General features: G+C 38.7%; 5 protein-coding genes across 10 annotated transcripts in view; 2 read left to right on the top strand and 3 right to left on the bottom strand.

Annotated features, from left to right (window-relative positions):
* The window catches only part of LOC129770774 (uncharacterized), a 24,953-nt gene extending 5,416 nt beyond the window's left edge, over window positions 1-19,537 (bottom strand). The window contains exons 1-3 of one of the 2 annotated variants that reach the window (XM_055773832.1): window positions 19,263-19,537; window positions 5,441-5,650; window positions 5,125-5,375 (exon numbers count right to left, since the gene is read on the bottom strand). In XM_055773832.1, coding sequence (XP_055629807.1) covers window positions 5,125-5,375; window positions 5,441-5,650; window positions 19,263-19,319 — 518 coding nt within the window. In that variant the 5' untranslated portion in view covers window positions 19,320-19,537. Of the gene's footprint in view, window positions 1-5,124; window positions 5,376-5,440; window positions 5,651-17,968; window positions 18,038-19,262 lie in introns of those variants that run through there. The other variant, XM_055773833.1, reaches the window with a different exon arrangement.
* An 18,363-nt stretch (window positions 19,538-37,900) lies between these two features.
* Window positions 37,901-94,245, bottom strand: LOC129770769 (uncharacterized). 4 transcript variants are annotated; one of them, XR_008742191.1, is made up of 9 exons: window positions 93,920-94,245; window positions 58,090-58,209; window positions 57,883-57,972; window positions 57,642-57,805; window positions 57,407-57,580; window positions 49,601-50,910; window positions 38,840-38,953; window positions 38,343-38,780; window positions 37,901-38,286 (listed from the first exon to the last, which is right to left on the bottom strand). XR_008742191.1 is itself a non-coding variant. In XM_055773824.1 (7 exons), exons 2-7 carry the CDS (start codon window positions 58,162-58,164, stop codon window positions 49,527-49,529), a joined length of 1,833 nt encoding a protein of 610 aa, XP_055629799.1. In that variant the 5' UTR covers window positions 58,165-58,209; window positions 93,920-94,245; the 3' UTR covers window positions 49,042-49,526. The 4 variants fall into 4 exon arrangements, 3 of the variants coding, with proteins under 3 accessions (XP_055629799.1, XP_055629798.1, XP_055629797.1); XM_055773824.1 differs by lacking the exons at window positions 37,901-38,286; window positions 38,343-38,780; window positions 38,840-38,953 and adding an exon at window positions 49,042-49,546; XM_055773823.1 differs by lacking the exons at window positions 37,901-38,286; window positions 38,343-38,780; window positions 38,840-38,953; window positions 93,920-94,245 and adding an exon at window positions 93,688-93,908 and having other exon boundaries at window positions 49,044-50,910.
* LOC129770772 (polymerase delta-interacting protein 3-like) lies at window positions 88,826-90,067 on the top strand. The gene has a single exon (XM_055773830.1). It carries the CDS (start codon window positions 88,950-88,952, stop codon window positions 90,015-90,017), a length of 1,068 nt encoding a protein of 355 aa, XP_055629805.1. The 5' UTR covers window positions 88,826-88,949; the 3' UTR covers window positions 90,018-90,067.
* Window positions 94,246-114,886: 20,641 nt separating the features above from the next.
* LOC129770773 (sugar transporter SWEET1) lies at window positions 114,887-120,554 on the bottom strand. The gene is made up of 6 exons (XM_055773831.1): window positions 120,439-120,554; window positions 120,287-120,378; window positions 120,138-120,215; window positions 118,992-119,218; window positions 118,751-118,926; window positions 114,887-118,692 (listed from the first exon to the last, which is right to left on the bottom strand). Exons 2-6 carry the CDS (start codon window positions 120,370-120,372, stop codon window positions 118,558-118,560), a joined length of 702 nt encoding a protein of 233 aa, XP_055629806.1. The 5' UTR covers window positions 120,373-120,378; window positions 120,439-120,554; the 3' UTR covers window positions 114,887-118,557.
* A 14,887-nt stretch (window positions 120,555-135,441) lies between these two features.
* Window positions 135,442-141,726, top strand: LOC129770770 (solute carrier family 2, facilitated glucose transporter member 1-like). 2 transcript variants are annotated; one of them, XM_055773825.1, is made up of 7 exons: window positions 135,442-135,812; window positions 139,840-139,944; window positions 140,009-140,169; window positions 140,230-140,869; window positions 140,928-141,140; window positions 141,210-141,312; window positions 141,365-141,726. In XM_055773825.1, the coding sequence occupies exons 1-7, from the start codon at window positions 135,726-135,728 to the stop codon at window positions 141,634-141,636; spliced, it is 1,581 nt and encodes a 526-aa protein (XP_055629800.1). In that variant the 5' UTR covers window positions 135,442-135,725; the 3' UTR covers window positions 141,637-141,726. The 2 variants fall into 2 exon arrangements, with proteins under 2 accessions (XP_055629800.1, XP_055629802.1); XM_055773827.1 differs by lacking the exon at window positions 135,442-135,812 and adding an exon at window positions 135,932-136,110.
* Window positions 141,727-144,179: the final 2,453 nt, after the last annotated feature.

The following is a 144,179-nucleotide window of genomic DNA, read 5'->3' as shown; positions in this document are numbered from 1 at the left end:
CTCAAAACAAATGAGGTGCGTAGGTAGGTAAGTATTGCGTAATAGAGACTTTAAACTTTTGCAGTTCATACGTCGCTAGCCTTGAGAAAGGCCCTTGGCGAAAAATCTACTTTTCCATTACTCCCCCACTCTCGAGCCTTGAGAAAGGCAATCGATCCCTTGCCGAGGCTCGTCCAGCAAACGATGTTCACCAATCGTTGTCTCACCAAGAATGGCGGTGCGTCAGCTAGTCAGTTCTTGTTTTAAGGGACTTTAACCCAAAGGTCACTCGTCCCTTAATGGAGGTGCGTCATTAGGGCAGCAGCTTATATACCCTTACTCTTGTGCAAGTGCATCGAGATAAAATGGAAAGAAGCGAGGCTTACGAAGCTATAGTGCATTCTCTCTGATTTTGCACGGACTTTTCAAACGATCTTCGTAAAGCATTCATTTCCATGCAAAAAAAAAATGTGTTTGTTGCTGCACCTTATAACACGTTCATCACCCCGTCACCCATATATGGGTGAGACTTTCCTCGTTCAGATTGAATAGGATTGTTAAAATGAATTTGATAGAGTAGGTACCTAAGCGTATTTATAAAATATGTAGAATGTTTCATGAGGTGGTAGAGGATATTTTAATACATCTGATGACACCACGGTACACAGTGGGACGACTTTATACAAAAACAGGCCCAGCAAAAAACTTCTTCATAACTGTTAGCAGATTCATCGTCATTTTTTCCTGCTTCAACAATTGTTTTCCTCAATAGAAACATTACTTCATCTGGAAGTTTTTACAATTATTCTTCTCCTTTTCAAATTGAGTGTTTACTATTGGAAACGTGGTGAACTTGTTTCGGAACTCGCACAAAACCTACGGGAGATATTGTCATCATTGCTGTTGCCAGAACCTCCATGCTTTGGGTTGTCAATGATGAGACCTATTCTAGTTTTGAAGCTTTCCTAGATGTGAAAATTCCATAATCTATATTGGTATTATTGGTATTGCTGGGCTGAAATACCGTTTTGTTCTTACCTGATTTTTTTGGTGGCATGGCATATGTTTCGAAACCAGATTTTCGCCAGCGCTTGAATCCCAGCCGATATGAAATATTAATCATGCATTCAAAGCAACGTATCCAACGATGTTAAACTCCGATATTGTAACTTTACCAGCATTGCAATGTTGCGCAGAAGTTGTATTTACTAAGGAATTGACGCAGTTTCCATCAATCATTGTGATGAATAATGAGAATGAAACAATTCCTTTACTGGCTTTCATCATTATCTTCAAGGGCTTTGACTCTTCAATTTCGTTTTATTTTCTATAACTTTTTAATGATAAATTTTGTGATGTTTAGCCCAAATTTATATTTTATCATTTACAGAGTACTGTGACACGATTTTGACGTAGGACTACGTCTAACCGGAAGATATAGGGTGAAATGAAAATCTAGGCACTGAACAGGTAAGAAAAAATGCAAGATTTGGAACGCTTATAACTCGAGCATTTCTCAATAGATCGCAAAGGTTTTTGCATCAATTGATAGGAAATATATCTACGCATCTATCATAACGAATAACATTTCATTTTTCTTGAGATAAATAATTGAATAATTGTGAAATATCAAGCATTGTCAAAATACACTATGTGCCCATTTTTGATTGGTCCATTTTGTGCTCCTCAAATCGTACCGACCAAAACGGGCAACCAGAGCAGCAGCGAAATAGAATGAAGCACGATTGGAAAGGGAAAAGAAAAAATATGAACGAAACATTGGTCGCAGTCTCACACATGCGTTATTCTCGAGCCAGCCAGTCAGCTTAAAAATCCCCGCTCCGCTGCCGATCATTCTCATCGAAACCGTACACCACATCGTTTCGCATCACATCACATCAACAAACCAACACAAGCAGCCATGGTTGGATATGGCAAAGGAGGAAAAGTGAAGGGAAAGGCAAAATCTCGCTCGAACCGAGTTAGTCTGGAGTTCCCCGCAAGGAAAGCTAGGCCGAGCGCATTAGTACCAGTGCATCAGTCCACCTAGCCGGCGTTATATAGTTTCGGCCGCCGAAGTGATCGAGTTAGCTGGCAAAGCTGCTCGCGACGATAAGAAAACCCGCATTCAGAACAGACCACATTCGGTTCGGTGGACATCAAGACAACAACAGGCAGTTGCAGCGAGTGGCAAACGCAATCGCAAAACGACAGCAGGTAGCGGAAGAAAAAAGTTTGTTCTTTATACAATCTGCGTTGGTGGCAAAACCAGAACAAGGCGGCATCGAGGGCGTTCGAAATGATTTGTTTTAAACCACGAGTACTAAGTTTTCTAAATTGGAACCATTCCATAAAACACGGCGCTTATCAGGGCCATTAAACCTTTCAAAAAAGAGTTTACGAAATACAGTTCAATGCATTCTAAAATAATATCCAAAATTATAATAAAACACAAATTGATTTTTTCATAATTTGTTTGCCAGGATCTGATGAGTATGTGAATTTGGCAGTTGTTCTGAGCTTATTGATAGTTGGGGACTTTTCCGATTATTCAATTTTCACCAATTCTTAAATTGTTTCCAGATTGAAAGTACAGTAATTTACATTTAGCTCGACATTTAGCTAATTGGATGGACCTGTAATGCGACATATTTAGTTGGACATTTTTTGTATACATAGATTTCGGGGTCCAAATTATGACCCCACATTGAAAGTTGACACTGTACCACTGTTATCGCAAATGTTCAATTACACGTTAAAATTACCTCCAATCCGACATTGAGTGGTGGTAATGCGACGTGCCATTAAATGTAATTTTCTGTACAATATGTCACAAGCTGGACGGAAAGAAATTTTCCAACTGTGAAAGCTGTGGCGAGTGGCAAACGCAATAGCTAAACAGGAAGGTTTAACCGAACAAGATGGGGATATCGAGTAATAACAAAAACACAACACCAAAGGTTCTTTTCAGAACCATCAACATGTTCATAAAGAGTAAACAGTAAACTAATCCATTTTTCAGGTAGATAGGTAGGTATTCACGTAGGAGAGGAAAATAAAACAATATATTTAAAATATATATTTAACAAAAGCTGTCCCCTTTGTATAGTCCTACGTCACTCCGGTTATGTCCCCGACATTACCCACCCGTCTTTTTTTTTATCAATAAATTATTATGATTTTAATTCAATTGAATTCTAGATAAAATTTCAATATTAAAAAAAATATGGCTATCGCTTTTCGCACTACAACGAAAGCTTATGTTTTTACCTAAATTTTGCATGTAGTCACAACCGTGGCAAACTGCGGCAACAAAACTTCTAAGCTGGTTTTGTACAAAAAATCCCTTTTTTTATTAATTTTTATTTTGTCAGGTCTAATATGATCGAATTTTACAATATCTAATGAAAGAGATTTGTTCTGAATAGTATTTTAAAAAACTTTTCCCTTGGCGTCAAAGAAATCCAAGCTATCATTGAAGCTGCAGAGCGTTTCAAAGTAATATACCGTTCTGAATCATATTTCGGACAACATCATATTTCGGACACTTTGTTCTAATATCTTGAAATGCTTCATGCACTGCTGATATAACTATAAATTTAATATCACAATTTTTTCATTAGAGTGATCCCTTGGTTTCACTCTCACTTCGTTTGAGAATAACATTTGAATTATCACATAGTAGGAAAAAAATTCAACAACATCACTCACTATCGTTTGTGTTTGACGTTTGTTTTGCGTGAGCACGTAGAATTTACCCGTTCATAAATATTAAAATTTCTCCCGTGTTTCATCAGTTCTCATCATCGTTAACAGTTTACTGTGATTTCTTGGTAAGTGTTTCGCAGCTGACTATAGAATATAATCAAGTGTAATGTAATTTTCGTCCATAAAATTACAACATAAAGTGTCCGAAATTTGAATTCAATCTGTCTGAAATTTGATTTAGTGTCCGAAGTTTGACTCTTATTCGCTTCATTTGAAACGCATTTCATTCGATGATTTTATTATGTTTTCAATCAAATAGCTACCAAAGTAGAAAGCTCGAGAGCATATTGAACTAATTTATTAAAAATATCTACCAAATAATACCTGTACATAAAGTTTAGATCTGTTTCCTGCATCATATGCCTTAAGCGTCCGAAATATGATTCGGAACGGTACTTTCTTTCGAAATATGCCGAGCATTTAAAAGTCATTAGAAGTTTGATGATATTGTCCTCAAATGTGGGATTTGAGCACTTGAATATTATAACAAGAAAAAAAATGTTGCGGTGTTGTTATGTGTAGAGTAAGTTTAATGATCGAGACAAAAGCTTTTCTACAGATGGCCACAACACAAATTTCAACAAACGGCGGCAAGACTTTCAACTTGGAATTAGAACTTGTTGCTTGATAGAAGCTCATAATACAGAAATCCTTACACAAATAGAGCGAAATATTCTTCAAAGAATATCGGATTTGAGAGTTCATTGCGCGTACCCCAAGAAAATGTCAATCAACATTGTTGTAAACGAGCCATTTGTTTTTTTCTCTATATAGTGACTTTCAACACATTTCGACTGGGTCGTTACTTTCACATCCATTTTTGGAAGAATTTTGGGAGTGAGAATTGAACTCGAGCCATCTTTTATCACCCGTCACGATTTGCTTCACGTCGGAATAGTAACAGCATTCAATTATTTTTCCGAGTCTTGGTACAACTAATCAGAAGGCAGATTTAGATCTCACAGAAACATTTCGCGTTTTAATAATTCCACAATCATCATTATAAGATTTGTATGACATAATTGCCCTTGTATTTATCGTGTAGAGCATTCTCTCATACTATTAATCTATAAACCAGTCTTCACCATGCCACCAACAAAAAATAAATGAGCACCAGGAACAAGTAAGTTATTCTCCCTGAACCACCTAATACACTTTAACGATGGAATGACTTGAACGGAAACCAGTTTCACATGTAGTGTGAGGAAGCAATTAAAAATAAGCGTTGGAGTTTTGTGGCAACGATTTAATGATAAAATTCAACAGCACAAAAAAGACAAAATGACGTATTACAATCGAATTTGTTAATAATAACTAAACACAAATGAAGCAAAGAACACGAAATAATAATAGTAATAGTGATCTTTAAATATTTACAGGACTCCGATCACTCCACAAGCAACGCGACCGCCTGCATTTCCAGTCTTCAGTGAATCCGGATGGTTGGTTTTTCCCAAGTCGTCAACACCCGAATGAACGACGATTGCCCGTCCGAGTACACTACGAGCGCCAAACAGTGAAACAACGGTATCCGAGAATGACGTCTTGGCAATTCCAGCTTCATTTGCGACAATATTTCCCAAGTCCCCAACATGGCGAACCTGATCTTCGGGAGCTCCGTGAGACACCTGAAATAACAGACATTGCCTTGGTGTTGATTCGAACGATTGCGTAACAACTTTTTAATGCTCACCTTATCTGGATTGTAGTGACCTCCTGTGCTGGCGCAACCGTCGCTCAAATCGCCCTTCTCGTGGATGTGGAATCCATGTTTGCCCGGGGTAAGTCCAATGACGCTCACTTCTATGAACACGGGCTCGGTACAGGATGGTTGGGAGAGTGTTATGTTACCCAACACGCCAGAAGTACCTTGCAGGAATGCTATCGCCTTTTTTGATTGCTCCTAAATGGGGTAATTTTAAAGAAATCATTCCATGAAATATCGAAATGTCTGACTGAGATGATTCAATATGATGCCAAACCACACCGAGAAAATACTCTAATCATCGCTGCTTTTCAAGATTCAAAAACTAAGACTCCGCCCTTTACGAAATATATTCGCAGTTATCAATGCAACACGTAAGGCTTGTCATTTTCGAAACCAAAAAAATGCAATTGATTTTTTATTCGTTCCTTTCACTTCAAACAGAGTCATATTCGACAGATATTTTAGTTCAACTGGGTTAAGTTAAATCGGAATGTTCTGCGACATCGATCGAAATATCTCGTTCTTTTCTACTGTTTCCACCTTTCAATTTTAAAACAGGTACAATTGGCTCTATTCGTTTTCATCGCCAAATTGCTCCATTTCGCATGAGAAAGGATGCTCTCTGCTGTTTGTTTCGGAAGAAAAGTCTAAGAAAAAATCAGGTGTTATTCCAAAATGACTCGTCAAGGTGATTGACCGCTATGGCTGACGGAATGCATGTGGAAATTCATCACATACAATAAACTCACCCTGTCATGTTTCAAATCGAAAGACAAAACAGTCACGCTTACCACTACACCATCGTAGCTCAAATCCAAGTGTACTTATATTCAGTAGTACTTTGTTTTAACTGTCATATGCAATGTATTACAAACTGTTAACGCTTAAACAGAAAACCATTCTATCGCATCAAAAATGAGTTATATTATTCCAACTAAATACTATTTATGGAAAGTTTTATTGAAAAGGAAAGTGCAGCGAAAAATTACCGTGAGCAATTACCATCAAACAATGATTTCGATGATTAACGGACTAGGATTGGACGAAGAATATATAGAACCACAAAAAACGTAGGAATTATTCAGATAGATTATAATCACAAACAATCAGAATTGGCACCAATTTTAAACATAGATCGATCAACAGTTGCAACACGTTCGCAAGCAATGAGAATATGATGAATTCGAGTTTCGCATGAATTAAAATACAAATACAGTGGAACCACGATTATCTGCGAGCGCGGTGCGGAATATGCGCGACAGCGAGTTCCATAGTAAATCATAGGCCTTCCCGGAATGTGTCAGTGAGTGGTAATTTCATGTATTTTTGTTTTGGTCGTGGCTTTCACATTATCTGATCACTGGTGTACACGACCTTGTAGATGGATAGTCTAATGATTTCTGTATTGATAAAACATAGTTTCCATGCTGAATTTTGACGTAGGACTACGTCTAACCGGAAGATATAGGGGGTGAAATGGAAATCTAGGCACTGAACAAGTAGGAAAAAAATGCAAGATTTGGAACGCTTATAACTCGAGCATTTCTCAATAGATCGTAAAGGTTTTTGCATCAATTGATAGGAAATATATCTACGCATCTATCATAACGAATAACATCTCATTTTTCTTGAGATAAATAATTGAATAATTGTGAAATATCAAGCATTGTCCAAATGCACTATGTGCCCATTTTTGATTGGTCCATTTTGTGCTCCTCAAATCGTACCGACCAAAACGGGCAACTAGAGCAGCAGCGAAATAGAATGAAGCACGATTGAAAAGGAAAAAGAAAAAAAATGAACGAAACATTGATCGCAGTCTCACACATGCGTAATTCTCGAGCCAGCCAGTCAGCTTAAAAATTCCCGCTCCGCTGCCGTAACGATCATTCTCATCTAAACCGTACACCACATCGGTTCGCATCACAACACATCAACAAACCAACCCAAGCAGCCATATCTGGACATGGTAAAGGAGGAAAAGTGAAGGGAAAGGCAAAATCCCGCTCGAACCGTGTTGATCTGGAGTTCCCCGCAAGGGTAGCTAGGCCGAGCGCGTTAGTACCAGTGCACCAGTCCACCTAGCCGACGTTATATAGTTTCGGCCGCCGAAGTGATCGAGTTAGCTGGCAAAGCTGCTAGCGACGATAAGAAAACCCGCATTCGGAACAGAACACATTCGGTTCGGTGGACATCAAGACAACAGGCAGTTGCAGCGAGTGGCGAGTGGCAAACGCAATCGCAAAACGGCATCAGGTAGCAGAAGAAAAAAGTTTGTTCTTTATACAAACTGCTTTGGTGGCAAAACCAGAACAAGGCGGCATCGAGGGCGTTCGAAATGGTTTTTTTTCAAAACCACGAGTACTATGTTTTCTAAATTGGAACCATTCCATAAAACAAGGCGCTTTTCAGGGCCATTAAAACTTCCAAAAAAGAGTTTAGGGAATACAGTTCAATGCTTTCTAAAACATTATCCAAAATAATAATAAAACACAAATTGATTTTTTCATAATTTGTTTGCCTGGATATGATGAATGTGAATTTGGCAGTTGTTCTGAACTTATTGATTTTCACCAATTCTTAAATTGCTTCTAGATTGAAAGTACAGTAATTTACACTTATCTCGACATTTAGCTAATTGGACGGACCTGTAATGCGACATATTTAGTTGGACATTTTTTGTATACATAGATTTCGGGGTCCAAATTATGACCCCACATTGAAAGTCGACACTGTACCACTGTCATCGCAAATGTTCAATTACAGGTTAAAATTACCTCCAATCCGATACTGAGTGGTGGTAATGCGACGTGCCATTGAATGTAATTTACTGTAAAATATGTCACAAGCTGGATGGGAAGAAATTTTCCAACTGTGAAAGCTGTGGCGAGTGGCAAATGCAATCGCTAAACAGAAAGGTTTAGCCGAACAAGATGGGGATATCGAGTGATAACAAAACAATAAACTCTTTAGATTGAAGATAATTTTGTGATCCTGAAAAGGACCCTTTTTAGCCTGCATGTGAAGCCAACGAGCGAACAAATCGTAATGAATGTATTTTTTTGCCATCGCTCCCTTTTAACGCTCATTCGTTCGTCTCGTTGGACTCGCCCCTCTGGCTGAGTCTGCCGATTTTTCTCTATCCTGTGAGTGTGTTCAGGCGGACCCCAAAAAATATCTTATTTTCTTTCAAACCGTAAACCCGTGTGGTGGTACGGCATCGGCATCGTGGACGTAACAAAGGAGGACAAGTTAAGGGAAAGGCAAAGTCTCACTCGAACCGTGCAGGTCTCCAGTTCCCTGTTGGTCGCATTCACTGATTACTCCGCAAGGGTAACTAGGCCGAATGGATTGGTGCCGGAGCACCAGTATACCTAAGAGTGGGTTTAGACTAGTGATATATTCATGTGAAGAAATATGATGATATTTATAGAAATCGCATCAACCGTTTACACTAGCGTGAACTTCTATAATGAATATATTCATATTTTCGGTGAATTTATTCACCTGAAGTAGAACTGCATCCAACTTTAGTGATTTCTCACCAGTGAGAAATTCACAAGCGTTTACATATGCTGAATTTATTCAAGTTATATATACCTCGAATAAGTGTATCATATTTACTCTCACCCGTTTACACCTATTTTCGCGTGAATAAATCCATCTATAGCTATATATCTCCCTAATGTAAACCCGCCATAACAGCGATTATAGAGTTTCGGCCGTCGGAGTGCTCGAGTTGGCTTGCATAGCTGCTCACGACAATCAGAAAACCCGCATCAAGAACAGAGCAGCTTCGGTTCGGCGCTCATCAAGGCAACAATTAGTTTCAGTGAGTGGCAAAGTGTTTCTCCGGCACGTAGCATTAAATGTAATTTACTGAACAACATGTCACAAGCTGGTTGGGAAGAAATTTTCCAACTGTGAAAGCTGTGGCGAGTGGCAAACGCAATAGCTAAACAGGAAGGTTTAACCGAACAAGATGGGAATATCGAGTGATAACAAAAACACAACACCAAAGGTTCTTTTCAGAACCATCAACATATTCATATAGAGTAAACAGTAAACTAAACCATTTTTCAGGTAGGAGAAGAAAATAAAACAATATATTCAAAATATATATTTAAAAAAAGATGTCCACTTTGTATAGTCCTACGTCACTCCGGTTATGTCCCCGACATTACCCACCCGTCTTTTTTTTCGTGTTTCGCACTCATTTTTAGTCCTTTATTGCGTTATCCGTGATTTTCGTTATTCGCAACGAGCTAGCCAGACTATTCCGCGGATAACCGGGATTCTACTGTACATCGAACAGCCAGCTGCAACAGTATGTGTTTAGATCGAATAACCAAAATAAAAAAAAATGTAAAAAGGCTTGAGAGAAGCCATGTGAAGTCGGTTCATTGCAAATAAAGTGAAACATGTGTTATTTACGTGCTGACGTTAGGAGATTATTCACAAGCTGCTCAAACCGCATGATTCTATCACCGACGATATTTATCTATGACTACTAATGCGTAGTCAAATTGCTATAGAGAAAAAAGACCAGAATACGTGATGAGGCATAGTATAGTGTATACTGAAAAAGTCGTAGAAATATGTTTGAAATGACAAGGCTGGGATGTTCTACCCATAGAGCGCCATTAGAGTAACACTTATTCTGATCAACTCAGTCAAATATTATGAAGGAACGATTTTTTTATTATGAAATCCATAAATTTGAGGAAAAGATGAAAGTTGTAGCCAGTGCACAATGGTCCAGGAGATGCATTTAAGTGGAAATTAGCATTTGGAGCTCGACAGTTATTCTCTAGAGAAAAACTGTCTTCGAAAAAGTTGTAAGTCACGCTCATTTTTTTTTATCCAAAAATATATATTTTTATTAAGGCTCATATGGCGCCAGCCTAACGGATCCGGGAGTTCGATATTTTGACAGTGTTTGCCTTACAACTATGTTAGTAATATGTAATCGATTACTCGCGGTTGGCTCGAGGTTAGTATTACAAGTGGTTTTGTAATTGTGATGTTGCTGTCTCCAATGCTCTGTACGTGTGCCCGACACGGGATACTTCCTATTGGGATGCAGCTGACCATTAATCAGCAACGCCCCCCCTAGTATGTACCCCATATCTAGCGTGGTACGTCTTCTTGACTCGAGGAATCCAGGATAGAATGGTCACGAGCCGGCACAAACATCAGCTCGTGTAGAGTTTTCATGAGCGGTACAACCTTTGGCTCTTGTTGAATGATCAGTGGACTGCACAACCTTTGGCCTGTGTATCTGTAAAGAGTGTGTGTATGTATTGTCGCGACTAAGTAAAAGTTTATAGATCGGATAGGAGGGATATGAAACAGGGACACAACGAAGGAAGCATCATTAAACGTTGACATCGGCGTTTCTGAGGAACAGGTATAGATGAAGCAGAAGATCAGGATCACGGCTACCTAAGATATCCCGGACGGGGATATCCGATTGTCTGCCTTGTGCACTCAGTGCTCTAGAGAGCTGAGAGCGAGCAGCATGGAACCGGATACACGACCAGACAATATGTTCAATGTCGTGGTAGCCATCGCCCCAATCACAAAGATTCATTGCTGCGAGCCCAATGCGATAGAGATGCGCGTTTAGGTTGTAGTGATTGGACATAAGCCGAGATATCACGCGAATGAAATCACGGCCTACATTCAATCCCTTAAACCAAGCACTCGTCGAAACCTTAGGGATAATCGTGTGTAACCAGCGACCGAACTCATCTTCACTCCACATGCGCTGCCAACTAACGAGTGTGTCCTGACGAGGAATGTGAAAAAAATCGTTATAAGCAATTTGCCTTTCAAAAAGTGAGCCTTCTGAAGCGCCCACCTTAGCTAGCGAGTCCGCTTTCTCATTCCCCGGAATCGAGCAATGAGAGGGAACCCATGCTAAGGTAATCTTGAATAATTTTTCGACCAAAACACTTAATAGATGTCTTATTCTTGTTAGGAAATAAGATGAGCGTTTATCAACTTTCATTGAGCGGATTGCCTCTTTTGAGCTGAGACTGTCTGAAAAAATTAAAATAATGGTCGATGGGCAGTGTTTCAATGATCCATAGAGCATAGTATATCGCACCCATTTCTGGACATACACGGAACAAGGATCTTTGAGTTTGAAAGAGGCACTGGAATTTTCATTGAAGATGCCGAAGCCAGTGGACCCGTTTATGTATGAACCGTCAGTAAAGAACATTTTATCAGATCCAACTTTCCCATATTTTTCCGAAAATATCGACGGAATAACATTGGAGCGTAGGTGATCTGGTATTCTAGGATTTTTTGTCGCATGGACAGATCAAAAATGACAGAGGAATTGCAAAAGTATGGGAAGCAAACTTGGTTGGAGATGCCTGGCGAAGGGTGCACGTCGTGGGTAAGGTACTCATGGTATAAAGACATAAAACTTGACTGAGGAGTCAGTTGGAGTAGATTTTCGAAGTTATCAATCACCAATGGATTCATGATCTTGCAACGGATGAGAAATCTGTAGGATAATTCTGTGAACCGAAGAGTAAGCGGGGGTACTCCTGCCAAAACTTCGAGACTCATCGTGTCTCATATGTGTCGAATGCAAACACCCCATGGCTATACGCAAGCAACGATATTGTATTCTCTCCAGCTTGAGAATATGAATCCTGGCAGCTGATCGGAAGCAAAAACTGTCATATTCTAACACTGATAATATCGTTGTTTTGTACAACTGAATGAGGTCTCCTGGATGGGCGCCCCACCATGTTCCGGTTATTGTTTGGAGAAAATTGATTCTTTGCTGGCATTTCTGTTTCAAATACGCAATGTGTATTCCCCAGGTACTTTTAGAATCAAAATATACTCCAAGGTATTTGAAAAACATCGAGTGCCTGACCATTTCGGTTTTCTCCATAGAGAATTCGATACCCAGCTTGAGAGCCCACGTGAACAGATTGTTCAGGGTATCTTGCAAGGATTTTTGCAGAATGGCGGGATTAGTACCCGTGATGGAAATAACTCCATCGTCTGCAAGTAGTCTAAGCGTACAGTTTCTAATTAGACAATCATCCATATCATTGACGTAAAAACTATACAAGAGGGGGCTTAGGCAGGAGCCTTGTGGTAGGCCCATAAAACTGTATCGAGAAGATTTCAAGCTGCCATGATTGAAAAACATGTGCTTTTCTGACAGTAAGATGTACAGGAAATTATTCAGAATTGGCATAAGTTCATGATTATGAAGTTTCTCTGAGAGAATTTCCATGGAAACTGAATCAAATGCCCCTTTGATATCGAGGAAAACGGAAGCCATTTGTTCTTTGCGAGCAAATGCGATTTGTATTTCAGAAGATAGCAGCGCGAGACAATCATTTGTCCCTCTACCTCGGCGGAAGCCAAACTGCGTATTTGACAGCAAATTGTTCGTTTCAACCCACTTGTCTAAACGAAGTAGAATCATTTTCTCTAACTATTTACGAATACAGGATAACATTGCAATCGGTCTATACGAATTGTGATCGCAAGCCGGCTTGTTGGGTTTTCGTATGGCTATCACTCTCACTTGTCTCCAGTCATGCGGGACTATATTCAGCTCCAAAAACTTGTTGAACAAGTTCAGCAAACGCTGTTTCGCCAAGTCGAGAAGATTCTTCAACAAGTTGAATTTAATCTTGTCCGACCCCGGAGCTGAATTGTTACATGAGAGGAGGGCAATTGAGAATTCAACCATCGAAAAATTCTCATAATCGCATTGGAGCGGAATGTCGCGTACGACGCTTTGTGCAGGAACGGAATCGAGACAAACCTTTCTTGCAAATTTGAAAATCCAACGGTAAGAGTATTCCTCACATTCATTTGTATGGTTCCAGCCACGCATTCTCTTAGCCGTATTCCAAAGAGTGCTCATAGCTGTCTCCCTTGACAAACCATTGACGAACTTCCACCAATATCCTCGCTTTTTTGCTTTAATCAAACCTTTTAGTTTGGCTTCTAGAGCTTGGTACTTTCGAAACCATTCCACTAATCCAGTTTTCCTGAATTATTTGAAAGCGGATGATTTTTCAAGGTAGACCTTTGAACACTCCTTGTCCCACCAAAGTGATGGAGGACGACGTCGGAAAGTGGTAGCAGGAACACGTTTCTTTTGAGCATGAAGTGCGCTTTCGTGAATCAAACTCGATATAAAGTTATACTCTTCGAGTGGAGGAAGTTCATGCATTGAAACAAGTGCTTCAAATATTATTTCTGCAAATTTTCTCCAGTCAATATTTTTCGTGAGGTCATAAGCAATATCGACTGACTCACGAGATCCTGATTCATTGGCGATCGATGAAATTATTGGCAGGTGATCACTACCGTGAGGATCTTGGATTACCTTCCATGTGCAATCCAGGGATAATGAAGAAGAGCAGAGAGATATGTCTAGCATGCTTGCCCGTGCAGGAGGGTTGGCTATCCTAGTTGCTTCCCCAGTATTTAAAACTGTCATGTTGAACTTGTCGCATGGCACGGCTGTCATCGTAGTGTGTACCCCATGCTGTTCCATAGGAGTTGAGGTCACCTAAGATTATCCGCGGCTCCGGCAATGCCTCGATGATATCAAAAAACTGATGGCGGCCGACCACGGTTCTTGGAGGAATATATATCGAGGCGATGCAAAAGTCTTTGCCATTGATTTGTGTCTGGCAAGCGACAACTTCAATGCCTGTCATCGATGGGAGAGTGACTCTGTAGAAGGAGTGACATTCTTTTATCCCCAATAGTACGCCACCAAACGAGTCATTTCGATCGAGGCGAATAATGTTGAAATCGTGGAAACTCAGCTCGTCGGTTAAAGAAAGCCATGTAATCACGCTCATTTTCATGATATCAAAAATAGGGGGACCATAATTGTCGATGAAAAAAAAATCTAAGTTTCTTATCTTTATAGATAGAATTAAACATAGTTCGACAATATTGTAGTCCCAGTTATTTAAAACATCGTTGTAGAACAAAGTTTTTTTTCTATCTCTTTAAATAACCGACCTTTCTGGGGCAAAATGCTAATTTCCACATAAATGCATCTCCTGGACCATTGTGCAGTGGTGTGGCGTGACCGGGTGACACCCGGGGTGAGTTACTAGGGTGTCACCCCTCTATAATACTTAATTTTCGTTTTCGAAAGAAAATTCAAATAGTTACAAAATAAGAAAATAAATAAAATATGGGTTATTTGTGGATGTCGAAATGTAACTCAAATAAATCTTATCAAATAAATATATTTGGGATCTGAGACCGACACCGATGTTGTATAAATACTTCTCGTTAAGTGAGCTTTCGCTCTTTTGTTGCGGGCTCAGTGGAATGCGCAGCAATAAGCCTCTCCACAAGATGCCACAGAAACGTACACGGTTAGAAACAGCTTCACTGTACGATTTGGAACCGATTCCTAGTGATGAACTGTAACAGATTCATTGCAATCTCATTAATGACATCATTAGAATTGATTACAGCGGCCTTCAAATGTCTACGAAGTCTTGGTATCACTAGCAAAAGCTGTCTTTCCGAAACTTCATAGTTGCCAATTTGTCAAATCGACTTTTTCATTTCGCTGTCAGGTACTCATAACATGTTTCGAACTTGAATTGCTTCCAAATTGTCAGCTTCTTTTTGGACGATTTTGACTGTTCTTGTAAGTCCCGATGAAAATGACTAATTTACTCCAACATTCCCTCTTCCATCTTTGGACCAGGCCCGGAAAGTCCTTCACCTGGTTTACTCATCTTAAGAGAAATTCTCCTTTCAGTAGCAAATTTTTAATCGGTGGGTTTTAATGAAACCTTCCTAATGACCATTTCGTCTAGACTGTTTCTATCAACAGCGAGAAAAATTATTACAGTGCGATCTGATCACAACGTTACTCAGAGTTGGTCCTTCAGTTTGCAAATAATTTGTGCTAGATCTAACTAGATCTAGTGTAGTGCAATTCATCAGAAGAACGGACAACACATCCAATCTGAAACTTCTGGTAGGAGAAGGCCACACATCGCAGATCCTTAGCAAAATCATGTTGTCCTCATTAGCCCAAAGAGTTGTCTACAAACCCTATGAATAGGGATTTTTCGTTTTGCTTTCTCAACAATGCTGAACACCCTCATTCGATCCTGGCATGGTTGGAGTGATCGATAGCCTGCGAACGGGATTTCATGAAAACTAAACCCTGACCTTCCAGTTGTTGAGTTGTTGTTGTCGTTATCAAAATCTGCAGCTTTTCCCACCTAAAACCACCCACCCCACCCAAAAAATAGGAGTGGGTTATATCAGTGATATATCCGCAAAATTAACGGAAAGCTACTACTTGTTTCGTTAGATAATACCATAAGTAATAACCGGTTACATTCATTCAAAATCATCATTTTTTTACAACATAATATACTTGTCATGATCCCCTTCCGTCCCCTTCGCCACTACACTACGTCACTGGTTGTAGCATACACCGAATAAATAATCCTAAGTCTAAGTTTAAGTCTTTTCACGGACAAAGGCGTAGATCACGAAAATCGAAAAAAAAAAAGTTATCAAAAGAATTATTGTTTCTACTTGAATGGCGTTAACGTTCCCTGTGGAACTTCTGCCGTCTCAACGTATGTATTTATTGACGTCATTTATAAATACTTAGTTGAGATTTCTTAAACCAAATAACACGCCTTGAATGTATTCAGAGGGGCAAGCTCTTTAACAAAAAATACCCCGGCCAGAACGGGAATCGAACACCAACACCCGGCATGATAATGTAAGACTCTAACCACTCGGTGTTTCTAACAATTGCCGAAACGTGGTGAATATGCCAAAAAGCCAGATACATAAAACGCTGCCATTAAAATAGTTTTTGGAAATTATAACACTCTTAGTATAGAATCCTAAGTAGGCATTAGATAAATTCATTTGTTTACATTAAGGATAGCCAAACCTTCGGTCGTTGCTAGCGATTAATGTTTGAACAATTAATCGCTCTCAATGACCAAAGGTTTGCAATTCACCAACGTTGACTGTATTAAAGTATCATTAGAAAATGATTACTAAATACTAAACTAGTAAATACTAAATACTATAAAGAACTAAACGATAAAACCGAGGTTTAAATAAGAGGGTATTCTAGATAAGAAATCGAGAAATCGAAAAGTTGATTTTTCAGGAATACTACATAGGCTGAAAAGTCCTGGGATTTTCAATGAAAACAATCGTTTATGGGCAAAGCTGTATTTATTCCTCAACATAGTTTCCTTCGAGGGCAATATACTTGGTATAGCGAGTTTCCAACATTTCGATTCCCTTTCTGTAGTACGAAATGTCTAAGTCTCCAAAATGCTTGTCAGTCACTCTGCAGACTGCCTATTGGATTCAGGAGTGTGGTAATGGATTCACGTTTCATCCATTGTCACAAAACGTAGAAAGAAGTTCACTCGATTACGCTTCAACAACGCCAAACCGGCTGTTGAATCATCAAGGCGCCGCTGCTTTTGGTTGACGGTCAGCAAACGCGGCACTCATCTTGCGGATAGATTTTTAATGTCCAAAATATCGTGCAGAATGTATCCCACTCGTTCTTTTGAAATGCTTACGGCCTCAGCTAACTCGCGTAACTTCACTTTATGATCGTTCAAAACGAGTCGATGCACTTGTTTTACGATATCTGGATTCGTAGCCTCTTTTGGCCTTCCAGAGCGAGGCGCATCTGCGGTGCTTGTACGGCCCACTTTAAATTCACTAAACCACCGATAAACTGTTGTTCTCAAAGGAGCAGAAGTAGAATAACATTTCGTCAACCACTGCATTGATTGTTAAGCAGTTTTCCCATCAAAAAACAATGTTTGATCAAAATACGATATTCCTCTTTTTACATTTTCTTAACGAATGCTCAGGTAGTGACACATACACAATTGTAGTTTGTAAACAAATAAACGAAATGTCATAAAACTTCACACATAAGCTAGTGACAGATGAACCTCTCGAAATGAATCTTGTTCATTTTCAGTGGCGCCATCTTTTAAAAAATCCCGGGACTTTTCAACCGATGTAGTTATACAGCTCTCTATCGCATGAACAAAAAAAAACATTATTTTTTGATTTTACTATTTAAAAAAATTGAAATCGCCATCACAATCGTGCCAAAAAATTATTTTGTTCATAAATTTTAGTTAAAAGTGGTAGTTTTGTTCCTTATCGCAAAATATAAGACATTTATTTTTCATGTTTTCATTAGGATGCTCATTTCCATTTCAGAATGGTCCAAAAAATAAACTTTTCCGCATTTTTTCCAAAAATTATTTTTTTCTAAAATTCATAACCTTTGTACTACTAGACCGATTCAGATGATCAAAAAAATTTGATTTTTCGCAATTATTGGTTGAATTGGTTGTGGATACTCTTTTTTGCTCTATTCAACTGGTGTCATACATTTTATTTCACTCCAATTAACCATTGGTTGGGGCTTGGCGAATCATGAAACGGATATTCGAGTGAACTCACATCATTCACCAAAGCGAGGCATCGAAGAATCCCCAGAGCAATTAGCACCTTCATCATTTATTTTGAACACAGCGAGACTATGAGACAACATAACTAAACACGTTTCGTTTTTTATTGTTTACATGGCTTTGGACTAGAGGGCGCTATATTTTTTATATTTTTTCTTGAAAGCTGAGGATTTTTACGCAACTTATCCAAGAATCAGAGATATCATTTTTTTCGTTTTTAACTTTAGTGTTTTCAAAGTTACCCGATGGCCCTAAAAATCATTTCTCCAAAAATTACTTTCTCCAAAAATTACTTTTGGCTAATTGGCTTTAATTTGATATGTCGTTCATCTAAATGTGTCTAGTAGTGCAAAAGTCATGGTTTTTTTTTTCAAAAAGTCATTTTTGAACAAAAGAGGAAAAAGTTAATTTTTCGGCCACCCAAAAAAAAAATTAAAAAAAAACGGGTTTAATATTTTGCGATAAGGAACAAAACTACAAGTTTTCGCGGAAATCTGAGAACCACTGTATCAGTTTGGCATGGAATGGCTGTATTTATACCTCAAAGCAGCAGGAAACACGTAGAATTTTAAATCTAAAATTTTCCTTTCAATTTGCAATTTCACTATCTTATTGTAACTTTTCACTTTAAAATTTATTATCTAACAATATTTGCCAAACCAAAAAAGAACATAGACTGAACCGGACGGCAGAACCTCAACTTAATCGCTTACAGCGTTTCGAATGTTATTCTGGATGAGTAGTTTAATAATCCAATTAATCCAAATTAATGCAATCTAATTTAGTGTTCATTGCACAATTTCAAATGAATAATATTCCATTGTCTAGTGCACAGCTTTAAAGTGCTGGAATACTCTGTTGTAAAAAAAAAACTTATTCCGCGCATGGTACTGTTTTTCTCCAATCAATTATTCGTCACTAGATGCGAATCATTCGCACCTGCTGGCTGCTATCAATCGCGTCATTTTTTTTTCTTCTCAGGGCGCTAAATATCAGCAAGCGTGCATCGCTAAGCGCACAGCACCCATTATCAGACCATAAAATGTAGAACTAACATCGGAAACAGCACCTCAGTAGTGCACTTCAGAGCTTCACAACGTTTTGTTTACAGAGCGTCAATTGGATTAAATTGCCCTGACAATGCTCTCATTTTTATTATAACGCGTCCGTTCCACACGAGACACTCTTTTTTGCTCTATTCAACTGGTGTCATACATTTTATTTTACTCCAATTGACCTCGGTCGGGGCTTGGCGAATCATTAAACGGATATTCGAGTGAACTCACAGCATTCGCCAAAGCGAGGCATCCAAGAATCCCTAGAGCAATTAGCACCTTCATCATTTATTTTGAACACAGCGAGTCTATGAGACAATATAACTAAACACTTAACACACTAATTGAGTAGAAATATTAAAGTACACAACTGAACACCACAAAGTCTGAATCACGAATGAATTGAATTGGCGAACTGCGAACGAATATCCTCTCAATTTAAACTGGCCAATGATCCCTCATCTCTTGATATATCTCCAGCTTGTAGACCTGTGTACTGACGTAGAGATCATAAACTGAGAGATACTTGTGAGAACTTAAAACCACATTTCTGGAAGCGGAGATCGTTTATCATTCTGGCGTCTAAAGCAAGCTGAGCTGAATACAACAACAATATGTACACTGAATCAGAAACCAGTTATCTAATACCGTCTCGGGACGATGCGTACCTGTGTGGGGCTTCCAGAGTGCACTATTTCAATTCAGTTTGCTTGATATGCAAGGTCGCAACGTAAATGCTGTCGATAGAACAACAGCTCGCAGCGATTCTTGCTTTGTTTCTGTTGCCAATACTGAATATTGAAGCAATTCTAGGAAACCATATATCGTTTTATATCGTATACGAATCTTTTTTCTAAGTTACGTTAGGGTCATCATGAAAAAAACTGTTTTCTTGCTCTAACTTTTATAATTCAAATTCTACATGCAAACTGTCTTCGAAAGACTTTTAGAGCTTAGTAATACAAACATTTTGCGATGCATAAATTTTCATTATCTCAACTTCACTAAAAGTAATTGATATTTCTTCCCAAAAAATACGATCTTTTCATTTGTTTGTCATTCTTTTAGGGGCAAGCATAAAAAATGTTTGTTGACGGAATTTGAAAGAACAAATTTCACTCTATATAATATGTGATTTTGAAAACTATGCTATTTTTCGTTAAATTAAATTAAAATTGAAATCATGAGTTTTTGGATGAAAACCCATCAATTGAGCAGGATTAAGATATTGACGAATTCTGCATAGCAAAATGTTGGTATTGATAAGCTCTAAAAGTCGTACGAAGGCAGTTTTGATGTAGAATTTTAAATATAAAAGTTAGAGTGAAAAAAAACGTTTTTTCATGGTTACCCTAATGTAAATATCAATAACTTTGAGTGAAGTTGAGATATTGACAAGTTCTGCATCGCAAAATGTTTGTATTAGTAAGTTCTAAAAGTTTTTCGAAGACAGTTTGTATGTAGAATTTGAAATATAAAATTAAGAGCAAAAAACAGTTTTTTTCATGGTGACCCTAACGTAACTTAAAAGAATGCTATATCGGTTACTTCAAGAAATAGAAAAAAACTTTGTTCTACAAAGATGTTTTAAATAACTGGGACTACAATATTGTCGAACTATGTTTAACTCTATCTATAAAGATAAGAAAGTTAGATTTTTTATTTCATCGACAATTATGGTCATCCTATTTTTGATAACATAAAAATGAGCGTGCATTGTGCAATGGAGAAGAAAAATAGGGTGGGAATGTTGAAGTGAATTAATTGTTCGTCGTAAGTTACAAGGACGGCCAAATCGTCTAAGGAAGTAGCCGAAGGAACTCAAGCTTGACACATGTCAGCATCTGACAGCGAACTGAAACCTCGATTTTCTAACTTACAAATTTTTACGACGAAGTCTTGGAAAGAGAGGATTCGCTCGAGATATCAAAATTAGGATTGGGCGATCTCGGATCGATTTTCCGGAGATCGATCTTTTCCATTCCGATTTCCGATTTTTTGGAACGATTTTTCTAACTTTTTTAAATCGAAAATCGAAAGAATCGATTACTTAGAAAAACTTTTTGTAGATCTATTTTTCAATATACATCGATTTTAATCTCACCAATCTAAATCTACAAATTTTTTTAAACATAATGTCAACATTTGAATCGCTTCTTCTACGATTTAATTCTGTACAAATGCTGACCGAGACAGAACTAGCGGCAGCAACTCTGAGGGGATTTACTGTCACCAGTGGCTCATAGCCTCAATGAACTAGATGTTGACATCAATTCCAGGCGAAAAGTTATTCTTAAGAACTGGCGCCATAATCAAAAAGCGACTTCGTCTGAATGTCAAACGTATGGCACGACTGTCTTTTATGGAATCGTTGTCAGCTGAGTTATGGACAGTTATCAGTTGTTGAATTTACAGCAATGCCTAATAAAACGACTCCAAGACGTCACAAAATAAATGCCCTGGAATGTTTTTTTCTGGACTTCAACTTTTTTGTGGTCATGCTTTTTATGTTTGAATAGAAATATGATACTGGTATTCCATGTCTAAAAAAACACGACACTGCTATAAAATAAGAAGATAAATTGGAAAAAATCTTTAGATTTTTTCAAAGATCGATTCTTTTGTACCGATTTAATCAGTGGATCGATCTCTACGCCGTTTGGAGAATCGATTCGACAAGATCGATCTTTTTATAAAGATCGCCCAATCCTAATCAAAATTCCGTGGACATTATGGAGTCAGCTGAACTTAACCGGGACGATGCCAATCATAAGACTGCATTGAATGTGATACAGTTCATTGTGCAGTGGAACTTTTAAGAAACACTTCCAGTGAGTTTGCAAGTTTGAAAAATCGCCCCAAGGGTCAAAAAGGAAGGAAAATGTACCCTATGAGATGACACCATTATTTTTGTATATTTATGTGTCAAGGCTATGACGATTTCATACTCTGTAGTCCACATTTCGTGTTTAAGAAGACGTGCCCTTGTGTCTTAGATTACATTAAAAGCCTGAAATATCAACCAAAATCAGTTTTGGGTGTTAACTGGCGGGTCACCTTATAATTTTTTTTGTAATTTGTGACAGATCAAGGATGAGCCCGAATGAACATGAATGAATAAGAATGACGCTTGTGAATATATAGCCTCGTGAAACAGATTTTCGTTTATTAACTATGTTTATCTCAAATATATAGATTAAAGAAGAACTAATATAAATTAGTTAGAATTCATAGTGTTAACGTATAATTATGTTCCGACTCCTATTTGATTCAGATGAACATTTCAAGAATTGCAGTTCATAGCTTGAAAATATTTATTTCATAATCATCATCCAGTGTTAGGTGAGAACGTGATAGAACGTGGTAGAAGACAAGTAATCTTATTTATTCGCCATCAACGAAGGCATAATGATCATTTGCCGTCACTGAAGTATGAATAAACTAACTTTCATTTTTATATGTGGTATAAAATCGGAAGCCACGATGACGATTATTCCTTCGTTAAGATGTCGGCCAATAGTCGAGTGGAAACATGAGGAACGTTTTGATTCGTAAAAGATTTACATGAAAAGGAACAACATAAACAGCGCAGGTTGAACTATCACTGAAATTTCAAGCTTACTCCGGAAAGTGCACTATAATGAGCGGCGTTCAATCACATGTTAAACCTGTAGTCCTCGCGACGGTTGTTGCTCTCGCACGTTGCCGCATTTTGCCCTCATGAGTTGAATATTTCACAAAAAAATATACGATGATGAAGGCTTCAACAGAATAATCAACGAAAAAATACTTGATTCCATGGTCTTACGTGAACATCAGTGAGTTTGATTCGTTGAGAAAATTAGATAATTGAATAGTAGCATGATTATACTGTCTACGACGGTTATACAGAAAAAACAAAATACATGCTCGAGCTTTCTACAATCAAACATTGGAAGAAAACATACAGAAACGATTGTCATATTCCTTGATTTCAAGATTAGGCTGATCATAAAATAGAGTTCGACTCTAATGGAGATCAATATTTCATTATTTCATAAAACCATTGTATGGTATATAAAGCATGATGTTACTTAACCAAATCGATTATATTTATAGTTTGAATGCAAAATTATTGTAATGGCATCGCGTGTTCGGTTTGCAGTAAAATGCAAAATCATCTAATACACTTTCAGAACCACAATTTCGTTTGCTGTGCTGAAAAGTCAGTAAACTTTCCACTTGCCCAGTATGTTAAGTATACCTGACTCGTTATCAGCAATGTGTATCAGTGAACCTCGGGTGTCGAACAAGATATAGAAATGGTTTTATGCCTACAGGCACGGTTCAAGGGCTGATATTGACCTTTCCGATTATTGTTCCGCTCGGCGCCCGGAACGGAAAGAGAACGATTAATATGCACACGACACATTTCAACCGCAATCACCCTGGGATCTTGAAAATACTATTGAATTATATTGTATAAATATTGAGAGGATTTTGTTAATGGTTTATTTCTGGGAACGATAAAGTTTCGAAAAAGAAGCATCTTTGAAAATATATTCTTTTGCACTGAAATACATTTTGACAGCGTTCTAGAGTACTGTCTAGAGCTAGTACAGGTCGCAATCGGCTATTGCGAGTACAGTGAAATAAAAATCGTGATTTTGGTAGATTGTAGTTGAAGATTAACCAGGAGTTGTTTAAAATGATATTGCAGAGAAATTAAAAAAGGTAGAAGTTGGGTGTTAAAGAACAAATTATAGAGCCATTAGAGAGCTTTAATTTGGCTGATAGAAACATTCAAGTTTATTATGTATTTTTTGAATAAAACTAGGACGCACGACGCACAAAATCTCATCATAGAAAATCCTTGTCAGAAAAAACTGTTCAAGATTCCATACGCATGTATTTGAAATGCCAATTTCGCCAGGTACTTTGCCAGTACTTTGATGGCTGTGCTGGAGAACACAAGTGAAACTCTCTATTTTCGGATTCCGTTCAATCAGGGTAGTTTTAACCTGCTACCGGTCGCTCTCAAACAGCTGTTCCTCCAGCAAAAAGGAGCATTTTCGTTTTCGTACGTCTCCACTAGATCTACGCACCCTTATAAAGCCACCAACTACGCCTACACCCAACTATGGCTCAAAGGTTCAGCAATGCTAGCCAACTCCGCCGATCAATCGTGGACGAGGGCTGGCGACTCCTTTTGAGTCCGAAAAACGGAAATTTTCAAAATAGAAATAGAGGAGATAAATGTAATTTTCTTACAACTTCCTTCTTTTATACCTTCCTTTTAAATCTACTCTTTAATTTACTTCTGACCCTATTCTATTTTCCCTATCATTTTCTCATTTATCTCAATTGTGACGTCACAGACTTTCAGCTTATATACTTGCAGTATTTTTCATATCTTTTCCTCTTTCTCTGTTCTTTCTCCGGGATGAAACCCCCGCTGTAGCCTTCACGCGTTGATAGGATACTTCTGGTTCCGGTATCCTGAGTCAACGTCGACTATCAATGGCGGAAAGTGTAGTTGAACATCCCTTTTTTCAATGGCGGGTACCACACGTCTCGAAGGAGAGAAGGATGAAATATAAAAAAAGGCCCGCTGAAAGGACCTGTCCAGCGCATTATTTCTTTTTCTTGGTTCTCGCCAATACACTACTTTACCTTTTTTCCTCTCTTCCGGTTCTCCTCTTCTTTTTAGCCCTCCTATCTTTTCTCTTATAATTTCTATAAATTAATTATTCAATTACTAATAATTCTTTCCTTTTAAATTTCCCACCAACCTTTCATTTCTTATAACAATCTTTCTCTATCTTCTCTATTTGCTTTCGATGCACTCTGGCACTATTAAAATTTACTTGTTCCGGTGCGCACTTCCTATCTCCTTAATGGTGGAATGTCGTTAGCCGGCATTACTCTTTACCGAGCTTTTCTTTTTTCTTTTGTGTGAGTTCATTTATGTTTTGCCTAGTTGGTAGCTCTGTTGAATGACAGATGGTCCCATGAAGTGTATTTCGCGGTGGGCATTTTTACCCAGGGCTCACGCCGTTCACTATTGGGCCAACTGTTCACAAGCAATAGGCGGTGAGTATTTATGACGGATTTTTATTAGAACATTATGTTGGAATATATTGTTGTTTGAGTAGAGCCCAAATTAATACTCGAAACCAATGGTTACACAAGGGAGCAAAAGGGAGCAAATTTGCAATGTCATTTCCCCCAGGTACCTTGATGGCTATGTTGAGGAAACCGTAAATCAGGTCAATCAAAACGAGACAGTTAGGGTGTTTAGATAGCGCTTGACATTTTACAGTTATTCAATTGGTTATCTCAAGAAAATAGCATTTCAATAATTGTGATAGATGCGTAGAAATATTTCCTATCAGTTGATGCAAACATCTTTCCGATCTATTAAGAAATGTTCGAGTTATAAGCATTTAACATTTATTCTTGCATGTTCTGTGTTTAGGTTTTCGCGTCAGATTGATAAATGGATCATAAGAGGGTGTACTAATGAATTTTGAATTATTTTCCTTCTTTTCAGGTACATTTGTGCCTAAATATTTCTCTAGATCGAGATAATTTTTATAGCCTCGTCTAGGGTGTAAAAAAAATACTAGAACTTTTGACTTAAAGCTCAACAATTTCTCCGATGGAAACCTCTCATCAGATGCGGAAAAAGTAATTGCGGAATAAGTAATTTGATCATCATCATCAAGTGATCTCGTCAAAGGATCCAAAAGAAATTTATTTAGTACATCTTTCGCTACTCTTACCATCCGCTCCGCCTGCCCGTTGCTACTAGGGTTATACGGAAGACTTTTTAAAACTTTTATCCCCTGACGCTCCATGAAGGTAATAAAATGGCCCGAATTGAATGTTGGACTCCCGTCTGTAACCAGAACATCCGGTAATCCAAACCTAGCAAAGATGGATGTGAATTTCTTGAGAACCTTATTTGCATCCGTTCTTCTTCTCAATATTTCAACTTCAAGCCATTTGGTGAAACTATCTACGACTAACAAATAAGTTTTGGATTCGAAGAAATACGCGTGGATGCGGCTAAATAGACGCTTTGTCGGAATCCAAGATGTGTTACAAACTGGCTTTGATATAACTGACATTTTTATACATGGTTCGCAATGCCTAACAATTTGTTCTATGTCCTTGTCCAATCCAAGCCAAAATATAGATCGTCGAGCCGTTTGTTTCATTTTCACAATGCCATTGTGGTTCGCATGAAGTAATTTCAAAATATCGTTTTATACTTTTTGTGCAGCCACTATCTAGTTTCTTGGACAGGCTGTCGTCCAGCGGAAACCTGAAGCAGAAATCTGCATTTGTCATTCTGGGTGAAGGTCTGTAATGTATGTCAAATTCATATATAGACATTTCCATCACATATCTTTGTAACCTTGTCACACATAGCTGATGTTTATCATATTTGCCAAAGATTCCCAAAAGAGGTTTGTGATCTGTATATATAGTAAACTTTTGACCGAAGAGATATTTGTGAAACTTTTTCACAGTGCATACAAGCGCCAATGCTTCTAAATGCAGAATGGGGTAAGTTTTTTGTGCGGTATTCAGAGAAAAGGACGCAAAGTTAATGGGCTTTTCTTTCCCATCGACAATATGTGCTATGACTCCCCCATACAAATGAAACACAAATTTCTGCATTACTCGAGAATTAATCACCAAACCAAAAACCAAATTTGGCATGTAGAGGTTTTAGGATGCAATAAATGTTTCTATGCTGGTTAGACACTCCTCTCCCCTCTCTGAGGGGAGGCTGCCATACAAATGAAACACAAATTTCTGCATAACTCGAAAACTATTCAAGCACATCGAGCCAAATGTATGTGGGTTTTAGGGGGCACGAAACATTTCTACGGAGGTTAGAAACCCCTTCCCTTCTCTCTACGTGGAGGGCTGCCATATAAATGAAACATCAATTTCTGCATAACTCAAGAACTTCAGCCGCATCTAAGCTATTTGAGATGATCGTGAACGATGTTGTCTTCTTCGAAGTGAAGAGCTATATCTCACCAATACAACATGGTTTTATGCCAGGACGCTCGGTTAGCACAAATCTTCTAGAGATCTCATCGTTTTGTGTCAACCACCTTGAATAACGAGCTCAAGTTGATGCTATTTATACCGACATAAAAGCGGCTTTCGAGCGAATTGACCACAGCATCCTGTTGAGTAAACTATCTCGTCTTGGTGCTTCTGAAGGATTCATCTACTGGCTGAAGTCATACCTTTCTGGAAGGACGCTCCGTGTTAAGCTCCAGTCTCACACTTTATATCCGTTTGCTGTTTGTTCGGGAGTTCCACAAAGCAGCAATCTAGGGCCACTGCTGTTTGCGATATTTTACAACGACGTGTCGCTTATTCTCGCATCCGGCGGTGTATCGATCTACGCAGACGATTTGAAGATCTATCTGGCTATCAAACCTCTCTAGGATTGCCTTCGATTGCAGAGCTTGCTTGACCAGTTCATATGCTGGTGCCGGCTGGACAAACTTACCATCAGCATTACTAAGTGTGTGATCATGAGTTTTTATCGAAAAAGACAGCCCATTTATTTTTGAGTACATGATTGATGATATGCCCCCCTCTAAGAAAATAGCAAGCCTCCCTTCTGAACCGACTGTTACTTCCACTCCCCCTCTCCCATCATCGATTTCGCTTCACCCTTCTGATGTTTCAGATCCAACCCAATCCTCGTCCTCGTCCTCGTCCTCGTCTTCTCCCTCTGTTGTTTCCGCTCCACGTGTCAGAGTTTATCCAGAAGATGCACCTGGAACTGGCCCGTGGGTTGTTTTCCTCCGGCCAAAACCAAAAGGAAAAAGCCTTAACGTGATTCAGATCATGAAAGATCTGGCCAGATACACTTCTGTATCTGAAATTCGCAGGGTTAGACCGAACAAATTGCGGGTTGTCGTGAATGAACGGAAACACGCAAACGAGATTGTTGCTGACCAACACTTCACTCTCGAATATAGAACATTTATACCCTCCCATAACGTAGAAATTGAGGGGGTGATAACTGAAACGGGTCTGACGAGCGAACAAAGAAAAAAAGAAGGAAAAGGCAAGTTCAAGAAGCTTCCCTCAATGGAAGTAAAGATCTTGGACTGTCGCCAACTCGGGAAACTCTCCCATGATGGGGACCAAACTAAATTTACGCCGTCAGACTCGTTTCGAGTCACCTTTGCTGGTGCCGCCCTCCCTGACTACGTTATGGTGGACAAATTGAGACTACCTGTGCGACTCTTCGTGCCAAAGCCCATGACTTGCAACAAATGCAAGTCAGTCGGTCACACTTCAGATTATTGTGCCAACAAGGAGCGCTGTGCCACTTGCGGAGAGCAACATGAGGGGAAATCCTGCAGTGCGACTGAGCATAAGTGTCCATATTGCGGAGGATCCCCACACGCGCTCTCAGCTTGTGAAACTTACAAGAGTCGCTGGGAGAAACAGAAGCGCTCTTTAAAGGAACGCTCGAAACGCACTTTTGCGGAAATTTTAAAGGGCGCTTCTCCACTGGCCCAACAACAACAACAACCAATCTCAACACACAATAGCTTTTCCACGTTGCCAGTTGATGAAATGGAAGCGGACACAGCTAGCGGGGGCACACCGTTTATTTTCAAAGGGAATCCCCGGCGCAAAAATGTGACCACTCCCAAAGTTCAAGAACAAGTCCCCCCGGTGATACCCCCAGTTAGCTTGCCTAAAAAATCGAGTGCAGCGGACAAGCAAAATCAGGTTCCTCCTGGCTTCCGTGGGAATAGTTCACCTTCGAACGACCCAGCACTCCAGGGGACATCAAAAACCCCAACTGTCCCTGTTTTTCCGTCCAGCTCAACTTCCCAATCGGGATTTATAAAGTTGTCTGACCTTTTGGATCAAATCTTCAAGTGTTTTAATGTTTCCGACTCCATCAGAACCCTTGTCATCTCAATGCTTCCAGTATTAAAGACAATTTTACAGCAATTGATGCAAACATGGCCCCTCCTTGCAATGATTATCTCTCTTGATGTCTAATTTAGATAGAGAGGTCGGAGATATCACTGTTTTTCAGTGGAATTGTCGTAGTCTTATCCCTAAATTGGATACATTCAAATTTTTAATTCATAACTTCAATTGTGATGTTTTTGCTCTGTCCGAAACTTGGCTTTCTTCGCGAGATGATATCTCTTTCCACGATTTTAATATTATACGCTTGGACCGCGATGACAGATACGGAGGGGTACTATTGGGGATCAATAAGTGCCACTCATTTTTTCGAATTGACCTTCCACCTATTGGAGGGATCGAAGCTGTTGCTTGTCATGCAAACATCAGAGGTAAAGACCTCTGTATTGTCAGCTTGTATTGGCCTCCGAGAGCTGCGGTTAGCCGCAAACAACTTGATGACATGTGCTCACTTCTTCCTGAGCCACGATTGATCTTGGGAGACTTCAACTCTCACGGAACTGCCTGGGGGGAACAGTACGACGACAATCGTTCATTGTTGATATATGACCTTTGTAACAACTTCAATATGACCGTTTTGAACACTGGGGAAACAACACGTGTGCCTAAACCTCCTGCTAACCCAAGTGCTCTTGACCTCTCGCTTTGCTCGAATTCACTATCGTTAGATTGCAAGTGGAATGTAATCCAGGACCCCAACGGTAGTGATCACTTGCCAATCAAAATTTCCATTCGAAATTCTTCAGAATCTATAAACATGGCATATGACCTCACAAGAAACATTGACTGGAAAAAATATTCGGACGCTATTGCTCTAGCCATCAATTCCAGAGATGGTTTACCTCCATTGGAGGAGTATAACTTCCTTTCTCGTTTGATCTATGACAGCGCGGTTCGCGCTCAAACGAAACCCATCCCAGGTTCCACTATTCGTCGAAGGCCTCCCAATCCATGGTGGGATAGCATATGTTCCAAGCTTTATGTAGAAAAATCGAATGCATTTAAAGCTTTTCGGAAACGTGGAACCCCTGAAAATTTTCAGACGTATTTGGACCTTGAAAATCAATTTAAAAACTTGATCAAAGGGAAAAAACGTGCTTATTGGCGAAATTTCGTGGGAGGTTTGTCACGAGAAACGTCAATGAAAAAATTATGGAAAGTGGCTCGAAAAAAGTGGCTCAACGAATGAAAGCGAAGAATATTCACATCGATGGATTTTTAATTTTGCACGGAAGGTTTGTCCTGATTCCGCTCCTGTGCAAAAAAATGTTCGAGATATACCACAAGATAGGTGCGATCTTGATTCCGAGTTTTCGATGGTACAATTCTCTCTTGCTCTCCTTTCATGTAACAATTCTGCTCCGGGATCGGATAGAATTAAGTTCAACTTGCTGAAAAATCTCCCTGATGTGGCGAAACATCGCTTGTTGAACTTATTCAATCGGTTTCTGGAGCATAATATTGTTCCAGATGATTGGAGACAAGTACGAGTTATAGCTATTCAAAAACCCGGAAAACCCGCGTCCGACTTCAATTCGTACCGCCCAATAGCAATGCTGTCTTGTATACGGAAATTGTTGGAGAAAATGATCTTGTTTCGCCTTGATCGATGGGTTGAAACGAATGGCCTACTCTCAGATACACAATATGGGTTCCGCAGGGGCAAGGGGACGAATGATTGTCTTGCGTTGCTTTCTTCAGAAATTCAAATGGCTTACGCCGAAAAAAAACAAATGGCTTCAGTATTCTTGGACATAAAGGGGGCCTTTGATTCTGTTTCAATAGAGGTTTTGTCAGACAAATTACACTCTCGGGGTCTGCCGCCTCTATTGAATAATATGTTATATAACTTGCTTTGTGAGAAACATTTGAACTTTTCTCACGGAGATTCGGCAGTAAGTCGGGTCTCTTACATGGGCCTCCCCCAGGGCTCATGTTTAAGCCCCCTTTTGTACAACTTCTATGTAAGCCTAAGACAACTTGCAGATGATGGAGTGGTGTCTGTCGTAGGATCAAACGAATCCGACCTGCAAGGACCCTTACAAGATACTTTGAACAATTTTTCAACCTGGGCCATTGGGCTAGGGATCGAATTCTCCACGGAGAAAACAGAGATGGTGGTTTTTTCTAGGAAGCATAGACCAGCAAAACCAAAGCTTCAACTTTTGGGTAAACCGATCACTCATGCTATGTCATTCAAGTATCTTGGGGTCTGGTTCGACTCCAAATGTACTTGGGGGCCCATAAAAAATGTCAACAAAGAATAAACTTTCTCCGTACAATTACCGGCACCTGGTGGGGATCCCATCCCGAAGATCTTATTATGTTGTATCGAACAACTATTCTCTCAGTGATGGAGTATGGCAGTTTCTGTTTTCAATCAGCTGCCAAAACACACCTCATTAAACTCGAGCGAATTCAGTATCTTTGTCTCCGTATTGCGTTGGGATGTATGCCCTCAACGCATACCATGAGTCTCGAGGTTTTGGCAGGCGTACTCCCACTAAAAGATCGCTTCAATTTATTATCTCTTCGGTTCCTCATCCGGTGTAAGGTTATGAATCCATTGATGATCGGAAATTTTGAGCAATTGATCGAGCTAAATTTTCATTCTAGATTCATGAGTTCATATCATGAATTCACCTCTATGCAGGTTGTTCCTTCTTCGTATATTCCCAACCGTGTTTGTTTTCCTGACTACATCAATTCCTCTGTACATTTCGATCTGTTCATGAAGGAGAAAATCCATGAAAATCCAGATTATCTTAGATTGGGGTTCGTTCCTACAATCTTCAATGCAAAGTATGGGCGTGTCAATTGTGATAATATGTACTTTACTGATGGGTCCTCTATGAATGAGTCCACAGGATTTGGAGTGTTCAACGTATTTTTTAGCACCTCACACAGTCTTCAGAATCCTTGCTCGGTATATATTGCTGAATTGGCAGCGATATACTGGGCGCTGGACAGCGTCGCCTCACGACCTGTTGAACACTATTACATTGTAACGGATAGTCTTAGCTCTGTCGAAGCTATCCGTTCAGTGAGGCCGGAAAAGCACTCGCCGTACTTCCTTGAGAGAATACGAGAAATTTTGAGTGCTTTATCCAGACGTTGTTATGTCATTACCTTTGTCTGGGTCCCTTCACATTGCTCAATTCCGGGTAATGAGAGGGCTGACTCATTGGCAAAGGTAGGTGCAATTGAAGGCGATATATATCAGCGTCAAATCGCCTTCAATGAATTTTATTCTTTAGTTCGCAAAAATACCATCGCTAACTGGCAACTCAAGTGGAATGAAGATGAATTGGGCCGGTGGTTTCACTCGATTATCCCAAAGGTAAGCCTCAAACCGTGGTTCAAAAGTCTGGATTTGAGTCGGGACTTTATTCGCACCTTCTCCTGACTCATGTCCAATCACTGTTCGTTAGATGCACTACTCTTCCGTTTCAATCTTACCAGCAGCAATCTCTGCGTTTGTGGCCAAGGTTATCACGACATTGAGCACGTTGTTTGGTCGTGCGAGGTGTATCTGGTCGCCAGATCGAATTTAGAAAACTCCCTTCGGGCCCGAGGAAGACAGCCCAATGTGCCGGTGAGAGATGTGTTGGCTCGGTTAGACCTTGATTACATGTCCCATATATATGTTTTTCTTAAAGCTATAGATCTTCGTGTGTGATTGTCCCTACATCCTTATACCCTCCTTTCCTTCCTTTGCGGGTAATTCGTCCCCTTGCTATAAATAGTAGAATAAGTTGAAATGTAAATAAACTATAGATATACGAATAGATTTAAGAATTGAGTGCTCATCAACATTGTTACAATTTCCTTATATCCCATCCTTCTCCTAAAAATATGTCACCCTTCTAAACTCGAGTACACCGCGAGTAATCGGTTTTCCACCTTACTAACCATAGATGTAAGAAAATTGTTTATATATATATATATATATAGTTTTAAAAATATATTTAAGAATTCGGCTCCTTTAAACTTAAGTAACTGAGCCTGTAAAAATAAACGAATTAATAAAAAAAAAAATGATTGATGATATGATATATCTTGGAGAGAGTAAGTCAGGTCAACGACTTGGGTGTAGCGCTCGACTCTAACACACCTTCGACGCACACCGCTCTGCGCTGATCACTATAGCTAATCGTCAGCTTGGGTTCATTTCAAGAATATCTAGGGACTTCACCGATCCTTACTGCCTGAAGTCACTCTACTGTTCTCTTGTAAGGCCAATTCTTGAAACCGCATCGGTAGTTTGGAACCCTTACCAACACATGTGGAGCTTCAGGATTGAACGAATTCAGAAACGCTTCGTCCATAGAGCGCTCAGGCATCTACCTTGGCGTGATCCACGGAATCTGCCGCCATATATAGCTAGATGTCGATTACTGAATCTGGATACGCTTGAACGTCGTAGGCGTATTCAACAAGCCACTTTCGTTGCCAAACTAATTTGTGGTGAATTAGATGCACCTAACTTGCTAGAGATAGTTAACTTTCGCGCTCCCAGCCGAATCCTACGATCCTCGTATTTGCTGCAACCGTTCCCGCATCGTTCAACGTTTGGTCAGTATGAACCGATAACGGGAATGATAAGGACATTTTCATTAGTAGAACATTTTTTTGATTTCGGAGAACCATCACAACGCATCAGAAACAGGATCGAGAATTCTAATGTCATATATTAATGTGTTTTTAACTAATTATAAGTATTTTATTTCATTAAGACGATGTTGTCGGATGAATTCAAATTCAAACAAATAAACTAATAAACTAATCAAGCAAAAGGAACCAAATTTGGTATATGAAGGTTTTAGGAGGCAATAAATGTTTCTATGGTGGTCTGACACTCCGAGGGTTTTGCATTACTCGAGAATCAATCAAGCATACGGAACCAAAATTGTGCATGTGGAGGTTTCAGAGGGACGAGGTTGGTGCTTTGCATAACTCGAGAACTAATCAGGCAAATTGAACCAAAATTTGCATATGGAAGCAATAAATGTCTCTATGGAGATTCGACACACTATAATGCTAACTATAATTTTAAAAAATCAGGAAGGATGAAAATAAAAATCAGGATAAATCAGGATAGCTCATATTATGTTGTCCGAAAAGTCAATGTCGATTTTTGGGAAAACAAAAACATCATTTTCAATCAAAGCATTATAATTCAATGTTATATCCATAGTTCTGTTTCACAATCTTTCGCCATCTTTCACACAGCTTAAATATTTTATCCTCCCAGAACATGTTTGCTTCCTCGTCGAAAACTGCTGCGAGCCATACATGTGAGAAACAGGTTGCTTGGTAGTAGATCATAATACAGAATCCAATCCAAATCCCACCAGAAACAGAGTATATCTTCCTTCGGGCGAAGACCGGATATGTAAAAGAATCAATAAGCATGGTATAAATCCTCGCATAAGCAGAAATGCTAGTGTTTCGCCTGACTTTTTGATCGTTTTGAAAAATCCTATAGCCTAATAGAGAAAACCTAACCTATAGAGAAATCAATATTCAAATTTTCACTGAATTCATAATCCATGCTTTGGAATAAATTTTACTCAACAAATGAGGAAAGCATATCAGCAGTTTGAATATAATGAATTTAGATAAAAAAGGTTAAGTACACAGTTAAGTGTTAGGATTAAAAAAAAAGTTTTAACTTAATTTGTTTATTTGTTTATTTGTGTATTTGTACTGGCATCAACAGACTACAGTGGTCCAAATGATACAAGTATCTATCTCTAATTAATTCTAAAAACCGTTGTTTCAAAGTAACACGCGAAACGTTAAAATCAAACGCCGAAGAAACTGTGTTGAATGCACGCTGAAGGCTTGCTATTGCTGTGTACATGCCATAATTCGTTCGCTGTGTACATTGTGTACATGCCATAATTCGTTCGCCGAAGTATGGTCCACAGAAAAGGAACTATCCGCATCCGTCGAGGTGGTACGTTGAGATTTGGGTGGCTTAAAATTTCTGGAGAATCAACGCGACCAGTGAGTGTATCCGCTACAAACAAAGACTTAGCTAGCTTTCTTCTGCCGTGCAGTGAATCCAGATGGATCAACAAGCATCGGGTCTCGTAACTAGGAAGCTGATGAAGATTGCGCCACGGAAGCAGGCGAAGTACGTACCGAATGAATCTTCTCTGAACGGACTCGATTCTCGTAATGCCAGTTTGATAGTGCGACTTCCAAACGATACTGCAGTATTCCAGAACAGGCCGAACTAGAGCGCAATACAGGGATTTGAGACAATATACGTTCGTGAAAGTTTTTGAAACCCGCATAATGAATCCCAAGTTTCTAGATGCTTTATCTACAACATACGATAGATGTTCTTTATAAGACAGTCTCGAATCCAATATTACTCCAAGATCTTTGACCATCATAACTCGTGGAATGGGGACACCAGAGAGAACGTATTCCAACGTGATCGGTTCTTTTTTCCTAGAGAAGGATATCGAGGAACATTTTAATGGATTTATAACCATACAGTTCGTGGCGCACCATTCGGCTACAATATCCAGTTGTCGTTGAAGAAACCAGCAATCGACTACAGAACTAATACGGCAATAGATTTTTAAATTATCCGCAAACGAAACGCGAGGTTCTTCTAATGCCAAGCAAATGTAATGTATATACAAGTGCGAACCGGAGAACTATCATTACAGAAAATTTTGGCATGGAAACCAGTATATTTATTACGAATAATGTAAAGAGTACAAAAATCAGGAAAAAATCAGGATCATTTCAGAAAAATCAGGATAAATTGAGTGTTCGTCAGGATATCAGGGAGCGTGCTAAAAAGTCTGGGAAATCCTGAAAAATCAGGAAGGTTGGCATCTCTGACCGTAACCGTCGCACCGCAATCTATTTCCATGTTTAGCGCAATTCCTTCTACCAACACACTCACGAGACATGGTTTGCTGAAACGAGTACTTCCTATCATCATGCAAATATAGTCATCATCTTCATCCTTCTTCTTCTTCTTCTTATATGGCACTAATGTTCCTAGAGGAACTCCGCCGTCTCAACGTAGTATTACTTGCGTCATTTTCATTAGTACTTAGTTGAGATTTCTATGCCAAATAACACACCTTGAATGCATTCTGAGTGGCAAGCTCTAGAATACGCGTGACCACAGTGCAAGTCAGAGGAAATTTCTTTGAAGAAAAATTTCCCCGACCAGAACGGGAATCGAACCCGAACCCCCGGCATGTTAGGTTTGACGCTAACCACTCGACCACGGGAGCACTCATCTTCATCCTCTGAATCCTTTATCTGCAAGCGTTTGAAATCGTAGCTATTGATTTCAACCGGTGCTTCTTCCACGAAATTTACATTTCTAGGATTATTCAATTTATAACAGTCACTTTTCACCTGTCCTCTTAATTTGCAAAAGTTACAAATCATGTTCTGATGAGGGTTGTCCTGACTATCTCTGCGGCGATCTGTATAGCTTGTTCCCAGCTGATCTGTATACGAATAGCGATCTCGTTGGCGATAGTCATAACGATGATTGTTGTACCGTCCGCGCTCACGGTCCCTACTCGAGCTCCTACTTCGACTACGGAAACGCCTGCCTTAGTTTCGCGATCTTTGCCCATTATCTCTATCCGTATCCCTCCATTGGGTCTGGTGCACTAACCGATATTTCACCGACTTTACCGCTTGTTTAACTGATAAAGAACATTCAACAGCTACATATAGCTAGCAAAACTAGCACCACGTACGTAGTGGCCAACGCTCCCAATCAAAGCAGACATGCTGACGGAAAATATTCCAAAATGACAAGAACCAAACGAGAAACAATGGACGAAACGACTTACTAGATATGCTGCTTCTTAAGGCTGATTTAGACAATGCCAGTCAGCGCTCTAGTTGAAGTATCCAGTGAATAGAGAACAGACACTCTGTTCAAGTTAGAGGCCAATTACTTGTTCGATACTGGTACAAGTATCTTGAACAGAGTGTCTGTTCTCTGTTCACTGGATACTTCAAATAGAGCGCTGACTGGCATCGTCTAAATCAGCCTTTACTCTCTCATGTTTTACGCTCGCAATGCAGTGATCACCAGAAACCTCACCAAAGATAACCTTGCCAAAGTATTCGTTGCTGACGCTCGTCTCACCAATGCCCAGCTCACCAACCTTATAGCGTGTTTACATTAGGGAGATCTATAGCTATAGATGGATGTATTTACCCGAAAATAGACGTAAACGGGTGAGAATATATATGATACAGGTGGTATATATGTATACGATGCATTGAATAAACTTAGGCATATGTAAACGCTGGTGAATTTCTCACTGGTGAGAAATCACTAAAGTTGGATGCAGTTCTACTTCAGGCGAATAAATTCACCAAAAATATGAATATATTCATTATATAAGTTCGCTAGTGTAAACGGTTAATGTGATTTCTATAAATCTCATCATATTTCTTCACACGAAGATATCACTAGTCTAAACCCACCCTTAGCTCACTCGTCGTCGATACAAACTTGCCTCTCTTGAGATTTGCTCACTATCACTAACAGCTGCTCAGAATTCTACTCTACTCTCAGCTGTACACTGTTCACTTCACACCGATCCGCGTTTGCGTTGTCTGTATTGGCTGCCCACATTCCGTTTTGCCTGCCAAGATCGGGTCGATGAAATGTCAACAATCGACCTCAAATGCTGCCACCTTGCAATCGAGTTATCGACCTTTCATATGCATTCATCGAACAACTTGACGCCACTTTTTCGCCAACATGTGCAAAGCGTCGACCTGCTTGCAGCGCTGCTTCCAGCACTGCTTGCTGCATGTTTGTATTGGTTTGTTATTGAAAATGAAAAGGAAATACATTGATCGATTTTAATCATTTTATTGAAAAATAATAATAAAGATCCATGTATAATAAAAATAAGGTATATAATGGAATCGGTGCATCCGGGTTGTCTGGATTGACGATTCAAATCCGACTGAGTACATTGATGAATACCTCCTTGCCCTTGATGACACAGATATGTGGCTGAGGAGGATTCTTCAATGTGCGTGAAGCACGAGATCTCCGATGGGGAAAATTGCTCGAAATACTATCGATGGCCAGGTCCTGCTGCTGTTGCTGTTCCCCGGAATAGCACCCTGGACTTAAAGTATACTGCTGCGGGAAAGCTGATGCTGTTGGCTGGTGTGACAGAAGTGGAAATAAGCAATGTGGTGATGAGGGAAATCATCTTTCTCATTCGCCGATTGATTGAGTCGGATGTATTCATAGCTGAAACAAAATAAAATGATTAGTACGTGAAAAGCAGAAATGAATTCCCTACTCACCAGTTGTATGATCCGGATAAAAATGCGAACATTAAAATATCATGCGATTACGTTCGCTAACCTCGCCTATTTTCATTCTACTATACTACGGAATCAGTGCATTCGGGTTCCTCCGGGGTGGTAATTCAGCTGAGCAAGTTGATAAATATCTCCTTGTCGTTGAGTTTTCGTATCTGAAGAGGATTTTTGAATGTGCGCGAAGCACGGAACCTCTAATGGGGAAAGTTCTTCGCGATACCATACCATGGTCAAATTCTGCTGTTGCTGCTGTTGATGCTGTCCCCCGGCATTGCCAACAGGGGTTGGAGGTTACTGCTGCAGGAAAACGGATGTTGTTGGCTGCTGTGATAGAAGTGGAAATCCGCACTGTGGTGATGGGAGAAATCATCTTTCTCACTTACCGATTGATGGAAGCAAACGAGTCGAATGTATTCATAGCTGATAAGACAAGATAAAATAATCAATAATTAAAAAGCCGAAATATATTTCATACTCACCAGTTGTATGATCCATTTGTTTTTGTTTGAGATGACAGTTTAGCGGAGTGGAAAAAAGAACCACCAGTGATGACATTTGGTTTGTTTAATTATTCAGTATTTTCGACTAACGAACTATCCGCGTTGACGATATTGGGGAATAGGCATGACAGTATGGATTTGCAGAAGGAATGAATACAATTTTAAAATGAAAATTATTAATGAACATGATTTTTCCTTAATCAAATTAGTACTCTATGTAAGTGAAAATCATCATTGCCTGCAAGTGGTGAAAAAACGTCATAAAAAAATATGTTTTGAGATAATTTTATATTATAATGACAAGTTTTTTTGAGAATATCTGAACGTCTATAGAAAATAATTCAAATTAGGGTTACGTACTTTAAGTAGAAAAAATTATGCCAAGAAAAAAATTTCATACAAATTTTAGCAAATATAAACTGATTCGGGCCGACTAATATGATAGAGAATAGTTTGCCTCATACAAACTAATGCCGTATCCAGATGTCGATACCTAATCGTCGTCATCGTGAATAGGTAACAGCGTTACGGTCGTTGTTAGGTCGATGTTTTTTTCGTCGATTGGATTGTGGGTGCCTTGCCAATTTCACTCACGCTCGCATCGAAGCTGAGTTAATGCGGGCGCTACACGATTCGTCCAACATTTCACTCGAATGTGAAATGTTGATGAATCGACAAATGTTGTGACGAATGTGCTGCTACACGGTGAAGTGAATGTTCGATTCAATGCAATCGGTCCAAACAATCGGCGAGTATTTGGATCAAATGTTTATTGTTTTTATTTACCATCAAAAACTTTAGGAAACTGGATGACGATGCGAGTATAGAAATTGCTGCCGTAGCAATTGTACTGATATCGGGCTGTAAATTAAAAATGCTTGAAATCAACATTATTAAACTGCAATATTTTGCCGTATATTTTGAATTTTATGAACCAATTTCATAGTTCCTTCATCTAAAACTTGTAAACAAACCAATCTGTCAAAGATAGATTCGGACGAATCGTGTAGCGGTGTATCGAATGTCATCGAGTGTCGAATCAACGAATGACAAAAATTCTTTGACTCGTGCCACTCGCGTTGGAAGGTAATCCACAACGAACGGATTACCATCCAACGCGAATATTCGACGCTCGACATTGGAGGTTCGTAGTGTCAGTCGACTACACGATGCGTCGAATCATCGAGCGTCCAGCATTCGAGGGTGTTCGTAGCATCGTGTAGCGCTGGCTTAAGCAGGGTTCGGACGGTGCGAGTAAGTATTCGCGACTACGAAGCTGAATTTGACAGCATGTGTGCATGAAGCGAATGTCAACAAAGAATTGCAAAAAGAATGTGATTTTTAAACGCACCGTTTTTAACGTTTTTTGCAGAAATTTTCGTAATGGTGAGTATGTATCGAAAGAACTATCCTCTAGGATGCTAATTTAGTTAAATCATATAAATTTACTGCAGGGGAAAACGTTTTCTTACCGCATCCGAAGGACACTGTCTTTACTTGTGAAAAAGTAAACAAACTTTCAGGATACTAAATTTTAATAAAAATTAATAATTGTGTGCAAAATTTGTCTTCCAAACGGTTGGAAAATGAGTTTTCCTTATGCAGTGAAAAAAAACTTTGCCGTAGCTTAAGCTGAATTTAGCTTATAAGTGTTTTTCTGTGACCTTGTTTCATGCATTATCAGGAGCCATCAGTCGGAGAAAATGAAACCTGCTACGTGGCTGTGGAGTTTGCGGATGTGTTCGATTACGCTGCGGGTGGAAGCCGTTTAGTCGTCGAAGGCGAAAGAGTATTCAAACCTGGACATCTTTTAATAGTTGGTGTTGAAGAAGTTCAGTATTTTCTCGTCCTGCCTCCAGTCATCATCTCCAAGCTCGGAACCCCATACAATAAAAATTCGTATGAAAATCTCCTTCTCCAAATGGTTGTTTTCGTGTTCCTGTAAAGCTGGCAAAGGAAAGTGCAAACACGTCATGGCTGTTTTGTATCATTTGCTTAAGTATGTTTTATTTTATTTCTTTATTATTGCACATTTTGCACCAAGTTGGACTGTTTCACACTTTTTCAAAAGTGCGAAAATGTGAATGATAATACTTGGAGAGTAGAAGTTCGACACGGTGAAATGGAGTCTACAAATACGGGAGGTTTTTGTAGGTTCTATATTTAGCCGTAGTCGTTGGATCCAGTCTAGATACCGCGATTTGTCCGTTTTAGGAGGGAAAGCATGAAAAGAAATTCCGGGGCGATATCTCTTTTTACATCCGACGACAAAAACAATACGGCTTTTGAATTTTGCAAATTGTTCGGAGTCAGCTTCAAGCAAATTTCGTCCGACTTGCATGTTCTCCGGGCAATTTGCGCAGCTTTTGACGTCCATATTTCACACGTTCTAAGGAAAATATTTTGAAAAATATTAGAGCACTGATTGAATAGAAGCCAGATCTTTGTATTTTAGGTATTTTATGAACACTAAGCCGATATTTTTATATCAAATTTCATTAATTCGGTTTACCTCTCTCGCAGGAAGATTGACAGAGGGTGTACTTCAACGGCTTTTTTCACTACTAAATGACAATAAATTTTGGTTCGGAGCATCGAAACAGCTAAGAAAAACTATTTTTCAACAATTTCCACTAATTGTAAGATAAACACGGTACAAGTTCTCGAGAAATCAGTATATTAATTACAGAGAAAATATGCAACGGTTTGTTTACATATTTTTCACTCACACGCGAAACTTTCATAGGTGGCGACACCGTACCTTCGATGACGCGAATACGAGTCGGTCTAGTCAGTTACTGGAGTGCAGCTACTCACACCGTGTGAACACATCATGCCAGTTAGTGTCATGTGCGTGCGAGCTACTTCAAAGTTTTTTGAATTTACTCGCACTCGCATCCCTCAAAACGTCAAAAACAAAATTTAGCGCTCGAATCAGGGATGCCGAAATCTTTACTTTGTCTTTACATGTCTCTATTTTTAAGATATTTGAAAATATGCGAAAATATTTATAGACTTGAAAATTATTGGAAAAACAAATAAAACCCTCATAGTTTCTAAACGGAATCGTTGTTATTTTGTTTTGCACGCTGGCGGGACACGCTTTGTTTTTGAGATAGTTTTATTGGGAATCTAAATATAAAATCATTATCGGCCACAATTTTCATTCAAAATTCACTCACAACTTGCAAAAAAAGTATTGTTCTAAGAAACAGAATACATATTCGATTTAAAAAAATAGATATTCATTCATTATTTTAGTTTTTGAGGCGTATTTATTCCTCCTGCAAATCTACTATCATTTTCATTTCACAAATTTGTACACGAAGCTGCTGTCAAGGCGAAATAAATCAAATTTTGAAAAATCTTTTAGACTGCCATTTGTAGCACCACATACTTTCACCACATACTTTCGGAAGCATCCATAGCTAAGATGCTTTCGAGATTCTAAAAAATAATCTGAACGATATTCCAGAAGAAAGGCACATCATTTCTAGTTTCACTCTTGTAGGTATAGCATCCCTCATGAGTGTATCTGTGCGTTGTATTTGTGGATCAATTAAATCCAACATTTTTTCACTTTTTCAGGTGTTATTCTCAACACTGCTCTGTACTCTCGGGGATCATCATCGTGGAGTTACTTAAATATTGTATTTGTTGCTCCTTTTCTCTGCATCTAATTCCTGGCCCGAATCCTTTTTTCTTTCTGCTTTTTTTCGGATAATACCTTCAGTTCAAAGAAATACAGCACAAAGTATTTGTAAACATGGCCAGCGTGTGTTTCGCGATGAAATTGTGTAATGATAAATTCAACTGAAAACCTAAGACGAAAACTGCCAATAAAGAAGTCGATTTCGGATCAATCATCTGACAAATTCGGCTGTTTCTGACTATTTGATGGACATTTGAAAAATCGTCTGGCATCTCTGGTAAACCCGTGCCGTAGTATCTAGTTTCTTACCAATAGCTCACATTGTGTGAACGGACAAGGCGAGTCAACCATTTGTCAAGCGAGTTCACCGGGTCAATAGCTGCTCATTGTGAAGTCAGCTACTAGCAACGTATAAATGGGCCTTTACTGAGTTACTGAATGCTTCCAGTCAAAAGAAGTAAAAGCTCTCCACTTCTGCGCCGTTAAAATGGCGGACCAAGCGAGACACACAAATTCCAATGGCTTTTGAGCGGCCACGCTACAGAGTACACTCAGCGTAATGCTTTTCCTTTACTTTTCACTTGGCTCAATTTTCCGTGCCAGCTACTCGAAACTTCCTTTCAAGAACACACTTAGCAACCAATCCGTATCGAGAATAACGAACTGTCAATCAAACCTATGCCTACGCTACACGGCCTCTACCGCACGCTTCCACCGGCGCAGCGAAGAAAACTTTTTCTTTTTTTTTTCTATTTCACTTACTACAGTACCACTTTACCGTTACCGTCGCCACTTGAAATGCCCGAACAATGGAGGTATATTTCTTCCGGATAATTAATAACGTCCACTCAGTTTGAGATACAAATTACAAGAGACCGACTCCAGCCGACGTTTATTCATACAACCCAAACCGATCAACTCAACTTATCGTTCTCTCTCAACACACATTTAGTTTTGTGCAACACTGATAGGGTTCTAATCATTTTTCCGATCATCACAATTTATATTCAGACAAAAAACGCTCGACAGTTGCCGAGGAGCGAGGCATAGTGAGAACGTTACAAACAAGACATCGAAACGCCGAAATGCGAATGCACCGTCAATTCTTTTTAGCCATTCGATGCTCGTTTTCTGAAACTGTGATTTCATTACGGAATAATTTTATCTTTTAGTTAGTATCAATTAATTCTCCACATCTCATTGTAAAATCAGTTTTTTTTCTCATTTGCTTGATCAGGTCCATGAAAAAACTGCGACAAATATCCTTTGAAATGATCTGCCATTCACTGTCCATTGTTCTGATAATTTCCTATGCTGATATTCCAACCTAAAAATTATTGTCGCTTTTCAAATGATCTTCATATTTAAGGGAGTAATCTAGTCTAGAAATTTTAAAAAAATAAAAAAAAATTTCCTTCATATTTCTACAGTTTAGGCATTCAAAAATATACCCTAGAAAGGACTTATCGAAAATCCTATTATTTACCGAGTTGTAGCCATTTTAGTGATGCGGTATCCAACCTGCTACGGCCATAACAATGAACTTCAAACGCGTTTTTCTCGAAACTGTTTTTTTCAAACTGGCGTACACGATATCTCAAGTTCTACTGAACCGATTCATGTCGAATTTATATGGATACAATCTGTAGGCATCTCTCTATCGCATGAACCTCTGAAATTTTTTTTTTTAATTTTACAATTTTTTTTAAAATCGAAAGACGTAAGAAAATACGTTTTAAACCGCATTTTGTTTTTCAAACGGCCACCATTTTATCAAAAGAGATGTTTTTGACTTGTCCGAGGTTCATGCGATTGCGGCATCTTTACTGATTCAGAATATGTTCGATTTTTTTGTTTCGGATAACCAGAAGGGCTGGAATCGTGTACGCCATGGCACAACTTTTGACGTAGGACTACGTCTAACCGGAAGATATAGGGGGTGAAATGGAAATCTAGGCACTGAACAAGTAGGAAAAAATGCAAGATTTGAAACGCTTATAACTCGAGCATTTCTCAATAGATCGCAAAGGTTTTTGCATCAATTGATAGGAAATATATCTACGCATCTATCATAACGAATAACATTTCATTTTTCTTGAGATAAATAATTGAATAATTGTGAAATATCAAGCATTGTCAAAATGCACTATGTGCCCGTTTTTGATTGGTCCATTTTGTGCTACTCAAATCGTACCGACCAAAACGGGCAACCAGAGCAGCAGCGAAATAGAATGAAGCACGATTGGAAAGGAAAAAGGAAAAAAAGAAAGAAACATTGGTCGCAGTCTCACACATGCGTAATTATCGAGCCAGCCAGTCAGCTTAAAAATCCCCGCTCCGCTGCCGTAACGATCATTCTCATTCAAACCGTACACCACATCGGTTCGCATCACAACACATCAACAAACCAACCCAAGCAGCCATGTCCGGACATGGTAAAGGAGGAAAAGTGAAGGGAAAGGCAAAATCCCGCTCGAACCGTGTTGATCTGGAGTTCTCCGCAAGGGTAGCTAGGCCGAGCGCGTTAGTATCAGTGCATCAGTCCACCTAGCCGGCGTTATATAGTTTCGGCCGCCGAAGTGGAAAAGCTGCTCGCGACGATAAGAAAACTCGCATTCAGAACAGACCACATTCGGTTCGGTGGACATCAAGACAACAACAGGCAGTTGCAGCGAGTGGCAAACGCAATCGCAAAACGACAGCAAGTAGCGGAAGAAAAAAGTTTGTTCTTTATACAATCTGCTTTGGTGGCAAAACCAGAACAAGGCGGCATCGAGGGCGTTCGAAATGGTTTTTCTTAAAACCACGAGTACTATGTTTTCTAAATTGGAACCATTCCATAAAACAAGGCGCTTTTCAGGGCCATTAAACCTTCCAAAAAAGAGTTTAGGAAATACAGTTCAATGCTTTCTAAAACATTATCCAAAATAATAATAAAACACAAATTGATTTTTTCATAATTTGTTTGCCAGGATCTGATGAGTATGTGAATTTGGCAGTTGTTCTGAGCTTATTGATTTTCACCAATTCTTAAATTGTTTCTAGATTGAAAGTACAGTAATTTACACTTATCTCGACATTTAGCTAATTGGACGGACCTGTAATGCGACATATTTAGTTGGACATTTTTGTAAACATAGAGTTCGGGGTCCATATTATGACCCCACGTTGAAAGTCGACACTGTACCACTGTCATCGCAAATGATCAATTACAGGTTAAAATTACCTCCAATAAGATACTGAATGGTGGTAATGCGACGTGCCATTGAATGTAATTTACTGTAAAATATGTCACAAGCTGGATGGGAAGAAATTTTCCAACTGTGAAAGCTGTGGCGAGTGGCAAATGCAATCGCTAAACAGAAAGGTTTAGCTGAACAAGATGGGGATATCGAGTAATAACAAAACAATAAACTCTTTAGATTGAAGATAATTTTGTGATCCTGAAAAGGACCCTTTTTAGCCTGCATGTGAATCCAACGAGCGAACAAATCGTAATGAATGTATTTTTTTGCCATCGCTCCCTTTTAACGCTCATTCGTTCGTCTCGTTGGACTCGCCCCTCTGGCTGAGTCTGCCGATTTGTCTCTATCCTGTGAGTGTGTACCGCTAGAGTATAAAACACGCGGACCCCAACAAAATATCTTATTTTCTTTCAAACCGTATACCCGTGTGGTTGTACGGCATCGGCATCGTGGACGTAACAAAGGAGGACAAGTTAAGGGAAAGGCAAAGTCTCACTCGAACCGTGCAGGTCTCCAGTTCCCTGTTGGTCGCATTCACTGATTGCTCCTCAAGGGTAACTAGGCCGAACGGATTGGTGCCGGAGCACCAGTAAACCTAACAGCGAGTTTCGGCTGTCGGAGTGCTCGAGTTAGCTTGCAAAGCTGCTCACGACAATCAGAAAACCCGCATCAAGAACAGAGCAGCTTCGGTTCGGCGCTCATCAAGGCAACAATTAGTTTCAGTGAGTGGCAAAGTGTTTCTCCGGCACGTCGCATTAAATGTAATTTACTGAACAACATGTCACAAGCTGGATGGGAAGAAATTTTCCAACTGTGAAAGCTGTGGCGAGTGGCAAACGCAATAGCTAAACAGGAAGGTTTAACCGAACAAGATGGGAATATCGAGAGTTAACACACAGTGCAGCAATCGGTACTGTACCATTCCGTCAGCACGCATCCTGGAATAACCAGACCCCTGCCACATGTTACCAGAAGGAGATAACGAAAGAGATGCGATAAGAACGAGACGAGATACTGTGTAAAAATGAGATAATGCTAGAGCCAGGCTTTGTAGGACTCTAGCATAGATATAATGACCAGTCCCTTTTTAGTGTTCAATAAACGAAGAGCCTCACTCTCGTCAAAATAAAGTTAGTTTTATTTTATTAACTCGAGTGATAACAAAAACACAACACCAAAGGTTCTTTTCAGAACCATCAACATATTCATAAAGAGTAAAAAGTAAACTAATCCATTTTTCAGGTAGATTAGTAGGAGAAGAAAATAAAACAATATATTTAAAATATATATTTAACAAAAGCTGTCCCCTTTGTATAGTCCTACGTCACTCCGGTTATGTCCCCGACATTACCCACCCGTCTTTTTTTTTTGAACTCTCTCACTTCATCACCTTTTAACTATTCTAGTTATGAATGTTTTTTCACCGTAGATAGATGAACAAATAGTGATATAATGGATAGTATCAATCTTCTTTGTTTTATTTTTATGGAACTCGGAAAAACGTCTGAAATTCGTATCTCTACACTAGAATACCCCCTTAATAGCATTGGTAATTGAAACAACGTAAGATCTCTCGTAGATATTAGTGAGAATGATAAAAAAAATCTTTCGACTCTTCATTTAGAATCGTGAATTCAGATTTTTCAGGCTGGAACAAACGATTCAATCTGTTGATCTGGGACGAAACATACGTCGCACCGCCCAACGCGAATCCTTTCAAAAAATCCTTGTAAGGAATTCCGTCCTTATGAAACTGATCAATCATTGCATTGTAAATGCTTTTATGATCAGCAGAACTAAGCGATACTGCGGCGTAAATGTCATCATGTACCTCTATGTTGCCTTGTTCAATTGTAAGAAATTTCACGCGTGGAAAAAATCTGTAACAATCTGTACTCTGTACCGTAAAGAATATGTACCAAAAATAACGAAAAAATATGTACCGTTCCTGATAAATCTGTACGTGTGGGAACACTGATCAGAACCTTATTCTCTGCAGACGAAAATTTACATCGAGCTGCTCTTCGGAGATTACTTTTGTGTTTTTACAATTTTAACAGAAGGCCAGCTAGGTGTACACAGTAAGTGTGAGAGGTATTGATACACTGTATTGCAAGTTACAAGGGGTGTTCGTCTTTCCCAACTTTCCCCTATATGTAAACGGGTCGCAGATTTATCATAACTTCTAATTGCAGTAATGAATTCATGAATATATTCATTATATAAATAGTATAAACGATTGATGCGATTTCTATAAATCTCCTCATATTTCTACACAAGAATACATCACTAGTCTAAACGCACCGTTATGATACAAAACTAAATAAAATCTTGCCACCTTCTTTACCATCGTGTATTCATATGCAGTATGACTGAAAAGACAGATTAGCTGATGTTAGCTAAGACTCGAATCATACAACTCTCGTTTTCCAACAAGTAGGGATGTCATCTAGAAATCGTGCATAACATTTTTGACGTAGGACTACGTCTTTCATTTCTATACCGGGGTGTAAAATCAAAGTTTCGAAAACGAAAGCGTTACGCCGGAGACCGAGATTTTGAGTGTTAATAGCTCCTAAACAACTGAACGAAATGGTATGATAAACACTTCATTCGAAAGATAAAATGTCTACGCGTTCTATACTTGTTACTTTCTGATCCAAAAACTTGTTTCAATAGTCTTAAATTTGCTTTCAAAATAGGCTATTGAAATCACCAATCGGTATATAAGCGAGCGCCGCTCGGAAATCCACTCAGTTCTAATTGAACAGCGATTGGAGCATGTTGTCGCTGTTGTGGTGAAGCTCTTCATTTATCATGAAAGCGCAGATGAACGGTGTCACCAAGAGCCTGTTTGTGCACCTTAGGCCAGAAGGGAATCCATCAGGAGAAGAGTGATGCCACAAACGGTTTCCCGGGAAGATCTCGAAGCAGCCGCTACACACACACACATACACGCACGGAATTCTTTCCGTTTGGATCGAGAAAGATCCGGAAAATAATCTGCCAGTTCCTCTAGGAATTTAAAAATACATTCATGTGAAAGAGTTTATTTGAATGTTTTCTATCCATGTAACACTGTGACCAAATATGTTTCAATCAAGTGCTATTAACAGATGGTTATCGAGTTAGCATTAACCACTGGTGGGCTTCCAGTATCGAGGAAAATGTGGAAATATCTAATCGTTACTGAAAATAATCTGCCAGTTCCTCTGGGAATTTAAAATTACATTCATATGAAAGAGTTTATTTTAATGTTTTCTATCCATGTAACACTGTGACCAAATACATTAGGTTTTGTGATTTTTCAATCAATCGCAATCAACAGGATAGCTTCTGAAGATTATCCTTCCCCATCAGTAGGATATTTCCGTATCCAATATTGGATGCATAAAACCTTGTGCCTCCAACGTAACGCTCTCGTTTTCGAAGTTCTCCAAATATTCATTCATTCAGAATGAATTCAGATTCAACTTCATACAAATGATCTCTAATTCAACGATAGTCCTACGTCACCCTTGCGGTTATACCATAGATATAACACACTTCCTGTTTTTTGGTTATGGTTGACTATTCACACGATTTGAAATCCACCTTCGCTACTGAAATGATATTGTTATTTTCATAGGTTCCAATGCACAAATGGTGATTTATTATTTCGCAACTGCCAGATTTATTTCACAATAATTTGCACACATTTCAGGCGGAACATAGAAGTACGAACAAATAGTGGATGAATCAATGGCAATTTATTTTGTCATACCGAATTTCAGATGTATTTTTGACGACCTAAAGAGGCTGTTTGCAGAGGAATTGTATTTTCTATGTATTCTGAACTCTTACCGCTACGATGGGATCGTTTCATACCCCGCTTCTTATCATTTGGTGTATCGGCCAAAATTCCTTCCACGGTCTGAAGGCTTTGTGCCCGTTGCAGCGATAACCGCAGTGGCTTCTTTGGTGGTGCTGGTCTTATTTTGTTAGGGCCAGATGGTTCCGAGGCGTACTGTTCATTCGTATCACTTTCAAAGTCAAGAGTTTTCACGTTTCTAATTTCTCGTTTCGAGTTCGATTCACTAGGGAGTACTAATTTGCGTTTTTCCGACATTCCGTTGAGATGTTCATAACTTCGTGTATAATTCCGATGGTTGTGCAGATGGCGTCGATCAGAATCACTATCTAGATCATTAGTACTTTTTTGTAGCTTTGAGCCGCATTGCTGTATATACCTTTCCCGCTCTAACCTTCGCGCTTCCCGTTCCCGTTTATCACGTTCCTTTTTCTGATAATATAACGCAATACTATTACTTACGTCGTTACCAATGGAAACTTTTGAAGTTGACATCGAGTTTCTGATGTTATGCTTTAGCACGTTTCCACTTGTCAGTTCACCATTGATTTTATCACATTCTTTTATGATGGTTGTTGTGGTCACATGACCGTGGTGTAACTTTGGGCTCTCGCCAGACAGTGGGTTTTTAGAAGGTTTACCATCGATAATTGTCGTCACAAATGCTCCACGCTGATACGTTTGGGGTTTATGTTCAGGTGGCGTTGAAGGAGGCGACGTTATACTTATTGAAGTGACATGTGCTCCGCCATTGCCATTTACGATGCTAGCTTGAGAACTGCCACTATCTGTATGATTATCCCGAGTAGACAACATCTCCTTTACCTGTTCTTCAAGATAGGATATTCGGTGCTGCAATCGAACGTTATCCGCCTGCGATTGACGCAATTGTTGTTGCGAGAATGCCAAAGCTTTCCTCCTTAGAACAACCATTTCACATTTTTCTGTAGAGTTCATCAACTTTTGTAATTCTTCCCGTGTTTTTCCAGGGACTATGCATCCATTAACCTCGATGATGCGATCTCCACGTTGTAATCCTTCACTATCCAATGCCCAGTCCACCCAGAAGCCTGGAACGTCACTTTTCATGCTGGCATTCCATCGACCGGGAGTAGTTTGGACTGCATGCAGCGTGAGATTGATTCCAGATCGGAGCATTCCAAAGAGGGAATTTGTTCCCGGTTTAGATTTGTCCAGCCGTGCCTGAAGTGCACGCGCTTCTTCCACCAGTGATAGCAATTGCAGCTCTTCCCGACCTAAGGCATATTCCAACTCGGCTTGTTTTATCCGTACATCAATATTGCTAAAAATAAATATAATAAATTCGAATAATTAGTTATTTCTGTTACTGCCAAAAAGGGTATTTTGAGGTCTTGATTATTGTCCTGAAAATTCAAATATTCCCATGGGTAAAAACCACCATTATAAGAATGATTCTCCAAGACACTTTTTAGACGCTATATTTGTTACTGAACTCCTCAGGTACAAAAAAGATCAGAACCATGTGTGACACATAGTATGTACAAACAAAAAAAAACATTTTTTCAACATATCTCAAATGTAAAATAGTACAGCAATTGGCATATTCGGACAAATTGACGAGTATCGAGGGCTATTTTTTCCTGTTGGGTGTGAACCACTGTGTCCATTGTTTTGAAATATTGTGATTCATGCGGCTTATCTACTGATAATTGATGAAGGAGTAGACTGAAAACTCTAGTGAGATAGATGCCAATCAGGAATAATCTTTCTGATAAAATTTATAATCCTGATCGGCGACACAAACCAAACTTCTTGGGCTCCAGAATAGCCTTATCAAGGTGTTGAATTCCGCATTAGAGCTCGGAAATTGCATAGCAAATGTTTCGAGATTTCGCTTTCAGCATTACAAAAGCGATAAATATCATATTGTACGAAACCTATGTTTCGAATAAGGTATTTGCTCGGACAGTGTCCTGTTATAAGACTAATGAATGACCTGAGGTCTTTCTTATTAAGATTCAGCAATTTTTGACTGGTTAAATTGTACAGCCATCAGTTCCCGGTCTTCCCATTTCTTCAACTCACTCTTCAACACACGATCAGAAATTACTTGAGCCACATCTTGCAAGTTCATCTGCTTGTTCATTTCCCCTATACCGCAATGGTCAGGAATTCAGTACTGTTGTACCGGACTTAGTTGCCGTAAAAGGCAAATGCAATTTAAGTGCCGCTTGATTGTCTTTATTTAAAGAGATGAGGAACGCTCTACCAGCCTTATATGGTAAGGGTTAACCCAGATGACGATTGGGACTCTCACCCACTAAAACCAAGCCCTCTACTTGTGGCCTCGTTCACCCCGACACCACTTCTAGGCGACTACTTCGGGGGCGGCTGTGCTCATGCACTTCACCTGTTGTTATTACCCTTATTCTTTCTTTTTTCATGCCATTCCAATTATGCCAGCATCTGTTCCCCCTTCGAGACGTGTACCGATTAAGAATTGCCCTCCAACATGTCGCGTAACCCGTCACGACCATCTTCGCGTCCTGGTTTCGGCAGCAACACTAACTTCTAGATCTTTCATTGTTCCATTGATGTAGCACTGTCCTGAAAATGTCCGGGAGAGCCTGTATCGCCGCTTTCAAGGCCACATTAGGCATTTCGTCGACGACGGTACACCTTACTACGTTCCTCTCTGTCAGCACTGCTTCTAGCTCACTGAACTCTTCTTCTGGCTCGAAGACAACTAGCGCGAAGGCTGCGAAGTGTTTCATTCCACCAGTAAGTTGGGCGTCGTTTATTTTATGGGCCTATTTTTCTCGGCATGCTGTCGCATGCTCTCATCAGTATTTTTGTCAACATTTATGCGTTCCAGCCTGAAGCTTTGCTATCTAGACGAAGTGCTTCAACAAAAAGGTCCTTGTCGAAGGTATTCGTCTTTCACTTCCGCTCACAGCTTGTTGTCTTCCGTACTATCATGTGGTTTCGTTGATCGATTCTATACCGGAAAGCCTGGTGATCGCTATGCGTATACGATTCGAACACTCCACTCCGTGTTCGCCAACAACGACGGACTGCAAAAGGTGGTACTTTCATTCAATAACGTTACTTTCAGCTTTGCGAGAGCTTCCAGTAGATTGTGCCTATGTGTGTACGTTGGTATATCTACTTCCCCACTCCACCGCCCAACCGTTGAAGTCGTCTCCAATGACGATCGGTTTTCCACCGATTAGCTCCGCTGTCATCGCATCTATCATCTGGTGGAACTGCTCAGATGTCTGTCTCGGGGGTGGGTAGCAACAGCACATGAAAATTCCATTAATTTTGGCGATAACGAAACCTTCATATGAATGCGTTACAATGGTTCAGATTAATCTGAGTAACCTCCATTACCTCCACGACTCTGCTAACGCTTTCTTGTACGAGGAACACTTGAAGTCTCCTGTCGCATGGTAATACCCCTCCTCTGTTTCACAGGGCATGCACTTCGATTGTTTCGTGCAGTCTTTCGCAACATGACCTTTCTCACCGCATTTCCTGCAAAGATGAGGATCAGTCTCTTGCCTGGTGTCCGAAGTCCATGCACTTGAAGCGTCTCTCCATGCGCTTGATCGCCCGTGGAACAATCTTCAGCGAGCGCACTGACCATTCAACTTTTATCTTGGCCTTCTTTACTATTTTATTGGCTGCATCCGTCAAAAGCCATATCGACGCCATCTGCGTACTACCGTACGCCTTCCTCATAGGATCGTCATCGGTGTTTAACCCAGCTGAATTCTGTTTGTATTTCACGCCTAAACCACTCGTCTGTAGTGATTTCATCAAGATACTTGCACTGGATCACTGACTCCTGGGATAGACCTCTCACCTAAGTCTCCTCTACAAGTGACTTCTCGATAAGTTCCTTGAAATCTGAACTCTTAATCGCCGGATCCATCTTAAACTCGAAGACCATGTCTCCTTTCTAGGTGCGCCTGGTTTTCATTCTGTCCCAGTTCATTCAACTCCGGATCGGTTCGCCCAAGGAGTGACCCATAAGTCACCTTCCTTCACCTCGACGATCAGGGCATCACCTTCACCTCTCTCGCGTCGGGGCTTGGGAGTTTTCTTCCTGCATCACTTTCTGACCCACTGCTCTTGTTTTCAATAGTTGAACTTTTTTTTCGGACATGCTACCAAAGAGATCTATAATTCACAGGGGGTGGGGGCTGGGTTAGAGTGCTCATAGTAACTCTTTTTGATGCTTCATTGGTATGTTGATGCCGAAATATACACTTTTCCACTCCATTCGAACTTTTCAGTATATTTTTCGCACATTCTGATATTTTTTCAACGTAGTTGGGAAATAACCTCATAGCACATCTACCCCAGCAGACAAACATTTCGAAATGACATGAAGCGCACTAAATCAAACATAAAAAAAGGAAGTGGGTTATATCTGTGATATAACCACAAGGTTGACGTAGGACTATCGTTGATTTAGTGATAATTTGTTTGAAGTTGAATCTGAATCCATTCTGAATAAATGAATAAATGAATATTTGGGGGACTTCGAAAACAAGAGCGTTACGTTGGAGACACAAGGTTTTGTATTGGGGCGTTCCTACCCACAATAAGCAAACTCAAAGGGGGGAAGGACGACATTTCAGGTTTATATATTTTTTTCTTTTTTTTATGTCTCTCACGCCACAATTGTAGGAACTGCCAGTCACCGGATGTTGCGGCTCCAACACGTTGTGGGGAATTCGAAGGAACTGGGTCCTGGAATTCCATCAGGATTCATCGAGCGGGAAACTCTTCCACCATTCGCTTGGGTAACACTTCAGACTACTCGCACTCGCACGTCACACGGAAACGGATTCTCCTTTTTTTCCACCACGTCGTTTTTACTCAATTTTCCGCGCGCGTTTCCTATTTTCACCACTCACTCACTCACTCTTTCTTTCCTTGAAACTATTTCTCCCTTTCCCACTTCTTTGTCAACCTCTCTCTTTTTTTGTTCAGTAGGATACGTATTTCCGATCCACTTAACATCGCAGGGAAGATTGAGTGGAGAATGAATAAGGAATGACTTCAAAACGGAACATGTATTCTCCGTCGACGTTAAGATGGCGCTAGTCGATGTAAGTTCTGGGATTAACAGAACGTTACAAATAGAAAACATTAAAATAAACTCTTGAATGTTATTTTCAATGCCTAGGGAAACTGGCAGATTATTTTTCAACAACGATGACATCTTTCCGGATTCTTCTCGATGCTCGATATCCACCAAACGAAAAGAGTTGCGCGCGTGTATGTGTGTGTGGCGGCTGCTCCGATGCCTCAAGCGGAACCGTTTTTCGATGATGATACTCTCTTGGTCCGTCCAGCTCGTCCAGCAACGATGTTGGCCAATCGGTGTCCTCACGAAAAATGAATGCGTCCCACCACCACAATATCGCTTAAATATGCTTTTTATCCGTGATTGAATCAAGAGAAGGTGTGGTTTACGATGGCAATTTGGAAGGCAAACTAGAGGCGAACAATATTGCCAATATTGCCGATGCCTCGAGCGGAACCGTTTTTCGATGCTGGTACTTACTTGGTCGCCTTTTCAGTAGCATCACTCTCCTACTGATGGATTCCCTTCTGGCCTAAAGTGCACAAACAGGCTCTTGGTGACACCGTTCATCAGCGCTTTCATGATGAACGAAGTTAGCTTCACCACACCAGCGACAACGTGCTCCAATCGCTGTTCAATTATAACTGAGTGGATTTCCGAGCGGCTCTCGCTTATATACCGATTAGTGATTTCAATAGCCTGTTTTGGAAGCAGTTTTAAGGCTCAAGATTTCGTTACTTAATGTGACATAGGGGGAGGGGGAATAGCCGTGATCGTTACGTAACAAAATTCAATTTTTATTCCTAAATAAATTCACAGGCCCCTATATGCTTTAGCAGCTAGTTTCGATTCTGAGACCGCATGAGGTGTGTTTCCTGAGCCATGATGATAAAGCACGTGTTTTAATGGATTTAACAGCAGTCAGCAAGCAAGCACCGATAGATGCATCTCGAACAGAGTTACTATATCTACATAATAATCTGTATTTCTACAGATTTTTTAGACTTTTTTAAACCAAGAATCTGTTTTGTTTGTGTTTCATACAAAATTAACAGATTTTTCAAAATAACGTTGCGATAATGGCTTTAGGTTGATGATATTTCTCCCATCTCACCTATTTTATTCATATAGCGTTATAATAAATAAATAACATCGGTTATCCTTTTCCTACTAAAATACAGAGAATGTAAATTCGAAAAGTGCATTCATTAATTTCCTTTTAAAGTATATTTTTCAAATTAATTGAAAATGCATATTTCAAAGCGAAAAGAAGGGATCAAATCAGTTCAGGAAATATTAAAGCTCGAACCAAAAATACTGAATTCGCCTGCTCTCACTGAAATCAGTCGTTAACATAACCTAAAGAGATTCAACTACGACCGAAATCCTATATTCCTGTTTTTGAACTAGTTTTTGCTATTGATTGTTAAATTAAACAAAGCAAACTGAAACACCTGAATTCACTCAGATAAATTCGGACAGCAGAAGACTTTATCTTACTTTTTTGTATAATATATGCCAAGAATACATCAAATCTGAAGTTCCAGGACCAGACTTTGGAGATTTAGAAAGACATCGGAAGATATATACATAGGTGTTGAAGATGTAGATATAGAAGCTATTGAACTGGGCGCGAACAAAACAATAACTTTTAGGACCATCTGCTGAACCGTCAAATTGTTGGACGAATAAAGTTTGAATAACAAATAGAAATTTAAATAAAACCATACTCGATTAAATTGTTTAGAATGAAAAAATCCTGTTCTGTCCATATCCTCAGAATTAGCAATATAGTAACTTTATGTGTACTTCTCAAGCGTTGACAGTTCCCCAGTGCAGCCTTATTATGCTACCTTTTAATTCATTACTGTCATTACATTTTTGTGTGTACTTGAAATGTATCATAATGAAGGTATTTACAAGGTAACTGAATAAATTTTCATTGCACCTCAAAAAAGGGGATTACGTGGATACCATCAACATCGTCTAATCAATGACTTCTATGTCAATCGAGAAAGCGGAATTAGTACGATATTAAGCCAACTGTTTTACTCGTCACTTGCTGACATCCCAGAGCCTTTTGCAAGTAGTGAAATGTAACGACAGGAACTACTGCATTGAACCAAGGAGTAGTGTAAATCAACATCAATTTATATGAGTCCATGTTCCTCTTAGCTTAACGCCGAATGGGTTGAAAGTACCAATCCCAATCCAATGTCAGCATTAATTTTCCGTCTATGTTTGTTCAAAATGCTAGGAACTTGTCGAAAGTTCCTCTGTTGTCACTACTTGCATATGAGAAACATCCGTAAGAAAATTTGATTCCGATCTGAGCAGATATCTAATTTTTCTATGTTGAACAAACGACTTTCACTTTGTGTGAAGATTAGCGTTACGTAACATAAGGGGGAGGGGGGTTTGTCTTGCGTCACTTTTTAGTACATAGGGGGGGGGGGGGGGTAGGTGGTCAAAAAATGGCATTTTTAGCGTTACGTAATTTGTGCACGACGCCTTTCCGGTGGTTTGCGGAAAGCAACATCATATAGATCGAGAAAGAAATCGAGGTGGCTATCAACACTATTAGCGAAAATAGAACGTGTTTAATCAAAAATATCAACAACCTATTTGATTTTTTTGAGTTTTGAAAGTTTTAAATTACTTTACGATACATTCCTTATTACATAACAGAATCCTGCCAAATGTCGTTGAAACTTACTCTGTTATGTCTAGTTTATCCAATGCCCCCTTGAGATTAGTGATAACCAGCTTCTTATTTTCCACCTCAGAACGTATGTTCATAAGCCTCTGTGCGGCTGCCGGTCGTTCCGCATCGTCAAACGCTGGCCCTGTTGGTCGAGGTAGTTTTCCCAAACCAAGCTGCAGTCGTAAGCTGAAATGAATATCTCATCAATGGATGATATGATCCTTCTATTTTTGTTTTATTTACATACTTTTGTATGACCGCTTCCCGATCCTGTAAAGCTGATCGAAGCTCCTTCCCAGGAGCCGAATCTGGACGCGGCGATGATCGCGCCGAGAGGGAACACCCTCCCAATGAACTACCCTTGCGGCGTCGTGGTGTGGCAGCACTCAGTGAAACTTCTATACTCGCCATCTGAATGAGGTAGTCAAACGGAATGAAATGATATTATGATATTTTTCGGTATCGGTATCTAGCAATGATGGGCTTACCTTTGCTTCGAGTGTCTCTAATTGGGAGACCCTCGGCTGCTGTTGCTGTTGACTATGCTGGTGTGATTTTCTCTGGGGCGATAGAATAGTCTGGAAGAAGTAGAATGGGAAAGCTAAGACAAAAAACTAGAATATGTGCAGAATATTGTACAAAATTGAAGATAAGTTGTGTAGTGGAAGTTGCATTGCATTCCGAAACGCTCTTACCATTGATGCTGATCTCGTTGTAAGAAATCCTCTCAATCCGTGCGGAGGATCACCAACACCGCTTTCTGTTTCCATCACGTGTATGTCATGATGCTCTAGGACACGTCGCAGGAGGAAAATCTGAAATACAAATCAGAGAACAAGACTTAAAGACTGGAACTCGCAAAAATTGGTCGACTTCAAATTGGTGTATTTCTGTTAAAAAACGGACGTGGCGGCGACGGCGAAGAAAGTGGCGACAAAATACAAGCGGAATCTTAACCTCCCATCCGGGACATCGCTGGCAAGCTAATTGTCTCCCATACTACTTTGCAGTGGGCCAAGAAACGAGTCGGGTCGTCGACGTTTAATGAGGGGAAGGTGGCGAACCGAGATTACAAACAAAACATATCGGCAAAGCAGCGGTCCCGACAGCTGTATCTGCTCACAAAGTTCGACTATGTCGTCAAGGACGACGAATCTTATGTGAAAACGGATATCAAGCAGATTCCAGGACAGGAGTTTTATACCGCATTAGGAAAAGGGAAGGTAGCCGAAATTTTTAAAACCATCAAACTATCGAAGTTGCCGGAAAATACGTCGTCTGACAGGGCATATGCACGTGTGGTCTTCAAAAGTGGCATTTTCATCACTACGGGAATCATGAATCAAAAAATCTACGTCCTAAAATGCTGATTTTTTACCTCCTTCCCCTTGAGTTACGTAATGCCAACATAATCTGTGCACAAAGTCGAAGTCGTTTGGAAAATTTTCAGAATATTTCAGCTTCTATTAAATATTGAAATTATCAACAATTATCAAAAAATGAGACATCTGCCCCGGTCAGAATCAAATGTTCTTAGACCGAAATTATTAGAAATGTACTAAAATCACCCTCATCTATTAAATTGTATTTCTGTATCCTAGTCTTCGTCCGAAAAAATAGTATATCGTTATTTTCTACCGCCTCGTTTCCTTGTTTAAAATAGCTTATTTTGGGGTATTGGCGTTTACCAAGCAGTCCAGCCTTGTGAAGCTGGAAACAGTCCGTGTGAAATTTCACTAGTGATTTTTTTTTGTAAAATTCGATAATATTTGTGAGCCTAATTGATCATAGATTATTGTTCAGTGTATTCTGTGAAACAGCGGGTGGTTTCGTTGCTTATAGATGCTCAAAAGTTTTGTTTTGAAATTTCATATCCATTCGGGGTGAAACTGACACTTTAAGTCAGGGTAAAACTGACCCCAGATCTGTGTGAAAAAAGGCTGCCAGGCCTCATAGTATCCCTCGATAAACGCTCATCGACCACATCTCCGGTGGATTCTCACCCAAGCTGGAATCAAAACTTCCGTGTTTTCTCCTAACCAGGATCAGTAGTTTCCGCTCCACCTGCTTGATCTTAAGAAACGTTTTCTTGAACTCCGTCGTCGGTTTTTGAATTGGCCAAAAAAAAACAATTTGAAACACCCTTTCAATACGAAGAAGATAATTGTCGGCTGAGATGTCTCGACCGAAATCCGAACCATTGCTACCGTGAACATACACCAGCAGCGCGAGCTATTCCTTTTTTCAAGTGTCCAGATAGTGATAGGGATAGTTCACCGAACATACAACTCCTAAGACGAGTTGTCATGAAATTCACCCTTAGCCAAGCATGATGGAAACCTGCAGAAAAACAAATTTCATAACGTACGATTTTCTGCTTATTCCGAAAATTCTTCCATTGAAATGAAAAAAATCGACTTTAATGTTCATTATCAGGAAAAATTTACTCAATCCTATGTAAAAAGCTTACAACTTTTTTCTGGCTAAAGTTTAATGGTTCGATGATTTACGCAGGTACTCTTTACAACATAATAACACCCATTGCGATATCTCACCCATAAAGTTCGCTCTAATTTATAACACTGCCGCCATTGTGAAGACAAAAAACCAACAGTGAAAACAAAAAAAAAGTTCCATATAGGATGTAAGGTTGTCTGGTTACGTTTCTGCATGCTATTATGCGGGTTTACTGCAGTTCTGGTAAAATTGCACAAATCTGACCAAACGTACACAATCTCTCAACTCTACTCTTTCATCTTAATTGTGTTTTGAGTGACAATCAGATTTCATAATTCTATCCACCTGAATTCCAATGCGCTGCTGGGATGGGATGAATTAGTTCGGCGTACGTAACGGAACATAGTTTACGCTAGAACATTTCATCTTCTGGCATCTTATGGGATATATTTCAATTTTGCATTTATTAGTATTGAAATGCGGTGTTGTTACTACAGCAACATACAAACATGGCAAAAACAAAACAAAAAACACTGGTTTAATGATTGAATTCGTCAAAAAAGAGATTTTTTTTTGTTCTCAAGATGCCACCAATCGTCGTCAATCACTTTTTATTTTCGGATAAAGAGAAGTTTTCCCGAATATGATAGATTGCGAAGTTTATTAAAACGAGAAAAGTTCGGTTCGGTCACATCGATCATTAACCGATGTTTGTTCTTTTAATAAATTGATTGGTGATTTTTTCAAACGTATTTCGGTATGAACCTTGCGTAATATAATAATATATTCCTGTTAATATCGAATTCAATGTTCGTTGACTCGAGGTTTGGTTGAGAAATTTAGTCAGCTATTGTCGACACGCTCTGGCGAACAGAACAAAGTGTACAGCAACGTTCATCCAATTTATTTAATTGTCTGTAAGTTCCTGTTTCAGTCTGGACTTTCGAAGCATGAAGCAAAACGGAACGAGAACATTCACTCAATGTGACCGGAACAAGCCGGTAATGGAAGTTCTTTCGCTCGACAACTGTTGCTTTGTTCCAATCTTCGATACATTCGTCTAATGGAAGAAAAGAGAGACCGAACAAGACTAGGTGTGGACTGTATACATGACCATAGAAGAATTTTAAAGGAAGATAATCCATCTGGTGCCATCGAAAACGGTAACATACGCCCGTATTTCAACATACATTAAGAGAAGATACAATAAAGGTACAAATGTGCTTTGGACTGGGTAACTACTTACGAAAGGATTTGCTTTCTGAACTAGCAACAAATTCATGCATAATTGCAAAATACATAATATCATTTGTAGAATATTTTTTCGATATACAATCTATGACGCAATATTATACAATTTCAGACAAAATCAACGCGAGCGCTACAAAAAGTATTTTCCAAAATAAGAGAGAATGTAAAACAAGAATCAAGAACTCATTCGTGTTTGTCCTTTTTCCAGACATTTCCGACAATCTCGCCACATTGGTCTTGCGACATTATACCTACATTAGTCATTTGACGCAAAGAACAAATTAACTTTTTTCAATAATCGCGCAAATTTTACCGACTCCAACTCCGACTTTCATTTAAATGACCCAACAGAATCAAAATATTTAGCTCATTAAAAAATTATCCACTTTAACGATACACCCTACCAGGGGCCGTCAGATTCTCTAACATTTTGGTGACTGCGAGAACAGATAATGTCATAATTCCGCATACGGACATTTTTAGAGACATTTTTCTATTTTCCTACACGCACCCAGTCGAAAGTAGAAAAAACGAAAAGCGAGATTTTCTTTTTCAACCCTGAGATGAGACGATTATTGAATATGTATTCTATCGCCACTCAACCATCACCACTTCTTGACCAACTGCAGACATACAACAATGAATACAATGTGGGTCTTGTTGTGATGCGTTACGACATTTATACAAGACATACATCATAGTAGGGGCACAACAGGAGTGAATCGTGAAGAAAGAAAACATAACCGTTTTCATCTTAATGTATGTAGTTAATTCACGAGCGAAAGCTGTGGTTGTGGGATGGAATAAATTTGAAAAAAAACAGGAAGTGGGTTATATCTATGGTATAACCGCAAGGGTGACGTAGGACTAGCGTTGATTAAGAGATCATTTGTTTGAAGTTGAATGTAAATCCATCCTGAATGAATGGATAAATAAATATTTGGGTGACTTCAAAAACGAGAGCGTTACGTTGGAGGCTCAAGGTTTTTCATGTTATGCATCCAATATTGGATACGAAAATTTTCTACTGATGGGGAAGAATAATTTTCAGAAGCTTTCCTGTTAATTGCGATTGATTGAAAAATCACAAAACCGAATGTATTTGATTGCAGTGTTATATGGATAGAAAACATTAGAATAAACTATTTCGCTTCAATGTATTTCTCAATTCCCAGGGGAACTGGCAGAGTATTTTTCAGCAACAATTAATTCTTTCCAGATTTTCCTCGATACTCGAAGCCCACCAGTGGTTAATACTAACTCGATAACCACCTGTTAGTAGCATTTGATTGAAAAATATTTGGTCGCAGTGTTACACGGATAGAAAACATTAAAATAAACTCTTACACATGAATGTATTTTTCAATTCCCAGGGGAACTGGCAGATTATTTTTCAGCAATGATTAGTTCTTTCCAGCCCTCCAGTGGTTATTGCTAACTCGATAACCACCTGTTAATAGCACTTGATTGAAAAATATTTGGTCGCTGTGTTATATGGTTAGAAAACATTAAAATAAACTCTTTCGCATGAATGTATTTTTCAATTCCCAGGGAACTGGCAGATTATTTTTCAGCAACGATTTGATCTTTCCGGAATTTTCTCGATGCTGAATGGCATCCAAACGAAAATATTCCTTTCAGTTTGGTCTGTAAAAAACTTTTCTGAACTCTTATCCATCAAATTTGGAGCCCTGAAAAGGGCAGTTGATTTTATGCTAAGCTAATAGCACGCTCTCCTCGGATACAATGGGCCAGCTGGATGTCCATGGGCATGATGTGACGTGTTTTGCATGGACAGCACACAAATTGTTATTTTCGAATAGGCCTCCTGCAGCATCATAACCGCGGAACATTGGAAGCGCAAATCGGTTTTGAAGTCCTGAGCAATTCCACGAATCAAATGCTACAAAGGTAGATGGCGGATCAGCAATTCGGTCGACTTCTGATAGCGACGAATTTCACGCAAAGTTCCCGGTCGATAGCGATGTGGTCACACTCCCCGCGGCTGGTGCACTTATCCGAGCTGCTTTCGTGGTGCCTTACCACCGAAAGACTAACGAGCTGTGTGCTTGGTCCCACACAAACGAGTCCTCACGGTGCGAGAGTAGAGTAAGAAATGAACGAAAGCAAAGGAAGCGTCATTTTATAAACCATAAAAGTATAAAATGTAAACCCCACCCTTATTATATTCGTAGCTTACTCTGAGAGAGAAACGAATAACATCGAAGTAAGTATACAGTAATTTATTTGAATCCGGACACTTTGCGTTACATTCAATATCATACCGCAGCCACAACATTTTATGCATGTTGAATTAATACGATTGATTAGTAACTATCAAGTATCTATCAGTAACTATATTAGTAACTATTAATCGCATAAATTCAACATGAAAAAAATGTTATGGCTGTGATATGATATTGAATGTAATGCAAAGTGTCCGGATTAAAAAGCGTCCGGATTCAAAAACATTACTGTAAAAGAGAGTTAACTCGACTGAAAATTTTTCAGTTCGGCCTGCAAAAACGAAATTAATTGGAAGAGTACAGCATAATGCATAAACGTGAATATGAGCTTCCCCATCTCACATTCCAATAAGATTAATGGGTTTCCAAAAGGGCGCGCTACATACGGATACGAATGATTTCAATAACCTGTTTTCGAAGCTATTATTAAGCTATTGAAACAATTTTTCAAGTCAATAGATAGCAATCATATAACTCTTGGACACTTTATCTTTTGTATGAAATTTGTATGAAATGATCCGAAGCAGAATGAATCACGCTTAAAGAAGGGATGGATTTTTTTTGGAATTTACTCAGCAAAAATAATCCCCTCGTCCCAACAATTAAAAACAACAAACGGCAAACAGTCTCATCAAAGTGATTTCTTTGATATGGGGATATATTCACTACATCATGTTATATATTTCATATTCTTCATTATCAAATCCATATCCATGGCACTTATCGGTATCGAATTATCATCGACACAACGATTTTCGTTAAATGCTTCTTCAGTTCGGCCTGCAAAAAACTTTTCTGAACTCTTATCCATCAAATTTGGAACCCTGAAAAGGGCCGTTGATTTTATGCTAAGCTAATAGCACGCTCTCCTCGGATACGATGGGCCAGCTGGATGTCCTTGGGCATGATGTGACGCGTTTTGCATGGATAGCACACAGATTGGTATCTTCGAATAGGCCTCCTGCAGCGTCATAACCGCGGAACTTTGGAAGCGCAAATCGGTTTTGAAGTCCTGAGCAATTCCACGAATCAAATGCTGCAAAGGTAGATGGCGGATCAGCAATTCGGTCGACTTCTGATAGCGACGAATTTCACGCAAAGTTCCCGGTCGATAGCGATGTGGTCACACTCCCCGCGGCTGGTGCACTTATCCGAGCTGCTTTCGTGGTGCCTTACCACCGAAAGACTAACGAGCTGTGTGCTTGGTCCCACACAAACGAGTCCTCACGGTGCGAGAGTAGAGTAAGAAATGAACGAAAGCAAAGGAAGCATCATTTTATAAACCATAAAAGTATAAAATGTAAACCCCACCCTTATTATATTCGTAGCTTACTCTGAGAGAGAAACGAATAACATCGAAGTAAGTATACAGTAAGCTTATATAATAAAGAGGGTGGGGTTTACATTCTGGACTTTTATGGCTTATAATAAGATGCTTCCTTTGCTTTCGTTCATTTCTTACTCTACTCTCGCACCGTGAGGACTCGTTTGTGTGGGACCAAGCACACAGCTCGTTAGTCTTTCGGTGGTAAGGCACCACAAAAGCAGCTCGGATAAGTGCACCAGCCGCGGGGAGTATGACCACATCGCTATCGACCGGGAACTTTGCGTGAAATTCGTCGCTATCAGAAGTCGACCGAATTGCTGATCCGCCATCTACCTTTGCAGCATTTGATTCGTGGAATTGCTCAGGACTTCAAAACCGATTTGCGCTTCCAAAGTTCCGCGGTTATGACGCTGCAGGAGGCCTATTCGAAGATACCAATCTGTGTGCTATCCATGCAAAACGCGTCACATCTTGCCCAAGGACATCCAGCTGGCCCATCGTATCCGTGGAGAGCGTGCTATATTAGTTTAGCATATAATCAACGGCCCTTTTCAGGGCTCCAAATTTGATGGATAAGAGTTCAGAAAAGTTTTTTGCAGGCCGAACTGAAATGAGCATTTAGCGAAAATCGTGGTGTCAATGATAATTCGATACCGATAGGGGCCATGGATATGGATTTGATAATGAAGAATATGAAACACATGACATTATGTAGTGAATATTTCCCCATATCGAAGAAATCACTTTGATGAAACTGCATTATAAAATTATTTGTGTACGAATGCCGCAATCGATAGGCGACTCTAATTTGCGCTGGGTTATTTCCTCGGAGGACTCGATTCCTCCTTTGAGCAATAATAATCTCTTTCTGGCAAAACGAAGTGGTATGAATCACATTATTCGAAAGATAAAATGAAGATGTTTTCTGCCAATTTTCTTCAACCTCCAAACATCTCTTTCTCCCGTTTGTCGTTTTTGCGTTCGCTAATCCTTTCTCACAACACACATTTCTCACTTGAGAAATTGTTGAGTAAACATCGTTTGCCAGTGCGCGTAGAGCGGGAATTCCTCAAGATTCATTGCACCTCTAATAAATTGCCGAAAGACGTGGTCTTACATTGATCACACTTGATTGAAAAATCCAAAACGATATGTATTTGGTCGCAGCATTATATGAGTAAGAAGCAAATGATTACTCGAATATTACATGATTTTGGCATCACTCTCCTCCTGATGGATTCCCTTCTGGCCTAAGGTGTACAAACAGGCTCTTGGTAACACCGTTCATCAGCGCTTTCATGATAAACGAAGTGACCTTCATCACAACAGCGACAACATGCTCCAGTCGCTGTTCAATAATAACTGAGTGGGTTTACGAGCGGCGCTCGCTTATATACCAATTGGTGATTTCAAGAGCCTATTTTGAAAGCAATTTTAAGGCTATTGAAACAAGTTTTTGGATGAAAAAGTAACAAGTATATGACGCGTAGACATTTTATCTTTCGAATGAAGTGTTCATCATACCATTTCGTTCAGTTGTTTAAGAGCTATTAACGCTCAAAATCTCGGTCTCCGGCGTAACGCTTTCGTTTTCGAAACTTTGATTTTACACCCCGGTATAGAAATGAAAGACGTAGTCCTACGTCAAAACTAAATAAAACATTCTAATGAAAAATCTGGTTTCGAATTATTTAATTTTTTGCAGCAGGACACAACCAACACAACCGATTTGATTCGGATTTGTTGCTACCGTTCTGCGAATGGGAGTCTGAAAGAAGTAATCAAAATCTCATTGTGTAAGTTTTTGATCCCACACTCCCAGTCACCAGGCAAAAGGAAGGGTTTGTAAGTATTTTTCTTCGGCTTTTTGTCGGTCGATTCTTTGGTCAGGTTGGGTCGCTACAGGTGAACTTCGATATAACGTACATTTCACTTTCAAAATCGTACGTTGTATCGAATTGTACGTTATATCGAAGCATATTAAAGTACTTACAAACAAAGTCTATAATACATTATTGTGTTGCTGTTTTAGTCAAGTTAATGAATAACTTCAATCAGAAGACGAAGCCAGCCATTCTCATGATGTTTCCCTTCGTACTGTTGATTAAAACTTTATTCATTTAGAATCTGGAATCACAAAACCAGCTGTATTTCGAGATTGATTGAAGGTACAAAACTTGTTTTAGCATCACAATACAGATAATTTATTGTTCTATCAGAAAAAAAAATTGTTTGAAAAATTTTTCCTTTACACTTTGGAAATGTGTACGTTATATCGAGGTAAAATGTACGTTATATCGAGTGACGTTATATCGAGGGTACGTTATATCGAAGTTTCCCTGTATCAGGATGAAGCGAATAGACTGATGTTTTTATGTAGGTTGCTGTAATTAACTTTACATAGCAAAATATCGAAAATTAAAAGACTTTGCAAATCAATCGTTGGCTTTCCAATGTTTAAAGTCCAATAAGTACGCAGCGCTGTTCATAGGATGATAGATAAGTTGGTTGAAATATTCCAAGGCATTCCAAGGAAATGATGCAACGTGATACGGTACCCAGACTTGTTCGGCATATTCTAAAACGCTGCAGACTTAAACACAATACAGCGACTTCTGATCGTAATTGTCATCCAATCAAACTGTGCCGTGTTTCAGGAATCCAATCATCACATTCGCTTTTGAAGTTGTTACCGAGATGTGCTTGTGAAAGCGTAGGTTGTTCTCAAAAAGAACTCCTAGGTTTTTGATCAGACTGACTCTCAAAGTTGCGAATCGAAAATTAATGTAATTTTTGGTAACTTTTGGGTATTTTTTAAATAGTATATATGACATGTTATTCTTCCTAGAAAGCCCAATGACCTTTCAACAACTTTGTCGAACAACATATTTTAGTCAGACAATGGCTATGGTATTGCTATGATTATTTCGAAAAAGGATCAATGATTGTGAATAAGTTCCAAGAAAAAAATTAGATGGTCATTTGATAAATAATTGTAGGTAGATAAAAGGATTCCATGACGAAAGTTGGCTTTCGAACTGGCGGAAAAAACGAACTAAAGCATTCGTTCAATAAAACAAATCAGATAGCTGAAAAAGCCTGACATAGCGGTTTTAAAGACGTAATCCGAATCTGGCATTCCGGATGCCGGAAGCTATTTTTGACACACAAAAAAAAGAGAAAAATTACAAAGCCCTGCTTGGTGATTTTAGTCAAGCCATTTTTTTCAATCAATTTTAAGGCCTATTTGCGGATCTACAAAACTCATTTAGTACATCAATATGAATTTCAAATCACAACAGTTTCATGTCCATCTACCGCACCCCAGGTGTCTACAAGTGTCCGTCTTTCCCGACTCATTCTTATTTTTTTCAAATATGACGAACACATAAATTTTGCAAAACTTCTACCTTGAAACAATTATGTATTATTAAAAGGGACTTAGACTCTTGATTCGTGGTTAGATAGCTATATATTCTTTGGAAAATTCACGAAAAAAATCAACCTTTACTTAAGGTGTCCGTCTTTACCATCCTTCCCCTAATAACGGATAAAATAAAAAACTGAATAACCAAACTTTATTACAGAGTAGGGATGGCAATATACCCCACGATCCATCATGATTGCGGAATGAAATCAACCATAAACTTGACCATCAAGAATGCTATCATACGGCATGTACTTGGTTAACCGACAACCACGACAGCAAAAAAAAACAGGGTAAAGATATATCCAACCGTTCTGCATGAATTACTACATCGGATTACAATGATTGTTTAATTATCACGATTGTTCCCTGCGATGATTAATAGCCATTAACCGATGAAGCAATCACTGAAAGCCGTAATGTAGGCAACTGAACGTGTCTTTTTGGGTTTCCCTGGAAAGCCTTGCGGCTGGCGTCAACTAATCATTGCAAATTGCTCTAGTCATTCTCCGCAGCCAACTGTGGTCGACAAACATCCGCCTGCCGATGGTCAATCAAGCGTTTGGCGATATAAAATTGTTATTCTCGTCGTCAACGCTTATCTCTGACCGCTTGTGTTTCATTCGAATAATCCTCCGAGTTTGTTGTGTGCAAATATTCTTCACGTAGGGGGTACAGAAAACAAGAGAACCACGACCCTCGCCGTTTTGATGTGTGTGAAAAGACTGTGATGCACTGATGCGTGTAACGAACAATGGCCTCCTGCTCCGAATGCGTTCCAGTGAGGGGTAGTGATTTATTACATAGTCCCTCGCCAGACCCTCGTCTCGTATACGATAGAGACTTGGATGCTAGCTCAGGTAGGTATATACATTCATTAAAGTTGTTGATAACGATTCCAATCTACATCGCGTGTGAAAATTTCCAGTGGGACTTGTAATTTAAAGTAGTGCAGTTGTTTTTATTCTTTTGTGGATATCTTATGAAAACATTCAACGTTACCACAAGCCTGAAGAAAATTGCATTATTATATAAACCTGTCCCTTGTTCAGTGTGATTTGAATGATATTCAAAACACTGTGCGGTGTTAAACAAAGGATGTTAAATTTTTGTGTCAGTAGATGTTATGTCTCCATCACAGCCCATAATCACCAACACTATTAGGGTAACACGGGGTGAGTTGGACATACGGGGTGATTTGGACCACCCCTTTATCTCGAAAAGTACGGCTCAACTTGGATTTTTTATAATGTCATCTTCTTACTATCATCACTTACTCTTTCGCTGCATCAAATTGTTCCTCTTCCTTAGGCGAACAGAACTTTACTACACAATACTCGAAAAGTTTGTTCAATCAGCGGAAAAAATCCTTAAAACCACGATCGAAAAACTCACATTTTCTGACAATCAAAGTGCTTGATGTGTTCATGCTACCGTTTTCCTCCACCTGTTAAATTTTACCAAAGTTTTTTTACGTTAGGTTCAACAATAGAAGATTTTTTTTTATTTTTGATCCAAAAATATATATTTTTATTAAGGCTCATATGGCGTCAGCCTAACGAGGCCGGGAGTTCAATATTTCGACAATGTTTGCCTTACAACTATGTTAGTAATATGTAACCGATTACTCGCGGTTGGCTCGAGGTTAGTATTACAAGTGTTTTCGTAATTGTGATGTTGCTGTCTCCAATGCTCTGTACGTGTGGCCGACACGGGATACTTCCAACTGGGATGCAGCTGACCATTATTCAGCAACGCCCCCCTAGTATGTATCCCATATCTAGCGTGGTGCGTCTTCTTGACTCGAGGAATCCAGGATAGAATGGTCACTAGCCGGTACAAACATCAGCTCGTGTAGAGTTGTCATGAGCGGTACAACCTTTGGCTCTTGTTGAATGATCAGTGGACTGCACAACCTTTGGCCCGTGTATCTGTAAAGAGTGTGTGTATGTATTGTCGCGACTAAGTAAAAGTTTATAGATCGGATATGAGGGATATGAAACAGGGACACAACGAAGGAAACATCATTAAACGTTGACATCGGCGTTTCTGAGGAACAGGTATAAATGAAGCAGAAGATCAGGATCACGGCTACCTAAGATATCCCGGACAGGGATATCCGATTGTCTGCCTTTTGCTCTCAGTGCTCTAGAGAGCTGAGAGCGAGCAGCATGGAACCAGATACACGACCAGACAATATGTTCGATGTCGTGGTAGCCATCGCCACAATCACAAAGATTGTTTGCTGCGAGCCCAATGCAGCAAACAATCTTTGTGATTGTGGCGATAGCTACCACGACTTCGAACATAGTAAGTTTGATAACAATAAATTAAATAATTTGCGTTTTAATTTTTGCATGATGTGTGGGGTGACATGGACACGTTTCTGTGATCGAATTGGTCCTACAGGTTTGAAGCTTTTCTTTGCTCTATTTGATTCCAGATGCCGCTGAATTACAAAAAAAGGATGGGCAAACAACGTTGAAAGAAGTAGGTGCTTGAAAGAGCAACGCAGGCCATCAAGAACGGATTTTCTTTGGCCAAGCATCGAAAGTGTTTGAAAATGCTCGAACAACAGTGAAAAAATTCATGCAGAATTCCAAATGATCTCAATCCAATTTCTCTGGTCAGGAATCTGGCCAAGACACATGGCATCGATCCCAGAACATTGTTACTGATTGTAATATTATCTTGTATTACTTTACATAAAAATTTTTTCCGATGAAACACACACTGGATCAAATCACCCCGCATCAAATTTTAATGTCCAAAAATCATCTCACTTATTTTATGATATATTAGGCTGTCAAAAAAGTCCTGCGGTATTTCCGCGAGGTGTCGTTGTAAGCGCGTAGTTCTAGTTGTATTCATTGTATCGAGTCATACTATAACTTGTTGGAAAGGTATTTTTGCGCGCTATAATATAGTCCTTGACAGTGTTTTGTTTGGTTAAGTCGTTCGTGAGTTATAGTGTCGCAAATATGGAGCAAACTAAAGAGAAAAATCCGACATATTTTAGAGTACTACTATGACAAAGGCAAAAATGCATCTCAAGCTGCTAATAAAATTTGTGCAGTTTATGGACCCGATACAGTTTCCATTTCCACCGCACAACGATGGTTTCAACGTTTTCGTTCTGGTGTAGAGGTCGTCGAAGATGCGTCACACTCCGGAAGGCCTGTCGTCGAAAATTGCGACAAAATCGCTGAATTAGCCGAGAAAGACCGGCATAGTAGCAGCCGTAGCATCGGCCAAGAGCTGGGGATAAGTCATCAAACCGTTATTAACCATTTGAAGAAGCTTGGATTCACAAAGAAGCTCGATGTATGGGTGCCACACACGTTGACGCGAACAAACATCTTTGACCGTATCGACGCATGTGAATCGCTGCTGAATCGCAACAAAATCGACCCGTTTCTGAAGCGGATGATGACTGGCGATGAAAAGTGAGTCACTTACGACAACGTGAAGCGCAAACGGTCGTGGTCGAAGCCCGCTGAAGCGGCTCAGACGGTGGTCAAGCCCTCATTAACGGTCAGGAAGGTTCTGCTGTGTGTTTGGTGGGATTGTCAAGGAATAATCTATTATGAGCTGCTTTCCTATGGCCAAACGCTCAATTCGGACCTGTACTGCCAACAACTGGACCGCTTGAAGGTAGCACTCATGAAGAAGAGGCCATCTTTGACAAACAGAGGCCGCATTGTCTTCCATCAGGACAACGCCAGGCCACATACTTCTTTGGTGACGCGCCAGAAGCTCCTGGAGCTCGGATGGGAGGTTCTTTTGCATCCGCCGTATAGTCCGGACCTTGCACCAAGTGACTATCAACTGTTTTTGTCCATGGCGAACGAGCTAGGTAGTCAGAAGTTAGCCACAAAAGAGGCCTGTGAAAATTGGCTATCCGAGTTTTTTACCAATAAGGAAGCGAGCTTCTATAACAGGGGTATTATGAAGTTTGCATCTCGTTGGGAACAATTCATCGAACAAAACGGCGCATATTTGACTTAAAACAGATGATTGTAACTAATTTTATGAACAAATGAAAATTCAAAAAAAATACCGCAGGACTTTTTTGACAGCCTAATATGATTTTAATAGTATTTTTCACATAATGTATCGAAAAACATTTATTACATTATTTATCATATGAACACGTAATACAACTAATCATAATACAATATAACACAACGTGTCGGAAATATTACTTGCAAAGCTTTTTATAGCTAGCTCTCCTATTTTTCTTAAACAACATTATAGTTAGTCATCAATTATCGCATCACTATAATTTTTGACTGTTGTTATGTGTTAATTTACTTTCTTTGATGTTAAAATATATATTTCAGAATTGCTATTTCCGATTAACCCTTGTATTCATTAATAATTTTCTTCAACTTTATTTCTTAAATCAGTATCTTCATCCCTTTCTGATTGCCAATAATGATTCACTATACTTATAACATGTAAAATCAGGAATCGTAAACAAGGTTGACAGACAAGTTTTATACTCTTAAACAAAATTATTGTTTTGCACCACACCTATTATTATATTATGTTCACCACCTCGAAAAAACACCCTATGCAAAATATTAGCTCAATCGGACTTAAGGGAGAGTGGCGCAAAGCGGTCAAAGTTTGAGTTTTTTGAAAATCAAAAAATCACCCAAGGGTGATTCGGGGTTTTCGAAAAAAAAATTTGATACCAAATTTCTTAAAATTACATGAAACGTCGAGATTTAGTGTCATCTCGAAAAAAAAAATTGTCAAAAATCGACACTCTGGGACATAGTTTTCTTCGGAATACGAGACGAAACGATGGTTTTGGCTACCAATAAAAATAGTTATCTCGATTTTTCATTCGGAACTTGCTGCGAAATGTTGATTTGCACGATGATATACCCTATGCAAAATATTAGCTCATTCGAACTTGAATTATTAGTGTCACGGACGTAAAAATTTGATTTTTTTTGAAAAACGAAAGATCACCGAAATCCGGGGTTTTCAAAACAAATCATTGGCACCCTAATGCTCATATTACCCGCATCGACAAAAATGTTCTACGATCTGTTTTAATTAAAGTAAAAAACATGGAAAAACTCTTTTTTGTAAAACATTTGGCCGATTGATCGGAAAAACTGTATGTTGAATTGCATGAAACTGCATTTAAGTTTTGGAAAGCATGTGTTTCCAGTTCTTCTTAACATGAGCATGAGAGGTGCGGATGTTACCACTACGCCAGATCGGCTCCGACCTTCTTCTTCTTATTCTTGGATGGCACTAACGTTCCCGGTGGAACTTTTCCCTACTAAACATAGGTTTTACTTGCGTCATTTTCATTAGTGGTACCTGTTGGGATTTCTAGACCGGATAACACACCTTGAATGTATTCTGGAGTGACAAGTTCTACAATACGCGTGGCCACAGTGCAAATCGGAAGAAATTTCTTTTACGAAAAATCCCCCGACCAGAACAGGAATCGAACCCGAACCCCTGGCATGATAACGGGGGACGCTAAACACTCGGCCACGGAATCGCCTACAACCAATGAAAGTGAAATGAGGCGCTTTCGAGAGCAATAGGTGGTTAATGCCACAAATTATTTAGCAAGAAAATTTTACGTAAGCACCGTGAATACGGCTTACAGTTGGCATAAATGCTCTTCTTTTTTTTTCTTTTTCTATTGGTTCACGAACCAATAGTATTCTGATTTTATTACCAATTTGATTATTTTCATTATGACCTTCAAGATCCGAATGCAGAAATTTAAGTAATTGCAACATAAAAAACGAAATTGCTTCTCTACGTTCGTCGCAATGCCGTGAACAAAGAATAATATACATCTATCAGAAAACGCTAAGTGATGGGACACTGTCATGAAACGCATGTTTGGAGAGAATTTGATTCAAATGTAGATGTAGCTTATGGTCATTGGCGTAGCGTGACCGGGAGACACCCGGGCGGATGTCTCCCCCTCCATTCAAACTGTTTTCAAGTATCATGACGTAAGCTGGGTTCGCACGAGTTCCAGCCTAACTGTTTTACATAAAAACATTTTCGTCGCCAGCGAGATATAATTGATTCCACGCCAAAAGTGATCATGACGTTCTAGTTCGCACGCTTGTGTATCATGCAGTGCTAATAGGAGCAGAGTTCTCTCGTTCTTGTTTCTGTCATGATTCGTAGCATGTAACAACAAATGCTTGCCACTGGGGAAACCAACCAACACAAATTGAGTGTAGGCGCCATAGAAAAGACTGTCAATTCAGCTGTGATGCTGTGATGTTTCTGAAGTTTGAAGTTAGCAATTTGAATGTTGCTTGTGCTAGATCTATTTCATATCAGAAGTACAGATGACACAGAATTCTGAATGCACAAACAGCCTGGTAGAAGGGCCCGTGAGGTTAAACTAATATTCGAGCTCTCATTTAATTTAATTGCTGGGGGTTAAATTAAGCTTTTTCTTAATATCAGCTGCTGCAGTTCATTATTTTTTTTACGAGATTACAGAAACTTGACACCGACTTGTTGATCATGCCTGCACTTTTGAAAGGAAATCTGAAGTCCCTCATAAACGTCGATCTCTCCGATGATGCGTTTTTGCCAGCAGCTAACATTGGATTGGGATTCGATGTGAAAGCTGCAATCAAAAGTATTGTGCAGGAAATGTGTTGCAAAAACGCATTAATTGAACAGGAGTTCGTCGAGTTTTTTGATACTTCGTGCAATTTGCTAAAAAACTATCGTCAAAAAAAAGAACGTTTGGACATCTTGTGGATTAAACTCAAATGCGCAGCAATAAAAGATTACAGTAAAACCTGTTTTTGTGCGATTTTTTTTGTGCGGTGTATGAAAAGAAGCATATTTGACGAATTTATCGTCCATTTAGTTTTTTTCGATGGTTTATATGCATTTCTGTGCGAAAAAGCATATTTGAGTCTCAATTATCCACTTCTGAAATCATTCCCTTCCTCCCATCAAATGCTCTAAGTTTTTCTAAGTGTTTGCATGACATGATTTCTAACAGCAACACGTTTCGACATGCAACTAAAAGAATAAAACAGCCACGCGCAACCGAAAAGGCAAACTGTCCCATCGCAATGCAGGGAAACAAAAGGAAATTAAACGGTGAATGGCGTAGATTTGAGTTATTTTCTTGGGGGAAACTTTTTTATGCGGTCCCTATCAACCACAAAAAACACAAAAAAGGACCCAAACAAAAGTTTTTTTTTAAATGTGTACCGAACACGATTTTCTAAAGCTACTGGTGAAGTTTGGCACGATTTTTTATGCAATTTTTTATGCAGTCCCTATTCCCCGCACAAAAAAAGTTTGCCTGTATACAAACTTGTTTGACTTGAAGGGATCCTCATTCTGTCGCATGGCAATAGGGGCAAAGGTTCTCCGTGAACAAAGAATGTTCGGTTGTAAACCAAAATGATCAAAGCTTGGTGCTGGTGGAGTTTCAAATGTTGAAATAGCATATGCAATACGCATGCATACGCAATAACATGCAATACGCAAAAAGCTCTCACGAGCGTTACTTCGAAGCACTCAAGAAGTCCAATCAGAAAGATGCAGATAAGAAGATCGTAGCGGAACGGAAGCGCAAAGCGACGCAGTTAGCGAAAGAGTTGGAGGCCAGAAAGGTCTAAATACTTGCGGATGCTCAAAAAGAGTTATCAATAATTGCCGAGCAGATGAAGTTGATAAGGCAGTGAACAATGAACCCAAAAATGAAAGTTTTTCAAAGATAATCATTGTATTTCAAGTTGTAACATTAATAAAAAAAATAAATAGATTCTCCCTGCATATGCGAGTTTTATTTTATTTAACTTTTTTTCAATAATTCTGTTCCGTTTTTACAGTTCTATTTTTTTTATACTATATATGACAATCTTCAACAGAAAAAAAATGAATTCATCTTATTTTGCAAACTTGTTTACATGACATGATATGACAATGCTACTTGGAAGCTTTAAAGAAATCAATTTTTGTTACTATGAGTGCATTTGATTACGTTGAGTTGATCAAAAAACAGCAACAATGTTTTGTTTCTGTTTCGTATTGTTATATGATTGTACTCGAAACATGTTTACACGGTAACCCAATAACGAAAATGATTATTGTTATGCTTACATACTCCAACCACTCATCATATTCTGATATATGGAGCCAACAATCCGCTTCAATGACTGACTTCGAGTGGATAGCCAAATTGCTTCGTTACAGTAGCAGAAACAATTGTTTATTAAGTGAATTGATGCTCATAGCAGATTTTTATGGAAAATAATGACAGGTATTTTGAATGAATTATAAATATTTTTTTCATCGCACTCTGATGAACCAAGATCATCTAATTTGAATCTATATGATATAATTTAGTTATAGACTAGATATCGATGAAGCGATTACACTAGTGTATCAATCTACAATTAGACGAACTTTCTCTTATATGGTCGTTCAATCAAATAGCTTATTAATATATTATAAACCAGTCGTACTGTCGCAGTTTTTCATATGCTATTAGCATATATCGATGGATAAAAAATGACGCACTCACCAGATGACGTACTAATTATTGTTGCTTTCAATACAGGGTATATGTAAAACTCGCATCAAAGATCATCAATATAAAGTGAAAACTAATCAACGGATAGTGACGAAGAAAAACTATACCCACGTTTAAAAACAGGTATACCTCTCTCATATTAAATTAATATAAACAAAATTCAAACAAAAAAAACAGCACACTTTCCACATACGAAGTGAAATACGCAACAAAAAGCCCCATATCCAGTGCACACGAGGTAAAGAAAGCTAATAATTACAGATGCTATATAGGCACACACGTACAGTTTCATTCGTACCAACAATAATGATGTGACCCGATTGTTGTGCGATGAAATAATACCACGGATTGTGCAGAGTAGATCAGAGCGGAAATGTTTTTCCAAGGCGAACGAAGCTCTTGGTTATCTCAATAGCCTTCTTCTCAGCCCAATTTGCGATTGTGGAAAACGTACCAAGATGATGGCGTGCCTCTTCTACGCTCACTCCGTATAGAAAGTGTGTTCACATCGATCACAACGTTGTGCAAGACGTACATGCGCTTAAATATAGTGAATTACAAATGTACATTCTACAATACAATAAAAAAGTTTATCTACCCCTGCTCTTAATTTGATCATGTTCTATTTTTCGTTTGAAAACTAGGAAATTATTTTGCAATTTGTATTTATCATTTTCTAATCAAATGTCCTTACAAATCCTTACGTCAGATAATTTAGTTACGAGAAACCAAAAACGAAAAATGTGCAAAAAAAAGGTTATCCACCCAAATATACCAAAATAAGCTTAGTAAAATTTTGTTGTGTAATACGCCGTTCCCGTCACTTTGTCGAATGTATACATTGCATAAAGTTGTTATTTTCTTGTTTGGAAGGTCAAAATCAAGGTTTAACAACTTCTAAAATTGAAAACTAATAAAGAGTGAGTTTCCCATCCGGGTGAAACCTCAAATAGTGCGAAAATCGACTTCATGAACATGGTTGGGTCGCAAGGGTCGAGCGGCACTTAACATTAATTAATTGAACAATTGATGTCTGCAAGAAAGTATTTTATTTTTATTTCAATTTTATTTGCGTCTGATAGTATCGCACGCAAAAGGCGACGAGTGTTTGAAGCCTAAAAAGAACCGTACCGGAAGTGAATTATTGCAACGTCATAATTTTCCAAGTGACGCTACTATGTTCTAACAATTTCCTGTATAGATAGAGTTATGGTTTGGGACTCGATGGCATCGTATGGCGACGGAGAACTCGTATTCATTGACGGTATAATGACGAAAGAGGTCATGGATATATTTAAGCAAAAGGTTCCACCCTATTCGCAAAAATTGTCGGTACACATTCCAGCATGATGAAAATCTAAAGCATATACCAAAGCTGGTATCAAATTGGTTTACAGAAAAAGAAGCAAAAGTCTTTAAATGCCCAGCACAATCTTCTAGCCCTAACCCAATAGAACATTTTTGGCCTGTTTGGAAGTTTAAGTATTAAGAATAATATCCAACAAACCTTCAACAACTACGACAAGTAATGCAACTGAGCGGAATAAAAATGCAGCATTAATTACAGCTAGCGTTTGCATTAGAAAAATGGACAAAAATTGCCGGTTTTTCATGGGTTTACCTTCACACGTACTAACGAAACTACCCATGCAGCATCAATCATAGTAACCCATGAGTCAGCAGAAAAACATTGACAGCTCTATCAGACGAACCCTAACCGTGATGGCGAAACCTGAAGCGTAAGACCTGCTCCAACAATTTTGTCGCGAAAACTGAGAAGGAATTGATAAATAGAATTGAAAAGAATTCAAAAATTTGCCTACACGCATGTTTTCGTCCGCCATGGCGAATGTTCCGATTAACTGCCGCAAGGCCGCTCGTAAAGGCGCAAATTTTTTTTTGCGAGTAAGCTAATATAATTATCTTCCATGGGAAATTTAACAAACTCAAATATCTGTCTTAGTTTTTTATCATCATCCGAAAAAGTTCATTTTCTTAATGCAAATATTAAGTTTGCTGAATCACGACGATGTCAAACTGTCATTCATGCCAAGGGTGTTCACAAAAAATATTAAGTAGATACCCGGAAAAAGCTTACTATGAGCTCCACAAATCCCCAAAGTGCAACCCATAAGAATTTGTGCCATGTACAACTCCATAATTCGATCGGCAATTCTGTTCAGGTCGAAGCATGGACGAAACTCGAAAAAGCCTCACAGTCGAGATCTGGTGTTTCATGCATTTTTAAGTCATTTGGCATCGGAAAAAAATATCGATTTTCCAAATTTCCTTTAGAATCAAAAAATCAAAACTTTGAGCGCTTTGACACTTTGCACAGGTTATTTTTTTGGGCCAATAAACAAAATGTACATGGTTTTTGAAATTTGACATGACCATTTTCGCTGCCACCCTAGTATACATAGTACCACCACATCAGCATTATCGCCTGACAATGTCCGAAACAATGTCTGAAACTACCCTGATCTGAATCTCACGTTATTCGATTATTTCTTAAACTTTTTTCTACCTCCAGGAAATTTGACGTTTTCAAGGGACCTGAAACTGACCATATTCCGCCGATGTTCCTGAAGAATGTGCTGCATCTTTACGTAATCTCTGTCATAGATTTTCAATAAATGGCTCCTCAACAGCTCGTTCGAGAATTAACGTGGGATTTCATTTTGTTTTGCTTCGCTGAAGTTTTTGAAGAATTAATTTCATTCATACATTGCATCCCAACCAACGATATCAACATTTCAACGTCGATTCGTTAAGAAGTGGTTATCCATTATGCATCTTGTGTTTTTGACGTAGGACTACGTCTTTCATTTCTATACCGGGGTGTAAAATCAAAGTTTCGAAAACGAAAGCGTTACGCCGGAGACCGAGATTTCGAGCGTTAATAGCTCCTAAACAACTGAACGAAATGGTATGATAAACACTTCATTCGAAAGATAAAATGTCTACGCGTTATTACTTGTTACTTTTTGATCCAAAAACTTGTTTCAATAGTCTTAAAATTGCTTTCAAAACAGGCTATTGAAATCACCAATCGGTATATAAGCGAGCGGCGCTCGGAAATCCACTCAGTTCTAATTGAACAGCGATTGGAGCATGTTGTCGCTGTTGCGGTGAAGCTCTTTATTTATCATGAAAGCGCGGATGAACGGTGTCACCAAGAGCCTGTTTGTGCACCCTAGGCCAGAAGGGAATCTATCAGGAGGAGAGTGATGCCACAAACGGTTCCCTGGGAAGACATCGCTACACACACATACACGCGCGGCTATTAACAGGTGGTTATCGAGTTGGCATTAACCACTGGTGGGCTTCCAGTATCGAGGAAAATGTGGAAATATCTAATCGTTACTGAAAATAATCTGCCAGTTCCTCTGGGAATTTTCAAAATATATTCATGTGAAAGAGTTTAATTGAATGTTTTCTATCCATGTTACACTGTGACCAAATATGTTTCAATCAAGTGCTATTAACAGGTGGTTATCGAGTTGGCATTAACCAATGGTGGGCTTCCAGTATCGAGGAAAATGTGGAAATATCTAATCGTTACTGAAAATAATCTGCCAGTTCCTTTGGGAATTTTCAAAATATATTCATGTGAAAGAGTTTAATTGAATGTTTTCTATCCATGTAACACTGTGACCAAATACATTTGGTTTTGTGGTTTTTCAATCAATCGCAATTAACAGGATAGCTTCAGAAGATTATTCTTCCCCATCAGTAGGATATTTCCGTATCCAATATTGTATGCGCCCGCAATCGATTATTGCTCAGTCGCCGAAAGTTCCGAGCACAGAGAGTTCATTCCCCTCTAGTTTGCCTTCCAAATTGCCATCGTAAACCACACCACACCCTCAGTCGCCGAAAGTTCCGAGCTCAGAGAGTTCATTCCCCTCTAGTTTGCCTTCCAAATTGCCATCGTAAACCACACCTTCTCTCGATTCAATCACACACAAAAAGCATACTTAAGCGATATTCTGGTGGTGAGACACATTCATTTTTCGTGAGGACATCGACAAGACAACATCGTTGCCTAACGTGCTGGAGGAGGTGGACGGCGAAGGATCGACACATACACGCGCAGAACTCTTTCCGTTAGGATGCCATTCAGCATCGAGAAAGTTCCGGAAAGATCTAATCATTGCTGGAAAATAATCTGCCAGTTCCTTTGGGAATTTTCAAAATATATTCATGTGAAAGAGTTTAATTGAATGTTTTCTATCCAGGTTACACTGTGACCAAATATGTTTCAACCAAGTGCTATTAACAGGTGGTTATCGAGTTGGCATTAACCACTGGTGGGCTTCCAGTATCGATGAAAATGTGGAAATATCTAATCGTTACTGAAAATAATCTGCCAGTTCCTCTGGGAATTTTCAAAATATATTCATGTGAAAGAGTTTAATTGAATGTTTTCTATCCATGTAACACTGTGACCAAATATGTTTCAATCAAGTGCTATTAACAGATGGTTATCGAGTTGGCATTAACCACTGGTGGGCTTCCAGTATCGAGGAAAATGTGGAAATATCTAATCGTTACTGAAAATAATCTGCCAGTTCCTCTGGGAATTTTCAAAATATATTCATGTGAATGAATTTAATTGAATGTTTTCTATCCATGTAACACTGTGACCAAATATGTTTCAATCAAGTGCTATTAACAGGTGGTTATCGAGTTGGCATTAACCACTGGTGGGCTTCCAGTATCGAGGAAAATGTGGAAATAACTAATCGTTACTGAAAATAATCTGCCAGTTCCTCTGGGAATTTTCAAAATATATTCATGTGAAAGAGTTTAATTGAATGTTTTCTATCCATGTAACACTGTGACCAAATACATTTGGTTTTGTGGTTTTTCAATCAATCGCAATCAACAGGATAGCTTCTGAAGATTATTCTTCCCCATCAGTAGGATATTTCCGTATCCAATATTGGATGCATAAAACCTTGTGCCTCCAACGTAACGCTCTCGTTTTCGAAGTTCTCCAAATATTCATTCATTCAGAATGAATTCAGATTCAACTTCATACAAATGATCTCTAAATCAACGATAGTCCTACGTCACCCTTGCGGTTATACCATAGATATAACCCACTTCCTGTTTTTATTAGTGATACTTAGTTGAGATGTGCTCCCTTGGTCGAGTGGTTAGCGTCATAACTAACATGCTGGGTGTTCGGGTTCGATTCCCGTTCTGGTCGGGGGAATTTTTCGTCAAAGAAATTTCCTCCAACTTGCACTGTGATCACGCGTATTCTAGAGCTTGCCACTCAAAATGCATTCAAGGCGTGTTATTTGGCATAGAAATCTCAACTAAGTACTAATAAAAATGACGCAAGTAATACTACGTTGAGACGGCGAAGTTCCTCTAGGAACGTTAGTGCCATTGGAGAAGAGAGAGAAGACTTAGTTGAGATTTCTATGCCGGATAACACGCCCTCAATGTATTCTGGAGTGGCACGCTCTAGAATACGCGTGACCACAGTGCAAGTCGGAAGAAATTTCTTTGATGAAAAATCTCCCGACCAGAACGAGAATCGAACTCGAACCCCCGGCATGATAATGTGGGACGCTAACAAATCGGCCACGGGAGCACCGATTTCATGTACCCAATAAATTATTTTTTTTCGTGTGAAGGTGATAATTGAGCATTTCTGGACGATGATGGTCAGATGATTAAAACAGCACCAGCTTTCTAATTGGCTAGTGAACCGTTGCAGTATCTCACAATCTGATTGGTTCTGACATTGTAATAGAGCCTAAGATCATCCACATATACAATTCGACAGGCTTGTGGGATGAGCAGGCACATATCGTTGAAAAAGATGAAAAATAATAGCGGTCTCAGGTTGCTTCCTTGAGGAACACCTAAACAGTTAGTACAAGTGTTACGATCGACAACCGGTCAGCAATTAACGCTAGCGAAATTGTTAATCCATCTACCTTCGAAACCCCCTCGAAAGAAGCACGTTACACTGAGTAGCGTAACTGTCATGTGAACTGTCAGCTTTGCTAGACAGTTACATTGTATCAAAATATAAACTTTATAAAGTGCTCGCGCTGAATTCATTGTAGATTTTCTTTGGCAAACTATTGTGTTTAACTTACAATTCATATAAATACTCAATACGGACAGTTTACGTGAAGACTAAAAATGTAAGAAACCTAAAACTATGTCATGCAATTATGAATTTATGAATAATACTAATTTCAGCTTGAAGCTTACTACAAACAAATACACGAGTTTGCTTTTGAGAGTCCGAATCGTGAACGTCTCCGTAACAACAAGCATAGGACTGCGATAATCCATGCTTCACAGTGAGTAGCCTGTTGATAAAGTAGGAACTCAACCATCCATCGAAGTTCGAGCAAGCATCTAACCGCTCCATCTTAGCTAGTAGCAATTGATGATTCACACGGTCGAATGCACCCTTGAGGCTGGGTCGATATGCGCCATTCTCAATAGCTCTGACGCAATATGATAAATAATCTACAAGAGTTGTATTGATAGACCTTCCTTTGAAGAATCTATGTTGATCTAGCGAGATATACGATTTGACAGAATTGAAGAGCACGCCACCAACAAGAATTTCGAATAAGTTGGACCCAGCTCATAGAGAAGTTATACCACGATACGTAGACACGTCACGCTTTTCACCTTTGTTATGTATAGGAAACATTACTGATTCTTTCCATTCCTCCGAAAACTTCCCCTCTGACAGTGACTTATTGAAAATAATTACTAATGGAACAACAATAGACGCAGCAATACAATCGGTGGAATTCCGTTTGGCCCAATAGCTGAGGATGATTTTAAACAACGACTCACGTCGAGAACGTTTTGTTCGGTAAGTGTGAAGTTTCCCATATCAATCACGTCCCTAGGTACATTCTCTAACGCCAGGCTTATTGCTTCGATTTTTAAACACGCTGAGGGAATGGTTTACGAATAGATCACAAATTGCTTGTCCGGGCAAATTGTTATCCGGTATCCGGTATTCTAGAAACATGTCCCATTCATCGCACTCGTCCAACCTTTCTAGATGTTGGGTTCTTTGTGAAGTTGCATCAGTTCACTCCCCTTTTCCATATTTCGTTTTCCTGTACACATCCGTAGATTGTGATTGTGATTGCGAGTGATTACGAGTCCTCTTCGAGCGTCGTCCATACTTCTTGCTCATATAGAAATATCGGTCTTATAAGAGATTTGCACATGGTACACATGATCGGAGTTTATTGGATCTTAAGGGCTTGTGGAGCTTACTCACAGTAGCTACGACTTCAGTAGACTATGTGTCACCGAATTTTGTTGTTGTTGTCTATTGTTATCAGCAAGCCGTGGTAGACAAACTCGTCGACTACCACGAGCTCATCGCCGCCGATTACAATTTTACTACCAAGAGAGCTTCTTTTACAGTCAAACAAATCTGATTAAACAAATTTAAATCTTTTCCGCGATTTCTAAAGCGAACCACGTGGGATTCTCAACAAGCCTATGCAAGATATTCTTCCAACTAGCATACCTCATTTAAACTACACGAATCAGGATGAAACTTTCAGAACTGAATGAGGAGCACTAATAACGTTATGAAAACACCTATCACTAGATGCGTAGCTTTGAAATAAATCATTTGTTCATATTTTAAGTGGACCGATCTTAACACGCGGAGCCCTGACCGAGCTAGTGGATAGTGGACTCTTCTAGCTTTGTTACGTTGGTTTCCAGTGCCAAGTCCCCTGTCGGTCCGATGAGACCAGTGCGAACCAGTCGGAAAATACTGAAATGTCAGCATGCTTTGTGTAGCATAGTTTATACTTTTTTTCTGTATTATTTATAGTGACTTTCAACACATTTCGGCTGGTTCGTCCCTTTTACTTCCATTTTTTGGAAGAATGTCGGGAGTGAGTATTGAACTCGTGATCTCTGCGTGAGATGTGTGGATGTCACCACTACGCCAGATCGCCTCCATAGTTTATACTTGCATACGATAAGCTTGCGTCGCTTTTTGTTTGCTAGTGTCAGTCCCCAGGGACCGAAGCGAGGCTCAACTGTTAACCCATTATAGCGACTTTCCCGTCAGGCCACGCGCTGATATCGTGGTACACCCAGGCTTTTTTTACGCGGGGGATACGTACCTCGTAAAAAACCGCGTTAATTGGAAAATCCCTGTAAAAAAACCGCGTTAATTCGAAAATCCGCGTAAAAAAAACGCGGTAATTGGAAAATCCGCGTAAAAAAACTAACTTTTTCACCAAATGTTTAACCAATAACAATATATTCAAAAGTAAGCTGAAACATCATATAATCAGGAACGTAAATGAATACATTCTTTAAATGTGCCAACCAATTTAGAATTTAGACTTTACCATTCTGATTTCTTATAATTTTTTTATTTTTTTTATTGTTATAAAGTTTTAAATTAATTCAAAATAGTCTCCAAAGTCATTAATGTTATCACCGTTTTGTTTTTATTTTATCTTTAATTTTTTGTTTGTTTCCTATCTTAAGTGAACCCCTTCAAAGGAACTAAGTTCCACTGGGATTTGACTAAGTTTAGTTTATTAGTTAATAGTTTACTCTCCATGTTTTCCTAAATTTTTCTTGTTTTTTTTTCTTTAGCTGTTAGTAAGTGTCCACTACCAGTGGGCTCCCTATGAGCCTATTGGTGTGGGGGTCAGTGGAGGGTAAAAAAAAACTTAATTGGAAAATCCGCGTAAAAAACCAAGTCACCTAAAATCTACGTAAGCATCGTTATAGAGTGCGGCACTAATTTCCGTCATAAGCGCTAAGCTCAATCGCAAGCACTGATCACCGTCGTATGCTCTGACGGAGCATGAAGACGAAATGTGAGCGGAGTGAGAGATGTAATATTGCTCTGGTCTTTTTTTTACGCGGGAACCGCGTTAATTGGAAAATCCGCGTAAAAAACCACGCTACTTGAAAAATCCGCGAAAAAAACCGCGTTAATTGGAAAATCCGCGTAAAAAAACCTCGTAAAAAACCTCGCAAAAGAAAACGCGTAAAAAAACCTTGTTGTACAGCCATGCAAAGCGCAATACTGGAAAATTATAATTTACTCGACTGAAATTTTTTAACGTTTTAGGGCCATCGTTTCTTATCATAAGAAGGCATTTCTGCTCGAAAGCAGTAAAATTACTGCTGAATAAATAAATAAATTTTCACCTTTATCATCATATTTTATACTATCAGTCACCGGTGACTGACGCGGCAGTCAACGTGTTAAAGGTAAACTGCTCGAAAAATCGGACAAATCCCATGTTAATTTCTAATGGCTAGTATTTAAAAGAATAAAAGGACTGAACCAGATGCGACAACTATCCCATTGATCCAATTAATCCAGTATAAGTTTTGTGGGATAGTACGTTATTTTTGCCCAAAAGAACGAAGAAACAAAATAGAAACATCAGTTTTTCCCTTGGAGGTATATATTCAAGCAATCGATTGTCATGTAAGAAAAAATAAAGCTCATTTCGAATTCATCTTTGATTTTACCAGGCTGGATGCACAAGCGCTGCGGTGTGACCTTGCTGCAGGGCGAATGAAGTATAAACGGTAACTGTTCATCTATAAGTTACACTGTCGAAACGCAAACATGATTCTATTCGGTACCATTTGCGCTAGGTGTGTCAAACGTTGAAATTGCATAGAAATATACATACAATTAAAGCTATTAATAAGATATTCCTACGCATCAGTTTTCTGAATTTTAAATTTCCCCACATTCTAGACTGGTCGTGGCAAATGGTGTTCAATACGTAGAGCACAATGACAAGATGTATACGAAATTTATGCTAAAAATTGATCCCACCCAATAAACATGTATCAGTTAAATTTACGCAGATACATTCCCAAGCAAATTTATAGCAAACGCGAAGGTGAATGCTATAACTCGCTTTGCTCGGCACTCCGAGATGGGTCAGGCTCCATGATGATGTATAGCGATAGGACAATCGTTTGTAAATATAAAAAAACACCACATTTTATACCATCCCTCTTCAGTAATATTTCATGTTTTGTGCTAAACTGATGAAAGCATTAGTTCAACTGAACCCATAGAAACAATTCATCGAAAAGCCGCACCACTCCAATGTTTGCACAATAAATTGAGCCAACATTGATCCATATACTCTCGCTCGAAATGTGTTTATCACATTTCCATTTTATTTCTATTTACACAGGAGAAATTAATGAAATCGTAGTACAATTTTAGAGTAAAACGAAAACAAATAACTTCATCAAAGATGCAAGTTCAGAAAAATGAAATTAAGGGCACAATCATTCATTCATCTTCTATTTTCGGCTACGCCATTGCTCGATTGACTGAAGCCGAGTAAACACTTTTTCTGCCGCACTCTCATACAATATCTCAAAGGCTATTGCCAGTTATTACAAATGACAAGCATGTGAAGAAAACAACCCTGAGAACGAAAGGTGCATAGCAAACATCATTTCGTGCAATCGAATAGGGTGAAGGAATCTGGAATGAAAAGTAACACAGTGACTGCATCAAGCAAAAGTTTCCCTCCTCAAACAATGAGGGCTAAAAGGGCTAATAATTATAGAATTCTCGGGAAAACAAGTTCTTTATTGGCCAATTATATTATGCCTAGCAGACTGTGGGCATGGTAAATATTGCAAATAATTTGAGTGACATTAATTGAGGTAATTGGGCCTCAGACTTAATGGATTGTGACATTAATCTCACCTACCAATAATTTTATCACCAATCGCCAATGATTCAAAATCTATTGAGTCAGTCGATATTGCGTATGACCTCACGAAAAATATTGACTGGAGAAAATTTGCGGAATTAATATCTGAAGCAATCATTTCGATGCATGAACTTCCTCCCCTTGAAGAGTATAACTTTATATCAAGTTTGATTTCGAGAGCGCACTTCAAGCTCAAATGAAACGTGTACCCGCTACCACTTTCCGACGTCGCCCTCCTTCACTTTGGTGGGACAAGGAGTGCTCAAAGGTCTATCTTGAAAAATCATCCGCTTTCAAAAAATTCAGGAAAACTGGATTAGTGGAATGGTTTCGAAAGTACCAAGATCTAGAAATCGAACTTTGATTAAAAAAAAGCGTGGTTATTGGCGGAAATTCGTCAATGGTTTGTCAAGGGAGACCGCTATGATTACTCTTTGAAATACGGCTAGGAGAATGCGTGGCTGGAACCATACAAATGAAAGTGAGGAATACTCTGACCGTTGGATTTTCAAATTTGCAAGGAAGGTTTGTCCCGATTCCGTTCCAGCACAAAGCGTCGTACGCGATATTCCGCTCCAATGCGATTATGAGAATTTTTCGATGGTGGAATTCTCAATTGCCCTCCTCTCATGTAACAGTTTTTGCTGAACTTGTTCAACAAGTTTCTGGAGCTGAATATTGTCCCGCATGATTGGAGACAAGTGAGAGTGATAGCCATACGAAAACCCAACAAGCCGGCTTGCGATCACATTTCGTATAGGCCGATTGCAATGTTATCCTGTATTCGTAAATTGTTAGAGCAAATGATTCTACTTCGTGGGTTGAAACAAACAATTTGCTGTCAAATACGCAATTTGGCTTCCGCCGGGGTAAAGGGACGAATGATTGTCTCGCGCTGCTATCTTCTGAAATTGAAATTGCATTTGCTCGTAAAGAACAAATGGCTTCTATTTTTCTTGATATCAAAGGGGCATTTGATTCAGTTTCCATGGAAATTCCTGTCACATGATTTTCTGTCATGGCAGCTCGAAATCTTCTCGTTACAGTTTTATGGACCTACCGCAAGGCTCCTGCCTAAGCCCCCTCTTGTACAGCTTTTACGTCAATGATATGGATGATTGTCTAACTAGAGACTGCACGCTGAGACAACTTGCGGACGATGGAGTTATTTCCATCACGGGTACTAATCCCGCCCAATTCCAGCTTCACCTATCCGGCAAAACGATCCAACACTCTATGTTTTTCAAACACCTGGGTGTATATTTTGATTCTAAACGTACCTGCGGGAGACACATTGCGTATCTGAAACAGAAATGCAAAGGAAAGAATCAATTTTCTCCAAACGATAACCGGAACATGGTGGGGCGCAGGCTGGCTGGAAAACCCAGTAAACCCGGAGTGGAGACGGCTCGTTCTCAACCGATTAAAAGAATTCAAGGTAATGCAAACGGTAGAAAAAAGAATGCAGCTTCCGTTGGCGATAAACCGCGACCAGGAATTGGAAAGCCAAAGCTGATTGTTGATGCACGAATGAAGATCATCCAGAAGAAGCGTGCACAAATTACAGATGCTCGGGATAAATTAGTCGAGATCGCCAGGAATAGTGGAGATGCCAGGTTGAGATTACTGAAACGCAAGGGCAAATTGTCCACCGCGAATGGATCGCCCAAGAAAGAACCCAAAACTGGAGGGAGACCGTATCGTGATAGTATGGATGTTGATTATGACATGGAAGTGGACATTCGTCGTCCAATCGGGTCGCTTAAACGAACCGTTCGCAACGAAATGTTTACTGTGCCCAGCACAATGCCTCCTTTGCCAACTTTCAGTAGGAATGTCCGTAACTCGCCTCCTGCACAATCATTTTCAGCGTCATGGGGCAGTGATCCGTTCGATTGTTACGAAGTGCATACAAGTCGTCCTGTTATTCGAAAAGCACCTCCACCAGCGCCGCTTCCCCACTTCGACGACCTACCTCCTACACGCGGGATGGCACGAACGAGATCCCCTCATCCACCTCATCCCATGTATGCAGAGGATAGGCCCCATCTTTCGTCCACAATGCGAGCTCGATTGGAACGGGCGCCCAATCCCGGTGAATCGATGAGAATTTTCTCGAAAATGACTTCCGATGAACATATGAGTAGCAGCAGCAGACACCATCACCATCACCATCAACATCAACAGCCACTTTCTCCTTCGTCATCACCACCCATCACCGGCTACAGAATCGTTGTTAGTAATTTACACTCCACTGTAACACAGAACGACATTAAGGAGCTTTTTGAAGACATTGGCGATCTGCTCGAGTCACGTCTGGTGCGTCCAGGAGTAGCGGAGGTAATTTATCGAACTCTGAAAGATGCCAAAGAGGCCGTTGATACGTACCACAACAGACAGCTTGACGGCCAACCGATGAAATGTTTGCTTGTGAAGCCACGGGCATCGAATAAACCCACAGCGCCGGCCATCGTGTACTCGAGCTCTTCAAGAACCTTGAAACCCTCTTCACTCACATCATCGTCGGCGTCGAAGAAGTCACACGTTGAGATAGATATCGATGCTTTGCATACTGTGCTTTTCAGAAGAGATCACTAGGAAAATACGTCCTTACATACTTTTAGAAATTTCATCCTTCTCACAAATGTACACACCAACACGCTAACAGAATAATCAAGATCTCCAAATAAATTTAATTGGATAAAAAAAAAAATCGATAAACTTTTAATTAGTCGCGGCAATACATAAACATACTCTTTACAGAAACACAGGTCGAAGGTTGTGCAGGCCACTGATCATTCAACAAGAGCCAAAGGTTGTACCGCTCATGGCAACTCTACACGAGCTGAAGATTGTACCGCACAGTGACCATTCTACCCTGGATTCCTCGAGTCAAGCGAGACGCACCACGATTGATATGAGGTACAGACTAGGGGGGCGTCGCTGATCAATCGTCAGTTACACTCCAATAGGAAGTATCCCGTGTCGGCCACACATACATAGTACTGAAGACTGCAACATCCCAATTATGAGATCTTTGTAATACTAACCTCGAGCCAACCGCGAGTAATCGGTTACATATTACTAACAGAGTTGTAAGACAAAAATTGTCAAAATATTGGACTCACGGCCCCGTCAGGCTAACGCCACATGTGCCTTAATAAAATATATATTTTGGGGGAAAAAAATGGTGGGGCGCCCATCCAGGAGACCTCATTCAGTTGTACAAAACAACGATATTATCAGTGTTGGAATATGGCAGTTTTTGCTTCCGATCAGCTGCCAGGATTCATATTTTCAAGCTGGAGAGGATACAATATGCTTGTGTATAGCAATGGGGTGTTTGCATTAGATACATACGATGAGTCTCGAAATCTTGGCAGGAGTACCCCCGCTTACTCTTCGATTCACAGAATTATCCTACAGATTGCAAGATCATGAATCCATTGGTAATTGATAACTTCGAAAATCTACTCCAACTGACTCCTCAGTAAAGTTTTATGTCTTTATACCATGAGTACCTTATCCACGACGTGCACCCTTCACCAGACATCTCCAACCAAGTTTGCTTCCCATACTTTTGCAATTCCTCTGTCATTTTTTATCTGTCCATGCGACAAAAAATCCATGGAATCCCATGGAATCCTACGATCCAATGCTATTCCGTCGATATTTTCGGAAAAATATGGGAAAGTAAGATATGATAAAATGTTCTTTACTTACGGTTCATTCATAAACGGGTCCACTGGGTTCGGCATCTTCAATGAAAATTCCAGTGCCTCTTTCAAACTCAAAGATCCTTGTTCCGTGTATGTCGCTGAAATGGGTGCGATATACTATGCTCTAGGGATCATTGAAACACTGCCCATCGACCATTATTTTATTTTTTCAGACACTCTTTTCTCACTTTTCAGAGTCTCAGCACAATAGAGGCAATCCGCTCAATGAAAGTTGATAAACGCTCATCTTATTTTCTAACAAGAATAAGACAACTATTGCGTGTTTTGGTCGAAAAATTATTCAAGATTACCTTAGCATGGATTCCCTCTCATTGCTCGATTCCGGGGAATGAGAAAGCGGACTCGCTAGCTAAGGTGGGCGCTTCAGAAGGCACACTTTTTGAAAGGCAAATTGCTTATAACGATTTTTTCACATTCCTCGTCAGCACACACTCGTAAGTTGGCAGTGCATGTGGAGTGAAGATGATTTCGGTCATTGGTTACACACGATTATCCCTAAGGTCTCGACGAGTGCATGGTACAAGGGGTTGAATGTAGGTCGTGATTTCATTCGCGTGATATCTCGGCTTATGTCCAATCACTACAACCTAAACGCGCATCTCTATCGCATTGGGCTCGCAGCAAACAATCTTTGTGATTGTGGCGATGGCTACCACGACATCGAGCATGTTGTCTGGTCGTGTATCCGGTTCCATACTGCTCGCTCTCAGCTCTCTAGAGCACTGAGAGCACAAGGCAGACAATCGGATATCCCCGTCCGGGATATCTTAGGTAGCCGGGATCCTGATCTTCTGCTTCATCTATACCTGTTCCTCTGAAAGGCCGATGTCAACATTTAATGATGTTTCCTTCGTTGTGTCCCTGTTTCATATCCCTCCTATCCGATCTAGAAACTTTTACTTAGTCGCGGCAATACATACACACACTCTTTACAGATACACGGGCCAAAGGTTGTGCAGTCCACTGATGATTCAACAAGAGCCAAAGGTTGTACCGCTCAAGACAACTCTACACGCTGATGAGCTGATGATTGCGCCGGCTAGTGACCATTCTATCCTGGATTCCTCGAGTCGAGAAGACGCATAACGCTAGATATGGGGTACATACTAGGGGGGCGTTGCTGATTAATGGTCAACTGCATCCCAATAGGAAGTATCCCGTGTCGGGCACACGTATAGAGCATTGGAGACAGAAACATCACAATTACGAAAACACTTGTAATACTAACCTCGAGCCAACCGCGAGTAATCGGTTACATAGTACTAACATAGATAATAAGAAAAACTGTCAAAATATTGAACTCCCGGCCCCGTCAAGCTAACGTCATATCAGCCTTGATAAAAATATATATTTTGGAAAACAAAAAAAAAAATCTCAATCTATATCTTCTGTTTCAATTACACAACGTTGGTGTGACAGTGCAAATTGAAGAGATAAGAACGAGTCCTATCCATCACATAGCATTCCATCAAAATAACTTTGATTACCAAATTTGAATTATTCAGTTGAATTCTTAACCACATTTTCGAAGCAAGGAAGTAGAACAGGTTTTCGTTCGAAGAATCATCTAGGCGATTAGTCACGAATGACTATTGTATTTAACACTTTGGCGTCCGGTGACACCACAGTGGTTACGTGCGGAAACTAGCGTCTGAATGCCGGCGACACCACAATGGTTACGTGCGCATAGTATCTCAGTGGCCGGCGATAGCACTTTAGTATCGTTTGCATTCTGTTGGGGTTTGGTTTAGGTTACATTAACTTACACGCCCAACAAGTTTTATATTTTTATGAATAGGGGAGGTGGGGAAATACGGACATTTTGAGAAGAACTTCAGGGGAACAGAGTTGAGAACTGATGAAAACTAACGATAAAATTAGTAAAACTTAATAATTTAAGATTTCCCGATAATGACAAGAACGGGCGGCGACAAGCCAAGTAATCCAAATTTGCGCTGCCGGCGCCAAGCGAATATTTTTTTATGAATGGTGCGGACGTCAAAGTGTTAATAGTTATTACCAATATAAAACAGAATAGAAACATTACAGATTTATAATATGGAAAATATTTCTTACGAACACATAATATCTATGAATCGCATTAGAATTTACTGCTTTGAACACATTTTGAATGCCACTGAAATATATCGGATGGATCCCAGCAAAAATGGCAAAAATTATTCAAGGTGAATTTCATACTGATTCTGGATGCATGATCAAAAACACCGCCTTCAGCATGGCATATTCGCTCTGTAATTACCGTTGTAGATAAGCTTCACACACGAAAACCGTTTCATTTCTCCCATAATCAATGGGAACGTGGTTTCGTTCCGAAAAACTCAATTCATTGTGAAATAGTCAGATCAACATTTGATAATTATGTTATAATAAAGGGAGATTATAGTTATCTGGAGAAAGCATACTTTCAATGCTATGGAGATTCATATGAGACCATTTGATTCACACAAACACAGACAGTCCCAAGGTTATGATTAACCACATTATTCTACATTCGTTGAATTAAATACCTTTCAGCTTGCAGCATTTCTACAAACTACTACCAATCAGATACATCTCCAATCACATCCATTCGCGGCGTACACAGAATATATCATCTCAAACAACACCAATGATTATTTCCACAATGAATGTTTCTACATCAAAAACCATGCAAACCGGATTCCTTATCGTGCACAGAAATAAATTTCCAGTATCTAAATCACCAATATCCTTTAGAATTTTCGTTGCATTTTTGGTTACCTTTATCGCATAAATTCACTCTTCACTATGACGTTTTCTACTGCTTCCTATTATTCCGTTGGGCCCATGAGTTTTCAACCCTCTGCATATGAAGCGAAAGTCAACACAAGACAAAAAAAAACGTAAACACGCCAATACAATTAACGGTTTTTTTTCCACGCCGCACAACCGAGTATCGAGTATCCCGTGAAAGAGGCTGCTGCTACTGCTGCTGACACAAGCGAGACGAACAGCAGTCGAGGAACTACTCTACGCATACGCAACAACTGCAACCATTGAAGCCCACTGACTAACTGAAACCGGCTGCGATCCGAACATTGCGCTTCGTTACATTCTCTCCGCGCTGTTTTGTTTTGTTCTGATATCCTGCAGCGCGGGAATTGATAACCGTTAGCGCTGAAGTAGTTGTGCGATGCGCAAGATTAGTCCACTGTCAGTGAGTTTCAGATTTGACTTTTCTTTATTCCGAACAATAACAAACGTTGTATTCACTCCGATAACATACTACTACTACGTATTGATTTTCTTTTCACTCCGGATAATCGAGTGTTAAAAAAAATTCTCTCGATAAACGTATTTTAATTATGATTTGCACTTATTTATTAAACGGTTTTATCTAGGTTGACCCGTTTGTATGTTTGTTACTTTGTAACTTTGTATGAAGCGCTGTACCACATTAATAAAAATTTAACCCACTTCCTGTTAACCGATTGATCTGTAATTTGGAACACATCTTTATCTCTGGTGTCATTATAAAACTGCGTATTCCATGATCTTGAAAATCCAAGATGGCGGTCGCTATAAAATGGCGGATTACACATTTTCTCAGAACCCCATCAATATGTATATCAAATAAAAGGGATTGGCTAATAGAATACAGTAATTTATGATAAATTCAAATCCAAAATGGCCGCCACCACAAAATAGCGCAAATTTTTTTTTTCAAAACCTCTTCAATATGGGTATCAAAAGGAAGTTCTCGACTAGTAGAACATAGCAGATCATGGAAAAATCCAATTCCAGGATGGCCATGATGTACTGTTTTCTATTAGTCAAATCATTTCATTTGATACCAATATTGAGGGGTTTGCAAAAAATACATAGTCGACCATTTTATAGTGGCGACCTTTTCGAATTTATGTTGTACATAGTGTAGTGTGGTCTCCAAGTCAGGCCATTCAGCCATTTTTTAGCGGCGGCCAAATTGAATTTTAGATCATGGAATACGAAGTTTTATAATCACAGTAGAATTAAAAGTATGTTCCAAATTTCAGATCAATCAGTCAACATGAACGGGGTCAACTTTCTATTAATGTGGGACAACCCTACAAACACTCAAACATACATACAAACAGGGCAAGCTGAATGGAACTGTGGGCATCTTGGATTTGGATTTTTCATGATCTACGGATTTTCATGATCTACTGTGATCTACCAGTCGAGCGCCATTTTATGATGGGGGCCATGTTGGATTTGCATTTTTTATTTTGCCTGAATTTTTACCAGGAATTGTTTATCGCTATTGCCACTATTTCTGTAGTGGCCGCCATCTTAGATTTGCATTTTTCATAAATAAATGCAAATTTAAGATAAATAAATGCAAATCTACTAGTTCAAGCCCATTCATTCGATACCAATATTGATGGGGTTGTGAAAAAAAATATATAGCGCCATTTTTTAGTGGCCGCCATCTTGGATTTGCATTTTTCATAAATAACTGTATTCTACTAGTCAAGCATCTTCATTTGATACTCATATTGATGAAAAATTTAAGGAACAAATCACACACTCAACAAAAAATAGAGGAGCAAAACGTCGAAAAATTTTCGTGATTTTTGAAAATCTGTGACTTAGTGATGAGTCAACACATGTAGATGAAAAATCATCATTTTCGAGCTGCAAATTTCTAGTTTCTCGTAATTCGTAGTTCCTTTTTTTTTAAATTTCTGCATGTGAACTATAGAAAACTACCAAGGAAAAAAAACTTTTTTTTTGGTTCTCAAGATTTTTATAAAATAAGACAATATTTCTGTAATAAAACCAATAGTAGGGCTGGTTTCGTTAATCAGCCCAATTATTCAGCTTTTAATTTACATTTACATTCACAAGACGTCAACAGACTTTACATAAGTGCCCTAATTATCGAAACCTCACTACTAATCAACAAATACTTCTTAAAACAAACTAACTTATTTTGTAAACTAAATCTATGTGAGGACTACAGAAAACAAAACTTTAAGAAACGAACGAGAAAGATGACAGTCGAAATGGAAACTACATCGGTTAAACACACGACACATACTAAAAACGGGTTCATTGAATCCGTAATTTGTGCGTGATGATGAAATGAACAGGTAGTTACGTTGGCTAATGTTAAAATTGACTAACTGAAGTAGTTCAGGACAATCAATGTTTGCACTAATCAAATCTAACGTGAATAGGATCTTGGCAACATCTCTTCGAGAACGTAATAAGTCCAGTTCTATCGGTTTGCAACGGTCCTCATAACTGGGATGATTAGGGGGATCATTACAGGGTAAATTTCATAAGGCGAATCGGACAAATTTCAGTTGATTCGATTCGATTCGCTGAATGCCATTTTGGTAGTATGGTGACCATACTTTACAAGATTAAATTATATTCAAGGTGAAATTATTTCTCGAAAACAAAAATACTAGAAGTTTTCCCATCACTTTAAAAAATGTCAAAATGAGATTTTGGTATTCTTACTCAAAAATCTACTGCAATTCGGCAAATACTGCAACAAATTCAGGTAAATTTTTAGTCTAATTTGTCCCCAGAACATCTTGGAAATTTGATACTGATCGTTCAGTCGTTTTTCTTTCCCCTTCGATCAAAGTCTGTAACGATTCTGAGAGAGCAGAATCGGCGTTGTAGTTAGCATAACGTCACTTGTTTGGACTTTTCAATCCTATCGCTAGAAATACAATCCACGAGGAAACAGTCATGATGGCTATCGTAAGGTAAGTTACACCTTTCTTGATGCTTCTTAATATTCTCATATTCCTCAAACCAAATTTCGAACTCCTGCATCAGTTGTCATTTTTGAAATGGCTCTCCTCGACGAAACGCCGTAAATGACAGCCATGCCGGGGCGAAGAGTGATTAGTTCTTATGATTTGCGCCATCCGCGAGTTCTAGCGAATACAACTGTGGAACAATCAAGGATCAGTTGATTGCTGTAGACAAACGAGCCAATCAGAAGATGTCATGGTATGACAAAGGGGTCTTCCAGTACCTACAACACGAAACAGCTCGCTTCAATACGTATCCTGATTCGATGAATGCGATAGATGGAGATCTGACCTGCCCTCTTATCTGTATCGACAATGCGAGCTGTTTTCAGTAAAGATAAACGAGCTAAAGAAATCCACGCATGCTTGTTTTTAAACGGCCACCATTTAATCAAACAAAAAATTTTGACCTGTCCGAGGTTCACACCATAGCGGTATCCTTACTGATTCGGAATCTGGTTATCGGGTTATCTGAAATAAAAAAATCGAACAATCGGTGTGTGACGTTCATGTAATTTGTGGTATTTACAGTTGATTGTACAAAACAATGAAGTAAAGGATGGGTCCTGAATATAAACTCTGAACAAAAACCACGCGTTATACACCTGAACTTCGTGTTCTAAATTACAAAATCTTAATCAAGTTAGAGATCTACACTAACATATGGTCCTTCGGATCGGAGAGGGAGCCATCAGTTATCTATTACCGCCCTTTTTTGAAATTCCAATATCGTCTCTATTCCGGTCATTGATCAAAGACCAGTAGACGTTAAATAGCAATATGTCGAGAAATGACGCTGTCTCGCGAAATGTAACACATAAGCAGAATTTCTATGACACGTTCCTTCTATGTTCACTGAACAGTATTGCCGCTACCATTACAAATGATGTTTAATACCCCCACGTGAATGTTTTTTAACCCATCTGTTTATTTTTATTATTTGGCTCATCTAGCAATTCAGTTGTAACAGAGTCGAATTTATCATGTACATTTAACGTGAATGTTAGTAGAAGATAGAAATCTCGAAGTCTCGGAGTCTCGAAGCCTCGGATTGCGGCAGGCCTCGATATTTCTGAATCAACTCTGAGGAAGAGGCTCATATCAGTAAGCGATTTATGATTTGAATCTTCTTTCATTGACATTTCTACTTCTGCTGGTATGTGCCAGTGAGCACATAGGGCGGTTCAGACAAGTATTTAGGAGTGAGCAGTCTGAGGATCTGGGGGACCACTGCAAAGCATTGGACAAAGTTTTCTATGGTTCTCTCAAATATTTACGTCGTCTGTCGTTTGATTTTGCGGAAGCCAACAAACTCCAGCACAAATTCAACCAAGTTGCAAAACTGGCAAGAAGAGATCGGGATTCTAGCTTCATGATGAGCCATCGTCTGTCTTTTCGAAACTCACAACAGCACAACGAAGCAATAATTGCTTAGAAATAATGAATTTCAAATGAATTTGTTATTATTTTCACCATGCATTCAAGTAGTATTCAAGTAGGAGTATCTAACCACCGTAAAAACATTTATTGCACCCTAAAACTTCCACATGTCAAATTTAGTTTCATTTGCTTGATCAATTCTCGAGTAATGCAGAAATTTGTGTTTCATTTGTATGGCAGCAGTCTGAGTATCTAACAACCGTAAAAACATTTATTGCTCCCTAAAACCTACAGATGCCTAATTTGGTTTCATTTGCTTGATTTTTTTCTCGAGTAATGCAGAAATTTGTGTTTAATTTGTATGGCAGACCCCCCCCCCTTAGAGAGAGGGGAGGGGTCTCAAACTATCACGAAAACCTTCCCCGGCCCCAAAGACCCCTAGATACCAATTTTCATGTTGATCGGTTCAGTAGTTTCCGAGTCCATAAGAATCAGACAGACAGACAGACAGAAATCCATTTATATATATAAATATCAATTGTGGGTGGGACGAAGTTCGCCAGGTCAGCTAGTTTGTTAATAAAAACGAATTCTGTTTCAAGTGTTGGACATTTTCAGATATCTTATATTGTCAGTCTCCTCCCTCCCAAAAAAATCCACGACCATAACACCCACTCATCTCCACCCATAAAACATCATATAGCATCCCCCTCCTATTCACTGGATGGTGCCTACACACTCTGGTAATGATACTTCTTCCGTTGGTCATGATAAAGCATTTATTTTTGTTACAAGTTACCTCAGAAGTACAATTCAATAAGTGCGCACATTTGCCCCCACTATGGGACAAAAGTACGCATTTGCCATTTTGTATTAAAATAGGTTTTTGTCTATCTACAAACAAAACTCGAGAAATTCTTGGACTTCGTTTCGAAGGTAATATATATAATTACAATTTGGTAAGCAAACTGAATTTTATTTGCTTTTACTTCAAGAGTTATTGGACGATAACAGTTAGGTGCGCACCTTTGCCCCGCATTACTCTACGGGGAAGCTATTTCTTTATTAGAAAACCATCGTAATTTGGCTTAATTGCTCCCAAATAACAAGCAAATAATCCCTAAATTACCTAATATATAATCGAAGGATATAGAATGTAGTTGAGTTTTATTTAACAAGAATATTTTAACTTTGCACGTATTATGCAAATTCCCAAATAGTTCGATATGTGTTCAAAGGACGATCTCGGATCGAACATACCCAAACACGGATGTTGAACTTTTGACGCTGGCTTAAGATGTACAAAGCATCAGAGCTATTGCAATGTAAAACAACTTCCTGCAAGTTCATATTCAAATGAAGTACCTTTTTGGGTTGAGTATTGCAGCATTACTTTTGGTTTTTCGGATAACAAAAAAAAATTAACGAAGCTGGCAAGCTTTCGTACTTCCATCACCCTACCCAATAAATTGTTTTTATTTTTTCAGATGAAGTCTACACAAATCGTAATCTAATCGTTAATCGTCATCGAAGCATTTGCTTTTGAGAATATTCTCTTTTGTATGGAAAGGAAGAAACAAATATAAACCATTAGCATTATTGTTCTATAGTTGGAAAGTAAATTAAATTTCACCCCTTAAATATCAAATTACACACTGAATGATCGAAGGAGAAAAAAACTAGCGCACTATAAAACTTTGTGGCTTTTTTTAACTGAGGTTCGAAACAGAGCGTTATCATCCCCAACAAATACAACCCTTTTCCGGTGTTCGTTCATTCAACTGTTGCCATTGGGAGAATGGCAGATCGGCAAAGTAAGGATAATATATTTTGGTTCGCTCAAAATTTCACATCCTGTTGGTGCCTTTGTTTTGCTGTTATAGTAAAAGAAGATCAACTAAAAAACAAAACAATTTACCAGAAAGGGTAAGAGAGGTGATCTTCCACCATAAGTTCATTGTTTCTAATGGCGTAGATAATGAAATTAATGCCGGATTGTAAATTACACAGACGGAAAATTTATGCGCATAACCACTTACATATTTCGTTATGAAGCACATGCGTTTCAATGTCAAACCGCTCTATTTATGGTTGATAAAACACATTCGATATATTTCTGACGCACCTGCTAAGCTACAATAAACTGTTCAATTCATATCAAACGGTCATATTGATTGTAATATTTCTGGAAAATACTGCTGCTTCTTCGTGTTATGTGTACAGATCTCGAAGTAAAGGATCTGATCATTCCTTCTTATGTTTTAGTTTCTCTCCTAATCAATTTTTTCAGACTATACCGAATATGAAATGTGTATGTTTTGTAATGTGTAGATAAAAATTTGCCGTTAACAGCAATTCAGTTTCCAGGATAGGATTCATTTGATCAAACACCGATTGACCGTACAATGTTTTTTCCATCATTTCACTCATGCAGAATGTGGTAGAAAGCAGAATTTAGGGCGGTGGTTATTTGCAACAGGTAACACCAACAGAAGCCAGGAAATATACGTCCACAGTCAGCGAGTACCGTTAAAAGGGGCCATTCGGAACAGATTTCAATATATAAGACATGTGACTGTCTTGTGTATTGAATTTTCATTTCATTTGGTTTTAGTGAGTACTTTGAAAGGTAAAATAATTATTTTGACTATTTTGACTGCTCAAGCCTTGAAACAGATCAAATAGATTATCAGGCGTAATCATATGACTATGAAGACCATGAACATTCCCAGACTTCGCCGACGAATCTTCATATTACTTTCCTCAGGCACTATGATGTCAACCATTTAGCCACGAAAGCCATGCTTCAATATAAAAAAAACTTAAAACTTAATGACAGCTATTCAAAACAATTCAAACATCTTTCAAATATTCTCCCACACCTAACACCCAGCAACAGCTGAATATATTTCTACGAGTTCGGTTGATTGCAACAAAATACAAAGAAAATCCTCCTCTTGAGCCAACGCGCAACTATCCTTCTATTGGCAGTTGGTGTAGGCAAATTTCCCGTAGTTTTTTTTCTCTATTGCCACAACAATAATCGCAATTAACTGAGTTTGTTTATTTGATTCCGTTGCGTTTGCTCACAAATATATCAGCCGCGCACATAGGGACCCTTCACCCCTTTTTGTGGTGTTATTTTTATAATCAAACTATGCAATGTATGCGCAACTGCGCAACGTAACAAATCAAATAAACACCGTTCTTGCGATTGATTCCAAACCCGGAAGCTTTGCTGGTGGACCAATGTTTTCCTGTTTTCATTCTTCTTCAAAGTGCTGTTCTTGAAATAATTTGATCAATAAATCCTTTGGATGGTTCATCGTATCCGTTTCCGTTTTTATTCGTAAGGAACTTCAACCCGAAAGTCGTTCGTCCCTGCTACATCGTATCTGATTTTCACCCTTATAGTTGATGTGGAGTGCACATTTGAGAGGGGGAGAAATTTTTTTTCAGAAAGTGTTCGAATTAGGATTGGGCGATCTCGGATCGATTCTTAGAAGATCGATCTTTTCCATCCCGATTTCCGATTTTTTGGATCGATCTTTTGTACTCGAGGAAATCGAGAAAATCGATTTATTTTGCTTTCGATCTTTTCGATCTTTTTGTAAATTTGTTTATAGTATATATCGATTTTTTATCCCACCAAATGCACCTAACATTTATTTTTTTTAATGTCTACATTTGGATTGCTTCTCCTACGATTTACTTCTGTTCAAATGCTGACAGAGACGGAACTAGTGGCAACTACTGAGGGGATGAATGGAATTACGATTGCGCATAGGATCACTGAACCTGATGTTGACATCAATTACAGGCGAAAGATTGTTTTCTGGATCTGGCGCCAAAATCAAGAATCGGCTTCGACTAGATGACAGATGTATGGCACGATTGGCTCTTATTGTCAGCTGAGTTTTGGGCGGTTGTTGAATTTCTAATTATGCTTTTTCAATTAATTTATTTAATAAAACGACTACCTGACAGCACAAAATGAATGCCCTGTAGCTATGGCCTTCATGCTGAGGGACAAAACAAAATGCCTTTGATATTCAAATTGATATTCAAAATTCAAAATCGATTCGGTAAAGATCGATTCAGCAAAGATCGATTCTTTAGTAGCGATTTAATCAGTGAATCGATCCCTAAGCCATTTGAAAAATCGATTCGATAAGATCGATCTTTCTATAAAGATCGCCCAATCCTAGTTCGAATCATATCATGAATCTGTATTTTATTTTATCTCGAGCTTGTAAGTACATTAGATAAAATTAATTATGTTCATAATATTGCTTCCAGTACTTCAGATTGATATTCAAATCACCCGCATTTTACGGGATCATCGGGTTTGTAACGGAAAGGAACATTTTGAAATATATTTGTGGGTGTTCAAGTATGACTTTTCTTCGTGGGGACCACAAACACGTGTTAGCCGTGGTATGGTAGGCAAAGAAAAAAAGCACCTGTACTATGAAAATAATGCAAAACCGATGAACAAATGTGTGGAGAGGTTATATCGAAGCAATATCGTTCCCGTTCCCGTTCCCGATCCAAGAAGCGAATGCATGGGATAGCTAAAACATCTCCGATTAGTTTATCGCATTCGAAATTATTCTGTTCCGGCATCGCGGGACGTGGTTCTTCAATATTTTTCTGATGTAAACAAAAACTGTTCAGTATGAAATCGATAAAAAATCACATAAAACCTTACTTGCAGTGGAAAAGCGATACACTATCGTATTTACCGTCGGCTCGACATGCGATTTTGTCTCTTTTTATGATTTTTAGAACTTTCAAAATCGAGAAATATTGAAAAAACATTAGAACTTCGAACAAATTGAGGATTTTTTTATTACTAACTTCTTGGTGTGTGTAACACATTCCGTGTGTATACGTACGTACTTTGGGTGTCGCGGGCCGCTAAAAATAAATAAATAAAGTAGGGTGATGTCCAAGACACGATCGCCTTGTTAACATAGAACAACGAAATCATTGCCGGCAGGAACAAATATTGAATAAATTTAATGATAAAACTCTTTGATACAAACATTTGATTGCAATGACAAGGGTCGAATTTCACTTAGTGAGGAGCACGAACGTTAGTGAACTCTTAGCAAAATTACTTCTCCAACACAGAACGAAACTTCTCAGAAGATGCAGAACTGCAGCAAAAATCCGAACAGTCTCTCTTTTGTCGTGGCGGAGGAGGCGAAAGCCACAGCATAGAAATAAATTTTCGCCTTAGTTTACCACCGAAGAACACAACTCTCAACATTGAAAAATATCTTACGTTAACCCGGAAACAACAATTGAAATCACGAAAATTTAATGATCGATTGAAAAAATCACAAATAAATCATTTACGATTTATCAGTCATCCAGTTAGGAACAGGACGGCGCACGACTTTCCAAATGGTATTCCTCAAGGCTATTTAGTTTGATTTTTCAAATTGGTCTTTTTCAAGGCTTTCGTTTGCAAGAAGCAAGCTAGATGACTGATGAATTGTGAATACTGTAGTTCGGAATCGCGCATAGCTTGTTTATACTCAATGAATAGAGTACTAATTATCTTCTTCCAATTTTCCTTAATTGAAATCATTTATGGGTTAGGCAACCGTAACGTATATGTTTCGAAAAATTTTAGAGAATTTCCGATTCGACTGAAATGCAAACCATTGAAATCCGTTCTGAGTCAAAATAATTTTTAACGTTAAACTATTTCATAAAAACGCAATCTGTTTTCTATCGCGGTATCACGGCCATGATAAGTGTATTATGAAACAATTATAAAAAATCTTTCAATATTTTGAATTACTGTCAGTGATTGGCCGAATTATTTAGTGAAAAATTTCACTATGGAAAAGCTCATGCAAAAGAACCTCTCTTGGAACCTTATTTTGTTTTGAATAGGGGAAAGATAGCTGATTTGAGAGACGATTTCGTTCATAAATGGAGAATGACGGTTTGAATTTTATTATGAGCCTTTTGACATCTTTCAACAACATTCCAAACACGTCAGGATCAAACGGAGGAGTTCTGGTTCTGTTGATAAATCAAAACAAAAAAGCGGTATTAATGGGGATTGTAGGGGTTTGAGCGATCTTGAATTGATATTTTGAAGATCAATCTTTTCCTTTCCCATTTCCGATTTTTTGGTCGATTCTTTGTACTCCAACAAAATCGCGAAGATCGATCTTTTCTTTCCGACCTTTTCGATCTTTTTGATCGCAAAAAAGAAATCAGTGAACATTGATATTAATCTCACCAAAAACCATCTGACAATTTTCATGAACATTTGATTCCTAGAAGGGTTGTCAAATTAGTGGTCGTAATTTCAAAAAAAGCAGTTTTGTAAGTTTGATCATTACAAAACAAGTGGTCACAATTTATATTTACACTATCACATTCACTAGGCTAACATTGGAAATTGTGACGAATTGGAATGTCACCAACAGAAACGTTCTTCTCTAGAACTGATACTGCTACCAAGATTTCGACTAAAGCTACGTATGGCACGGTTGGATTTTATGAGATTATGGATTCATTCTATGCCGGTACAAGATAAATGCCCTAGAAAACACAATTTTTCTATGTTAATGTTTTGGCGATCTTTCCAAGAACTTGAATATTAGATCGAGTGCACAGACCCTTCTATCAGCAGTTTGTGATTATAATTCTGTGTTATTTGTCCTTCTGGTATGATGTACTACGTGAAGTAGGTCTAGCTCAGAACAATTTCAAACTAAAATATTATATCAGGGCAACGTTGAGACCAGACTTAATGCATTGGTAATGTTTCTTGTTGCTAAAAGGAGTAGTCTAATTGAAAGCCATTCAAAAGGCTTGTTTAAAAATCCACGAGGACGAATATGCTTCTGGAAGAGAATTCGGAATATGACAAGCAAGCTAGACGAAGGACCTTTTAACAATTGAGGAGAAAAATTGGGTGGAAATATTGGAGTGCATTGTTCCCTTTATCGGGAAATCCAAGAGCGGTCAAAATCGTCTAAAAAAGTGGCCGAAATTTTTGAAGCAATTCAAGCTCGACATATATTGTCAACATCTGACAGTGAACTGAAAATACGTCTCCTCAAACTGGAAAATTTCTATGACGAAGTTTGGGAAAGTGAGCATTTGTTGTGATACCAAAATCCCATCAGTTGCTGATATCAAACTGGATGAACTGCATTGGATGTGTTACAGTTCATCGTGAAATGAGACTTCTATGAAACTCAGAATGAGGTCTATGAAATCTCAAAGTGAGCTTAACACGTTGAGCCCCGTGACGGATTGACGTTAAGCTTTTCATTAGAAAAACGTTGATGGAACTGACAATTACAAAATAAGGAAATATGAAAAAAATGTTTTCCGATGTTTTACAAAATGTGACTACTTTCTAGTCGAATTTCTGACTATTTCTTTTTGCAAACGCTCTTGATGCGAGCTGAATGGAAAGCGTAGCATAGCTGCATAGCTGTTGTAACCGTTTGCGTTTTGTGGCATCTCGTGAGAGAAGTTTTTCAAACTTGAAATTAATTGAATGTATTTTGTGCTCAACGATGGGATAGGCACGTTTCAATGGATTGATTTTGTTGTCAATTTCGTCAAATTTATTATAATATTAGAACAAGAAAACAATCAGCCATCGACTTGATTTTTGAAAAAATGCAGTTTTATTTAAGCAATGTTACCAATGTTTGTTGTGGAAACAGCAAATTTTAATCGCTGTTTCTACAACCGATTGGCGTTCATCCATCAAAGTATGCGAGAATCTGTTTCTAATTATTTTCTCGAGGAAGGCGTTCAAACAAGAGGTGATGAAAACCCTGATCACATCAATCTATTAACGTCGAAATCTGTTCCTTTGGAAACCCTTCAATTGAAACCCTTATATACAACACCCATTCAATTACCTGCAACGAAGTTGGAAGATTTACGGCGATTGCTGCCATACGTCACACAAAAGTGGTATTATGAGGCTTTCCTTAAATCCTTGAAACCTCCTGGCCGAGGAAGGCGGTCAACATTTGCAGGACATAGAGGATTTGACTCAGATATGGATTCAGATAAAGAGGAAGGTTGAGCGTTATTGTAGAATGTCGTATTTAACGAATGAAATGCTGTTCAAAAGAAAATCCTCTGGCATCCATGATTAAAACTCAACGAACGCAGAATTTGAAATGTTGCCGACGCACATCGCGCGCAACTCTACATGCTAGCAGAGAAGAGAAGCGGAACTTAAGAGAAAAAAGTGACAACGATTTGTGGTCAGAAAATGTAAACAGTGAAAAAATAGACAGATTGTTTACGCTCTAAAAATTTAACAGCATGTTGAGATGTCTCTGAAGCGGTGGAACACATCATATATAAGGTGGGAGGTTCGTATATAATGTAGTCTCAGGACCGAAGGCGCTATAGTTTTTTATATTTTTTCTAGAAAGCTGAGGATTTTTCACATAACATATCTCGAAACCAGGGAGGCGTTTTTTTTCGTTTTTGAGTTATGATTTTTTAAAGTTACCCGATGGTTCATGGTTCGATGGTGGACTACATATTTTATCAAACCCCATCAATATGGGTATCAAATGTAAAGTCTTGACTAGTAGAACATACTTGTTTGTGAAAATGCAAATCCAAAATGGTGATATATGTTTTTATTTCAAAACCCCATCAATATGGATATCAAATGAAAAGACCTGACTAGTGACATTAGATCATGAAAAATCCAAGTTCAAAATGGCCAATTACTTTTATTTATACAACTCCCGTATAGAGCGATTCCACCCCAAATCAGTCGACTGCTGACGCGACCCTCTACGATTTTTTTTAAACTTGGTACAAATGATAAAAACTACGTAGAATTACAATTTAAATTATTATATGACCAATTTGAATTACGACTGATTTTTTAAAAGGGCGTAATTAAAATGATTGATCTTTCTTTCAAAAAATTGTAACTCAACAACCAGATGTCTGATTGAAATATGATGTTTGACTAAGTCATTGGAAAATCAATAAACCGGTACAATTTAAATGTACTGTTAGAAAATAATTCTCAAAAATTAAACCAATAATACTCGAAACTTTTCTTCTAGCGCTTCGCACTATTTCATCGTCACTACTTCCCTCGCTTTCAGATTTACTATTACACTCTCCGGTGAACATTTTGGAATGAAAAAAACACATGGCGTCTAAGAAAAAAACTTTTTGGAATAAACAGGGGCCTATCCGAGTTGCGCAATTATTATACTCATTCTCAGGAAAAAAAAACACTTGCTACATGCCCATTTCCTGTGTCCACATACCATTAAAATTCCCGTTCTTCGAAGAATATTGTAGCTCAACTTATTGTAGTTCAAGATAGTAAGCCGTTTTTATTATGAAAATTGAAAATAGTACATTTTTCATTATTAGAAAAAAGGTTTAAAAATCGAACATTTTTTTTAGTGAGGGGGTAACCTGTGGGGGGCAAAGTGGTCACTCGCACATATCACGCTAGAAGAGATAGATTTATGCGTGTTTTCTTAGCCAAATTTGTTTAAATCATTATTGAAATAGTTGGAACATCTATGAAATGAGCTAGGGCTATTCACCTACAATCATAATTGAAATTACCTCATACGTACAAAAACCTAGTAGTACGAAACACATAACGTTTTTCAAGATGAGGCTTGTTTTTGGTTGGGGTGGCATATTTTTTCTGGGTCAAAACCACAAAAGGGACCCCTTTAGGAGCAGAAGGTGATAAGGTATATCAGCTTTTGAAAACAGAACATTAGTAATCGTCCTCTGACCACTTTGCCCCCCAAACAACGAATTGCGAAACATGCGAAATAATCGCTGAAATTGAACAAAATATCTGTTCATCTCCCCTAGAATATGTGAACGATCGTCCAAACTGTTGATTTGTCGCAGATATCAGTTCAAATAAACTAAATATCAATAGAAATTCCTTATATTCGAAACGCACAAAAGTACGGTCGAATGGCTACCGAGAAAGCGTTTTTTTTGTTTTTATTTATATATTGACATACGACAGCTCCACTGTACTGCCTTAATCTCACAAAGTGACGCAAGCGCCAGAGGGAGAAATTTTCAGTACGAGACTTTTCGCAAAATTGCATGTATAATCAGCATACGCGTACATTACGAAAATCTGATCTGTACAAATTGTGTACAATTGATGGAAAAACATTGCCATCGGCTCGATTTTTGAAAAAATGCAGTTTTATTTAAGCTATGTTACCAACGCCAGTTTGTTGTGGAAACAGCAAATTTTAATCGCTGTTTCCACAACCGATTGGCGTTCATCCATCAAAGTATGGGAGAATCTGTTTCCAAATATTTTCTACAACATGCCACCGTTTAGTGGAGCAAGAGGTAGCATCAGAGAGAAGAGTTCTGCACATTTTCCGTCTTTGTAGCGTGTGTCGAGCGGGCCAACGTAGTTGAGAACCCGATTGTAATAACTATTGACAGCATCTTCTATTCCAATCCAAATGCAATTGAAAACATCCGTGTTGAATAAGATAATGCCGTCCGAAATTATCCGATGTAAAGCAAATACAGTTTACGCGAGGATGTTCTGAGTTTTGTTATAAGATGCGTTTCGATGGAGATTTTAGACATTACCCTTGGATCAACTCTTAGCTTCAATTCATCCGAAAAAGACATTGAGCAAGTGAGGTAAGTGAACATCGTTAAGATGCTTTGTCCCTTGATTGATGTTGTTATTTGAAATGTTTTGTCCCTTCTCGTTCATTCTATGCCATCAGAACGGATTAAAAATCATATCGCATCAGATTCCAAATTACGTCACATTATAAGGGAAATAGCGCTTGCGCCACATCACAGTGGAAATGGCGCTTATGCCATTCCGTTTTGAAGTTTTTACGGGGTCATTTTTCCACATTTCTATAAAACTTCGCAGTCGTTTGAAAGGATTTGGTATTCTTTATCGATTTATAACATAGAAAGTAAAATGTCAATTTTGGCGCTTGCGTCACTTTGCGAGATCACGGCAGTGTAGTACAGGGTGACTTAAAAGTCATGAAATTCTTCAAACATAAGATGACTATCAATATGGTGTCAATAGTTAAAGCAGCCCAGCAAACATTAAATCGTATAACTTTGCACATGATAAGTTACATATCATTTCGTATCAAATCACAATCGCATAAAATATCAATCAAAATATCGATCATATACAGGTAAACTTCGATATAACGTGCATTTCACTTTCAAAATTGTACGTTATATCGAAGCATAATAAAGTACTCACAAACGTAGTCTATAATACATTATTGTGTTGCTGTTTTAGTAAAGTTAATGAATAACTTTAATCAAAAGACGAAGCCAGCCTTTCTCATGATGTTTCCCTTCGTACTGTTGATTCATTTCATCCGGAATCACAAAACCAGCTGTATTTCATGATTGATTGAAGGTACAAAACTTGTTTTAGCATCACATACAGATGATTCATTGTTCTATCAGAAAAAAAATATTGAAAAAAATTTTCCTTTACACTTTGGAAATGTGTACGTTATATCGAGGTAAAATGTACGTTATATCGAGTGACGTTATATCAAGGGTACGTTATAACGAGGGTACGTTATATCGAAGTTTCCCTGTATATCTAAAATCGCATAAAATGCAAAAACACGATTTTCCATGTCATCGATGGATTGAGTGGTAACGTTGTCGTATCAAATCGCATATCAGTCCAAAAAGCATCGCATATCGTTATATACGGCTTTATATGCGTACAAAATATGGCATATACGTATATCGCCTCCACTTTTGTATGTATATGCTAGTTATCTGCATCATATATCATTCAAATGTGTCTTGGTTGTATGTATATCGCCTCCAATTATAGCTATTCATACGACTTAATGTTTGCTGGGAGGTGACCACTTTACCCCACGTGACCGCATTACCCCTACTACCCCTACCTAGTTTATGACAATTATTTTCCCACAAAAGTGACATATGTTCTTGGTATAATATATTCACAGAATCTTCGCAATCGATTGAACATAATATTCCATATTCTCCAATAAAATTGTAGTTATTCATCGTCATCGAATATAGTATATAGAGTAAGTACGTTCGGTTGAATTTCATTTTTTATTATCATTGTCAATACTGTACAATAGGCTAAAAAATTATTTTTATAAGTTTTCTTATCAGCAGTCGGTTGATTTCATTCGGATTCAACAGAAAAGTAGTCCTGAATCGAACCCGAATTCATTATTATCGTTGCCCCCTTATTTCTCTGCACCGACAGTTGAATTTGGGCCCCGCAAGAAACTCGACCGAATCGTTCTGAGCAACGAAAGTGTTAATGCGTACAGGGATGTGTGAGCCATTTTTTGACGCCCAGATTGAAACAAATACGATTGGATTTGTAAAAGTGAGCGATGCAGAAAACTTCTTAAACTGTTCTAAAATGTACCTAACAGCAAACCTACCAGACTTCATCTCCACAAATAATCGGTCATTCGGTAGCCCAGACCTCAATCCACTGGAATATTCACTGTGTATGGGAGGTGGGGGTAAAACGGGCATGTTAAGAAGAACTTCAATTATATCTTTGAAAACTCATGTTTCCCAAAACTTTGATGCAGTTTCTTGCAATTCAACATACTGTTTCTTTACTGTTTTGCGTAGGACTACGTCTAACCGGAAGATATAGGGGGTGAAATGGAAATCTAGGCACTGAACAAGTAGGAAAAAATGCAAGATTTGGAACGCTTATAACTCGAGCATTTCTCAATAGATCGCAAAGATTTTTGCATCAATTGATAGGAAATATATCTACGCATCTATCATAACGAATAACATCTCATTTTTCTTGAGATAAATAATTGAATAATTGTGAAATATTAAGCATTGTCAAAATGCACTATGTGCCCATTTTTGATTGGTCCATTTTGTGCTCCTCAAATCGTACCGACCAAAACGGGCAACCAGAGCAGCAGTGAAATAGAATGAAGCACGATTGGAAAGGAAAAAGAAAAAAATGAACGAAACATTGGTCGCAGTCTCACACATGCGTAATTCTCGAGCCAGCCAGTCAGCTTAAAAATCCCCGCTCCGCTGCCGTAACGATCATTCTCATTCAAACCGTACACCACATCGGTTCGCATCACAACACATCAACAAACCAACACAAGCAGCCATGTCTGGACATGGTAAAGGAGGAAAAGTGAAGGGAAAGGCAAAATCCCGCTCGAACCGTGTTGATCTGCAGTTCCCCGCAAGGGTAGCTAGGCCGAGCGCGTTAGTACCAGTCCACCTAGCCGGCGTTATATAGTTTCGGCCGCCGAAGTGATCGAGTTAGCTGACAAAGTTGCTCGCGACGATAAGAAAACCCGCATTCAGAACAGAACACATTCGGTTCGGTGGACATCAAGACAACAGGCAGTTGCAGCGAGTGGCGAGTGGCAAACGCAATCGCAAAACGGCATCAGGTAGCAGAAGAAAAAAGTTTGTTCTTTATACAAACTGCTTTGGTGGCAAATCCAGAACAAGGCGGCATCGAGGGCGTTCGAAATGGTTTTTTTCAAAACCACGAGTACTAAGTTTTTTAAATTGGAACCATTCCATAAAACAAGGCGCTTTTCAGGGCCATTAAACCTTCCAAAAAAGAGTTTAGGAAATACAGTTCAATGCTTTCTAAAACATTATGCAAAATAATAATAAAACACAAATTGATTTTTTCATAATTTGTTTGCCAGGATATGATGAGTATGTGAATTTGGCAGTTGTTCTGAGCTTATTGATTTTCACCAATTCTTAAATTGCTTCTAGATTGAAAGTACAGTAATTTACACTTATCTCGACATTTAGCTAATTCGACGGACCTGCAATGCGACATATTTAGTTGGACATTTTTGTAAACATAGAGTTCGGGGTCCAAATTATGACCCCACATTGAAAGTCGACACTGTTCCACTGTCATCGCAAATGTTCAATTACAGGTTAAAATTACCTCCAATCCGATACTGAGTGGTTGTAATGCGATGTGCCATTGAATGTAATATACTGTAATTTACTGTAAAATATGTCACAAGCTGGATGGGAAGAAATTTTCTAACTGTGGCGAGTGGCAAATGCAATCGCTAAACAGAAAGGTTTAGCCGAACAAGATGGGGATATCGAGTGATAACAAAACAATAAACTCTTTAGATTGAAGATAATTTTGTGATCCTGAAAAGGACCCTTTTTAGCCTGCCTGTGAATCCAACGAGCGAACAAATCGTAATGAATGTATTTTTTGCCATCGCTCCCTTTTAACGCTCATTCGTTCGTCTCGTTGGACTCGCCCCTCTGGCTGAGTCTGCCGATTTGTCTCTATCCTGTGAGTGTGTACCGCTAGAGTATAAAACACGCGGACCCCAAATAAATATCTTATTTTCTTTCAAACCGTAAACCCGTGTGGTTGTACGGCATCGGCATCGTGGACATAACAAAGGAGGACAAGTTAAGGGAAAGGCAAAGTCTCACTCGAACCGTGCAAGTCTCCAGTTCCCTGTTGGTCGCATTCACTGAATGCTCCGCAAGGGTAACTAGGCCGAACGGATTGGTGCCGGAGCACCAGTATACCTAACAGCGATTATAGAGTTTCGGCCGTCGGAGTGCTCGAGTTGGTTTGCAAAGCTGCTCACGACAATCAGAAAACCCGCATCAAGAACAGAGCAGCTTCGGTTCGGCGCTCATCAAGGCAACAATTAGTTTCAGTGAGTGGCAAAGTGTTTCTCCGGCACGTCGCATCAAATGTAATTTACTGAACAACATGTCACAAGCTGGATGGGAAGAAATATTCCAACTGTGAAAGCTGTGGCGAGTGGCAAACGCAATAGCTAAACAGGAAGGTTTAACCGAACAAGATGGGAATATCGAGTGATAACAAAAACACAACACCAAAGGTTCTTTTCAGAACCATCAACATATTCATAAAGAGTAAACAGTAAACTAATCAATTTTTCAGGTAGATAGGTAGGTATTCACGTAGGAGAAGAAAATAAAGCAATATATTTAAAATATATATTTAACAAAAGCTGTCCCCTTTGTATAGTCCTACGTCACTCCGGTTATGTCCCCAACATTACCCACCCGTCTTTTTTTGTATCGTACACGAAAACTACTCACACGTATAAAATAGCGTGCAGTGTGTGTGCGCTATTTTGCACGCCTAATACTAACTAATACTAATGCGAGGACCTTTATAGCATACTTGATAAATGTCTAAGTTCGTTGGTTTGAGTTCACGATGGGTAGAAAAAAAAACCGTCCATTGATGGGGTAACTACTTTTGACGTAGGACTACGTCTTTCATTTCTATACCGGGGTGTAAAATCAAAGTTTCGAAAACGAAAGCGTTACGCCGAAGACCGAGATTTTGAGTGCTAATAGCTCCTAAACAACTGAACGAAATGGTATGATAAACACTTCATTCGAAAGATAAAATGTCTACGCGTTCTATACTTGTTACTTTCTGATCCAAAAACTTGTTTCAATAGTCTTAAATTTGCTTTCAAAATAGGCTATTGAAATCACCAATCGGTATATAAGCGAGCGCCGCTCGGAAATCCACTCAGTTCTAATTGAACAGCGATTGGAGCATGTTGTCGCTGTTGTGGTGAAGCTCTTCATTTATCATGAAAGCGCGGATGAACGGTGTCACCAAGAGCCTGTTTGTGCACCTTAGGCCAGAAGGGAATCCATCAGGAGGAGAGTGATGCTACAAACGGTTCCCCGGGAAGATCTCGAAGCAGCCGCTACACACACACACATACACGCACGGAATTCTTTCCGTTTGGATCGAGAAAGATCCGGAAAATAATCTGCCAGTTCCTCTAGGAATTTAAAAATACATTCATGTGAAAGAGTTTATTTGAATGTTTTCTGTCCATGTAACACTGTAACCAAATATGTTTCAATCAAGTGCTATTAACAGATGGTTATCGAGTTAGCATTAACCACTGGTGGGCTTCCAGTATCGAGGAAAATGTGGAAATATATAATCGTTACTGAAAATAATCTGCCAGTTCCTCTGGGAATTTAAAATTACATTCATATGAAAGAGTTTATTTTAATGTTTTCTATCCATGTAACACTGTGACCAAATACATTAGGTTTTGTGATTTTTCAATCAATCGCAATCAACAGGATAGCTTCTGAAGATTATTCTTCCCCATCAGTAGGATATTTCCGTATCCAATATTGGATGCATAAAACCTTGTGCCTCCAACGTAACGCTCTCGTTTTCGAAGTTCTCCAAGTATTCATTCATTCAGAATGAATTCAGATTCAACTTCATACAAATGATCTCTAAATCAACGATAGTCCTACGTCACCCTTGCGGTTATACCATAGATATAACCCACTTCCTGTTTTTTTTGCATCAGGAATCAAGTATTCGTTCCTCTTTATATGGACGTGCGTACGCGTGTACAAAATTAGTATCAGGGGGAAATGGAAATATGGATTGAAGTCAGTTGAATGAAGAGGCAGATTTGTATTCATTAGTCGAGTCAGTTAAAATAACCACTGACTGGACTAGTTCACCAGTCATCCTCGCTAGTCAGCGCTAGTCAATTCATTTTCTAGTCAAGTCATTTTTTGTTGGCGGCGACTGCCGAAGCAGTTCTAGTCGAAGCGAAGCTACTGGGAGTAGAGTCGGTCCTCATTTTTCACCTTCGAAGATTTCGGGCCCTGGTGCAGAGTGTTCCGTTTTTATCGACATACTTTGCCTTATTTGGCATTCAGCTTTGTTTATTGATAAGAGATCGTGTATTTACATTAATTGATATATGATGATAACTATACATGATAACTTTTAAAATTTTCTACGACTCTCATTTCTATCATGGGGTGTACATTTAAATGGAAATCTAAACACTGAAAATGTAGGAAAAACGAAAGATTTCGAAGGCTCATAACTAGAGATGAAACGAATATCCGGTAACTATCCGGTATCCGGCCTATCCGGCCAATATTTGGTATCCGGCTGGATACCGGATAGTGACCTACTATCTGACCGAATACCGGATATTAGAAAAAAAATCAATAATTTCTCATTAACGCAAGATGAATCTTTTTTTTCAAAATTAATTTAATATTAACTCATAACATTATTTCATTAACACTATCATTTTTATTATTATTAATTTTTTAACCGACCAATTACACTTTGCTTCGTACACCAGGTCAGCTTCAGAGAACAGTCTTGCTTTGTAAACACTACTGTAAGGAGTTGAAAGATGAACTCTAAAAAACCTTGTCAATTGGAGTACTGCTTAGAGTTTAATGACTATCTAACGTAAGAAACGTGATTGCGATCCATTCGAAATGTTTTCGCATAAATGTCGAAATTTTCTACTTCGTTGAAACTGTCCCAAAGGGGGCCGTGAGCTTCGCGTATCAGGTTTAAAATGATTTCAACATATCCATCATAGAAAATCGATGACAGAAAAAAGTGTTCAATATTCCTTGCAGAAAACTTGATACTCTATTAAGGGATGTTCATTCCATACGGGAAATTTAATCGTAGTTCATTATTGCTATATAAAGATATGTTAATTACTGCCTAAAATGTAATCTTTTCTTAGCTTCATGCACGCATGCAGTTTCTCCCAGTTTCGTATCAGCAAATAAAGAGCCGAATATCCGGCCTCGAAGCTTGCCGGATATCCGATATCTGCCTAAACTACTATACGCTTCATCACTACTTATAACTCGAGCATTTCTTAATAGAACACAAAGATGTTTGCATCAATTGATAGGAAACATTTCGCAGCTATCTCACAAATAAAATTCTATTTTTCTCGAAATAATCAATTGTCCACAAGGTACAATAAGGATTCATGTGAATATCGTAACAGATAAACTGAACAAACCCCGCAGTTTATGCTGGCCATAATGAGGGCGAGAACGGTAATTGTGAAGCAAGCGAACCTAGCGGATCCAGCGAAAATTTGTGAGCACGTAAATGAGGAGTTGCAGCCATGAACAGATTTTTTTTGACGTAGGACTACGTCTTTCATTTCTGTACCGGGGTAAGTTGAAAGTTTCAAAAACGAGAGAGTGACGCTGGACTGCAAGGTTTTGAACTTTAATACCTCTTTTCCGGCTGAACGGAGTGGTATGATAATCATATCATTCGAAAGACAAAATGTTCAGGAATTATATGATTATTAATTATTGACCCGAAAACTTGCTTCAATAGCTTTAAAATTGCTTAAAAAACAGATTATTGAAACCGTATATAAACTCGCACTCGCTCTGGAAATCCAGTTGATGCGGCGATGTGAGATGAGGACGGTCGCACTCAGACGCCTATGCATTATGCTCTTCTTTTCCAATTCCATTTCTCTTCTGAGAACGTTTCATTGAGACCAAGCAGACAGCTCTTAAATCTACCGGTGGTAAGGCACTACGAAAGCAGCTCGGAAAAGCGCACCAGCCGCAGGAGGTGTGAAGAAGCCACTTCGATACAGACCGGGAACGTCGCTTTGCGTGAAATTCGTCGCTATCAGAAGTCGACCAAATTGCTGATACGCAAGCTACCTTTCCAGCGTTTGGTTCGTGGAATTGCCCAGGACTTCAAAACCGACTTGCGCCTCCAAAGTTTCACCGTTATGGCACTGCAGAAGGCAACCGAGGCATATTTAGTCGGCATAATCGAAGATACCAATTTGTGTGCTATCCACGCAAAAACGCGTCACATCATGCCCAAGGTCATCCAACTGGCACGCTTCCGCTTTCGTCATTATCACCTTAGTACCTTAGCATATAATCAACGGCCCTTTCCAGGGACACCAAATTTGATGGATTAGAGTTCAGAAAAGTTTCTGCAGGCCGAACTTAAAGGAGTATTAGCGAAAATCGTAGTGTCGATGATAATTCGATACCGATGGGTGCCATTGACTATGGATTTGATAATGAAGAATACGAAATATATGACAAGATGTAGTGGATATTCCACCATATCGAAGAAATCACTCTGATGAAAGCTGCGTTATAATTTTTCTTGTGTGTGATTCTAATTTGCGCTGGGTATTTCCTCGGAGGACAAGATTTCTCATTTGAGTATTAATAATCTCTTTCTGACAAAGTGAAGTGGTATGATAATCACATTATTCGAAAGATAAAATGCAGAATTTTTCTGCCAATCCCCTTTCAACCTCCAACATCTCTTTCTCCCGTTTGTCGTTTTTCTATTCCATTTCTCTTCTGCATTCGGACTGAACGGAGCATTTAGCGAAAACCAAGATATCGATGATAATTCGATACCGAAGGGTACCATTGACTATGGATTTGATAGTGGAGAATACGATATGATATGGTGCAGTGGATATTATCGAAGTGGATATTATATGACATATCGAATAAATCACATTTATGAGAGCAGCGTTATAAAATTATTTGTTCACGAATGCTGCAATCGATCGTCGTTATTGGGAAGTTGGAATTGTTGGGAAGGATATCTTATTTTTGCTGTTTAATTCCGAGGAGGAATCCATTCCTTCACAAGTGTTAATAATCCTGCTCCGGATCAACGATGATTCCAACTGTCGGGGCTTGGGAAGTGGGTACTATTTGCACTGGGTATTTCCGAGGAGGAATCGATTCCCCCTTTGTGCGTTAATAATTCTTTTCCTGCTGAACGAGGTGGTATGATAATCACTTTATTCGAAAGATGAAATGTCTAAGATTTATATGCTTGTTACTTATTTATTGCAAAGTCAAGTCCTACGTCCACCTTGCGGTTTTATCAAAGACATAACCCACTTCTTGTTTTTTGGTAAGCCAAGTCATAATTATGGCGCATTGTATTGATTGTTTCATAAAACAAATGAGAATCGACATCGGAAAAAAAAATCTGGAATACCAGAATGTGTTTTCTATTCTATTCCACTGGTTTAATAATTGTTTCATTTCTAATTTTCCAAGAAATCTAATTCTTGCCTCAGAAAAAAAAAACTACAGAAAACTAAATAATACTTATCTATACTACAACTGTTACCATTAGCACTACTATCTAATTATCAATGTATAACACATAGTTGTATCAACATTTTACGGATAGACCATAATATTTCTTATATCCGGTTATTTTCAGTGATGACCTGTACCATAAAGTTGTTACATAATATATACAGAATAGACCGGAAATGTGAACCACCATTCTCACTGGGCATTACTCGTTCGACTTCAAAGTATATTATCTTGTGAGCGCAATAATTGGTATGATGCACCTTCCGCAATTGAAGTCAAGTTTTGACTTGGGTATATGACATACAGGAACAGTTGAATTGATGATAATATGCACCCTAACAAGTTGGGTACCTGCAAAAATGAGAGCTTTAAAACCAATTTTACAGGTAATATTGATATAACCAGTCACCTGAATAAATTTGTCATCAATAAGTAAACCGTAAATAAACCATTGTAAAGATACGAAGAATGAAGCAATTATAATCGGGAATGGAAGACTTTCTGCATTCTTTGTACGCATAACGTGCGCCAGTTTCGTTAGTGGTGACGCGAAAAATAAAACTCCCACGCAACAGCAAACGAGTCCTACAAAGATGAGAAGAATACGACATAACACAAACAATACTACATTGATATAGAATTTGATGTACCTATAACCTCTATTGCTTTAGCTGGATTCAACTCATATGTCGTATAGACAGTACAGACTAGAATAAAAACGCACACCCCGAGGAACTGGCGTATTATTACCCGTTTATTAACGGAGAATGTGAAGTAAATCAGGACATATGCGAAAAACAATGCCGATCCAATGATATTTACGAAAATAACAGTATGCTCTTCTGTGAGTATACCATATTTGAACCACAGGAAGCAGCTAGAAATATACAATAGTGGTAGAGTTCTAATTTTAACCCATTCGGTGAATTGCAGTGAATCGATAAAATGAAAATCTGATAAATGTTAGAAACATCAATACAACTGAAATCAATAGTCAGCCAATCGGCAAAAATGTTCCTGATTTTCAACGAAAAATTGATGCAAATGGAATGTTTCACAAATATATTTTTATCAAAAATCAAAAGCTTTGCTTAATTCAATCTAAATATTTTAAAGTAAATTCTACATGATTTGAAGTAGTATAATATCATGAAAAAAACTAATACATTCTATGACAGACGTTTCGTTATATGTACAGTAAACATTCATTAACTGGGTGAAAAGGGAAACCAGTTATCGACATTCGCGTTTTAACTGGTCCGGCATGATAAACGTCAAATAAAATCGAGGGGAACTTCAATGAATTGTTTGATTCGCGTTGATCATGAAATTTGATGAACAAAAGGATTCCAATGGAAGTTTCGCATTGAGTGCGACAACAGGTATGAAATATAATTTGAGGAAATTATTTTTCCGTAATTTAATGTTTTTGTTATGCGAAAATAATGTCAATTTTCATAACATTTCAAATTACATTCGAATGCCCCTCACGGCAAATCTTCCATTTGAATATGGCGTCGATTGTTTACGGAATTCTGCTTTTTAAATGGTCCAAGGACCAGTTAACGTTCGCCCAGTTAAACCAGAACCAGTTCGCGAACGATTACTGTACTGATTGATAATGAATTCACTTGGTCCACTTTGACTAGACGTTAAAAGGTTGATGAATTGAATATGCATAATAGGACAATTTGAACATCTAAATATCATTATTCGAGCGTTAACGGAGACAATTTGTTTCACGTTTTTCATCGTGACAGTTTGAAAATTACAGAAATAGTTGCGTTGGCGCTTACGACAGAAAACCGGCTACAAAGGGAAGTCCTGAAGTCTCTCCAGTAGATTTCTTCCTTATATATTTGTAACAGATAAGCCTGGAAAGAGAGAATCGCATATTTGGGTATATATTTCTTTTGATTTATTTCTCATAGTATCTTCTACATACGATCCAGTCAAAAATTGAAACACTGTAGATACTGTTGCTGAAGATGCTAAGAAGTCCTTGAATGACAGATTTTCCATCAGGGCCATAATTTGCTGTAATACACTCTGATAAACCCTACTATAATTACTTAAAATTGTTGTCAATTTGCGTACATTACTATTCAAAATAAACGGAATTGTCTCCAGTGCGTTTATCCATTGCAATAGTAAACAATGTAGTATCACTTGTTGAGTATATGTTTATATAGGAACCAAGGCGCGTAGAAGTATATCCTAAGGTGGGCCAACTTGCTAAAACCACCAGGGGTTAGACATCAATTGAATATAGGCTACCCAAAATCAAAATCAATATGGCGTCATTTGTTTATCAACATATCATTTACGAGGATTGAAATCGAAAAATGCGCTGCTTTATTCTAACAGCATGAGCGATTTTCATATTTCGGTTTCACATGGAGGTGTTCACATTTAACATGGAGTTTAAAGTTAGCCACTATTCAACTATATAACCGGACCGAGTTGTAAACAACAGTAATTGATTGAACCAAAATGTCAGTAAACCGCAGCAATATTGGGTACACTGGCAATATGAGGGATTTGACGTTTTAGTCATACCCCTGAAAACCACTCTTCAGCCATCTTGGAAGTCTACTGTGTTTTGTTTGTAAACAAAACACAATACGCTAGTGCCGAAGCTCGCTCCTGACCAGTCTGTCTCTTTCACGCTTCAAGGAAATAATTCCCCTTCTGCTTTCTTCCGTACTGTTTTCATATACCGCTCCCCTAACAAACTTAGTGACAAAACGGCCTCACCTAGTACCATAGACCCGTCTTGATAGGAACGTCATTCCCAACGATTGTTTTGGTGTTGCGATAAAAATCAACTTGGACGACAGTTTCGACTCACGGTACAGTACAACCCCGGTTATCCACGGACTTCAGTGACAAGATCAACGCGGGTATAGAAAATTGCGGATAACTATACCTTATACCATCGCACACCATTTTCGACGCCTGCGTACAAGTTTGAATCGCTGAAATCGCTGCACAGACAAGTGCAGAGCGATAAATGACACATGAAAAATTACGTCATCAATCGGCCACCCTTTGCGGAGAGCAGCGAATGGGAAAAGAGATAAAACGAGAGAGTTTTTGTTTCTCACTGGTGCGGTGTTGCTAGTAAAACTTTACGGTCTTTATGAAATTTTAAGTACGTGGTGTATGGGTGGCCGTGTACATAATGTACAAATAAAACACGCACGACCGTAAATACAAACAAGTTAAAACTATATTATTGAACGGACTAAAAACATACTGAACATGAAACGATGCCGAACGAAACGATGAAACGATGTTTGTATTCTTATGCTGTTGCATACATCTACGAGTGACAGATTAAGGCGGCGGTGACACTGGATGCAGAAAAGTACGCATGTACGATTTATCGATCATACGATCGTACGAATTGTATGCAATAGTGAAAGTAAACAACCACATTAAGTTGTATTGGTGTGCTTACATTGCTTCGTTCGAATTCGTCAGCTTCTATCGAACAAAATTGATTGTTTATCTTTGTACAATCAAATTTTCGTGCGTACTCCGAGCCAATGTCACCTTGCACTAAGTGCGCTACACATACAGCGTCACCGTCACCGTCCCGTCAACTATTCTCTTGGACTTAAGGTGGGACCAGAATGCCGCGCTATGCTTTGCGTTGCGACAATTGTGCTTTGACACTCCATTTTAAATATATGTGTTTCCATTTAGTCGAACACAATAATGCGTTGCGTCATTAGCATCGTTGTACTAAACGCTAACATTTGTTCTAAACTGCTTGCGCCGAATTTGCGACGGCTGTGGCATGATGTCGACGTCTGGTGGTAGCTTAAAATTAGGGCCATAATTTGGGTCCCAAACTCGTTAGTGTAATCTCTATCAGATTAGAAGACATGAAGCCGGTTTTTAAATTCTAAAATTTGAATGAAAATTTTCACATCATGTTATTTGATTACTTGAAACACGTGTTTCTGACTTCCTTCTTCATTCATAATTTTAGTTTTGAAAACGTGTTCATTCCGACTGAAAATCAGCTATTCTTTCATGTTCCCCCAAACTAGTAAACGAAGCTCAATGCCGCCAGCGCGGATATGTCAATGTGTTGTTTTGAAAACATTCAACCGATCCGTGGACACAACGAGAACAAGATTTTCATATGCATTTTATTTTGTTTTTGTTTACATGAAAAGTGGAGACGCGAATGCTAGATTGTGACTGCAAATCAACAGACTGCGTCGGGTGAATGTTTTAGTACAAAACGCAAGCAATGACAGCTGATGAGAAGCAACGCACAACGCGGCATTCTGTTTCCACCTTTATTTTGTCGACGTCAAAGTGGCCGGTAATGGTGAATGTGAATGCTACCATACGATTTCCATGGGAGAATATTTGACATTTGATTCCTTTACGTTGGCTTCACAGTGATGGGACGTTGTGTGTTTAGCGCACTTTAACTGCCACCCGCATATCACTAAACTTACCTTGAGGCTATCCTGGTATGGCCATAACAATGAACTTCAAACGCATTTTTCTCGAAACCAGTATTTTCAAACTGGCGTACACGATATCTCAAGTTCTACTGAACCGATTCATGTCGAATTTATATGAATACAATCTGCATGGATCTCTCTATCGCATGAACCACTGAAAAATGATAATTTTTAAATTTTGTTATGGATTTTCTGCTTGGAAAAGTTTGAAAAAAGCGAGTGAATGGCCCCGTGACAAAAGTCTCCGTTGATTACTAAGAACAAAAGTAAACAAGTGATACTGATAAAAAAGCGAGCGAGACAAAAGTCTTATTTCTTATTTTCTTATTTCTTAGTTCTTATTTTCGACCAATAGTTTGAATATTATGGATATCCCTCGAAAATTCTCATGCGCTATCACACTGAAATGTCTTCACATATTTCATAATGGCTTCGAAGTGTCATCACAAAATCAAATGTCTTCACAGTAAGTCAAAAGTCTTCAAAATGAAGACGTGTCTTCAAATCTGGCATCTCTGGAGCTTAGCGGCAGTAGGGAGCGATCGATTGATCGCTAGGGATGTCCATGTTCTCAACAAGAATATATATATACAGCCATTCCATGTCAACCCGATATAGTGGTTCTCAGATTTTCGTGGGAAGTGGAAATTTTGTTCTTTGTCGCAAACCATTAGACCTCTATTTTTTATTTTTTTATTAGGGTGACCATTTCCATTTTAGGGTGGTCCGAAAAATCTATTTTTTCCACTTTTTCCAAAAATTCATAACTTTTGAACTACTGAGCCGATTTAAATGATCGACATACCAAATTAAAGCCAATTAGCCAATTAGTTCTTTTTTGAAAAAATACCAGAGTTGTACAAAGTTTAAATTTTGGTTTCGTTATTAATGATTGTATTTGTTTTATATAGTTTTCATGGTCTCGAGACCAAAGAATATTATTTTATATTTTTTGTTTGGAAAGCTGAGATTTTTTACATAACATATCTCGAATCCAGAGAGACCTTTTTTTGTTTTTAAGTTATGATTTTTCAAAGATTACCGTAATTATTCCGTAATTATTCATTGTATTTATTAATTATAGTTTTCATGGTTTTTTTTCACATAACATATCCAAAAATCAGAGGCGTTTTTTTAGTTTTTGAGTTATGATTTTTCAAAGTTAAAATGTTTTTTTTGCGCAGGTAGCTTAATGGGTAGAAAAAAGGAATAGGTATAGTTATCGGTAGAGATCAAGGACAATGAAAAACGTGTATCACCACCCTAACCACCCTAAAATGGAAATGGTCACCCTAACGAAAAAAAGACATTTCTACAATCCGCACACTTTTACAGACGCGGATTTCATTCGGTCAGCTTCACTAGCAAAGTTGTTTTCACCGACGTTAGAAAAAAAACGTCCCCAAAACATTTCTCTTTTGCTATGTATGTACGTATCGAAATTCGCCAATGTCGAATTTTGCTCCCACATTAAAATCTTGAACTAAGCGTTATTCGTAGGTTGTTGATATTCTGTCAGGTTCTGATACTTTGCAATATGTGATGCTCTTCCAGAGATGCAATGGTCAATTAAACAATTGACAGAAAAATGTTCATTTTATAAGTTTAATTATTTTTGCTTTTGATAACAATACCTTTTTTTATAGTGTTGATTATCATAAGAAAAATAACACTCCTGATCATTGGATCTCTTTTGACATTTCATGCAGTCCGCACTACCTAGGCCCCGACCTAAGATAAGATCAGAAAATAGGGGGTCTTTTACGGACCAAATTTCTGTCAGTCGTTCTGGTTTCTGATTGGCTATCGAAATCAGAATTTTGTAAACGAAGTCGATTTTTCAGTGTTGCCAATAAAAATAAATAACGTTAGATTTCTATTGAATTTAGAAATAGTGAATTTAATGAATATTACGATATTTAGTTTGAAGGAAATGTGAAGGAATTATATGCAAGTTTATGTATGTTTTTCCACAATGGAATAAAGTGAACGGCAAAACACTCATTTGTCAATTTAGCGTTAGGTCCCTAATACGTTTTCATATTTCGAAATATAACTTCCATTGCGAAGAAGAAACGGTAAGTCTCATCATTCACTAGGCAGATGGGAGAGTTGTTAGCTCTAGCTCGTAAATATAAAAATGAGTGGGTTATATCTATGATATAACCGCAAGGTTGACGTGGAACTACCTTAGCTTAGCAATCATTCGTTTGTATTGATTAAATTCTTGATTGGATGAAACAGTTTCCAAATTCAATTGAGTTCAATATATTTGCTCTGTGAGTGAAAAAAATGAACAAATGCCGTGTAAAGTCAATTCATTTATTGTGATTGATTGTTCTTCGTTACAAGTAAATTTAATGACGGACCTTTTACGTTTGGTATGATGACTAGTACAAAATATATGTACGGAAGAATTATCAAACGTTTGATGAACCAGCCTAAGGCTGAAAATCTTTCCAATAAAGACAAAAAAAATTATCAAACGATTATTTTATTTTACATTTCCCTCTGAAGTTTACATCCCAAAAGTGTACATACTTCTCGAATCTCGAATTTGCTTGAAACTGGGAAGTTCATTCGCTTCTAGTGTCTGCACGATTTTCCCAGGTTCCTAAGTTTAGAAGATCATGTTAGGACAGACATATTCCACTCTGCACAAAGGCAAGTGAGGACAAAAGTACTCGCAGTTTGCATTTATTTGCAGAGCCGATTTCCCCAGAAACCTCGTTTTTGAAGTCTGTGTTAGGAAAACACATTTCAATCGGAACAAAAATACCCCCCATTTGTATGAATTAGCAATGCCGATTTCCCCACGCTCCATGGATTTGAAGTCTGTGTTAGGGAAACACATTCCAGTCGGAACAAAAATACCCCCGACTTGCATGAATTTGAAATACCGATTTCTCCAGGCACCTTGGTTTAGAAATCTCTATTAGGGAACACATTTCGGTGGGAACAAAAGCTCCCCCTACTTTCGTGTGTTCTTCTTCTTCTTTTTGGCTTTAAGAGGATTTAAACTTTTCAGTTCACTCGCCTCTAGGCTCTTTCGTGTGTTTGCAATGCCGATTTCGCTGCTTGGTTTTAAAGTCTGTGTTAGGGAACATTTTTCGATGAGAACAAAAGTCCCCCTACTTTCATGTATTTGCAATGCCGATTTCCCCAAGGCTGCTTGGTTTTGATGGCTGTGTTAGGGAAACCGTAAATCGGGCCAATCAAAACGATGCAGTTAGGGCGTTTAGATAACGCCTAATATTTTACAGTTATTCAATTGTTTATCTAATGAAAAACAACATTTTGTTAGTTGCGATAGATGCGTAGAAATATTCCCTATCAAGTGATGCAAACATCTCTCCTATCCAGTACGAAATGTTCGTGCTATAAGCATTCGAAATCTTTCATTTTTTCCTGCATGTTCTGTGTTAAGGTTTTCATTTTACCCTCCATATATTCCGGTTAGACGTAGTCCCACGTCAAAAAAAGAGATGGTCGATACTATCCAGGTTGTGTTTTGCTGACTATCAATTGTTACACTGCTGACATGTTTTTTCCGTTGACTTATCTTGATGATTTTTTTTATCCCAACATTTTATTTTTATTAGGCTCATTAAGCAATTCAGCTGTAACAGAGCCGAATTCATTCGTGTACATTTTTCATCTTAATATAACTTTTGTTATATATTACACTGTTACCAATATTAGGCGTAAGAGTATCGCTATCTATCGATAAACATTTGTTTTTTTTATCTATTACACAGTAGCCGTTTAGGCTTAAGAGAATTCCTATTCTATCGATGCACAACACATGTCGCCCTATTGTTTGAATGTTCACAGTTGGGCTGTTCACAGTGGGACTGTTGATATGGGGCTTCCATTGTTGCGTTATTAATAGTGCCAATTACCGATGCAGTAGACCGAAAATGTGAGCGGTAAGGGACTGGGATTACCGACACATGATGATTGTTGCGTGGACATAGTAGCTAGAATAACACACAAAAATGGTCAGTTGAGAGGCCCTGAGTTATTAGCTCATGATCGTTCGCTTAGTAGCGGATACGCAACCAATTAGGCTACGAAAACCCCTATCTTGATGATGTAAAGAGTTATATAAAACATCGAATTTTGTCGACGGTGTACTCATAGTCGAATTCAATATTCATGTCATCCATATTATCACTAATGCCGATGTCGATGCTGCTTCACTGTCCATCAATTCCTGGGTTGAACATTCTTCTCACCGCTTTGATAGCAAGTCCATCAATCCAACTTGTGTATCTGCTGTATACGAAGTTCGGTGCTACGGTCATGTGTTGCGAAAAAGTCACAATTTTTAAGTTGTTCCTGAATTGCAATGGAGTTGAGAGTTTTGCACAGAGAAAAGACTCTCCAGACAATCTTGGACGAGTTGTTATAGATATCATTATTACATTATAGATGTGGGTTTTTAAAAGACTTATTTTATCTTTTTAGAACATTGCCTAATTGAAAATATGCTAAATCATTAAATTCGTACCAACCAAATGTTAAATGATTCATAAAAAAGTCGGGTGGGTAATGTCGGGGACATAACCGGAGTGACGTAGGACTATACAAAGGGGACAGCTTTTGTTAAATATATATTTTAAATATATTGTTTTATTTCCTTCTCCTATGTGAATACCTACCTATCTACCTGAAAAATGGATTAGTTTACTGTTTACTCTTTATGAATATGTTGATGGTTCTGAAAAGAACCTTTGGTGTTGTGTTTTTGTTATCACTCGATATTCCCATCTTGTTCGGTTAAACCTTCCTGTTTAGCTATTGCGTTTGCCACTTGCCACAGCTTTCACAGTTGGAAAATTTATTCCCATCCAGCTTGTGACATATTGTTCAGTAAATTACATTTAATGCGACGTGCCGGAGAAACACTTTACCACTCACTGAAACTAATTGTTGCCTTGATGAGCGCCGAACCGAAGCTGCTCTGTTCTTGATGCGGGTTTTCTGATTGTCGTGAGCAGCTTTGCAAGCCAACTCGAGCACTCCGACGACCGAAACTCTATAATCGCTGTTAGGTATACTGGTGCTCCGGCACCAATCCGTTCGGCCTAGTTACCCTGCACGGTTCGAGTGAGACTTTGCCTTTCCTTAACTTGTCCTCCTTTGTTACGTCCACGATGCCGATGCCGTACAACCACACGGGTTTACGGTTTGAAAGAAAATAAGATATTTTTTTGGGGTCCGCGTGTTTTATACTCTAGCGGTACACACTCACAGGATAGAGACAAATCGGCAGACTCAGCCAGAGGGGCGAGTCCAACGAGACGAACGAATGAGCGTTAAAAGGGAGCGATTGCAAAAAATACATTTATTACGATTTGTTCGCTCGTTGGATTCACATGCAGGCTAAAAAGGGTCCTTTTCAGGATCACAAAATTATCTTCAATCTAAAGAGTTTATTGTTTTGTTATCACTCGATATCCCCATCTTGTTCGGCTAAACCTTCCTGTTAAGCGATTTGTTGCCACTCGCCACAGCTTTCACAGTTGGAAAATTTCTTCCCATCCAGCTTTGTGACATGTTGTACAGTAAATTACATTCAATGCGACGTGCCGAAGCGCCACTCAGTGTCGCATTGGAGGCGATTTTAACCTGTAATGGAACATTTGCGATGACAGTGGACAGTGTCGACTTTCAATGTGGGGTCATAATTTGGATCTCTATGTACACAAATGTCCAACTAAATAAGTCGCATTACATGTCCGTCCAATTAGCTAAATGTCGAACTAATTGTAAATTACTGTACTTTCAATCTGGAAACAATTTAAGAATTGGTGAAAATTGAATAATCAGGAAAGTCCCCAACTATCAATAAGCTCAGAACAACTGCCAAATTCACATACTCGTCAGATCCTGGCAAACAAATTAAGAAAAAATCAATTTGTGTTTTATTATTATTTTGGATAATGTTTTAGAAAGCATTGAACTGTATTTCCTAAACTCTTTTTTGGAAGGTTTAATGGCCCTGAAAAGCGCCTTGTTTTATGGAATGGTTCCAATTTAGAAAACTTTGTACTCGTGGTTTTGAAAAAAAACCATTTCGAACGCCCTCGATGCCGCCTTGTTCTGGATTTGCCACCAAAGCAGTTTGTATAAAGAACAAACTTTTTTCTTCTGCTACCTGATGCCGTTTTGCGATTGCGTTTGCCACTCGCCACTCGTTGCAACTGCCTGTTGTCTTGATGTCCACCGAACCGAATGTGTTCTGTTCCGAATGCGGGTTTTCTTATCGTCGCGAGCAGCTTTGCCAGCCAACTCGATCACTTCGGCGGCCGAAACTATATAACGCCGACTAGGTGGACTGGTGCACTGGTACTAACGCGCTCGGCCTAGCTACCCTTGCGGGGAACTCCAGATCAACACGGTTCGAGCGGGATTTTGCCTTTCCCTTCACTTTTCCTCCTTTACCATGTCCAGACATGGCTGCTTGGGTTGGTTTGTTGATGTGTTGTGATGCGAACCGATGTGGTGTACGGTTTGAATGAGAATGATCGTTGCGGCAGCGGAGCGGGGATTTTTAAGCTGACTGGCTGGCTCGAGAATTACGCATGTGTGAGACTGCGACCAATGTTTCGTTCATTTTTTTCTTTTTCCTTTCCAATCGTGCTTCATTCTATTTCACTGCTGCTCTGGTTGCCCGTTTTGGTCGGTACGATTTGAGGAGCACAAAATGGACCAATCAAAAATGGGCACATAGTGCATTTTGACAATGCTTGATATTTCACAATTATTTAATTATTTATCTCAAGAAAAATGAAATGTTATTCGTTATGATAGATGCGTAGATATATTTCCTATCAATTGATGCAAAAACCTTTGCGATCTATTGAGAAATGCTCGAGTAATAAGCGTTCCAAATCTTGCATTTTTTCCTACTTGTTCAGTGCCTAGATTTCCATTTCACCCCCTATATCTTCCGGTTAGACGTAGTCCTACGTCAAAACAGAAATTAAAAAAAATTAAAAGGGTTGTATCTAGGACACGACCGCATTTTCGAAGTAGAACCACGAAATTATGTTATCTAATCCGCTTGTTTTGACGTGAGACTACGAGTGTGTAGTGAATGTAGATGAAATTGCATTGCCGTTTCGCAATGTCTTCCATTCTTGCATCGAGCATCGAATCAACATTAGGTATGGGTGATGTCCGCTCGTTGTGTTTTACTTACTTACTTCTCGCTCGCAACTGTGGTTTCGTTCCATTCCATCAATAGAAAGAAACTCTTCCCCATACTCCTCCTTCCCTTGTCTTTCCCGACAGGAAAAGAATCCATTCTCGCTCGATGTCCGCCAGCAACGATGTTGCTCCGATGACCGCCAGACGAGAAGTGGTGTGGGTTCAAATCGTGGATGGCTTATTAATACCAACTAAGTTGGAAACAGGCAGGAACTAATGTATTAGTTGTTCATTATTCACGGTACGGGTGCGAAAAGCACACAAATCGGCAGAACAAATGTATGGGAAAATGGGAATGCTTCCAGTTTTCATTAATTTAAAACGTTTAGGGATTAGGGAATTGTAATGTATAGCATATCAAACAAATCTTAGAGGATTTCCAATTCGATTGGTATGCAAATCATCAGAATCCGTTCGCTGTGAAAATAGTTATTAACGTTAACTTTATTTCATAAAAACGTGGCCTGTTTTCTGATTTGGCACTCTTCCTGAAAGACGTAATTCTACGTAAAAAATCCGAAATTTTATAATATTTGGCAACTCTGGCATCTTCATGTCATGGCTTCGTTTTTGAACGACGAAGAAGAGTAAGAAGCCAGTTGTCTGATCTTACCTTAGGCCCCGACCAGCTAATGGACAACGTCATCTTTATTTGACCAAAGATTACACTTTTCTTATTTCGCACAATATATAATATATATTTTTTTTCTTACAGATAATATTACTTGCATGTTTTATTTATCCTCGTCGCCAATGTAATATCGATGGTTTTCGGATAAAACGGATAAATCATAAATTACACGCACAAGTCCGACGCTGAATTGTTCACTCATACGACACGCTTTAGGCTAAGGTTACATTGGCTCGGAGTACGCACGAAAACTTGATTGTGCGATAACTGACGAAGAGAAACAAACAATTTTGTTCGACAGAAGCTGGCGAATTCGAACGGAGCAAGTGGGAAGCAATGTAACCACACCAATACAATTCTATGTGGTTGTTTACTTCTCACGATTGTATGCGTTTCGTGCAGCCTTATTTTCGTAAGAAGCTGCAAGCAGTATCACCGTGGCCTTAGGCGGCGGTGACACTGGATGCAGAAAAGTGATCGTACGAATTGTATTCAATAGTGAAAGTAAACAACCACATTGAGTTGTATTGGTGTGGTTACATTGCTTCCCCCTTGCTTCGTTCGAATTCGTCAGCTTCTATCGAACAAAATTGATTGTTTCTATTCGTACAATCAAATTTTCGTGCGTACTCCTATCCAAAGTAACCTTAGGCGGCGGTGACACTGGATGCAGAAAAGTGGTCGTACGAATTGTATGCAATAGTGAAAGTAAACAACCACATTGAGTTGTATTGGTGTGGTTACATTGCTTCCCCCTTGCTTCGTTCGAACTCGTCAGCTTCTATCGAACAAAATTGATTGTTTCTATTCGTACAATCGAATTTTCGTGCGTACTCCTATCCAAAGTAACCTTAGGCGGCGGTGACACTGGATGCAGAAAAGTGATCGTACGAATTGTATTCAATAGTGAATGTTAACAACCACATTGAGTTGTATTGGTGTGGTTACATTGCTTTCCCCTTGCTTCGTTCGAATTCGTCAGCTTCTATCGAACAAAATTGATTGTTTCTATTCGTACAATCAAATTTTCGTGCGTACTCCTATCCAAAGTAACCTTAGGCGGCGGTGACACTGGATGCAGAAAAGTGGTCGTACGAATTGTATGCAATAGTGAAAGTAAACAACCACATTGAGTTGTATTGGTGTGGTTACATTGCTTCCCCCTTGCTTCGTTCGAACTCGTCAGCTTCTATCGAACAAAATTGATTGTTTCTATTCGTACAATCGAATTTTCGTGCGTACTCCTATCCAAAGTAACCTTAGGCGGCGGTGACACTGGATGCAGAAAAGTGATCGTACGAATTGTATTCAATAGTGAATGTTAACAACCACATTGAGTTGTATTGGTGTGGTTACATTGCTTCCCCCTTGCTTCGTTCGAATTCGTCAGCTTCTATCGAACAAAATTGATTGTTTTTATTCGTACAATCAAATTTTCGTGCGTACTCCTATCCAAAGTAACCTTAGGCGGCGGTGACACTGGATGCAGAAAAGTGGTCGTACGAATTGTATGCAATAGTGAAAGTAAACAACCACATTGAGTTGTATTGGTGTGGTTACATTGCTTCCCCCTTGCTTCGTTCGAACTCGTCAGCTTCAATCGAACAAAATTGATTGTTTCTATTCGTACAATCGAATTTTCATGCGTACTCCTATCCAAAGTAACCTTAGGCGGCGGTGACACTGGATGCAGAAAAGTGGTCGTACGAATTGTATGCAATAGTGAAAGTAAACAACCACATTGAGTTGTATTGGTGTGGTTACATTGCTTCCCCCTTGCTTCGTTCGAACTCGTCAGCTTCAATCGAACAAAATTATTTGTTTCTATTCGTACAATCGAATTTTCATGCGTACTCCTATCCAAAGTAACCTTACCCTTAGCCTTATCCAGTCTACTCAGTTCTGTATCATTATTAAAGCCACTGCTAAAACTATGTTTGCTTCTTCTGGGACGGTCCACTGTAAATATTTTCTAATCTGAGCAAAGTGGGCCAATTGCATGATACCACACATCTGACGGTTCCGATGGGTTCTAGATGGTTTAGTGAATCTCCCAACTGAGTGATACTGTTGTGCTGTGCCGATATCCTTTTTCATGTGCTGTGTCGATATTTTTTTTTTCTTTATTACAGTGATTTTCAACACATTTCGGCTGGTTCGTCACTTTTACTTCCATTTTTGGAAGAAAGTTGGGAGTGAGAATTGAACTCGTGATCTTTGCGTGAGAGGTATGGATGTTACCACTACGCCAGATCGCCTCCTCGTGTGTCGATATCCCTATCCCACGCTAGAACATATGTTTTCCATAAAACACAAATGAATAACGAAACACATTAACGTCACCAATTCTCAAATCATACTCACCCGTAGTGACAAACCTCTTTCCTCGAATCAAGCCATTAATACTTCCTATCCAATTTGTAACGCGTGAAGCTCTAAGTGCTAATTGTACACAGTGCAATTCTACATCGCATTGCACCTCTGACTCTCATCTGTTTACTATTAACGAACGACACTCACCAGCGCATATCGTAAATATATCCATCACTCTCCAATTAGCATGACACTCTTTTTTGGTTAATTATGAATCGCCTATTATGTACACTAGGTTAAGAACTTTTTCTGTAAGTAAAGGAGGCAAAAAAAGGCAATTATGTTTCAAACTCCAAACAGTGTACATCTCCGAATCTGATATTTATGTCCTGTGCTTGAATCCTTATCAGCACTGTTGGTAGACTTAGTTGTTTAACCCTCTCGTACCCGCGTGCAAAATCGTAACACGTATACTCGCGCACGGTGTCACAGACCGAAAATTAAACTTCTCTGTAATGTTGCCATTGTGCATTTTTCAGGATTATTTGGCATTTATTTGAAGAAGAAGGTATGATTGAATGAAAAAACTCAAAAATATGTTTTCTTCGTCTTTATTACATTTAATAGTCATCTAATTCAACCTCATCAAAACAGAGTAATTTTTGATACTCCAACACAAATAACGAAATTCGAATTTTTCACTGTTAATAATTAAAAGTAAGCAACTGAATATAATTAATGGAAGTATAAAGAGCTATAAAATAACATAAAAAAGTATTAATCGATTGTGGTTTCATTGGAGTAAGAATCGGAACGTAGCATAACTGCATGCTCGAAGCACACATATTTTTTTACATTTCATGCAGTTGTTGCGTGTTTTTTGGTTTTTTTTTTATCAAAGAGAAATACATTCGTACTCTAGATAATTACCAGATTATGAAGGTTCTGGAATATAAAGTTTGCATATTTCTAATATTATTTGTCTCTGTATTCTTGGTAAACTGAGAATTAATGCCTTTTTTAGATGGGGCATAAAAAGATTATATAAAAGGATTTCTAGGAACTTCCTTTCTTTTTCTTGTTTTCTTGTAGATATTGTCCATTATAAATAATATCGCCGAAACTGTAATTCTTAAAAATTACTATAAGCCACCGATTAGTTTATAGTCTACTGTTGACAATTCTTCCGCAAGTGAAATTCTTTCACAAGTGTGTATATGTATGACCATTATATTTAGCGAATCAAACATTCATATTTTGCTTTTGAACGTATGAATCTAACGACGAATAGTAAATATATGGATCCGTTCAATCCAGCTACAAAAGGGACTGAAATCAAATGAGAAAAGTCCGGTAATGATCTTATACATTGTATTCAATAAATATTCCGCGCCGCTAACATTAATTTATACGTTTCATTCAACAATATTCTAGAATATGAAAATGGCACTTGTCCAAAAAAGTTACTCCTATAGTCGCGTCGGTGTGTCAGACCGAAAGTGTTAAAAAGTGGTACACGTCCCCATTGTACCAACACATGCGATACGCTAAACGATGACGAACGACGAATAACGAAGCTAGAGAGAATCGCAAAGTCGTAGTGTTGATATTTTCTGAGAAATTAACGAATTATTAATTTCTCGGTCTGACAGACCAATGCGCGAGTATAGGAGTGTTAATGGTTCTTTTCATCCTCAACATCAGTTGTCGAATTATCGCCGTCGCTGAACCCTTCCTTGCAACCAGAATTTTAATTAGTAAGAGTTCGAGTAGAATCCAAAAAAAATAACTGTGAATCGCTAGGACTCGTTAATTTTTTTTACTCCCTTTTCCAGTAATGTAAGCCAACTTGATATTTATTGTATACAAAGAAAATATTTATAAAATTGACTAGAAAGTCGTCACATATCATAAAGCATTCGAAAACGAACCACTTTTGGGATATTTCCTTATTTTGTAACAGTCAGTCCTACTGTTCAACGTTTTTCCAACGAAAAGCTCAACGTCAGCCTCTAGGGACCTATACGGGGCTTAACATATTGAATGAAAAACACTTATTTGCAGGTGGTGAAAAAATATCGTACGAAAACTGTTTTTGAAGAAAATTTTATATTAGAATGAAAAGTTCTATTAAAAATGTCGAAAAAAAATAAAGAAAAATAGTTAAATAAAAGTCAGGAATGCGTGTTTCAAATAATTGAATAACATTGTGTAGAAATTTTAATTCAAATTTTAATACTTTTTTTTAAAACTAATCTGGTAGAAATTACACTATTGAATTTGGAACCCAAATAATGTACCCAAATTAAAAGTCGCCACTAGATTTGGACACTGTACCACTATCATCGCGAATTAGCACGCGAAAAATTTGCAATTCACGACAGAAAACGCGCGTTGTAAACAATTGTAAAACAAGCTTTACAAAAACTAAACGCCACAAACCGCAGTTTGTCAGATAATGACATTTGTTGTGAAACATTGTTGGCCACAAATATTTATTTTATCACCTCTATCCATGTTTATATTATCAGTGAAGTTTGATTACAATCAAATTATATTTTACCACATGCAATATTAGAATGATATTTTTGGTGGAAAATCCTGGGAGCTATCAAAATCGACTATTCTATTGTCAGTCTACTGAATGTCCTTGAGTGATGTTTGATTCGCGATAGAGGAAAGCAGTGCTATTTAGAAACTTAGTATTTTATTTTAATTCACTGCATCGAATAATGGATAATAATGATCAGTCGGAATCGATAGTGCTTTACGCCCCAGAAACCAAAGCAGCGGTTGCAGTTCCACGGTCGCAAAAAACGGTGAGATAATTAAGTTAATCATAATCAAGCTTGTCACATGAATGCTCAAAATCTAGCATTGAAAAAAACATTAATCAACTAATTTGGCGATAAAGATTGAATGAACAGTTTTGAATGGTGACTGTAATTATCTTGTGGGACACATTTGCTGATAAAACGAGGAGCTGAAACTGATTGTATTCCAATCACACAATGAGTGTCGATCATTGTTTTCGAGAAGTTGTGCTCTCGGATTTCAACGTTTTACTGCAAGTGGAAATTAGAGAGTTGGAGAATGACCTCGGATGTCCCAACGAATGTGCGTGAAATCTGAAAAATATTTTTCTATTATTTGGAATTTATAGTTTCGGACTCATATCACAAAACAGACAAGCAACGAGTTAGATTTGAAAGATCAGATTATACGAAAAATAGAAATAGGACTGAGTTGCATGCTTTAGGAGACCAGAGAACATTTGAAACTTAGGTCGGTTTGTCGAATGTTTGTTCAATACCATCTACTGGAGTGTATCGGACTTATTGCTATGAAATCGGAATGGTGCAATCAGCAAGTTTTCACAGTTCGTTGGAACGATAAGGGTGTTTTAGGCTAAATTCGGAAGGAGATGTTTTGGACAATTAAAGTTAACAATAAATAATTAGATTGTCGAACGATTACCAATCAAATAACAATATGTAGACCAAGGCAATTTCATTCAACCAGACGCAAATCTTTCGTTCTTTTTTATGTTGCAAAAATCAGCATTCAATTATGCTTTCATAAGGTACAATAGACCTACATCGGACTCCAAAATCTCAACCAACCAATATAAAGCATTACAAAATAGACGAAAGCAATCAAAATTTGCTGGAATGTCAGAGTATTTCCCAAGGACGGAATTACACTCGACAAAAAGTAGAGTAACAGAGTGCGAAGTCGGATATTTTTAGTGATTTTTGACATTCTGTAACTTCGTCAAAAATCAATGCAAATCGATGGGATGCACATCATTTTGGAGCTACAACAGGTATTAGAATTTTTTATGTATATATTTTTATCTTGTAGGTGTAGTGAGTAACAATATCGGGAAGAAATAAAAAATCGATTTTTCTTTGTTTTTCCAAGAATATTCTTTTTTTTTATTTTTATCTGTATTATAGTGATTTTCAACTCATTTGGCTGGTTCGTCACATTTTACTTCCATTTTTGGAAGAACGTCGGGAGTGAGAATTGAACTCGTGACCTTTAGCGTGAGAGGCATGGATGTTACCACTACGCCAGATCGCCTCCTACAAGAATATTCTGGACTAACACAATTTTTTGCTAACGAACTCAACAGCAAATCCAATTGACCTTATCAACCAGCATTCATTTGGTTCCAAGAACATTCCAGTAGGATCTTCCCACACAGAGATATTTCAGCTTGGATGAAAAATTACCCCTTCGTCTTTGATGATGAATAAATAACCAGCGTACCGCAAATCGATAGGCAGTTTCAAAGTTTGGAGTAAATTGGAGGAGCTTTCAATCGCAAATCGTATCAGAAGCGCAAAATTTTACGCGTCTCTCAGAACGAACGGTTCATTTTTTTCAAAATTGATGCGAAAAATTTAAATAATTTTGTTTTCGTTAAAGTGACAATGAATTGCAGAATTTATTAGAGTTTCCAAGACTACCTTTCGATTTGCGGTGCGATGGTTTTTTATAGGATTATTCATCATCAAAAATGAAGGGGTAATTTTTCATTCAAACTGAAATATCTTTGTATGGGAAGGTCCTACAGGAACGTTCTTGGAACCAAATAAAAACTGGTTGATGAGGTTTATTGGATTTGCTTTAGAGTTGGTTAGCAAAAAAATGTGTTAGTCCAGAATATTCTTGAAAATACAAAGAAAATCTATTTTTCATTTCTTCTCAATATTGTTGCCCACTACACCTACACACACCAAGATAGAAATATTCTAATACCTGAAAGTTGTAGCTTCAAAATGATGCGATACGCGTTGATTTTTCACGAAGACACAGCATGTCAAAAATCACTTTAAATTTCCGACTTCGCACTCTGTTCCTCTAATTTTTTTTGTCGAATGTAGAAAGGTCGAAACTGAAGTCAAATCATGTCCGAAAAAAGTCTCAGCTCGGAAGCGGCGGCCTTTCGCAAGCAAACCTGTGGTCCATCAATTGCCCGGTTAGTTTGAGACACGAGACGATCTTTTAGTTAGGTTAATTTTTGCACTGAAATATAAATGATATATTTCAAAGCAAAACTTCCCATTCTTACCGGAATTTTCAAATGATATATCGGTGAACTATCTTCCACAACAAGAAATATTCCATGCATTAAAGAAATTAGACGGAACTAAAGGACCAGGACCTGACAAAATAGCACCTGTATTTCTGAAGAGCCTGGCTGAGGAACTCACCCTTCCCTTATATTGCATTTTCAATATGTCACTACAAATTGGGATATTCCCAGAAAAATGGAAACAATCTTTTTTGGTACCAATCTTTAAATCAGACGCTAAATCTGACGTACCTAATTACCATTATCTCTTGCATTCCTAAACTATTCGAAGCAATAGTGAATGAAAAAGTCTTCCAACAAGTGAAGACTAGAATAACGTGTATGCAACATGGATTCATCAAAGGCCGCCCAACTGCAACTAATCTGTTGGCATTTGTGACTTCTATTTTGAATGCAATGGAAAATAGTAAACACGTAGAAAATTGGAATGGAACAAGAACTCTTGAACTGGCTCAATTCTCATCTCACAAATCGTGAACAAATTGTTCATTTACAAAATTCTCTCTCAAATCCAGTAAAAGTCACTTCGGGAGTCCCACAAAGCTCTCATCTTGGTCCTCTTCTTTTCATTCTGTACGTTAATGACATCTCCTTCGTTCTCAAGCGTATAAATGTATTTGTGTATGCAGACGTCATGAAGCTTTTTGCGGAAATTGGTAATGAAAACGACATCGTAGCATTCCAAAACGAAATATGTGTTTTCCATAATTGGTGTAATAAAAATCTACTAAAACGGAATGTAAAACAACACAACTTCATTACATTTAGCAGAAAAAATCATGTACCAAATATTGTGATACGTCTCGAAAATCAAAATGTGGAAAAATGTGAAATAGTTAGAGATCTAGGCGTCGTCGTGGACTGTAAACTCACATTCATAGAACACTACAATTCTGTAATCAATCAGGCAAATAATGTGTTAAGTTTTGTCAAACGCTTCTCACATAACTTCCTGGACCAATACACAATAAAGCTCTTATATATTACATATGTATGGCCCATTCTGGAATACTGTAACATCGTTTGGAACCCGTATATGATAGTACATGAAGAACGCATTGAGACAGTCCAGAAACAGTTTCTCTTGTTTGCACTCCATAAGTTGAATTGGACCTCATTTCCACTTCCTGCATATCTGCATGCTCATAAACATCCAAGCACTAAAAGAACGCCATAAATTTGCAATGCTTTCTTTTGTTAATGATCTAATTTCGCAACGAGTAGCTGAATTACTAGAAAAAATAAATTTCTATGTACCTGGGCGTCAACTAAGAACACGCAACTTGTTTCTAACCAAAACACCCAAAACATATTATGCAAACAACGCCCCTATCAATCGCATGATGCGTATATACAATCAGCACTGTGACACAACAATGAATAAAAAACAACTAAAAAAAAACATGTACAGTAGGAATAATATTTAACTTGAGAAAACATTGTAACATTAATATATAAGTATGTAGTCTACATTTGTTTGACGAAAATGAATAAATAAATAAATAAAATAAATGAAAGTATATTGTGGGTTCAACATATTTGTCGCTCTATCAATTAATCAATCAAAATCAGTCAACTGGGTAGTAGTTGCATCCAGCCATGTATTTAAAGAGAACCGCTAGGCATGAAACACTAATGGATGCTTTATCCATGAAATATGTTATTTAAAAAAGGGTGTTTACACCCCTGTTCACAGGAAAATATGCTCATGGTTAATAAAGTGATACGATTCTGGATTGCAGGAGGCACGATGGACATTCTGGTTGATAACGGCCGGCATCTGTACGACATTTGGGGCGGCTATTCCAACTGGTTATAATATTGGAGTAATAAATGCACCAGCCAATGTAAGCATCAAATTCACATTGTCGAATACTGATTTCATTTTGTATTGATCTATTTCCAACGCAGCTTATAAAGGAGTGGTGTAATGACACTATATATGAGGCATACGGGATAACATTCAATGAAAACAGCTTGGACACATTCTGGGCCACGGTTGTTTCTGTATTCCTAGTTGGTGGAATGATAGGCTCACTGGGTGGTGCTTGGTTTGCTGATAAGCTAGGAAGGTATGCCGGAGCAATGTGAAACTACTTTGACGAATGTTAAATTATTGTAATTTGTTGCAGGAAAAAGTCATTTCTCAGTTGTGGTATACTGTTAGTTGTTGGAGGAATTTGTTTTCAATTCTGTCGAGCAGTCGGATCTGTAGAACTGCTTCTGTTTGGGCGGATGGCGGTAGGTCTGGCTGCCGGATTGACAACAAGCACAGTGCCCATGTACTTGACCGAGTTGGCTCCAATCAACTTACGAGGTGCGTTAGGGGTATTCTGCTCAATGGGAGTCACAACTGGAGTAGTGATAGGTCAAGTTATGAGTTTAGAGGAAATTTTCGGAACCGAAGAGCTTTGGCAATTTGCTCTTAGCTTTTATGTGATATTAGTAATTATATTTTTTGTTCCGTACCACTGGCTCCCGGAAAGTCCAAAGTATCTGTACGTAATTAGAGAAAAACGAGACGAGGCAATAAACCAAATAAAAAGACTTGGTGGTAGAAATACCCGAGATGACTACATCAAAGAACAGATTGATGCAATGCGAAGTGAAGATTCGCCTAGCGAAATGTGTGATAGCGACAATGGACAAATACAACCAAATAAATCCAAACAACGAAAAATGTGGTCAGTGCTGACCGACTCGTCTTTGACACTGCCATTAATACTTGTTTGTGCCTTACAAGGAGGACAGCAATTATCCGGAATTAACGCGGTTAGTGTTTCAATTTAGTAGGTGGATCACATTGCTTTCAATAATTTCATCATTGCAGGTATTCTTCTACTCCGTATCAATATTCGAATCAGTTGGTCTTGACCAGAAAAACGCCAAATTAGCAAATCTTGGTGCAGGCTGTCTGAATTTATTTGTAGCTCTCTTCACGCCAATGTTGATGGAAAAATTCAATCGAAGAATTCTTGCACTTCTGTCCTGTTCAATGTGCGCTGTTTTTCTATTTTGTCTGACTTTCGTTGTCTACTTCATCGTGAGTAGAAAGTTTAGATGCATATTCTTAAGAGTGCTAATTCATGATTTTGAAACCAAAACATTTTAGGAGGAAATTAGCTGGTTCTCGTATGCTAGTATAGCAGCGGTTTTGTTGTACATACTTTTCTACCAAATCGGTCTAGGTCCAATACCATATTTTATAGGATCAGGTAGGCACAGTATGCATTTCGAAAAAAATCCTTTACATGTATGTATTTTCAGAACTTTTCGAAGTGGGTCCTCGCTCGGCCGCTATGGCGTTAGGCAGTTTGTCATCGTGGAGCTGCAATTTTCTCGTCGCGATGTCGTTCCTCAATCTGCAGAGTATATGGGGAGCCTTTGTTTTCCTGCCATTCGCTGTTACTTGTGTTTTGCTAGCCATCTTACTTAAGCTGTATTTACCAGAAACTAGAGGACGACACATCTCCTCGATTGTGCCTCTCATATCGAATGGTTTCCGTTCGAAACCGCTGGTGCCTTGGACAGTGCAGTAGAACTATCGTGTCCACTCATATTGTTAACAGCACCAACCTGCTCAAATCGAAACGAACAAGCAACTCAATAAAGTTTTTTTTAAATAAATTTAAAAAAATATCTTCGAATATCTTCATTCAGTTCGTGTTCTGATCTCTTAGAATACAGACGTTTCTGTCTTTTGTAGGGGTAATCCCATGCGTGTATTTCCCTTCCCCAGCTCTTCTTTAAGAAAATGTTCCTCCAATTCCTTATTTCAAATTATGACCTCATGGAAAATATTGACTGGAGAAAATTTGCGGAAATAATATCGTTTCGATGCATGAGCTCCTTCTCGAAGAGTATAATTTTATTTCATGTTTGATTTACGACAGCGCACTTCATGCTCGAAAGAAACGTGTACCTGCTATTTCTTTCCGACGTCGTCCTCCATCACTTTGGCGGGACAAGGAGTGTTCAAAGGTCTATCGTGAAAAATCATCTGCTTTCAAAAAATACAGGAAAACTGGATTAGTGGAACGGTTTCGAAAGTACCAAGCTCTAGGAGTCAAACTAAAAGGTTTGTTTAAAGCAAAATAGCGTGGATATTGGCGCACATTCGACAACTGTTTGTCAAGGGAGACTTCTATGAGCACTCTTTGGAATACGGCTAGGACAATGCGTGGCTGGAACCATACATATGAAAGTGAGGAATACTCTGACCGTTGGATTTTCAAATTTGCAAGGAAGGTTTGTCCGGATTCCGTTCCTGCACAAAGTCATATGCGACATTCCGCTTCAAAGCGGATTTTTTTATCCAAAATATATATTTTTATTAAGGCTCATATGGCGTCAACCTAACGGGGCCGGGAGTTCAATATTTCGACAGTGTTTGCTTACACCTATATTAGTACAGTAAACATTCACTAACTGGGCGAAAAGGGAAGACCACTTACCGACATTCGCGTTTTAACTGGTCCGGCATGTTAAACGTCAAATAAAATCGAGGGAAACTTCAATGAATTGCTTGATTCGCATTGTTCCTGTAATTGGATAAACAAAAGGATTCCAATGGAAGTTTCGCATTGAGTGCAACAACAGGTATGACATATGATTTGAGAAAATTATTTTTCTGTAGTTTAATCGATGTTTTTGTCGTGCGAAAATAATGTCAATTTTCATAACATTTAAAATTACATTCGAATGCCCCTCACAGCAAATCTTCCATTTGAATATGGCGTCGATTGTTTACGAAATTCTGCTTTTTAACTGGTCCAAAAACCAGTTAACGTTCGCCCAGTTAAACAGCAGACCAATTAAACCACGACCAGTTAGCGAACGATTACTGTACTATGTAACCGATTACTCGCGGTTGGCTCGAGTTTAGTATTACAAGTGTTCTCATAATTGGGATATTACAGTCTTCAATGCTCTGTACGTGTGCCCGACATGGGATACTTCCTATTGGGATGCAGCTGACCGTCAATCAGCAACGCCTCCCTAGTTTGTACCCCATATCTAGCGTGGTGCGTCTTTCTCGACTCGAGGAATCCAGGATAGAATGATCACTAGCCGGCGCAATCATCAGCTCGTGTAGAGTTGTCATGAGCGGTACAACCTTTGGCTCTTGTTTAATCATCAGTGGACTGCACAACCTTCGGCCCGTGTATCTGTAAAGAGTGTGTGTATATATTGCCGCGACTAAGTAAAAGTTTATATATCGGATAGGAGGGATATGAAACAGGGACACAACGAAGGAAAATTTTTCGATGGTAGAATTCTCAATTGCCCTACTTTCATGTAACAGTTCAGCTCCCGGATCGGACAAGACTGAATTCAACCTGTTGAAGAATCTTCTCGACTTTGCGGAACGGCGTATGACGAACGTGAAAGGACGAATGATTGTTACGCGCTGTTATCTTCTGAAATTCAAATTGCATTTGCTCGCAAAGAACAAATGGCTACTGTTATCCTCAATATCAAAGGGGCATTCAATTCAGTCTTCATGGAAATTCTGTCTGAGAAGCTGCATAATCGTGGACTTTCACCAATTCTAAATAATTTCCTGTACAATTTACTGTCAGAAAAGCCCATCCAGACCATCGAGACCTCATTAGGCTGAAAAAAACATCGATATCATCGATGTTTGAATATGGTAGTTTTTGCTTCCGATCAGTTGCCAAGATACATATTCTCAAGCTGGAGAGGATACAATATCGCTGTTTACGTGAGCCATGGGGTGTTTGCATTCGACACATACGATGAGTCTCGAAGTTTTGGCAGGAATAACCCCGCTTACTCTTCGGTTCTCAGAATTATCTAACAGATTTCACATCCGTTGCCAGATCATGAATCCATTGGTGATTGATAACTTCGAAAATCTGCTCCAACTGAATCCTCAGTCAAGTTTTATGTCTTTATACTATGAGTACCACACCCACGAAGTGCACCCTTCACCAGACATCTCCAACAAAGTTTGCTTCTCGAAAAAAAGTTCAAAGTTCTTCATGAGCTATCTCATGAAATGAAATACCTTGATACTTGAGTCGTCACTTCGCTCGCTATTCATATCCAATTCAAACAC

Source organism: Toxorhynchites rutilus, chromosome 2 (assembly GCF_029784135.1).
Source record: "Toxorhynchites rutilus septentrionalis strain SRP chromosome 2, ASM2978413v1, whole genome shotgun sequence".
Lineage (NCBI taxonomy): Eukaryota > Metazoa > Arthropoda > Insecta > Diptera > Culicidae > Toxorhynchites > Toxorhynchites rutilus.
The sequence above is the reverse complement of the archived record's forward strand: the minus strand, read 5'-3'. Positions and strand labels throughout refer to the sequence as shown.

Excerpts from the sequence above, each read along its gene's own strand:
- LOC129770770 (XM_055773825.1), top strand. The coding sequence starts at position 135,726 with ATGGATAATAATGATCAGTCGGAATCGATAGTGCTTTACGCCCCAGAA. Across the intron at positions 139,945-140,008 it reads TAATAAATGCACCAGCCAAT|CTTATAAAGGAGTGGTGTAA; the intron begins GTAAGCATCAAA and ends TTTCCAACGCAG. Across the intron at positions 140,170-140,229 it reads TTTGCTGATAAGCTAGGAAG|GAAAAAGTCATTTCTCAGTT; the intron begins GTATGCCGGAGC and ends AATTTGTTGCAG.
- LOC129770772 (XM_055773830.1), top strand. The coding sequence starts at position 88,950 with ATGAAGATCATCCAGAAGAAGCGTGCACAAATTACAGATGCTCGGGAT.
- LOC129770773 (XM_055773831.1), bottom strand. The coding sequence starts at position 120,372 with ATGGCCCTGATGGAAAATCTGTCATTCAAGGACTTCTTAGCATCTTCA. Across the intron at positions 118,927-118,991 it reads TAAAGCAATAGAGGTTATAG|GACTCGTTTGCTGTTGCGTG; the intron begins GTACATCAAATT and ends TCATCTTTGTAG. Across the intron at positions 118,693-118,750 it reads TTGATGACAAATTTATTCAG|GTACCCAACTTGTTAGGGTG; the intron begins GTGACTGGTTAT and ends TCATTTTTGCAG.
- LOC129770769 (XM_055773822.1), bottom strand. The coding sequence starts at position 58,164 with ATGGAAACAGAAAGCGGTGTTGGTGATCCTCCGCACGGATTGAGAGGA. Across the intron at positions 57,973-58,089 it reads CAACGAGATCAGCATCAATG|ACTATTCTATCGCCCCAGAG; the intron begins GTAAGAGCGTTT and ends TACTTCTTCCAG. Across the intron at positions 50,911-57,406 it reads GATAAACTAGACATAACAGA|CAATATTGATGTACGGATAA; the intron begins GTAAGTTTCAAC and ends ATTTATTTTTAG.